A 144179-nucleotide genomic window follows, 5' to 3' on the forward strand; every position below is an offset into this window, starting at 1 on the left:
CAAGGCAGATGGTCGCCCATCTAGAGCCCAGCTCTGCTCGAGGTTTCTTCCCGTTGGATGTTGGGTCTCTGTAAATTCAAGAGTACATTCTAGACCTGCTCTATGTGAAAAGTGCCCTGAGATAACATCTGTTGTGATTTGGTGCTATATAAATAAAAAAAGACTTGACTTCAGACTTTGCTGTTGTGATCTGGACAATGATATTTTTCAAATGTATCTATTTCCAAGATGGGAGATGGACATATTTGCACATTTTCATTTACATAAAGTCAGAAAAAACAACATATGAGTCAAAATGAACAAGTGTGTATACTAAAGTTATACAAAAGTGACCACAGAATACTTAGAAGTGAGTAGTTTTTCCACATTTACGATATACTGTTTATTACTTTCATGAATTAGCCCCCAAATATAGTCTCCTGTCATCATATCTGGTGATTCATGTGATGTTTTTATTGACTTTATGTAAATGAAAATGTGCAAATTTGCCCATTTCCCATCAGAAATAGGTGCATTTTAAAATATCACCATCCTGGTCACAAAATCAAAGCTTGAAGGGAATAATAGGCAAGGCAAATTTATTTGTATAGTACATTTCAACAACAAGGAAATTCAAAGTGCTTTACATAGAGCATAAAAGGCATCAAGGCAGAATATAAAAGCAACCATTTTCTACACTTTTTAGGCATAAGCAATTAAAATAACACTTATTATCCAGGAGCCAAAAACAAGTAAAAATTTGTTACATGGTGTATTATGTGTCTAATATGTTTTTTCCTCAAAAAAGGTACAATTACCTGATTACAAACCTTTAAAAAAATGTAAAAACCTTAAAATAACCTTAAAATAATCTAGTGTGAGTGTAGGTTGATGAGATGTGTGTGTGTATGTGTGTGTGTGTGTGTGTGTGTTTCCATCTGTCTATGAATGCGTATCTGTTTACTCAGTGTTTGTATGCCAGTATAGAGAAGAGTGCAGGATATTGTTCATTTGAATGTTACCACTGTTGGAAGAGTAGTCAAATAAATTCTCTATCCACAGAGTGAAATACAGCAGCCTGAGGACACTGAATAAAGTGAACAAAGTCAGCAAGTGTGCTTAATTGGTTGTGTTTTCATGCTTTTTGATTGATCAAGCTCAGCTAAGACATGGGACACTTGAAAACACAAAGAGATACCAGTAAGCCAGAAGGCCTGTGGCCACAGTCACAGAAACAAATATTCAGATTTGAAAAGCGCTTTGGCCTCAAAGAGGTCAGGACACACCATCAGATGACTCAGATTGGTTTTCATCAGTTGGAGATGTTGACCGCACATGTAGATGCATGCATGTTGAAGGAGAAGCTTGAGGAAGTTAGGGTCAGGGTTAGGGTTAGGGTTAGGGTAAGGGTTTGAATTTCTGAACCGTTGCCCATTTTATTGGTGTATGAGATTCATGTTTAGACGGTGAAGACTCCAAATATATCAGGATACCAGAGTTTTAAAAAGGATGATAGGTCAGAATTGTTCCTCTTAGTATTGGATAATCACACAAACTCCCTAGAGCCTACAGTAGATATTAAAACTTCAGAGTCAGGATTCAGTCCTGGTCGTGGAAATTGCAATAATGGATCAGCTCGTTGCCATGGATACTAGAGAGAGAGAATCTTTCCAGTATATCCACTTGAGACAGGAAACACTCAAGTCAAGTTTGTCTGAGATGAGTGGGGAGAGAGTCTGGACAACAGGTGGTTGTTGGAAAAACAAACTTGGCGATCTGGATTGCTCTACCTTTGATCAACTCTTAAAATGATTTGGAATAAAACTGGACTAAATTAACTCATTTTTAGATGGTCAAAAAGTCAGAAACATTTCATCTGATGATGTCATAAATGTTTACTTCTTCTCACAATTTTAAGTAAGTCAAGGGTGCCACTCTATTACATGTCAAAGAAGTTTCAAATGCATGAAGTATCATAATACGACTATTTTACAGTAATAACATAAAAAAAATTAATGACTGAATTTTCTCACATCATTTTAGCGCCATCAGGGATGTTTTGTGCAATTTGTCAGGGTGTCATGGTAACCAGCTATAGTGCTGTATTCAGCTGGGGTGAAATGTGGTGAAGTTTCCCCCCAGCTCTCTTGGTATGAAATACACAAAATTCCTCACATTTTTCTGGGAAGGCTTCAGTTTGACTGTGTGACTTTGTCTAGAGCAAAAGAATGAAAAAAACTAAACACAACCATCATTGGTGGAAGAAGATCCTTTACTTGAGATTGAATTGAAATTACCAGTATAAACAGTATTAACAGCAAAATGTACTTAAAGTATTGCAGTAAAGGTAGTGGTTTGGTCCCTCTGACTGATATATTATTGTATATGTCATCATTAGATTATTAATACTGAAGCATCAGTGTGTAAGCAGCATGTTACTGTTGTAGCTGCTGGAGGTGGAGCTAGTTTGAATTACTTTATATACAGTTAGCTTGTTTACTCCAGTGGTTCCTAACCTAAGGGAGAGGCCCCTCCAAAGGGTCATCAGATAAATCTGAAGGGTCATGAGATGATTAATGGGAAAGAGAAGAAGAAAAAACAAAGTTCTGATACACAAATCTATCTTCAGTTTTTGGACTTTTTCTCTAATCTTTGATTTTTGGTGAAATATTGGATCATTTGAACATTTATTGAAATGAAACCATGTGAGAAGTTTAGAGGGAAAAATCACTATTTGGTGGAGCTGTTAAAAACTCATAGACATCTGAAATGTGACCCCGACTACACACTGCTTTTTGTAAGACATCAAAAGCCAAAAATATTAGAAATCACTGGTTTCATATTTAACATTGTGTTGTATTTTAAAAGCTTGTTATATTATCTATTGTGTCAAACCTTCATCTGAAAAGTAACTAAAGCTGTCAAATAAATGTAGTGGAGTAGAAAGTACAATATTTCCCTCTGATATATAGTGGAGTGGAAGTATAAAGTAGCATCAAATGGAATTGCTCAAGTAAAATACAAGTACCTTACATGAGTAAATGTAGTTACTTTCCAACACTGGCAACCACATCCAGTGGTCAACCACATGAGGAAAATGGGGCTCTCTAAAATCTCAAATTAATTAAGACATCTATTTTGAGAGAAAATCACACAATCTTTCTTCTTGGTGTACATGTGTTTTCAAGATTATGCTTATGTTTATTTTTAGCATATTTGGCCAAACTGCAGAGGTACTGAAGCTCAGTTTCATATGAGACGTCCATGAAAAGAGGGGCTGCTGTCCTCTAGTGGTCTCTCAGTATTGTGCATCTTAGGCTGCACATAGTGAAGCATCACAACCACTACTCTTCTTTAAACACTGCACTGGGCTTTCAGAAAACTAAGTCATAACATATATGAGAAAATGGAAAGATATGGTGAAAAATCATCAAACATTTACAGTTAAAAATCAACATTATACAATTAAACATACCATTTCAAATATATAGTACAGTAGCATGAACAGGTGTTACAGTACACAGATATTCACAATCACATACCATTAACCAGTTTTATGAATATTGAACATTCATTAAGAGGATTCAAGACTACAGTCTACAAATCTCAGACAGCCCATTTAGAGATTCTTTGCATGTCACAAAGAATAACTATTCATAAAGCGGAGATACTTTTCAGCTTAAATTTGCATTTAGTGAGGCTTATCAGTCATTCAATGCAAACCTGTGCCTTATGGTGCATTCATGTACCAGGTATTCATCCATCCCAGTGAAGTTCACAAGGATTCAGTTGGTGGATAGAGAAATCCCTCTAACCTTCTACTGATTCTAGTTTGTTTTTGCTGTCTTTGCTGCTGCAGCAATTTATTGATTTGTAATGTCATGTTTGGTACCTCTAGGAATTAAATAAAAATGTTTACAGATTTCTGGTGCATGTTAAAATTGCATGATAGTGATGAATAAAATAACAATAACAACTTGACAGATGTCTACAAATGCAAACAAAACGCCCTTGCAATTTCCTTTTTCTTGTAGAAAACAAAACAACTAAGGTGACTGAGTGAAATAATCATTGGCACTTTACCAGAATAGGAATACTGTGGTGTGGCTTCATAGCCAATACTCAAATATAACACAATGACTCTCAGTCAGTGAAATTGGATTTGCTTTTAAATGGAGTGACAACCTAATATGTGTACACTAAAATTCATTTCTTACTTCTAAATTTTAAATACTTCTTTTGTATTACGCTACTTTCTCCCCAAAGTCCCAGGAAATGCAATTTCATGCCATCATATGTAGCGTTAAACTGAAAAGCATGAATGTAACTGCGGTCAGATGACAATAAAGGTCCTTGTATCCTTGAATTTAGTCATGATTACAGGACACTTAAACTGTGATCAAACCTAATAGGAAAGCATTTATATCTTTGTCTGAGTAGAGTGAGTGTAACAGACAAGCATACAGTGACAACACTGAGTCTCAGTTCACAGGATATTTGTGGGTGTGAGTGGTCAACACACATACGCATTCATACAAAACGCACCTTTTTTTTTATATTTCCCTGATTAACCTTTCTTGATTCAAGACACACCAACACACACACATACACACACACACACACACACACATACACAATGAGAGGAATTAATTAAATGGATACTCTCATACCACAAGTGTGACGACTGAAAAACAACTTGCAGAGTAAACTAATGTCTCCTTTAAACCAGTGATAAGGTAATGGTGCCACCCATGGTTGCACCCTGCTAAAAGCTTACTCTCTCTATTTTGTTTCCTTCTCTTCTGGTACCTCTCAGCATACTGTATTTCTCAATCTATCTTCTACTTTTCAGCCTGTCTTTGTCTGTATATCAGGTTGTTTTTCTTTTGTAAGTTCTTTGTCTTTCTCTCTCTCTTCCCCCTCTTCCTTATCTGACACCTGATCCTGGAGTTTAGAGTTACCACACACACAAAGAAGTGTAAGAGGAAGAGAGAGAGAGAGAGAGAGCAAGAGAGAGCTAGTGGTTGACATTACACAAAACAAACAGGTGTGAATTGAGAGAGAAATATTTGTTCAGTGTCTTGGTATTTGCTCGACACACGTGAAGATAGAGAGAGAGCAAGAGAAACAGACAGTCCAACAAGGAAATACTCAGTCCAGTCAAGCCGCTTGCTCCAGCTGATTATCAACTGGTTCACTGGTTGTCAGGTAAAATTCACTTTGATGTGTGTGTGTGCCTAATTAGTATGTATTCTGTTATGTTATTGCACTTTTTAGCATAGGGGTTAGGCGCTGGTGCATGTCTGCAGGCTGGTTGTGTACATTGGTTCAAGTGTATCTATGCGTACTGTAAGCAACAGTGCAATATTGTATTTGTCACGGTTTATTTCTAAAAATATGTTCAGATTGTGGCACAAATTCTTGCTTGACAAGATTTTGAGGTTTACTGGCATAAAAAAACAAGTGATACCCTCCATTGCTGACCACAAATGGTGGTTTGCATTATGAGCTCTGAGGTATGTGGTGAGAGTTTCAGTGTATTTCTGCTGAACACCAGATCAACCAGATATTTGTTTCCTCCAGCATACATAGTGTTATCTCTGCACTAACAGACTACACACTAGCCGAATTCACTGGTAGGGTATTGTATGTATTGCCTCTGCATATTATGTTTAATTACACCAAACTAAAATTGATAGGCTATTACAATTTACAACTCCTTTTAAATATATTGCCTTCATTTGATCATGTTTGTGAATTACTTACCAGAATGTTCTAAAATAGAGATCGGCAGTGCGTAATTAAAAATAGGTACACAGGGTTTTGGAAGACACAGCTGTTTGCTGAGTGTGCAAAGGTAGGAGACACACTTGCCACACCTTCACAATGTTAACACTTGAATCTTTAAAACTGAAGGATCTTTTGAGGACTTTAACTAATTTGTTAAAAGCAGTTTTCACGCTATTGTAGTGGCTAATGGATAAGCATGATGGGGTAGGCCACTGTAGCGTTTATGTACATTAGAGTGGACTAATTGCACTTTGATGAAGTCAGTCGACATTTAATGGAGCACTTGAAGTGTTCTGAGTGCATGTCTACTCTGATAATGCACTTTGTACTCTCACAATGCAGACTACCCTGTAATAGTTCAATAGTTCACTGTATTTAAAATCAGGGTATAGAGTTTATTTTATTGTTTTGTTCTGTCAACAACTATGTGTTACTGTGAAATTTTGTAACGGTACTCATGATCCCCCAGAGGATGAATTTGGTGAACCTCTGACCTTTCCTCTAGTACCACCAGTAGCTCAAACATTTGTACAATAGGCCTATATTGGTTTATGACTACATACTTGCAAAACTAATGACATCAGTCTTAGCTGTACTTTGTGCTAATTAGTGCATTTTAGCTTGCCAGAGATAATCTGCTGAGATGGTAAACATTGTAAACATTATACCTGCTAAATGTCAGCATGTTAGTGTTGCCATCATATCAGCAATTAGCTCAAAGCACACAGAGTTCACAGAGCTGCTGGTGTCGCTGTACACTCTTAGTCTTGTTTGTTTGATGTTTTAGACCAGAGTATGTTTTTTTGGAGGGGGGGCTGTCTTTTAAACCAGGCTACAGGCCTACCTGGGTCACAATTTACTGTTTTTTAAAACCAGAGTATAGGGTTGAATGATTGTTGTCAGGTCAGGGTTGACGGATGACTGGGTGATATCTGACTTTTCCTCAGATCAGGACACAGAGTTTGCTGGGCAATAGTTGGGCTAGTGGGCAATATTTTGCTGTCCAGATGGCTGCGTCAGGGTAATTCCCCTCAGAAGGGCTCGCTACTAATCCTCCAGAGAATCTGTACTGCCTTGATCTCATGCCTGCATGGGAAACTGGAAAGCTAGCCTACTACAGTTCCCTGACTGTAGGACACTGTGTTTCTCATCGCCTAGCCTGTTAGATTATCAACACTACCACAACCTGTTGGTTTACAGTGAGGACACTGCTAGCCTGGTGGATCAGCTCCACACTGCAAGCCTCACCAGTCCGCATAATGGAAAAAGACAACTGTACCACAGGCCTTTTGCCACATAGTGCACTGAGAGGTTTCTGTCGGGCAACATAGGAGGCGAGAAGGTGGAGAGACAGAGAGAGGAGAGAGAGCGAGGACAGATAGAGATAGAGAGACTTTAGATCAGGTCAGGCTGATTAGTTGTAGAGTCAAGACTTGTGATTGTCTTAATCTCTGTGCCGGAACTATTTTTGCAATATGGGACCTTTGGCAATCAGGTACAATCTTCTGACTTTTTCATGTGTTGTTAGTGATCTAGAAAAGCATGGCATAGTAGCTGATCACATAGTTTGTTTTAATGCCGTCTTTATTATGATCTTATTGGTGTTCTGAATGTAAAATCTGGAGATCATATGATAAAATACAGTCAGCGTACCAAGACAAACTTTCATTGTACAGTTGCTGCCTCAGAGATGACAATAATGCTGAAAATGAAATGGCACCTCGCTTAAACAACTTTTATTAGCTTCATTATAATCTAAATTCAGACTAAGAAAGATCAAGATGTTCTGTGCACATCCTTCTCAGCAGGTAGCAATGAGGTTTCAATTCAATTTAAAGCCTGGAAAAAAAAGGGTCGAGCACTTCAGGGACAGTGGGAGGTGACTTTAATTTAATAGCTCTGTATCATTTGTGTGATTAATGTTCCTGTGTGGGTGTGTTTCCTCTCACTAACCTGTGGATATTATGTCAATAAAATGAGATTGATATGGGACTGTTTGCTGTCACACCAGGGAGGAGATCTGCTGTGTGTTGACTTTTTTTTTTTCTCTCATGACTGTTCTGGATGCTCAGCGTGAACAGGAATCAGCTGTGTCATTTCTACTGATGACTAGCCTGTTCATATAGTGTCTCAGATTTAAAGGCACTGTTAGTGGGTGTTTTTTTTAATATTTTGTTTCATAATGTAAGCATCATGAACTGTAAACGTGACCAAGGGCTTTACAAAAAACTTGACCAAATGATTAGTCATGAAAATCTATTGAATTTGTGCAACATAATTGGATGACATGATATTATACTCCCTCATAACTTGACCTTGATTCTGAATACTGAAATATGCAGCTGTCACAGATGCAGCTCATGAAATAAACATATTGATGTGATGTGAAATAAGTCGCAATGTTCAAAGCAATGTCTGATCATCTGCCCCTCTGCTCTCCACCCCTATGTGTGTGTGTGTGTGTGTGTTTGTGTGCGCACGCATTACTGGCTTCCTGGGCTTCCCTGCTGGATCCATGCTGCTCTGCTAATGGTGAGTCCACTGATAACACCCTGAACACACCTCTTAGTTACTTAAATTACAGCTTTGGACCCACATCAAGCTGGAAAACAAGATGACTGACTGTCATTCTCTTCTGCTTACAAACAAACAGTTTATGTCTCGTTCTACTCTCTACTTTTTTGCTACTACATTAGTGTTCTTATGTGGTTGTTTACTCCTCCTCTTACGTAGATGTCAAATCTCCACGCTGCCTTACTCTATAAGCCAATTACTTGAGCTTCTGTAATCTGGGTGTGGGTGTGTACATATGTAAGGAGTGTGTGCGTGTGTGTGTTTGTGTGTGTGTGTGTGAGGGGACAGAAGAGATAGATAGTATGCAGTAGCAGTAGCCGTGCCTTATATTATGCAATGACCAGTGTGTCCTTTGTGCTTTGTGTGTGTGTGTGTCTGTCTGTGTGTGTGTGTGTGTGTGAGAGAGAGAGAGCGAGAGTAAGAATGAATTGAGAAGATGAATAATAGCCAAGCGCAGAGCAATTAATCAACATTGAATGATTTGTCTTGTTATAGAAATCTGACATTAAAACTCTTTCCCCACTTTTACTGAAGAGGCCATCAGGAGTCTCTTTCATCTGCTAAATATCTTACAAGCATAAAGATGACGTTTGGTGAGTTATGGCAGACATTAGGACATGTTATCAGTAGAAAAAGCACAGGTGTAATTAAATAAGATTAACGATGGCTGCATTCCATTTAGGCGGTCCATTTCCAGGGCCCTGCTATGTAAACATAGTTAATGATATTACTTACATCTGTACTTATCCTGTTAACTCAAAATGTCTGCCCTGTAAATGAGCTATTGGTGAAGAAAAAAAGGATTACTTAAAATACTGAAAGCACAGTAGATACATTGGAAAAGACAAAAAAATGCACATTTACAGTCCATGACATGTACGGTCATTATCTGTGACAGTATCTTGTTTCTTTAAGTATTCAAATATGTTTTCTTATGGTCAAATTATGGAAGATATTATAACTTAAACCCCTTGATTTAATCATGGCTCAGAAATGAATGTCTTGTGACGCACAATACACTTCACAGTTACCAAAGGTAGCTTCATCAAGGTGTTGATGCATACAACCTCAGACGGTTGCACTGCAGTGTTTCTCAAAGGTTGGGTTCAGATTCAGCAATTGGTTTGTATGCTGTTGATACCACAATGTCAATGTCAATGGAAGATAATACAGCAAATTAGTCAGCAATGTACATAATATGAATTCTATTGGAGGACTTTGAAAGTCCTGATCTTGCTGGGAAAATAGAAAGCCAATATGTACAGCAAAGCAGTGCAAGCAACAACAACAAAAAAACACAGGAGAGATGCGTCAAATAAAATATAATAAAAAAAACATTGAACTGAAAAATGTGCATAAATATATTTATTATCAAAATATTGCAGTGACTCCTTATATCCTCTAGAGGGAGCTGCTTTGCTACACTAGCATTGCCACATCTGCATCGAACGTCCCTCTAACGCGAATGGACAGCGCGGGCGACCAATCACGTCGCAGATTCTAATACAGTAACCCCTCTCAGCCAATGGCAGACAGCTAAAGGATGTTTTTCACTGTATGGGGGCGGGTCTTGGGGATGATGGACACGTCTCCTTTGAGCCTTAGCCAGATTTCTCGGTGTGGACTGTAGTGGAGATTTTTGGAGGCTGAGATAGTGGGACGTACGTTATTTTTTGGAGGAGAACGGACGGAGAGGCCACGTTTGGAAGTTCCCCTTACGCATCGTCGGATTTTACTACAGGTAACTCTTCATTTTAGCCCCTTTTTTAAATCACGTGATTTATACATCATCGACTGCCGCTGATACAATGCTGTTTGCATATATTTCGTTCTACATAGCACATTTTGTAGGGGTATATGTATAGATAGTAAAACTGCACTAAAATCCTCAGTAACTCAAATTTTTCAAATGGTCAAGCAAACAGCAGCTTCCCTCGAAATCCGTTATATTGAGACTTGCTCGTCAAGGCGCTTCATGGCGCCTATCTTCTTCCATATTATCCCTAAATCATCACATAAACTACTTTCATGTCCCGCGGTATCTCGCTCGGATGTGTTGTTTATGGTTAGCGTCGAAGGTTTCGAGGATACACTCAGATGAGGCAAAGCCAGCGTAACTCCCATGTTTAAAAGTCATTTTTTTATAAACGAATAAACCCAGTTACGGTAAGCCTGGTAGCGATGGTTGCATTTCCTGGTGTAGGTGAAGTCTACCGCTACGTTAACGGTGTGTTACTAAGTTACCGTTGGCGGTTGGTTCTTCTCATCAAGGTAACGTAAATGTAATTCAAACGTCAGTATCAGCATCCAACCGCCAAGTTAGTAAGTAGATAGTTGTTTGAGAGCATCAGGTTGTTTAAAACAACTACAACAGTCGTTTGAAGTCGTTTTATCTGTTGTTGTGTAACGGTGTTGTCCGTTAGTCCCTTTCTCTTGATGTCTGTCTGCATGACCAGCGCTTCTTCCAGCAGTGAAGTTAGCAACACTAGCACACGTTGTTTAACTGTTTTTTAAAAGGAGTGGTGTTTGTTTCCTTTGGTTTCATGCTGGGAAGTGGTTTACAAAGGTGTCTGGGAAATGAAGTCCCGTTAAGTTGTCATTTGTTTAGCTATCTGCTGGATTAAAAGATTTTATCTGGTAATAAAAGAAAAGGTAATGAAATAAAAGATGGAGCTGTGGCGACTGCTGTATTTAAAGGACACACCCGAATAAAGGCATCCCATTTGTCGAATAGTAGTTCCCATTAGCAGATAGTTTATTATGTGTCATTAATAATTTACAGAAAAGGAAAAGGAAAAGGAAAACAAGTTATTAGAGCCCAAAGTGAGCTGGTCAAATTGCCTGCTTAGTTTGACCAACACCCAGAGTTTCAAATTATAATGATATGATATAGAGAAAAGGATCTGTAATCAGTAATTCTTTGACATCTTTACTTTTTAAATGGATCAGATGATCATTTGAGCTCTGATTTGATCACATTAATGTATGTAACTAGAAGATGATGTTTGGCAGGTGGTGGATACATTCCTGCTGTATCTTATTGGCTTAAAAAAAGGGTCACAAACTCAGGTTTTGTTTCAGTTTAGATGGTTCCCCTCTTAACTGCACCCCATTTCTCCAAATCTGCCTTACTTTTTCCATAATACTCATACTTGTGCTACTTTTCGTCTGCTTGCAGAGCTGCGTGTACATACTGTACTCTACATGTTTCCCAGATATACCCTTAGAAGTCATATTTGTTTGACAGATGGTAAGGGCTCAGCTAGTTCACAGACAGATAGGCGGGCCGGCCTATCAAACTGAGGGACAGAGTGGACTGAGCTGAGATTGTGCTGACATGTATAAAGTAACTAGCAAACATATCTATTTCATTAACGTAATCAAATTCCAATGCACTGAATCGGTGTCTGTAGGAATACACATTCACAGTTAATGAAGTTTGCTGTTTTTCAAGTAACGTCTCTTATATGTGTCCTTTTTTGTACAGTTATCTGGCTTTATCAGTGACCTTCTGTCAGGTGTCTTTTGCAATTCAGTGTTTGATGTGTGCTGTAACATTGCCATGACTGAGAACTACAAAGACAGACTAATATGAGGGCAGCTGATAACACACATGTGCTATTAACAGCATGTGTCATCCTTAACTCCAACTATAACTGTCTGTGTGTGTGGCCGGTGATTCATCACTTTAATTAGCACAACTCAGCTTTGATCCTCACTCCTTGGGGTTCATGTTTGACTTTTCATTTTGATGTATTTTAATGGGATGGACATCAAAATCGACAGCTGGTGATCTCAATGCTTAAGCAGTACATTCTGCTATGGAACCAGATCATTTTTACTTTTTTTTCTTAAAAAAATGACTCAAAACTATTAATTGATTAACAAAATAGTTGGCAATTCATTCTCTGTGGATCGACTAACTGATTGATCGGCTAATCGTTGCAGCTCTACACTATTTTATATAATTTTATAGCCCCAGTGACTAATCAAGAAAATAACTGGCTGATGAGTTGATGCTGAAGATAATAAGTTGCAGCTGTAGTTACAGGTGTGCAGGTTATTTAGTGCAGTGCGTGTAGTTGCACTGTGGAAAAACGGTCTCGCTCTCACAAGAAAACCCAGAGAACTTTATGATAGGTTACAGCTTTCGTGATATATAGCTACAATACAATAAGGAATGTGCCCTCTTTGACCAAATTTGTCCTTAAAACACATGTAAACAGACAGGAAGGCTTCCTGTAAGCAACGAGGGGACGCAAGCGATGAGCGCGTCTGTCCTCCGTTGTGGTGTGTTTCTCCTGTGCGGCCCCCTTCTCTCTGCTGCGTGTATAGTTTATCTATAATCATCAGTGCCATGTTCGTTCTCAGACTCTCAGGATGTGTAGAACAGTGGCAGCTCTGTCAAACCCACTAATGAGAAGAGGCCTTAATTGGTTGTTCTGGTGGGAGAATCTGCTCATTAAAGGTAGCTGGAACTAACTGGAGGACTAGCTAGAATGAGTGCATGATGTCCTTTTTTTTTTTTTTTTTTCTTCTCAATATCGCAGTTGTCGTGGAAAAACCTTACATTTCCAGTCATTTGAGGTCTGTGTCTCGTATGAAATGATATTTCTGTGGATTCCCAATGCTATAAGATTTGTGTATGAATTAAAATTAAAAGAAACATTTTCAATAACACCAACAACAGTAATACATCCAATTGAGAACAGATGCAATGGTGATCATAACCGGCTTGCTCTTTAACAGTAGTCTTAGGGGGGGCATTAAAACTCGAATGGCGTTATTATTTACATCTTTTGCATTTTATAGCTTCCTGATGTGACTGGATGAGAAAAACAGTTCGCGTGAACTTCATTTGCACATTGTTCTCGCCCTCACCTTGTGTCAGACAGGACGGCGAGTTGAGAGACACAGTGAGACAAAAATAGGAAGTAGAGATGGAGCGGCGAAAGGAGAGAGGGAGGGAGGAGAGAAAAAAAAAAACCCAGCAGAGAGGAAGTGAGTAAGAGTCAGACAGAAAGAGGAGAAAGAGAGACTGAGCGAGAGCGACAGAGAGAGTGAGAGATATTGCTTAACCATTCGGAAAGGCTATGGGAACATCTCTGTGTGTGTGCGTGTTTGCGGGGAGTATGTGTGTTTTCATCCTGACCCTGTCGGTTCAACAGGAGCAAAGCACGTCACATCCACTCAGACACACACAGATTGCCCCACTGTCACACATTGCTTTGAATGAATAGTGCTGGCTGTATTTTTAGGTCCATGCGGGAAAAAAAAAAAAAAAAAAGAATCCTCCTCTTCTTTCTGAATATTGAGCAACCAAAAATCTAAATGTCAAGGTTTCGATTTGGCTACAGTGTTCTCGCCCTGCTCCAGTCCGTGAAAGTGGTCATTATTATAACCGCTAAGCACGAATTCAAGGCTTTCATCTCCTCCGACAAATGCAGCGACACTGGGACAATCAAAAGAAAGTAGTAAGGTGGACATATTCTACAGTTTAGCAGCCAGCCGTGACCGGCGAGTATTAGCCTCTAGCTTTCAGAGCTGCTCGGCCAGCGGGCGCCGCAGGACACAGATTCACACAGAGAAGATCAGAGAGCCATGAATGAATGGAAACTGTAATGCAATGTTCAGCTTATTAGCGCTACAGAGACAGTGATGAGGGGGGAGGGGAGGAGAGGAGGGAGGGCGGGTGAGGGAGGGAGTGAGATGGAGAGAGGGAAAGAGTGATAGAGATGTAGAGGGTGTGTGTGTGTGTGTGTGATGGAGGGCAAGGAAAGGGAGAGGGAGGTAGGGTGGGTAGTTGGGTAAGAGGGTCAGCTAAATGCCAAAAAATGTAAATGAGAGTATGTAATAAAAAAAAAAAAGCTGGAGCAATAGCCTATTAGGAGGAGAATAGAAAACCCTTGTGTTGAAGAGTAATGTTTTATATCAGAGAGAGAGAGAGAGAGAAAGATGGCAAACTGCCCTCCCCAGTAAGTGTCCAGCTCTGAAAGAAACGATAGAATAAAAACTGGAGAGAGAGAGTGTGGGCCTGTGGCTTTGGCAGGGGGCCAAACATAGTTAAAAACAGATTAATCAGCATAGGGTCACATTCTCACAGAGAGAGGCTGAGCAGGACGGGGCCTTCATCTTTTAAAGGCCACTTCTTGGGGAGCAACACGAGGAAATCTTGGCGCTGAGGTTTATATATCGGCAGAAAATTTGAGAATGTTGTGATTGTAATACTGATATCTGATACAAACATCTTTTATAGTGCGGCGACATGTCTTGGACACAAGTAGGGCCGCAACTAATGATTGTTTTCACTATCTGTTAATCTGGTCCATAACATGTCAGAAAAGAGTGAAAATGCCCGTTATAATCTCCTACACTTAGAGCTGCCACGGTATTCATTTTTTCCTGCTCGCACAAATTAGCGAAGCGATTCAAACTGTCATGGTAACTGCCATAAAAAAAAATAATTTAAACCTCAGATTTCATAAAATAATTGGTTCCTAAATACTGGTAAACTTTTCGTAGTCTATTCTTTATAGCCTCTATAATCTAAATGTCTATGTTTATTCCAGCGTTGTCATTAAGAGGCCGACTTTGCTGCAGGAATATTGGTCGGCATTTGACAGGCGCATCATTTGGCACATCATTCTTTATGTCAACCCTGAGAGAATAACTCATGTCCCGTCACTTGAGCCGCTCACTCAGCGTGATCAGCTTGACTCTGTGGTGGGCGTGATGTGATTTTGTTACCATGGTAATGCTGTAACCGCAGCAGCTCTACCTACAGCCCAACATGACATCTTCAAATGTATTATTTTGTCTGAAGACATTCAGTTTACCATCACATTTCATCACAAAATCTTCACATTTGAGAAGCTGGAACCCGCACAATTTTTGCTTAAGAAATGACTAAAATGATGAATCGTTTATCAAAACAGTTGCAGATTAATTTTCTGTTGATCGATTCATCGATTGATCAACTAATTGTTGCAGCTCTAGACATAAGTTCGGACATATCAAGCAAATTGGGAAAGATGAGATTGTTCCGTGTGAATTGCGATTGCAACAGGCGTCTTTTTCGTTAATCATCAAAATCTGTTTGACCAACAGCTTCGGAGGACAGTGAAAGCCAAAATGTAATTAGAAATGTAAAAAAAAGAAGAGAAGAAAGAAGCCAATTCCACATTCAGCCAGACATCTTCAGTAAAAACAAATACTGTGGTGATAATCAGTCATTCTTTTACCATGTAATTTACGTGTATATTTATGTATAATTCCAGTATGATTTTTAAATTAAACAAATATTTGCTATGTTTTTTTAGCCAACCATAATCAAGAATGTAAGCATAAGTAAGTCAAACAAAAAAAAGAAAACAATCAGAACAAAACAATCAGAACAAAACAAACAAAACGATACACGTCAAAAACAACTTGCATATCCTGCACCGTGTCCTTCTACGCCAGTCTTTCTTTCTGATCATCCATTTCATATTTGTTCGATGTTATTTTTAAACGTTTGTTGAAACTTACTAAATGTTTTACATATTTTCAGTTCCTCACCACAGTTATGCCATAAATTAACCCCTTTGAGTGTAATACAACGATATTTTACATTAGTCCTCACTGATTGTTTTTTGAACATACAAATTCCTCTCAAGTCATGTTGACTTTCTCTCATTGGAAACAACTTTTGGATACTTTCAGATACTAATGAATGTTTAACTTTGTACATGATTTGAACCGTTTCAAAGTCGACCAAATCTTTCAATTTTAGAGCCTTTATTTTAATAGTGTGGGTTTATGGTTTAAGTGGTTATATGGCTACAAGTGGTTTTGTTTACAATTTTTATGACTCTTCCGAAGAATGAAGATTGGATCAGTGTTTGTTTTATATGTATTTCCTCATACTTCCACACAGTAAGTGATTTATGGGACTATAAAGATACAGTATAAGGTCTATAACAAAGCTTGATTTAGAAGATCTTTAACTTTACATAGTATCGCAATTGACTTTGATATTTTAACTTTGATATAATTTACATGTGGCTTCCAGCCTAATTTATTACCTGTTATCACTCCAAGAAATTTAATTTCAGACACTTTTTTCTATTTTGACACCATTTCTCATGAGTTTCCTGTTTAAGTTAAACGCTTCCCCAAAGATTATAAATGTAGTTTTACTTAAATCCAGTGTTAGTTTCTTAGAATCAAACCAACTCTTTAGCATTTCCAGTTCTTTTTCCACTATATGCAAAAGTTTTTCCATATTCTTACCACAACAAACAACAGAGAACAAAAAGAAATGAGCATTACAAGATATGTAAGTATTTTGTTTTGTTTAAAATGTGGATTTTTTGAGACCCCTTGTTCTAATTAGATAATCAAAAACCTTTTTTTTGTTTTTGTCATTAGCCATTCACTCTTTCAATCAAAGAATAATGAATTCATCAGCTCACTTATTTAACCATTATTCACTTACTTCATTCATCATATCACGTTTAGATTGTTCATTCATTCGGGCTGTCAAAAAAAGCCAGGAAGGGGTTTGCGCCCGGCAGAGGAGAGGGGGGCGGGGCGGGGGAGGAGAGGAGGGGAGGGGAGGGGAGAGGGAGCACTGGGGAGGTGGGATACCAGGACAGAGCGATTAAAGAGGAAGGGATGAGGGGGAGGAAAAGGAAGCCAGAGGAGAGGAGTATCTGGGGCAAGAAGGTCGAGAGGGAGTGCAGACCAGCAAAGTTGTTCTCATTAGTTGCCTTTGAGAAGCTCTGAAGTTTGGAAACCATTTTAGAAAGGGCGTAAAGAACCCAGTGAACTGTCTGTTTGTGTGAGGGGGAGATTCAGGCAGACAGAAAGCAGCGTCAATAAACACAGTCTTTCCCACAGGTCAAAAATACACATGGGCAGAAGCTGGGGGCGCGGGGGGGCGATTTAGACATCTGTTTAGATATTTTTCCTGGTATTAGAGATGGAACTAATAGATATGTTGTTTGGGTATCAGTCAGAAAATGTAAGTATTCAGAGAAAGAAGGAATAATGTGATTACACGGATGTTTTGCAATCAGTTATTTCCTGTTTTTATGTTGACAGGCTGCTAATTAGGGACACACAGATACTGAGACGTAGTGTTTGTGGCTGGAATGAAAATTGAAGACAAAGATAGAGGGATGGGAGATCGACCGAGAGGAACAGGAGGAGGATCCGAAGTAGGCCCGTTGCCACACTTCCTGTTTCCTGGTTAGGGGTCGGAGGTCACTGGTCTGGGATTAACTGATACTAGGTCGCTAAACAGTCTGTCTGGTCATGTCGTCGACCTCAAACCGCCGTCTGAGAAGAGCCAGTCGCCGCAACATACTTTAATGATGTGCGAGCGTGTGTCTTTAAAGGCAACATGTCCTCGCAGTAATTGAGAAAACAGGATGATGTTCTGAAAACGAGGACATCTTATGGTGTTCACAAGGGGAATGTCTAATTTTAGAGTTAGGGGTTAAGGTTAGTAGTTATAACATTAAAGGCAGGCAGCTATGAGTTGATGTGTGTGTGTGTGTGTGTGTGTGTCAGAGTACTTTACATTCTCACTATTGCATCGTTGGAGATCCAGTGTTACTAACCAATCCTGATTACAGCTGCAACTGCTTTGTTATTGAGTTGTTATTGTTATATTGCCAGATTGGCAGTTATTTTGTCAGTAAATTGACTAATTGTTTGGTAAAAAGTCAGGAAACAGTAACTGATGCCAGTCACACTGTCCTAAAGCTCAAGGTCATAAAAGTTTTTTTCTCCAAAAGTCCAAAACTCAAAGACATTCAGTATCAGTCAAAGAAGAGCTGCAAACCTGCACAACGGAGAAGCTGGAACTAGGAAATATTTGGCTTTTTTCAAAGTATTTTAGGAGAGAGACACTGGGAAAGACTTGCAACAACAGTCAAACAGGGGACGTTGTAGTTCATGGTCAGCACCTTAAACGCCAAGACCATTGGGTGCCCCAAAACCTGCCATTTTTGCTTGAAAATTAAGTTAAACAATTAATCAGATATCAAGAGTTGCCAATTAATATTCTCTATATCAATGGATTGATCAAAGGACTCATTTTTTCTGCTTTAAACTTGGAATATTGTGTTTATTATGGAATATTTTATATGGGATATTATGCTATAGCTGCAACAATAGATGCATAGTCACACCCAACACTTCTATGAAGTCTTTAAAATAAATATTCAAGCCTTTAAGGATTTCTAATAGCTCACATAAAGGATGACACACCTCTGCTTTTTTCCTGATATTATGTCAAGACAAGAATTTGTTATCCAATATTTGTTGACTTTTATCTGTATGTTGTGTTTCTCTGTTGTTAATAGATGGCCAGAAAATGGCGAGGTGTAGAGGTGTTGAGTATCAGTGTGTACTGAATCACCATTGTCACTGAGCAAATCAGTAACTTTTAGTAGTGAAGCTCCACTTACTGGTGACTAAGAGTGCTGTTGTCAGCTCAGCTCAGTGATACAGTATGTACTACCTTGTTGAAACATATTAAACGTCCGTGAAAGCCGCAGAAACAATCATAATCTGGCTGCTGAGCTATTAACCATATGTGCCGTGTTTGTATAGGCTAGTTTTTTGCACTGAGGGGAATGTGACAGCCTGGACTAGCAACAAACTGTTAGCCAAATATTTTCATTGGCTCTTTAAGTGCAAAAACTTCCATACAATTGACAAGACAACAAACCACATCCAAAAGATATAGAGAAAATAAAAGCAACTATGGTAAAAAATAAAAAATACCATTTATTACAGTTACAGTACAGTCAGTTAAGTCATAGTCGTGTGTTTCAGTGTCTCTAGCAGGGAATTCCAAGTTAAAGGAGTCCAAAAAAGGCTGCCAGAACTCTTAAAAATCCTCGGGTCGATGTCCTTGTTGAGTATTTCAACTTCTCAAGCTTCAAGTGCGCCATCACATCCCCAACCCAGCGCCTGTGTGTAGGAGGGGTAGCTGATATCCAGTTAACTAGAACAAGGCATCGGACCAGTATAAATAAAAAGGCTATGGCGTTTAACGGACCAGCAACAGACAAAACATACTACTGAACTGTTGACAGTCAGAATCAGGGTGAACTTCAGGCCGTATGAATGGTGACGTGGTGTCACTTACTGTTGTACATCCTGAAGTGAACTGAATATGATGAGCTCACTTATCGGCGTACAACTAAAATGCATTTGAACGGTGATGCAATCTTTAAACTGATCTGAAAGTGATTCGAAACAGCAAACTGATTAGTGTTTTCCATCTCTAGATCACTGTGTTAATAACAGGCTGAGAGCGGACACTTTGGATGAAAAGTTATCATATGAATTTGTTCTTAAAGTAGATAAATGCCGTGTTTTGTCAGTGCGGTAACACATTTTCAAAGCTTTTGATCCGATCGTATAAACACTTGATTGTCCACACATCTCTGCTTTCAGCTACTTCCATCTGCATCACTCTGCCACACTAACCAGCTGTAATAATGAGTCTAGTTGATACCCATGAAATCGTTTGTTTTGCCGAGGCACCTGTTGTTACCACCCTCTATGGGATGTACGTTACCATAGCAACACCACACCCACTGCTTCTCAGGAGAGACTCACGTTCGCCTGTGTGGTTTCACTGTGGGTTTCGCTGTCTTGTCTTTTTTTCTTTCACACTCACTCACTCAATCCCTCCTCCTCCTCCTCCTCCTCCTCCTCCTCCTCCTTCTTCTCTCTTCTTTTCCTTCTTTTTCACTCTCACACGCACAATAAACTGTATCTCCTCTCCTGTGCACCCGTGTGACCCACCCATACTCTCTCTCTCTCTCTCTCTTTGTCTCACAAACACACACACACACTCACACAAATTCACACAGGCAGGTCACTTGCGCCTGACTGCTCTAATCGCTGAATAGGGGAGTTTAGCGGTTAACAATAGTAGTTATGAGCTGACCCATTATCAGTACCTCCAGGATTTCGCGGCGTTTTTTTTTTGTGATTATTGCAGCCAAAAAAAGTTTGATTTTGCAGCAGTTTTTCTCAAAAATTGCGATACAATTTGCTCTTTTTGCGGTAAAATTGCGGGAATTGGGAAAAATTGCAAGCAAAGGAAAATAATGCCTTTATTTTATTTTTTTTTAAACTACTACCAATATGAATTGTATGTAATCATCTTCAGTAAAAAACATACTGCATTTGGCACCAAATAAAATCAGTCAATAATTCCATTAAAATAAAACCATTAACATAAAAATAATGTTTCGTTTCCAAAGTATCAACTTGTGTTCTTCTGACTTAACTGAATGTAAACCTCATTTGGGAACATTTGGGAATTCTTTTGCTTGGTCTATGGCAGTAATTCTTATTGGCAGGTGAGATTTGTACATATTTGTCCATTTAGATTTGGCCATTTCATATGAAAAAGTTGTGGTAATTCAGCAAAATTGCAAGTTCTTGCAAATATTGCGGAGGTTTCTTGAATTTGCATTAATTATTACAATTGCAAAATCCCAATGTCCTGGATAGACTTGCTTTATTCTCACACACATGCACACACACAGTAAAAGACAGGGTACAAAAAGTAAATTTGATGTAATTTGCATCAACTCACATTAACAGATTGTATTGTAATCACCATTATTTTTCTTTATTCTCTTTTCTGTCATCACAATTTCTCTGGCAGCAGAAGTGTATTTCACACGATGTGCCAAAAACCAAAATGAAATGGAAACTAAAGAAACTGAGTGAGAAAGTGAGAGAAGGATAAATGGAATATTGTCAACACTGTGTGCTAAATGCATTAGCTAAACGCCAGAAATGCTAAATAAAGATGGTAGAGCTGGAACTAACAATTATAACTATTATCTAGGGGTGTAACAGTACACAAAATTCACAGTTCGGTATGTACTCGGTTTTGGGGTCAGGGTTCGGTAAATTTTTCGGTACATCGTGTCTTGATTTGTCCAGACCAAATACATTCAGTTTACTGTCATAGAGGATTAATAAAACCAGAAAATATTCACATTTGAGAAGCTAGAACCAGAGACTTTTGGCATTTCTTCAATCAAAATGTCATTTGATTTATCGACTAATGGTTGCAGCTCTAAAAGATGGTAATACATAGCTTCTACACAGTCGTGATAGTCGTGAAGAACAAGCTAATACAGTAGCAGCATTATTAGTTTTGTAAAGTGCTGAATATTATTTATAGTAGAGCTGAGTAGAGGGTCTCGGTGTTGTTGAAAAAGTAAAACTGTAGAGTAGAGTTTTGCAGCAGACAATAGCTGTTATGAGCCAGCGCTAATAACACACCGAGAGAAGTAATGACACCGCATCAGTCATTTAAGCATCACTTTATGAGCTGACCTCTCATTGGGTAAGACACCAGCAGCTCAGACCGCAAGCTGCAAAGAGACACTAGGGAGCATTTGTTTGTGTGTCTGCTCCGTCAGGGCGATGAAAAGTTGAAATCAGGTGTATCTGGGAACGGAGGAGGAGAGAGAGGAGCAGTGACGTAGAGTAAAATGAAGGGATGAATGGTTAGATGGGCAGGCAGACCGACAGACACACAAACATACACAGGGATTATCCTTTGTGTAATCCTCAGTTTGAGGGTCAGAGTGCAGCGTAAAGGGACAGGCATGTTCAGAATTTTCACACCACTACAGTGTTTATGTGTGTGTGAATGTGTGTGTTTGTGTGTGTGTGTGTGGGGGGGGGGGGGGGGGGGGCGTGGGTATGTTTGTGTGATTAAGAATACAAATCCATAGCTGATGTGTTTATCAGTGACTCTGTGAGTATGTATTTACATATGTTTTAGGATCAGTTTATACGTGTGTTTACGTGTTGGTCTGTCTTTCTGTCTGTCCGTTTCTGTGTGTGTGTGTGTGTGTGTGTGTGTGTGTGTGTGTATGTGTGTGTCCGTGTGTCGTTGCGTGACAGATGGACAGATCATACAAGAGAACAGCACAGATTAGGATTGTGTGTATGTGTGTGTGCGGTTATTTCAAAACCAAAACCGGCGCTCAGTGACTTGTCAGCTGCTGGACTGCGGTGGAATAGTTAGAGAAGCTGGTAGCTTGTTGCATCAGCGTTTCGGATGTCCCCGTGCGATCTGCTGCAGGATCGGAGTTTTAATTCATTAGTCTCAGCTGCATCAAAACAAATCGATTTCTGATACTTTGTTTATCGGGACCAGTTGCATTCGGTGTATGCCAGCTGTCAGAAACAACCTCTGTAGTACAATCCAAAACACTGTAACCGTTTCACTAGCAAGTGAAATGAGGAGCGACACAAACAAACAGCGCTGGCAGCAAGCAAAGCAGTTTTGGGGTCAAAATCGTTGTTTTTGTGTCTGTTTCAGGAATATCTTACAGGTCAAACACACCTGTGAAGTTCTGCTGTTGTTGGTTAAAAACTGTGATTGAAGTTTCGTACAGTTTGCAGGAAATGGGGTCCGCTTGTGGTGAGCACACCTCAAAATATGAGTAGGAGACACACTATGATGCAGAACTATTAAGCTGCCTTTAATTAGATCTTAATTTTCTTGCGCATAAATTGTCAGTGTGCGATATTCTGAAATTGCAATGTATAGCAGGTTTTGGGACAGCGGGCATATAAACCCTAATGATTATTTTCACAATTCATAATAGCAAAATATGAATGGCAAAAAATGTCCATCACAAGTGCCATCACGAGACCAAGGTGATGTCTTCAAATGTCTTTTTGGAATTTTTATTCCACCAACAGTCAAAAGAGATATTTCAGTTTATTGAATAAACACCAGATATCCACATATGAGATGCTGGAACCAGCCCATAACATTTGGGCTCTTTGCAGACTCATAACTCATTAATCTTTGTAGATTAATGACTCATTAATCTTTGCAGATTAATGAGTTATCAACTTTATCAGTTTGATCAATTAATTTATTGAACAAGTTTTGAGACGATGAACTAATTAGATTAAAGGAATAATATCATTACAGTACCTCCTCAATGTAGGCAGTATTGTGTTTGTGTGTGTGTGTGTGGGTGCAGCATGAGGTAGAAACCAGCTGGCTCTGACAGCTAACACACACACACACACACACACACACACACATACACACACACACACACATCCCTGTATAAGATTTATAATGTTATGACATAATAACACCTGTTAGTACTTTCCACAGCCTGCTCAGACCTCTGATTCTCTGCCAACATCTAATATTTTATCGAGCGACTCAGGCATTCGGAGTTACTCTCATTGTTGCGTCTCCTCGTTTAGAAAAGCAGCCAAACCAATCAAAGCTTTTGTAGGTTGGACTTGTTAAGAAATGACATTTAACTGACTGGACTAGAGCCTAAAAAAAAACAAAAAACAGAAAGAGGTTTTTCTTCCAAAGAAAAAAGATAGATGTTCTTCTTTCTCATGTGCTTCGGGAAAAGCTTAGTTAATCAACTAGTCTGGTATTTTAGGAGGCTTGTGAGGGGGATGCATGTTACAATTCGCTTTACCGAGATAACCGCTCCTTATCGCAGTTTTCACTTAATGATAGAAAACAACATTAAGTGGAAAGATAGTAGCAGAAATTGTTATCTGCTGTGAGTTGGAGTAGCCCTTTTTTTTTTTTTTTTTTTCCTTGTGGGTGTGGCGCACAAGTTGAATGTTAGGAGAGGATGAGAGAAGGGAGGGAAGAATAGCATTTCCTGTAGGTCCGGCACGTAATATCAGCTGTAAATCTGACGTAGTTTGAAATGGATTTAGGCACGGTCATAATCTCTATTGTCACTTCTATGCTCGCTCACTAATCTGTATTTTTGCTGTGGTAATCTCTTGTCTCCATGGGGATTTATTGTTGTAGTCCGTGAATGTCGTTGCCATGGAAACCTGTTCCTCCCCTCTCTGCCTCATAGAATTGGGCGGGAGGGAATGTATGTTTTGTTTTATTAAACTTTTATCAGATATTTAAAAACACAAATGTCAAAAACCATTTAAGACACAAGTTACATCTATCCATTCTTTCTTCCTTTCTCTCTTTCTTTCTTTCTTTCTTTCCTTTTTTTTTTTTACTTTTGCACTCACCCCCGTGTCTGTCTCTCATAAAACTTTATCTCTCGGCCACAGGCCAGATCAGGAAATTGTTGTTGCTATGACGACGACCCCTAAAACCCAGACGGGCAGCAATAAAGTTGTAAGCGGGGGGAGCGGTAGTATTTGCATTTCTGTGACTTGTGCCAATGCAATACGGTGTTTGTGAAGATGTGAGAGATAAAAAAAAAAAACAGCAACACTCTAAATGTACTCTTAAAAACAGCGTGTATAAAAGTCAGAACTATTCTATTCCACTGGGATTTTTAGTCAGAATTGAAAGAAAAAGAAAAAAATCTGATGGGCGGAACATCATATTGTATTTAATTGCTTATTTATTTCATTTTCTTTCCTGTACAATGTGAAACGCTGTTGTTAAAGTTCTGCAGGCCAAAGACATGAAGTAATGGCTCAGTGTTCTCTGAGGGATAGTGAATGGGAAAACAAGAGTAATGTGTTTCAAAGAGGGGCCGGAGAAAAGGAGATGCTTTTCTTTTGTGACTGTTTCTGAAATATATTTTGAAACACGAACTGAACACGTACAAGAATGATGTAGAAAGATTGTCTACTGATTTGAGAACGAGAGGATAAAAGAGGAACGATTCCCATGCTAGCTTTCCTTGGATGAAAATGAAGAAGGACTGGGCATTAAGAGGAAGCATAATTTGCTGTGTCCATTAGTAATCTGGCACAGTCGGCTTGCGCAGTAGGTGGGGTCTCACTCCTTCTCTTTCATCCATCCATCTTTCACCTCTCTCTCCAGCTCTCTTGTCTTCCTCCCTCACTCCCCTCAGTTCTGCTCAGCTCCTCTCTCTCACACACACACACACACACACACACACACACACACACACACACACACACACACACACACACACACACACACTCCCTCTCCACTCCCCCCCCCCCCCCCCTCTGTCTCTCTCTCACTCATTTTCTGCCCTCGTTTCTCCGAGCAATAGTCCCGGGGGTAAAGCAGGCGCAGCGCTCTGAAGGAGAGAAGGAGAGGATGGAGGAGAGAAAATGGCAATGACAGTTTGTAGGGCAGGCATTCGCTGAGAGGTGGGAAGCGAAAGTGAAGGAAAGAAAGAAGAATAGAGAGCAGAGAAAAACAGTCAAAGATCAAAATAAAGCGAGAACAAAGAGAAAGAAAACAGGAGGTGAGAAGAAGTAAAGGGGTTTACAAGGGAAAAGAAAGCAACAGAAACAACAATAGGTAAGGACATAAGTTCTATCCATCCGTTCATCAGTTCATTTTTCCCGTTCATTTAATCATTCATTTGAAAAATAAAAACTTAACAGGTGCAACACGTGATTGTTTGTTTGAAAAGGGAAGTAAGGGCGGATTCACCCTCTCGTGGCGCACAGCAGTAAAGCCAGAGGGAGTTGTTTATGGAGGTTAAAGTGTCGAGTTAGTGTCGTTAAGTTAATTTTTTCACGTCGCTGCCGTGACAGTCATGTGCAGCGACCATTCGTCGAGCATGCCGTACGAAACGGGTGGGGTTGAGTCAAGCAAATAAGATGAGAAAGCAAAAAAAATTTTTTTTTTCTCTCTCTCTCTTCTATAATTAATCCTCAGAATGTACTTTGAAGACCGTACTTTCATGCTCAGCGCAAACAAGTGAAGAGTAGATCGTATCAACGTTTGTTCACAGATAAACGGAGAAAAAAAAAGAAGCTAAAATTAAGATAAAGCCGTCGTCAACAACAAGCAGTAAACATTTATGTAAGCTTACGGATGATGATAAGATAAGGAAATGAGCTGCTTCTTCGAGTGTGCATCGGAGAGAGATGTGGAGAGAAAGTTTAGTCAAGTCGAATCAGAAAATCATGTGCGTGCGTACAAACAGAAATGTCTCACCTACTTTTAATTTGCGGGACTAGCTGCGTGTTTGTGTTTATCATGAATCTGCAGCCCTTTTTTCTTGCCTATTTCGGACAACCGGCTTAGTTGATCCCTACTAATTGAGCGTGAAATAGTCCGACAAAATGCACCACAACACACAAGTAGTGCAGTAGTCGCCTCTGGACAAATTCTCTACGGAGAGATGCTTTTCTCAATGGAACAAGAAAACACATAACATCCATAGATACTCTTGGATTTTGGATGTGTGAGGTGATGACGCAGGTCTACTTAACGCACGCTCAACCCACGTTTGACCCCATTCATAGGAAAAGTGCTGTTACAGTTACTCGGTCATGTTTAAGAAGACTGCCAACTTCCTAAAACCGGCATATACAGTTACTATACAGGCTGGTATTACGGTTTTACTGTCATAAACAATTCAGTGAGTGTATATGAAGAGAGACCATAATATTGTCACGCTATTGTTTATACGGACTGTGGGAAGAAGAGAGAAAGAGGAGGGGTTTCTAGGGAAGATAATGCGAACGGGCGATTGGAGGGGATTGAAAGGGGGGCCCGGAAGAAAGGGATTGAGAGAAGAGAGATGAATGCAGAGATTTAATGAAAACGAGAAAGAGGCGCCCGGGGGCCGGAGAGTAGAAGAGAAAGAGATGGAGATAGAGGAAGAAAAAGAAGAGTTGAAAGTGGAGTTAGAAAGTTATGAGAGAGGTAGAACAAGGGTCCCCGGGTGTCGGGCGGTTGTAGGGAGAGAGGGCCGGCGTAAAAGCAGGACTAAGTGGCCGTGACGAAGCTGCGGGCTGATGCCAACTCGCATGCATGCTGTGAGCTAGTCCATTAAGAAACAAAGTGTATCAGAGGAGAAGGAACTGCAGCGGACCTGTTCTGATAACTCTACGTTAGGGTTGCGGGGGGGGGGGGGGACGGAGCAAATCTAGTACCTTTTTACACATAAAAAATTTAAATTCATGTGGACCCAAAGCACAGACGTCAGCCTTAACACAACAAATTATTCACAAACTCTCCGTTTTTTGCACATTTGAAGCCTGTGTACCGACAGAATATCATCATTTATCGTCTGATTTGTTGCGTTTAATGACAGATTGGACAGAATATCTGGATTACTTGGTCATGTACATACAAGTTGCTAAACAAGACATCCTGAATGACATCTCATTAGATGTTTTGATAAACTGTTATTGCTACATCTGGAGATGCCATGGCTACCACGAATTGAGGCTGAAGCCAATGTGGAAGTACCTTAAAGTGCAGCCAGCTCCAAAAAGTCCCTGGCTGCAATTGACTCCCATTCAAAAAGCATTAACTCATCTTTAGAAATACTGATTTTTTTTTTTTTTTTTTCCAACCATAAGCGGCAACTGAACTGGCTCCAATGCAAACCAGTAGGAGACGTCACACCTTGCTATGTCCATCTTTATTTACAGTCTATAGTTTGTACTCAGCGTTTTAAGTTTGTTAAGTAACATCACCGGGATTCCCTCTTTATACGTAATACCTCAGTAAGTTTTATTTGTCTTTTGTCCTCCTTATCTACACAAGAGCAAACAGTTTATTCCCTCCCTGATATTTGCACACACACCTACATACGCACCTCTCTCTACCCATCTCCCCCCTCCTCCTCCTCCTCCTCCTCCCCTCCCTACCTCATTAGTCGATCATGCGTAAGGAGTCCTGTTCTATTTTTATTCCCGGCCCCTCCCTACACACCACTGCTGCACTGTGGCTATGTATGCGCGTGTCCTCTCTTATTGAAGGTGGCAGGGCAGAAAAGAGAAAGTCAGAGAGTCAGAGATGGTCAGAAAGTAATATTCAGACGACATAATGAATAATAGAATCGGGTAGAGAAGGCTACGGAGACATAGTGTGTGGGTGATGGAGAGAAACAGTCAGGGGGGAAAAGATTCAGAACAAGTGAAAGGAGAGAGGATGACGATGACTTAATAGTGAATAAATCAAGCAGAACCCTCAGCCTGAAGCTGCTTGTGCACAAACAGTCACACACACACACACACACACACACACACACGCCACACCACACCAAAGCAGGCTGTGTATGCAGGTAGACACCCGTAGCGCGCAACTTCTGACCTCAACTTCCCCTCAAGACCAATGTCATGGTCATCCAGTGTTATCAACAAATTAGTGTCATGCTGAATGAATGTATCTGTTTCCGTGAAAGGGTTTGTGTGGACAGTGCTGCCAAAGATATTTGGGTTGAAGCGTGTGTGTGTGTGTGTGTGTGTGTGTGTTGACCACAGCTGCGGGGTAAAAGCAATGACTCAAATTATAAGTAATTCTCCTTCTTTCAGTGTGCGTGTGTACATGAGTGTGTGTGTGTGTTACGGTTGGTGATGAGCTCTTAAGCTGTTGACCCAGATGAAACTCGTTTTGCGACATAATGACATCCTAAACTTGTGTTTTTTTATGTATTTGTGTAAAAGAGACATGCTTCCAAGTCAAGAGCTAATGTTTCAAACAGCTATGAGCTCATGTGCTAACAGCTGTGAGCCAAACTTTATATATTTAATTTTTTCTACTAAACTAACTTTGCAGCCTGTAGGGCTTTAACTCCCTAAATGACACCACTTAAGTACCTCATAAATTAGTATATATGAGGTACTTTATCTTAGTTTGCTATTGTCTTTTACTCATTGGAAAGGAAGCATCGATCCCTCTCAAAGGTGGAAATCATGAGACCATGTGGCTCATTTATAAAAGATACTCCAGTTGTGTGCCATGAAAAATTTATAGTGGTGCCAAAAATCTGTGGGGCAGTCTGATTTTTCTCCACCTCCCTGTGAGAAATCAACAGCCAAAACAAACTGCTATTATTATTTAAAGTATGAATATCACAGTTTACCATTAAAATTAGTGTTTTGGGAAATCCTTTAAAATTATGATATAATGGAATGAACAATAAAATCAGTAACCCTAAATTAAATCTAATCATAATATACTTAAAAAATCATTTTGTAAATATGTCATACTTAAAAACTGGATCTAACACTCCGCTGTTCCTCTCCTCTCTCGCTCTGCAGGTTGACGGGTCACCATGACAACAGAAGCAGGCTCTGAGACAGAGGTGAAGGAGAAAGCAGAGGAGTCAGCTGCTCAGCCGGACCAATCGGAGAAGACGACAGAAGAGACCCAGGAAGTCGCCAACGCTGAGGGAGAGGAGAAGGAAAAAGAGAAGGAGAAGGAGAAAGAGGGCAAAGGAATCTCTCGATACCTGCCGACATGGCTTAAGAAGCAGAAGTCTCAAAGCCAGGTACGCTACATCAGCGTGTGCACACCTGTACGTGTGTGCACAGAAATAATGTTTCACAGTTATTATATTCACTAGCAGTAAAAGTTTCAGATCTTTGCTTTAAAGTGTTCCAATCATATCAAAACGCTTCATAATCATCTGACGATTATTTTATTTTTTTTGTCCCTGACCCATGAAGACCTCTCCGACTAAGGAGGTCCCATCCACAGAGGAGGAATTAAGCCAGGTGACAAAGGAAGAGGAGGCGCCTGCCCCAGAAGTGAACGGCCACGCAGAGGAAGTGGAAGAGAAGGAGGAGGTCAAGTCGGAGCAAGTGAAGGAAAAAGAAGCAGAATCTCATTCCAACGCCAGTGCTGACACCGAGGTACCGTCCATACTATTCCCTTGCATGGCTGTCAGTCAGTCAGTCTGCTCTTCATCAGTTCAGTCAACACATGGGGGAAAACATGGCAGCCTCAACAAATTAGTGGGCAGGTCATCTAGAGGCTCCCAGTGCTCTCTGTTATTGTTTATGATGTACAAGGAATGATGGAACTATTCAGGCTCTATGGTTAATGGTATTACTTTGTAACATTATATACATATATAATGTTATATATGAGTAATGTTTTTCTTGTGTTTAAAGGAGGAGTTTGCTTTCTTGCCAAGAGTTAGATGAAAATAGCTTCATGTGTAAAAAAAAAACATTAGAGTGGTATCAACATGTTTTTACATATGAAGCCAGAGCTGGGAGTTGGTTAGCTTAGCTTAGTTTAGCATTAAGACTGGAAGACTGGCTCTGTTCAAAGATAAAAAAAAATCACATCTAAAACATTTTATCTTTGTTTAATAATACCAAAATCCAAGTGTAAAAATGACAAGTCATGGTTCTACAGGGGGCTGTGTCGACATGTGCTGGAACTATTTCTTGGCTGGAGGCATCAACCCCCCCCCGGAGTCTTTGAAATATACAGAAACATCCAGGAACATCTACCCCCGTTGATATTGCAGAGTTTGAAATTGTTATCCCGAGGTTTTCGTCTCATATGAATGTTATGCACCGCAGCAAGTCAGTGACAGCAGTAGACACAGTGGTTAATTAAAGCTCTGCCAAAGCCAACAAGTAAACTTCTGAAAAGTCATTTGCCAAAACAGTTTTGTCCCTTCGTTAGTCACGCACGTAGAGTTATTGTTCTGTACACACTCTTGATTAAGTTACATTTTTTTTCACAAGAACAAGGAACTGAGATGATGAGATGTTGTTATATAATGTAAGACTTTTTCACAACAGTCAAACAATGTAAAAACACACACACACACACACACACACACACACACACACACACACACACACACACACACACACAGGCACGCATGTTGCTCAGCCAAGAAAGAGAGACATACACACACACACACATATACACACATCAACTGTTCCTCCCAGTGATCACATTAAGCCACCCAGGCCCACCCAGTGACATCAACATTTCAGTAATCAGGCCAAAAGAAACGCCTGCACTGTATAAGAACAAATTCACCCTAGAAGGGGAATACTAAGAGTGATACAGAGAAAACTGTTTTCCACAGACGAACTTTTCATGACTTTGATCAAGCTCTGAAGTTTTTTTTTTACTTGACAGCCACAGTAGGGAAATCTGGTTTGACTTTCTTATTTCACGTGTTTTTCCTCAAGTTTTTTTTTTTTCTTCACTCTTTCAGCCTGCCAAGGAAGAGAAGGTGAAAGAGAGCGCCGAGAAAAGTCTCGAAGGGACAAAATCGACAGCCGAGGGCGAAGGAGCGGAGGAGCAGCAGAAGGAGAAAGAGCAGGGAGGAGGAGAGGCAGGGGAGGAAGCGGAGGGAGGAGAAGGCCAAACCTCCATTTTCCAGTCTCCCCTCCGTTTAGTGAGGAAGACCAAGATGAAGCTGGTGGTGTGTCACGTGACCCTCCTGGACGGGACAGACTTCACCTGTGAGGTGGAGGTGAGACTTAAGCCACACACGATGCATCACAACAACATGTGTGAGGAGGGAAAAACATGGATTCTGATGGTTTTTAATGTCTAACATAAAAGTTTTAAGCACATTTTTTAAAGTGGATTTTGATGACACCCCGACATCAATGAAGGACAGGTGTGTCCTGTCACTTTAAAAGCAACCCTCCCATATTTTCTTCACATCTTTTTTAGATAAGAATATCACCGCAAGTGAACAGAGGTTAGTTCTGTTCTGATAACATGGGGTCAAACCAATGTGTTACGGCTGATGTGTACAAAATTGCAGAATGCGATAGAACATGGAGAAAGCCTTCACGGTGCAAGATAAAACAGTCTCTACAACTTGTCTATGTTTATCTATCTGACATGACGACTTGCATTTCCTGAAAAAGAGTTTGGTAAATGTACAAAACCCATGCGTGTCAATGGAAAAAATCAATAAGTTCATGTCTGTAGAAGTTTTCAGCTGACACAGACTGACACTTTGTCCGTCTCATGTTCCTCCGCTAGTCAAGTAGGCCACACGTGAGTGCCAGTGTGTCAATGATGTAATCGCTAATAGGATCAGATCTGGTGTGTGTGTGTGTGTGTGCGTGTGTGTGTGTGCGTGTGTGTGTGCGTGCGCATGAGCATGGGGGTGTTTAACTTTCTGACTCAAAGTGCAGTTACGGCAGAAGCGCCCGCTCACATTGTTTTGGGCGTGGCTTAGGGGATAAAATGCGGAGCAAAGCAGAGCACGCTGCAGGGGCTTGTCTGGTGACCACAACACACACACACACACACACACACACACACACACACACAGAAACACACACAGAAACTAGGCAGATTATGGGGGTCCCACCAGATTAGTTTTCTGCATCTGCTACTCCCTAACAAGCACGTGCCCCATACACCCACTAAAACACAATAGATACTCTCAACATCACATCCTCCACACTCGTGTCACAGGCTTTATTGTTACAATTAATTATGAATGTCATTTCAAAATCAGTGGTAATGGAAATAATTGAATTAAAATGTTCTCTATACTGCTATTTTCTTTAAATCTGATGGTCCATTTCCTTGTGTGTTTTTCTCATTATCAACATAGCTCAAGGTTAAAAATGTGTTTCCCCGAGTAGCATGCGCATTTTTAGCAATACCCCTCCTCAAATTCCCACACTGAGTCACATTCAATGGATAGCTGCCCAGAATAACCACTGTGTGCCTGGATCAAGAGCTCCTCAACAGAATAGCGAGCATTTTTTTTTTTTTTTTTTTTTTTTTTCCAGGCCTAGTTTTTCTAGAGATTTGAACTGGCAACTTCACCGCCACAAACCCATTTCCCTAATCTAAAGTGTGCCAACGCCCCACAGCGTGCCTGTGCGTGTCTACCGTCGTTTGAACAGTAGCAGCTTTGTCTCGCAACAGATAACGCTGATCCTGCAGCTAACTGCTATTGTCCTGAAGTGCGCACACACACACACACACACACACACACGCATCCATCCATCCATCCATCCCTCCCTCCACACACTGGCATAGTTAGGTCGGGAGAGGGAGAGATGCACAATGCATTCCAGAGATTAAATTTTTTGTTTTCCCCAACAGGCCTCCAACACACACAATACCACACACACACACACACACACACACACACACACACATACTAGTTTCTACTCGGTCTATTCTTCAATCATCCATCTTTCCTGTTTATTAAGTGATGGCACCAAATTTCTTCCAGTGTAATCACTCAATAAATATTTTATTAGTATTTGGTGCCTTGGATGCGATCCTCAGCCAGACGTTTTTCTGGCTCTTTTTAAAGGGGGTTTTCAAAGGAGAGTCTTAGTGTCACATGGTCTTAATGCCTTTCCTAAGAATTTCATTAGTATCGGTTTCACCAGGATTTGAGTGTCACACGGTTTAAGCGCAGTTTCATAGAATTTCATTTGGTCTTAGTCAGACATGAGTCAAGTAGTATTTGCAAATATTGGGTAAAAGATTTGACACACAGAGCTGCGTTTACTGCCTCTTTGTACACAGAAAAACAAGATGCTGATACATGTTTTATCTATAGAGCTCTTGTATGAACAATATACGGTTTTATTTCTCTTCAGTGTCGAAGTTCGGTACTTTTGTGACGTACGGATCTGAGGCTCATTCAGCTTTAAAATCATTTATGTCCAAAAGTTTGTGGATGAAAGTTTTTCCCCTCTATCGTTTAATCATCCAAAAAGTCTGGAACCGCCTGCAGACATTAGACAATTGTCCGTAGGTAATGCCTTGCTTGGAGGCACACTGGCACAGACACAAACACACACACTGAAAGGTCACATTCTTTGGGCGTTCAGAAATGCAACTACACTCTGGAGTGAGTGTATGCGGCGCATGCGTTTTGACCAAGTATAGGAAAATACCGCAAATGTTTTCAGCTGTCTCAGGACAAGAAGAAAAATGCAGTCTTTCATCCTCTCTGCTTCCACTTTGACCACGCTCCCTGCCCCGTCTGCATGTCTGTCTGGGTAACGCCACGCTTGTTTGGTTGTGTGTTTGTGTGTCTGCAAGCCACTGTCAGACCGAGACGGCGCTGACTAACTGAAAAGAAATGAATATTATTTCATTATTTCATTCTTTCATCTTTCCCCCCCTTATTTTCCAGCCCTCTCACGTCTGACCTTCTGCCTGTCTAAAGGCCACCGTTGTATGTGTGTGTGTCTGTGCACACTCTCGCGCACGCGTCCATGGATGTGTGCTAAATGTCATTGTCATAGTTCAGTGTGGAGGATTTTATGGCCAAGGCTCCCATTGGGCTTATGGAGGAATGCGTCGCCCAGAGACAGATGGAAACAGAAAGAAAGCAAGAGAATTATCGTGAAACAGAGATGCATTGATAAAGAGGATCAGACAGGAAGTGATGCACACCTATAAGTGTCTCACTATACCTTGCAAAACTAGGCATATCCATATTCATCATATTTTGAAATCTTTAAAATGATGTTTTTGTATTTTGGAAACATTGCATTGTCACTTTTGATATTGTTCTTCCAGTAAAATGTAAATGTTAAAGTTTGTGAGTGAATCTTGTCTTTTTCTTATTGTCTCTCTCAACAGAAACGTGCAAAGGGCCAGTACTTATTCTTTAAGGTGTGTGAGCATCTTAATCTGATGGAAAAAGACTACTTCGGTCTTACATACGTGGACAACCACGAACAGAAGGTATGTACAATATCCACATATACACAGGATGTACCGCATACCAAACAAGTCACTAATGTACACATACAGAAACTGCGCACGTCTGCATTGTGTCTCGCACTGTTTGGTGACAGAGGTTAATTGTCTTCTTGCTCTGTGACTCTCTACCTCTCGCTCCAGTGTTGGTTGGATCCCACTAAGGAAATCAAAAGACAGATACGCAGTAAGTTTTACTCTTTTTTTTTTCAGATCATACTCTTGCTTTTTCTGGAATCTGACTTGAAAGATTTGCACAAGTCCATCCATCTTTCTCCTTTACTCTGCCTCCACAGCTGAATACAAGGTGTTTCACATAACACAGGGGCAAAAGGCAATGAATAAAATATAGACATTGAGATTAAATGAAAACAGACCGCATCACAATTAAGTCAAACAAAGCCAGAGACATCTGAAACCAAGCAACAGCAGTGTTTCCAGAGCTGACAGAGAGGAGGAGGTGTGATCAATCTCCTTCATTATTTATCAATCTCTTTATTAACTATTGTTAATCTATAAAGGGCATGCAGATTACTTAAATTACTGTTTCTCCATCTGTTTGTCATTTAATTTGTTCAGGATTCAATTAGAATACTGAAGAAAAGCCTCTCTTCTCTTCTCTCGCTGTTCATTTCCCGCCTCTTTTTTTTTTTTTTTCTTTATGAAGTTTGAACTGACTTTAAAAGGCAGCCTAAAAGTTGCAATTTTAAGAGCAAGGCTTAGTAAAAACATATCATTTTGGCTCGTGAAGTGTTATTTTAGAATTAGTGTGTGTAAGGTCGTTAACGTCTGGGCGTGTGAAGAATGCGTGCGGTTCCGTGTAGATGCGCGGCGAGTACGCCATGCCTGTGTTTTTGTGGCTGTGTCGCCGTGTGCGTCCGTGGTTCACGGGTGAGTAGCGTGCATCTGGCTGTAGGTGTTCATTTGTGTGCATTCTTGTGTGTGTGTGTGTGAATGTTTATAGTGAGAGAGATGGACTTTATTACCATGTGGGCCTCTGTGTGTGTTTTATGCATACAGACATAGTACCACACAAATGACAGGTTTTACACCATCTAAACTACCATCAGTCTACACACGGCCGTCACGACTCTACGTCACTACATGCCGGGCTGGGAGCTAAACATGAAAGGTTTTTATGGGACCATGAATTATTTTTGGAAAGAGCCGCTACTTTCGCTGTGTTGCTAGAGAGGCCTGTAACATAAAGTAGACATCTAAAATAGAGTTGTTGTAAAGGTGCACTGTAAAAAAATGACTTTATCGACTCAATCAACATCTGAAAAGGTTACTACGACGAAAGCTGCGTGGGTGTGTCTGCTCCGTCTGTGGCGTCTCGGTTTGAGTATCGACACCAGAAGAAAAATCAGAAGAATAAGATTGAAAAGCTTGGAAAGAAAATTAACTTCAGGTAGCCGCGTTATCTGATATCAGAATTTGACTGAGAGCCAACGACAATGAAACTTCATCCCAAAATAACAGAATCATCTGGAGTCAAATCCATAGTAAGACATATCATGAATAAAAATTCAACCCCCGCAATGAAACTGTCAGTCCAAAGAAGACCAAAGTAAACACCGCTAAAAGTAAAACTTTAATCCAAGCGAGCGAGCATCTTCTTAGATTTCACTTTAACGGATAACAAGAACACGATTTCGTCTCCCTCTCTAAAGCCAGAATAAACGTCACCGGAGGCCAAACAGATAAGCCCAGTCTGGATTCAGTCCAGTCAGTAGAGCCTCTGCTGCGCCGGCGGCCTTTTGATGTTACACAGCGGTGCTCGTGTGTTTTCCCCGTAATCAAACTAACCTGTATAGTGTTTACTGTCGTGACAGCGCTGATACTGTTGATGCACTGTCATTGTACATTTGCAGCCAATTGAATCTCTGTGATGAAAACTAGCAGCAGCTGCCTGGGTTAAAGTAATAGGATCATAAGGGCCAGCATGTTTTATAATTTATGGCCAAACCCCAAGATTTTCATGTAAATCACTGCTTCACGTAACCATATGTTTTCCAATATTATATAAGTCACCTATTCAGTTCAATTCAGCTTTATTTATCCCTTTTAAGTGCAATTGCATGCAGCAGGTTGCCACTCAGATCCACAGATACATACACTGTTGATAGGAAAGAAAGGAAAAAATGTGAATCACAAAGCTAAAAACAATCAAAGGCTATATACTAAAAATGATATACATGTGGAAAGGAAAGACTACGAGCTTTAAAAGCTATATGTGGTAAAAAAAAACATTAATAAATTACTATAAATACCTAAAAAGCAATTTAAAGACGGGCCGGGGAAAGAGCTGTGGATGACATAAGAAAATTGGGGGAAGGTGAAGAGAAAGTGATAATATGGAGGGAAGGAAAGAGAAATGAGGAATTCAGGAAGAGTGTAGTGAAACTGGGGAAGTGAGGGATGAGATGTGTGTGTGTGTGTGTGTGTGTGTGTGTACATTCTATGCATTGAGGGGAGGATTGATGGGCGGCACATGGTTGTGTAGAAATATGGAACGGTCACAAGAGACTCCTAAAGCACTTAGTGTTTCCAGGACATACAAAGACACATGTATACCCACTCATACACTTCTCACTCACACACACACACACACACACACACTGAAGAAGTGACAAAAATGGAATCAGTGTGAAAAAATAATAACAAATAACATGTAACATTTTTTTATTTGAGTTAGTTGCAGAGTGAGAGAGTGTTGTTGTTGTTGAGTTACTGTATGGGATTTCACTGCATCCGCCGTTCTCCCTGCGGCTCCGGGATGAAGCTGAGAGGGGTCTTTGTCGGCATGCGCATGTATGTGAGGATTTATCGCTTTGTGTGTGTGTGTGTGTGTGTGTGTGTACGTGCATACGTGGATGTCTGTATGACCTTGGAGTAGGAAATGGTCTCCATGTGATGTCAGCTTTTCCCGGATGGAATTTTCCAGATGATGTGATCTCCATCTTATATTGAGTGTGTGTGTGAATGTATTTATGTGTGTGTGTGTGTGTGTGTGTGTGTGTTATTGGGTGGAGCCACAGCAAATACAGAAAGATAAAAAGGATGGCAGGCATGGCAAAATGGTCTCCTGTGGGAATGAGAAAAGGAAATTGAAGCCAAATTATGACTGATGTGACATTAGTGGCCAGCAATGATACACAGATGAGGTCAGTTGATATTGCTGGTGGTGACAGCGTCTTTTGTCTCCGACCATGATAAAGATTACAGTTCGGTATTCGGTGAAGCTAGAATGAGGTTATGCAATACCACATACGCTGTGTATTTGAGTGTGTGTATGCATGCGTGTGTGATGTATCAGGCTTAGTGCTGTCTAAAAGCTGTTCTGCATTAGTTGCTCTCGCTCACACCCACTTTTCTTGCTCTCTGTCTCTCAAAAACACACACCCAGATGGAGGAAACGGGCAGAGGGATGGATGGAATTGGACAAACGTATAGATAAATGCACAGAAATACAGGAAACCCTCATTAAACTGCTGATACGTGTTTGATTTTGTCGTATTGTAAATCTCTTTTTCCATAGGTAACAACTGGCAGTTTGCATTCAACGTCAAGTTCTACCCTCCTGACCCCTCACTGCTCACTGAAGACATAACTAGGTACACACAAACACACACACATCAGGTTAGAAATGTATCAATGTTTATTTAGAAGAACAATTTGCGTGTTGATTTGCATGTTTTCTGTCTAAATCACATGCTAGTAGCGCCCAGTAAATCCTAGAACACACAGCAAAAGTTACAAACGTTAATGCATTTGTATTTATACATATGCACATACACACACACATAATGGGCATGCTCTAAGCAAAGGCATTTAAGGTGAAGTGTATGTCTAATGGAGCGGACAACTTCTCTGTTGATTCTAGCTAAAGGCTAATCTAGGACACAGTCACTAACGAGCGTACACTCACTCAGACATGTATCAACAAACTGAGCTGCATCGACAGACTTCACTACTGCTGTTTCTACTCCAGAACTGTACGTGTACTTTCGCTTATTCGTCTTTTTGTTAAGTTTCAATAGACAGATTAAATACAGCTTGTTTTTCCAAAAGGTTGTACCTTCATATAAATCTGTAACCAACCATACTGAAATGATACATTACAATATTATTCTGGAGCCCATTGATGAGATGCCCCTGGAACTGGATGACTGGGGCTTAAGCCTCCGTGTCTAAGTGACTTTGAAAGACAATTTCTAGTAGCCAGGATGATACAGTGCATGTACCAGCACCCTGAGGCTACACTCTGAGGTGAATTCTCCATTCACACAGGAGGCCCCATTCAGATAATGAATTCATCCACAAAGGTTTACCAAAGAGGAAAGCTTACGCTGTGGATAATTCACTAACTGCTGGTGTTGTTATGTAACTCGGTATGTCATGTTGAGGATTAGATATAAGGTTATCCCAGCAAACAAACAGTGCACAGGCATACTAAGGAAATTCTACGACAAACAGCAGCGCCAACAAAGACATTTAATCCCCGCCAGCTGACCCCTGTGCTCGGGCCTCCCAGGAAGGCAAAAACGGCTTCATGGATCGCTTTATTATTATCATGAACAATGGAGCCGGTTCCAGTTTTAAAAAAAAAGGCTTAGAGTGAGTTTTTCTTTCTTGTTGTATGTAGACTTCAAATAAAACACAGCCCTCCTTTTTTTCCTGTTTCTCTCTCTCTTCTGCAGGTACCTGTTGTGTCTGCAGCTCCGCGAAGATGTGGCGTCCGGTCGACTGCCTTGCTCGTTTGTCACTCACGCTCTGCTGGGGTCATACACGTTGCAGGTACAGCGTGTGTAGATATGTACTGTTATGTCCGTGTGACACCTGCTCACGTGTCATGTGTACAATGTATATTAATCGGCTGTCTCCTGCCGCTCTACAGGCAGAATTCGGTGACTATGAACCTGATCAGCCCCGGCCTCTGGACTACATCAGTCAGGTGACTTTTGCGCCCAATCAGAACAAAGAGATGGAGGAGAAGATTCTCGAGCTCCACAAGTCCCACAGGTCAGAGCGCGCGGGGTCACGTAGTCAAAAAGTAGTCTTAGTGCAACATTTATACTGTTGTTTATATTTATTGAGGGTTTTTGCATTCATTCCGGCTTCCTTTTGTTTTTAGGGGGTTGACACCAGCGCAGGCCGACACCCAGTTTCTAGAAAACGCCAAGAAATTGTCCATGTACGGCGTTGACTTGCACCATGCTAAGGTATGAATGAATCCTCTCCTCTCCATTGTTGACATCTGGGGAATTAGCACGGTTCCTTTGATGTGGGAAGAGTGTGGCTGCATGTTGTGTCACTGTATCTGTGTGTGTGTGTGTGTGTGTGTGTGTCAGCTGTGCAAACACTCGGGGAGGGCGTTGCCATGGGAACAGCCAGTCTCTCTCACTGGGATAGCAGGTCATCAGCAGAACGCGTGCGTGTTTCCATGTGCGTCTGTTTGTGTCTTTGTGCAAAAACAGGCAGAAGAAATGCGGGGAAATATGCATGAGAGAGAGAGAGAGAGAGTCTTTAAATAGAAAGAGGACATAGTGAAGACAAAGAAATGAGAGACAGACTTTAGGTTAGAGTGAGATGAGGACAGATTCTTGAGAAAAAGAGGCGAGTCCCCTTTAAGGGCACGCTCCACTTGCTCGCAACAGAGTGAACCAGGAGGAAAAGATGAGAGCAATAGAGAGAGCATTTTCAAACACTGCAAATCTTTTTATGGCATACCAAAGTTGTGGGAATTCAAAGAGCAGATCTATTTCTGTGCTGCACCATTAATTTCTTGTGCAAGTTTCATAACCCCTAAGACCAACAAAGAAACCCTGTCAAATACTTTATGTCACGTTTTAAGATCCCAGATTATCAGTTACCTTGCGAGGCAGCCGGATACGCGAGATCACACGAAAATCAATCCTCTCACGCTTCAAGTTAGACGCTTATCGGTGTCCTGTGAGGAACTACTGGCGGCTACGGGCGTGGTTTAGGTGCGACAACAGTGAGAAGCGACCGTTTGTTGGAAAACAACAACGGTGGGTCCTAAATGTTGGCGTAAATGCTGCTATAGCATCAGAACTGGAGAGTATTAATTTCAAAACTTAACACACACTTTTCCAGACCGAGTGACTCTGTGTTAGTGATATTTCAAGTAACCTCAGCGTCAAACACCACATGCTTCTCTGCTGCAGTCACTGAAGAGTCCTCCTTCACTCACTGTAAACCACAGAAGGGAAATGGAAATGTGTTTTCCCGCTACATCCATTTCTGTCGGCGCGATCACAGCCAAAGTGCTAAAATGTATCTGTAGCAGCAGCACAGAGATCGATGACCAGTTAACAGCACGGCGAGGCCACGTGACGTGTGTCCCATTATCAACGTATTGCATCCTCCATTAGTCCAACAGATTTTTCCTGTGTTGATTCACTACTGTAATCAATACCCCCCCCCCCCCCCCATTACCATTACCAGATGGCCTCGGACTTAAAAGCTTTGTTAGTGAGTTAGTCTGTCAGCTAACCACGTTACAGTTGTATTGAATGAGAGTGTTTGTTTGTGTGTGTGTGTGATAATTGAGTTTCTGTTGACTTTAAGCAGACTACTTTAGAGATCAACGGTGTACATTATTATCTGATTTAGACAAACAGGCGGCGTATACAAATGTTTTCTAAGAGGTTAATGAACTATTTCGTAATTAAATAGATTTTATCTGACTGTCACAGGATTCTGAAGGTGTGGACATCATGCTAGGTGTGTGTGCCAACGGCCTCTTGGTCTACAAAGACAGACTCCGGATAAACCGTTTCGCTTGGCCCAAAATACTCAAGATTTCATACAAGAGGAACAACTTCTACATTAAGATCAGACCAGGAGAGGTATGTACCCAGGCATACACATAAGCACATGCTAAATCTACACTTCTTTCTAACCTTTTTTTTTTTGGTGGTTAAAACGCGCTCATGTGTTTCTCGCTCACAGACGGAGCAGTTCGAGAGCTCCGTGGGATTCAAACTCCAGAATCATCGATCTGCCAAAAGGCTGTGGAAAGTCTGTGTGGAGAATCACAGTTTCTTCAGGTAGAAAACACACGCTTTGAAGCACACAACTGTATACGGACACAGATTTGAGATTCAGGAGTCGAGAGTATCAAAGCAGATTTCGTTCAGCGCGGTTTATCAGGCTCAACAGAGGGCAACGTCTCTTGCCAGAAAACAAGATGAGAGAATATATCTTGTGGTTGTTTAACTAGACTGATGCCTGAGGCAACACGCACAATAATACACACACACACACACACACACACACACACACACACACACACAAGGATGAAGCATGTCCCCAGCATCGCTGTGTTTGAAGTTGCCGCAAGTCTGTACTGTGCCTGTCTTTGTGCAAGAGAGAGAGAGAGAGAGAGGAATAAGCTTTAATATCCTGTTGAAGGAGGAGATGCCTGGAAATATTTTTTTGCCTGTGTTGCACATACTGTATACTGTAAATGTGACTGTTTCGTTTTATTGCAAAGTGAACTATTGTGAATAATTTTCTCTCCATCTCTCCCTCCCTCCCTCATTCTCTCCGCAGGTTAAACGCACCAGAACCTCCAACCAAGGCCCGCTTCTTGACTCTGGGCTCCAAGTTCCGTTACAGCGGACGAACCCAGGCCCAGACCCGCCTGGCCAGCACCCTCATCGACCGACCCGCACCCAGCTTTGAACGCACCTCATCCAAACGCATCAGCCGCAGTCTAGATGGAGGTAACACACACACACACACACACAGGAGAAGGGATTGCACGGGGTTGTGTGTGTGTGTGTGTGTGTGTGTTTGGATGTAAAATGCTCAGTGTCTGACCAGATACAGGAAATAGCTGCAGCATATGTTTCCTGTCACACGGAGAAGGAGAAAGAAAGAGATGAAAAACAAGAATGTTATGTGTATCTAATAGAGAGAAATGGAGTGCAGCTACAGTATATATAATTTATTCTTCTTACGTCACTCACACATGACATTTGTCACACATGATAAAATGGAAAACTGAAGCATTGATTACCATGCTTGGACAGCACAAAACACAGATATAATCTCCTAATCCTAATCTCCTTTAATAACATAACTTGGACTAATATCTTCTTAATGTCTACATAACCTGGATGCTTTCTGATCTTTTCAGATGAGCCATTTTCAAAAGATACATCAAATACATATTTTATTGTCTCTGGAAAACAGCACACATCGTTTTTTTGGGGTTTTTTTTGTGGTTTTCCAGTTTTGCAGTTCACAGCTGTGTCAGGTATTCCCACTATGTTACATCGCCCCCTGCTGGACACATTATCAACTGTAATCCAACATCCCTGTGAAGTTATTGCTGTTATCGCATCAAATTCTGCCTTTTTTACTATACTTCTACTTCACTGTGTGTGTGTGTGTGTGTGTGTGTGTGTGTGTGTGTGTGTGTGTGTGTCTGTATTTTGATAATCATATAATCATTTTTCAAGTAAAAACGCTCAACATTATCTGGTTCCAGCTTTGCATATGGAACGATTTGCTGTTTTTCTTCGTCATATCTCGACTCTTTGTCAGATAAAATAAGCTAATTGAAGACATCACTGTGGCCTCTAAGAAATTGTGACTTTTTTTCACCATATTTTAACATTTCAAATCGATAAATCAAGATTGATAATGAGTATAACTATTAGTCGCAGTCCTTGATTGATTTGACAGTGTCTCCATGTGTAGAAAAACCAAATTACTGATCAATATAACTTAAATGGGTTGAAGTACTTACTGTGTATGTCAGTGGATGACTTAAGAAGTCTTAACTGTGTGTTCATTCGTTGACAGTTTAGGTTTTATTCATTTATTCTGTGTGTGTGTGTGTGTGTTTCTCTTCTTTAGCGCCAATGATCAGCATAACAGAGGCCGGCAGGGACACAGCTGAGAACGGACGTGAGCCCCACCTGGAGCTCCACTCTGACTCTAAGGTGTGTGTGTGTGTGTGCGCATCATTTGCGGATAGATGTTTAAGTATGTGTGTACACAGGAAAAGAAGAAGGAGAGAGTATTAAGATTAGTATTAGAGAGCAAGTCTTTTTCTCTGTTTGTCATCATAATGTTATTGTTGGAAGTCCATATTGTTCCACAGGAACTGTTAATGTCTTTAATGTCAAAGAGAGACAGACAGCATAAAAATGTCTCTAGCTGAGACATTGACTTTGGGGTTGTCAACATGTCTGTTATATTCCAGGCTGTCACCATTTAGATGTAGATAAAATCCCTATCTTTTCATTTCTGTTTTCACAGGACTCTTTAGATACTAAACTTTTCCTCCAAAAGGTGGACCACAACAAGAAACCTTTGTCTCATTAATCTGTGTATACGTGCGTGGGTGAGAGAGGGATACAGACCAACAAGAAAGTCTTGACCTAGTGCTTCCCCGATAGATGTGATCGTGCTAATTCCAGCGGTTTTCTTTGGATTTTTAGCATTAGCAGCCACAGCTAGTCTTTACTGTAGCCTGGCAGGTGTACGCAGTTTGACATTGACTCTTCCGGCGTGACTCTTCTGTCCTGTATAAAGGATCCGCGTCCGCTCTCCTGGGAGCGTTCCCACTTCTAAATCAAAACAAGTCTGTGCCTAGTACTGAAGTATTTATGCATGCCTCCTGTTTCACCTCCCTGTCCTCACTCTCTCCTCCTTACCCTCGCTTACACCCCAGCACTGTGGAAGTGACACCCCGTTGACACCGTTTCTGCACACGACTGTACTCTCGCACTAAGCTCTACCCTGCTATGTTCACTTTTAACCTATTGTGCTGTGTTGTTGTGTTTTGCTGACTAATGTTGTGTCTCTTTCCCTCCCTCTTTTTTTCCCTTCACACGCTCCCTTTTTTTTTTTTTTTTTTGCTTTTCTCACTCCCCTCTTGCATGCTGTTATTTTGTCATCATTTCATAAAAAAAATGAAATGATTTTTTTAACGCACATCGCGTCGATTCTTGTTTTTGTAAACGTTTTTTACATGCTTGCTCCTACGCTGTGTGGTTCTCTCCTTTCTTTGTTTCTTCCCACTGCTGTTTTTTCCTTCTTTCCCTCCTTTTCCCTTCTTCCTCCTCTCCACCTGTTTTTTTTTTTTCTCTTCTTCAATCCTCCTCCATCAGTCAATCTTCATGTTTCCTCTCTCCTTTTCCTCATCATCCTCGCTCTCCTCCACCCCCCCTTCCCTCGACTCCATCTCCGAGTTCGACCACGGCCTGTCAGACATCTCTGAGGATGACGACCTCACCGACGAAACGGCCGCCTCACACACACCGTGGGCCCTTTCCTCAAACAGCTCCTCCCCTCTTTCAGATCAGCTCTTGGCTGATCTTGAACACCTCACCTCACAAAACCCTCCATCCTCTTCCCCAATCACAAGCTGCTCCCACACATATAGCTCAGAGCTTTCGGTAGCGGCGGAGGCTGAAACCAGAGCAAAGGCTGGACTACCAAACTGGTTTGGCTGGTTCTCTTTGAGATTTGTGGTCAAATATGTTTCTCTCATTCTGTGTTTTCTCTCCATGTTTGGAAAGAATGGACACAGGTGTCAGCCCACAAAGCTATTTTGGGGATTTACAGAGAAACTGAACATTTTTAACCCCACTGTGTTCAAGCTCATTTCCAAATCAACAGGAAAATCAAAACCTTTTACTGTCAAAGCCCCCAGATTTATTCTTTCCAACATGGCAAGATTACGTCAAATTGTTAACAGTTTGGCGTTAAAATTGACTAATTTCTTTGCATTTTTTACCTGCTATCTGCCCACTAAATTCATTAGCTTGGCTCCAACACGACATCATTCGTCCTCAGTATCTTCTCCTACCTATCTTCCGGTTGTCTCCTCCTTTTCCTCCCTCTCCTCTTTCTCCTCTCCACCCTTTTCTGTCCCAACTCTCTCCTCCTGCTCTCGAGCTAACCTAACCGCATCTGTACACCGCTACCTCCTCAATCCTTCTCCTCTGTTCCTCCCGTGCCTGTTAGTCATCTTCCTATTCGTTGTGATGCTGACAGCAAGCCAGTCTTTGGTCTTAGCTCTGATTTTAGCCACACCCCTCGGCCTGACCCTGTATTACCTAGAGAACACGGTCTCCATTCAGCGAAAGGCAGTTTTGCCGATGTTTGTCACCGAAAGCCTGAGCGAGGATCAGTCCGGCTCTGCTATTAACAAGCAAGCTTCCCCTCTCACGCCGACATACACACCTCCACGCATCAGGTACCACTCGAACGCTACCTGGACGCAAGAGATGTGCGATCCCGCTGCGTAAACACAAACACATTCATGGAACCGGGATCCCCACCCTGCCCAACCCTCTTCCACTCCTTTCTTCTTTTGAACTATGTGTATCCTGTATGTCTGTAAGTGTCACCTCCCTCTGCTCACCCCCTCCCCGACAACACCACCACCTCCTTTACCCGGTATTTTCTTTCCTCTTACCATCCCTTCACCCTGCCAAACCCCACTGTATTGTTTATAATAAATAAAAGAGAGTAGAATAAGTAAGATTAAACAAAGTTGAGGAGAAAAGGATGAACAATGTTGAAATAAAGATGATATTATTTTATTGGTTAAAGTATAATTTTAAAATATACAGAAAGGAAAGATATAGTAACAGATTTAAATGCTCTATTAGAGACTATATGGAAAGATGAACAGGATTTAACATACAAAGGCAAGACATGGCATGTTTTGAGAGTCGGTTCAACCAATTAGTATGTTTAAATTGTAAAAGTTGACAGTTTTCATGCTTATAAAGGCATCCCTTCGTGCGTTTGCTCTGCGTAAAACACTCGACATGAAGATTCATGTCAAATAATCATTGTCAAATGAAGTTACATAATTAATCGGTACGATTTAAAATAAATAAGCTGTGGATGTCAATACCAAGCAATAAGTTATTTTTGTAAATGCAGTTTTGCCTTCGTAGTGCAGACAAAGCAGCACGGCGCTGAAAGATTAGTTGTAGAGTAGATGTTACGACTGTACATACAGGATAGACGAACCCCTCCACCTGATAGCACTTGAAGCTTAATGGATGTGTATTTATTATCGCTAATGAATGTTAAGAGTAAACAGTGTTACACTTCCCCTCCCCCCGATCCCTGATGTTCCTTGATAGACTCTGCTCTGCAGCCCCCCCTCCCCCAACTGTTGTTCGCTTTCAGCCAGGTTTTTTAGATAAAAATACGATGCGGTTTTTGTGGTGGCTATTTGGTGTTCTCTTGGGCGAATGAAGCTGATTTTGTAGGCAAAAGTTGAGCCTGAGCTAGTTTTCTAAACCCAGCGTATCGAACTAGAGGCCTACTTAAGAAAAAAGCTGTAGACAAACCAAAAACATCCTAGTGCCCAGAACTTCCTGTTTGACTAAAAAGTAGCATTCATAGTTCTCAGAATGTAAACACAGGCACAGAAACTACAGTAGTTGTAGCATTTTACTTTTCTTATCCATGTTGTAGATAAAGTGAACCGGATGTGGACTTTTCAGCAGTAGTGTAGTTCATCTGTTGGCCTCTTTTCCAGAAAAAGGATCATGTACATATAAAGTTGCATTCATATAAAAGAAACACGCTTTGACACAGATGGTGTAATACCTTATTTAAAAGTTGTACCGCAGCAGTCAGTAGCGCCTGCTGTCTCCCTTCTTCGACCCTCTCAGACTCCCGTCACATCTCACTCGTCCTGCGGGTTTGATGCAGAGGTCACATGACCAGCAGTGCTCCTTGACATCAAGGTTGCTGGGGAAGAAAATAGCTTTTCCCATCATCCATTTCATATTTTTTCTTTCTTCGTCGCCCCTCCCCTCACCCCCCCCTCTCATTTTGTCATGACTACCATCGCCATGACTACAACACTGAAGGTTAAGGAGGTGGACTTAAGCCCTGGCGATGCGGAAACCACGCCCTCCCAGGTCTGTAGGGCCCAGCATGCTTTGCAAATTCTTGCGAGAGTAATACAGGAATAGAAAAAATATTGATTAGATTGTAGTGAGGTGGAGCAGACATGAAGTAAACCTAACCTGTCCTTACTTTCTCCCTGACTTTACCCCAACAACAGTCACTTGGAGCCAGTGATGTTGCCCTCTCTCAGGTTCACACATTGTTATTAATTATTTGATTGTTTATTGGTCTGTCAATCATTTGCTTTGCCAGCGTTGGTTGGTTGGTTGGTTGGTTGGTTGGTTTGGTTCACTCTTTTGTGGTGAAGTTGCCCTGATATGATGAAACGGAGTCAGTTTTAGCTAATAAAGACCCAATCTGGAATCTGGAAAACTAAATGTTTCAATAATCATTTATTTAGTTACAAATACAGCTCAAATTCTACCCTTTGTTTTACATTTGATTTGCAGATTGGGCCTGAATAGAAAAACTGATCCTAAATGGGCTCTTTCACCCAAAACCTTCACTTTCGGTTGCTCTGCTGTGGCTGATGGTTTCACAGTTTGGTTTCTGGTTCACATCTGTGACATCTGGGTTTTGCTGAAAGCACTTTGGGGTTTGTTGGTTTGTGTTACTGCCTGTTGGTGTTGTGATGTTTTGAATGCTTTGAATTTTGTATGTTAACAAGGGTTCGAGTGGGAGCACCATTATATTAAAAAAAAACTGTTTTTAATGTGTGCTTGTACCCATCCTCCAGCCTTCACCACAGTTTGAGACATTTTGGCCGTGTCACCACATACCTGCCACTGAGTTTTTTTTTTTTGTTTTTTTTTTTAATGATTTCCAGTTTTTATTTATATTCCATTTTTTTATTTTATTTAGATTTCTCATTTATTTCCATTGGATTGTTATTATTTTACAGATTTATTTTATTTATTTGAACACATTACATTCATTTTATGATAATTGTTCACTTTCTTTTAAGTAATTTTCACCATTTCATTTTGTGCCGTATGTCTGCCTTCCAGAGTCCATTGAGAGTGCATGGGGACAATATTTATGTGAGGCACAGTAATTTAATGTTGGAGGTTGGTACTGGCGTCGTCTGATGGCCGAAAATAAGAACTACATGTTTCTGTGTACTCTGACGCCATCAGAACTACAACTTCCTCTGTACTTTTACTGTACAAGACTGCTGCCCTCTCGCACTCTCAGGCTCTGTGTGCATGCTTACGTGTGTCTATGTGCGTAAAACCAAGACTACACTCGATGCCAGCTCTTTCCAATTTTCATCTCTGTGATTCAAGTGTTATTGAAAAATGTTTTGTTATGACAAAAGTTGTAACGCTAATTATCCTAATTCACATAGCAGCTATTTTGAACTACCGCGCTGGGAAACTTGACTATCTATGTATTATATTATAAAACAAATGTTTCTTAAAGCTGCACTTTTTACACTTTAGCCATTAATGTCATATCTGATTTTTATCCTGCCCTCTAGTGGCCAAAAACTGATCTATGCAGCTCTGAACACATTAACGATGAGGTTGGCTGCACTAAACAGGAACAACGCCTGCAGCAGCTGCTTTAATTTTCATATCAGGACAGTTAATCCGCATTTTTCAATGCAGTCTGGACAATGTTAAATATTTATATGATGTGTATCTTCGTACACAACAGTACAGTACAGTAGGGACTCGCTCTTCCAGGCAGTTTCCCAGGCAAGAGTGTTCACAATGGCTACTCTGTGAATAGGATCAGCGGTGTGTGTGAACGTCCCCCGTCGACAAGACTTTTATGCATGCTCTGTGCATGTTGAATGCTGTTTGTTATATCTTATGTCTTCAATATTTGATTGGTTAAAGAGTTTGATTATTGCCAGGCAGCTGCGTCTAACCTGACTAATCCTGCCTCCCTAACCTACACGAGGAGCTTCCTCCCCGTTTTTCCGGTGATCGGCTGCCAGCGTCGAGTGATGTGTGGTTTGATAACGTACTAAAACAACAACAATATATCTTTTTATGCAACATGGGACTGATAGTGATGATTTACCAGCTAGAATCTGAACCAGTGCAGAAGTCTACAGAGTGTGTAGTATTTTCAGCTGAGGGCTTAGAAGACTTATGGAAGAAGAAAGGAGAATGTGATATTTAAAACAGTCTCATTGATCTTCCTCCACAATACATAGCAAATGAGCAGAAGATAAGACTGAGGTGAAATGAAAAGACACTTTAGCTTAGAAAGTAGCATAAAGAAAATAAAAATGACATTCAGGTCAAATGAAGAAGTTACAAAAGCTGATACAGACTAAAAAAAATGAGCAAACAGTTACATGGAAATGTAGTGAAGGACAGAGAAATAGAGCAACTCACAATGATCACCATTATCAGCTCCATGTTCTGCAGTCTGCCCTGCTGTTCCTGGTCCAATGAAAGAAAAAAAACTCCTCAACAAGATGGAGAGGCCCTGCTTCACTGCAGCCTGTTTATATACTGTACATACACACACACACACACACACACACACATGAACAAAATACAGGTGAGAGTACTTTCACCTCCAGCCAAATTTAAAAACAAGGCTCCAGTGAGGCATGGCGTCCATCTTTACATCCTCCTGATTGACAGACTAATGTTCCTGTGACCTGTTGAACCGAATTTTTCCCCTTCCCTCCCCCCCATCCCTCTCCGCTGTTATCCCTCTCTCTCCATCCCTTCCTCTTTTCCTCTTCCCATTACGCTTCCTTTCCATCTCTCCTCCCCCACACTCTCCCCCCTCATCTGTCCCTCATTCCTACACTTCTTGCCCTTGCTACCTATCTATCCTATCCCCAACCATTATCCTCCCTCATTCATCCATAATCATCTTATTTACCCTCTGCCCGTCCCCTCATCTCCCTCACCTTCCCCCTTCCCTTTCTTCCTCTTCCCTCCACCCTCCCCCTCCCTCCCCCCATTAGGACCATGATAAGACCCAAGAAGAGGTTCTGAAACACCAAGCTAGCATTAGCGAGCTAAAACGCTCCTTTATGGAGGCGCCACCTCCCTCTCCTCCTCAGCCCAACCAGTGGGAGAAACGTCTCACCTCCTCTCCCGCTACAACGATACGTGTTCAACAGCAACAGCAAGTGGTACGTCTGTCTGGATGTTTCTGTCTCGGCAACTGACTTGCAGGGCATTTTGCCTACAAAACATGGTGCAGGTGAAATGCCCTTATGCAAAGGATTGTGGTGCTTCAAAACTATGTTTTCATGATTTACTGCAAAGAAACGTCAATCTTTAAAACTTCTCTCCATTGTCTCCTTATGATCCTAACATAAGGAGACTGTTATCATTTGATGCTTTACCTTGATTTGATTTTCATTACTTGTCATTTAACGCCTGCACGTTATTTGATGGATTTAATACGATTTTCTTTATCTGTAGGAAATGTTCCGAAAAACAAAACTGAACTGTCACTGGTGCTCTGCTCCATCTGTTCCTCCTTTTTCAGCTGGACTCACATTGTAGTACCTACGGCATATTGGTTTTATTCTCTTCTGTCTCTGCTGTTCTGTGTTTCTCTGGGGTTTTTTTTTTGCTCCGGGGTCTTAAACAAATTTGTTTGGTTCTGTTCTGGCTCATTATATAATCATTGCAAGAGGTGCAGGTGCAAAGCATGGCTGTGCTTTATATCATTTGTGCTTTATTTCCTCTGAGTGTGTGAGATAGTGAGGTTTCATGTCTGATGTGTTAATCTATTCAGAGTGATTTCTTGTCTTTCTTTCTGCTCTTAAATGTTTCTTTCTCTACTTCTTTGCTGCGTCTGTGTGTGTGTGTGTGTGTGTGTTGCTGTAGAGCCTTGAAGAGGAGATAGCTTCCGTTCTTTACAGTAGACACTCAGCTGCTGCGGCTGCCTGCAGTATTCCTGAACCAACACTAGATGCTGTTATAACCACATGTTCATCCACTACTCCTGCTGTCTGCAGTACCGCTGCACCTCAAGGGCTTCTTATTTCCCCAACTACTACTGAGGTGCTGTTGTTACTACTGAACATTTAGGAGTCAGTTTCCTTTCATTCCAATCCATACATTAAACTCAAAAATTTGCATCCCTAAGTTGGTCACCTTGAAAGTAAACTGACATCCTGTAATGCTTCAGTTAATTAAGGATGCTTGCCAAATGTGTTAACACAGTATAAGAGATGCGAGCTGTCAGTAATGCCTGCTGTGGATGCTGGATGAATGGTGATGATCCTTATTTTGTATGGGAAACTATTCTTAATGAGTCGTGGATGCACAAATGGCATGATGAATCTAATCTAAAAACAACTAACAGCTGCAAACGGCATGGATGTCATCTCTTTGTTTTGTGATGGTAAATATGTATGTTGATTGAATGCAAATATAACAATCTGCTCCATTTTTTTTTTTAGTATGGTCTTCACCAGCACCTTTAGGGAAAAAAAAGCAGCATGTATTGAAGCAGCAGTTTGTGTCATTGTCTTAAATAATGAGGAAATTGCCATAATGTGTTGATTTTTTTTTTTTTTTACATAGGTTAAAAAAGACTCAATTCATTATGGTATGGACATTTTTTTGTGATCATCAACATCTGAAAGACGCTGCTGACTTCAATATCATGTTTCTTTTGTCTTTTTTCTGCAAGTTCTGTATTTATGAGATATTCTCTTCATCTCTTCATGTTCTATTCTCCTTTCTACTCCTTTATTCCATCTCTTTTAATCCTGCTGTATTTAATACTGTATGGAGATCAACTTGATTATACATGAAAAGCAGTCCACCAGGAACAGAAAGAGATATAGATGGAGAAAAAGAGAGAAAGGGAGAGAAAAGTCAAGTAACAAATCCCACCTCCCTTCTCTGTGCTGTGATAACGATGCATCACAAAAAAAAAACAAAAAAACGTTGAGATGACATTTGATGCTAACAATGACGATGTTACTTCTGGTGTGTGATTGATGATTGTCATGGTAACTTCTCTGTCACGCAGGTGAGTGTGACCCAAACGGAAGCAGCTCCTGCTGCTGCTGCTGCTGCTGCTGCTAACACGAACACTGACACCAAAGAACCTGAAAAGGTGGTTCTAACTTCACTCTCGTTACTCCCTCCAGCCTTCCACTCATGACGCTTCTTATCCATCGTTTCCTTCATTCATTCCTCCATTTACCACTTGCAGTTTGAAATGTCATGTTCTTACTTCAGCTGACTATTCATTTGTTTGTCTTTCTACTTGTTCTTCTCACTTTTTCTCATCTTTTTTGTCATTCGGTCCACAGTTTGAACATCTTCATCTTCTTTTTATTCCTGATTTTGTTTGGTTATTAATTTCTTTTCAGTTGAGATTTATGTTCAATGATCATATTTTGCTTTTGTTTTTGTCCCCCATGCGTTTGTTGTGTATGTGTGTGCACCTCATTGTATGTATGTGTGCGTGTGTGTGTGTGTGTGTGTGTGTGTGTGTGTGTGTGTGTGTCTGTGCACTACGTGTACATGCGTGCATGGGTATGTGCGTGTGTATAGACAACCGAAGTTGAAATCGAAGAAACCGTTGTCGTCCAAGAAGTTTCCAAAGCAACCAAAGCCAGACTTGTCACAGTCACTCCCAGCTCCCCTGCTGAGCCGTCTGCAGAGCAGGAAACGAGAGAGCAGACAGTGAAAGTCGAAGAGGAAGCAGTTGCGGAGGAGGAAGCGAAAGCGAGGAAACAGGAGAGCGTTTCCTCCGAGAGCGAGAGCGAGGACGAAGCGGAGTATCACCCGAATGTCTCCGTGTCCATCTCTCATACGCAAATACCGGAGGAGAAGGAAGAGGAAGAAGAGCAGGAGAAGAGAGAGGAGGATAAGACGGCGGAGCACGACATGCCTGACTGTCCTGACTCTTCCTCTGGTCCCGCCGAAGTCAGCCAGCCCGCAGAAGCAGCCAGTCGAGAGGGAGAGGAGTCCAGGACGGAGGAAGCAGAACCGGAGAAGACGAAGAAGAACGCAGAGGAGGAGAAGGAAGGTGAGACCGAGGAGAGCACAGACGATCCCATGCTGACACCCGAAGAATCTCCCAACGGACTCACCCTGCCCGAGGAGGGCGTGAGCGGGCTGGTCGCTCCTGCAGAGGAAGAGGAGGAGCCTAAAGTGAACGGAGAAGCCTCACTGGTTGAAGCAGAACCGCGGCCACAGGTTATTTGTTGCTCTGAGGTAAAGTCTTCACTGGGCCGACTGCGGAGCTTCCCTGGGGTCTGATCCCTCCTACCAACCGTAGAAACCCACTTTTTTTTCCTTCCTGCTTACCACAGTGCCGGTTTTTCCTTCCTGCTTGCGTGAATTTTTAAAGCCCCATGTACATCCTCACACTCCTGTCCTTGTCAGAAGTACAGTTAAAACTCCAGAAGAGTCCTTTAAAAAAAAAAAAAATACAATTCACCATCATTGTTTTGATGTGTTGATGTCAAGTTATCATCTGCTATATAATTAATTTCAGTCTTTATTCAGATTTTCATCATATTCATATAATTTCTCTGTTAAACATACTTCATACCATCATCAACATGCCTAATCGACTCCTGACCCACATAGTGTAGTGTTGTGTGGTGCTGTTACTGCTTCCTACTCGTTCACCGCATTGTATTTTAGTGTTGTGAAGTAAATGGGGCCTAAGTGGGGAAAATGCATGACGCTTTTATTTTTAGGCGAATATTTGCTCTTTGCTCTGCATGCCGTATTTCACCTACTGTAGGTGTGTGCATGTGTGTGTGTGTGTGTGTGTCTTTGTGTGTCCTCCATGTGTTTGGCAGTGATGCTTCTCTCTCTCTCTCTCTTTCTCTCTCTGTTAGTGTTTAATTGGCTTGTCACGGTCACCATGGTAACGGCATTGTGGAAATCATCATTGCCAACCACTTTGTAAATGCCATCCGCTCAATCTGAATGTCATCTTTGCATGTTGTTTACATTTCAATTGCCATTTTTCTTTTCGCCAGTCACGTCAGTATCGCTTTTGTGTTACCGGCTCATGTTTTATGCATGTCTGTGCCGCGCCGTACTCTGAGTCGCATGATGACACCAAAGATATTTCTGCAGTAGTGCTGCTGTCGTAGCTGTTGCTCTTTTTTTATTGCATTAAGTAGACATTGTCATCTTGTGTCGCTGCGCTGCATGAGTTTGGTAGCTCTTGTTTTCACGCATGAATTTTTGCTGCATTTACTTGCATATACTGTGTTTATACATCTACTTACTGCTGTGTGTATCGGTGTGTATGGAGCAGCTGAATCACTTCCCCTTCAATACAATACTTTCTAATACATTTTTTTTTGTAGTTTTCTTAATTAAACAAAAAACAATACTTTTATTGAACTGGAAGTGACATTTTTTTACCCAAAGCGAGTGCATAGATACCAACATATTTCTTTATGATTCCCTAACTGTCTCACATTCAATATATTAACCATCTTTCCTCCCCCCCCTCACTTCTCTCTCTCCTCCCCTCCCAGCCACCTGTGGTAAAGACAGAAATGGTGACTATATCAGACACGTTTGCAGCCCAGAAAACTGAGATAGCCACAAAAGAAGTGCCCATCGTACATACGGAAACCAAGACCATCACATACGAAGCTGCACAGGTGCACATTTAAGGGCAGCTTTGCTGCAAAACACAGAGAGCTTGATTTATTTTTTATTTTTTTCTGATGTGGATCAGTGTATTTCAGCTTTTCATTTTATATTTATCTTAAGGGGCTTATTAATGTTAAAGTTTTGTTTGAAAGCATGTTTCAAAAAAAGCTTCCTTCCTTGCAACAGTGCATGGCGCCAACATTCCTTCTCCCACAAAGAAAGTGTTTTTTTTGTTTGTTTGTTTTTAAGAATTAGATGAATTGAAGTTCAGGACGAAAGACCTTGTCTTAAACGTCTAACAGGGATCTTTCTAACTCTTTCTCTCTCTACTTCCTCTGTTATCAGTTGGATGGGAATGGCGATGGTGAACCTGGAGTGTTGATGACTGCTCAGACAATCACCTCTGAATCTCTGTGTACTACTACAACCACACACATTACCAAGGTACAGACAGACGCTCATACACAAACACACATTTCTCGTGGACCGAAGTCATTATGACATCACATGATTTGGCTCAGACAGTCACCCCCCTCTTATCTTTTGTGGGATATTCCACCATACAGCTGCACAAACACAAAAGACATTTTCTCACATTGATGTCACGTTTATACTTCTATCACACATTTTACTCTGGTCTTTACTGTATATAACAGGTGGCAACCATACAGGAGGTTATTACAGGAATCAAGTAATTGCTGTTGTATATTTCTTCCAGACATTAAAGGGTGGCCTATCAGAGACGAGGATTGAGAAACGCATCGTCATTACAGGCGACTGTGACATCGACCACGACCAGGTCAGTTTTCAGACTCACAGCTGATCTCTCTGCTTTATCTGGAGTTCCAGCTGTGTGAGTCGCTCAATTCTGAACAGATGTAGGTGGTATGAAAGGCTTTCCCAGCATCATTTTGTTGATATATAATCATAAAACCTTAAAAATTAAAGATATAGAGACTACTTGCGCTTACATTTTTACATCGATATGGAAATGATGAAGCTTACCTCATTCAGGTAAATTTAGGGGTTGTTTAAACTTAGGGGAATAAACTGACTTCTGGTGACATGCTGATCATGTTGCTCGCAGTCTGAATGCACAGTTAATTTACTAATCACTTCTTAGAGATGCCCAGTCATCAGTCACACCCAGATCCCACCCACCCATTGGCTGTGATCTGCTACGTCTGTGTCTACACTTAACTCCTCCATACATCTAGAAAATAATAACTTTTTTTTGTTTCATTTCTTTACCACTCTGTGTCAGAATTCATTGTTTGTCTCAGTTACTTTGATTTACTGTCCTTGTCAGATTTGTCAAATGTTTGCTGCGTACACCAGCGTATTTGATTGAAAATGAGATAAAAGGGGTGACTTTCAGCTTTAATCTGAGGGTTTACATCTACATAATAATAATGATATATTTGTATCCCTTCTATACATAGTTCGGGACTATAAGTATATGGGGCTACATATTCCTCCCCTTAAATTGGGGAATGGACCATTAAACATAGACTTTTCATTATTTGGTTGCAAATCCTTCACAGTCTTTGACCCACAGTCATCAGCAGACACTTGGTATTCCATGGTGATACTCTGCTGAGCCTGTTGTGCAGCCATCATGACTTCTGCACTGTTATAAAATTGGCAGACTTAAAATAAAATGAGCTAAGATTCTTACACTGTTCATCCAGTATGGATATGAACACCCTTAAAACGACAGAAAATGTCTCACTGTCCATTTACTTACAGGTTGTAATTGTAAATTTTATAAACATCATAAAGACATTTCGAGTGTATTTCTTATGTGAGACTCTGACTCTCCTTCTGTGATGTCAGAATGCATGTAGCACCCTCGAAATATCTCAAACGTGATTAAATGTATAAGTAAAAGTCTATTTTGCTCAGGTCTGGATCTGCATGGATCCCTCTTCCACTGGTTTGTTTACGTTGCCTGTCTGTGCTAATTTGCTGGATTTACACAAGAACAAATGTAAGAAATGTGATGTGACTTACATTTGATGGCTTCCCTCGGTTCGACCAGAAGTAAAGAGAACAGATCTGGCTCCCGCCATCTGAAGCCATTTTAACTCGTCCAGTTTACATCCTCACTATTAAACATTCACTTAACCCCCGAGATGTAAAATGGTACACTGATCGTAAATCCAGCATTCTTGTCATTTTTTCTGTTATGCTTCTTGTTTTATTTTTCATTTAACTCCACCATTCTCCCCTCCTCTCCTTCCTCCACCTCCTCCACCTCCTCCACTGCCCGCTGTGCTCGGTGCTGCCACTGTGTGGTTGCCCCTCGGTACTGCAGGCACTGGCCCAGGCCATAAAGGAGGCCAAAGAGCAACATCCTGACATGTCTGTTACCAGAGTGGTGGTTCATAAAGAAACTGAACTGGCTGAGGAGGAGGATTGACAGAACTCAGGTAATAATAATAATAGTAACTCATTATTATTATTATTATCATCATTATTATTATTATTATTATTCATGGTGAAAGTAATATCTTTATTAACAGCTAGTGGTTTGTTGAGGATAAAAACTCAGAAAATCAGAAAAATTAAATGAAAGTTCCCACACCTGAAGTGGAACATCATCACAGAGGCATTTAGGGGAGCGTTTTGATGAAAGGGGATGTTAAGTTTAGGAAGGTAGGCAGTGATGGATGCAGGAATGTTTATATCACATCACCCAGGCTGATTGCCTTCACCTTTATCCCCCCCCCATATATCAGAGTTGAAGGGCCCATCGTGACTGTTTTCTCCATTGACGTTGAACGACCTTCATCACCCTACGACAACCAACCTTGACTGACTGAAGAAGAAGAAGAAGAGCTAGAGAGCAGGAGGATAAGAGGAGGGTTTAGACAAACGGAGAGAAGTTGCCAATCTCTTCCTAGTCGGTCTTTCTTACATGTCTGTGGTGCATCTAAATCCCTCACTCCGAAACCAAGAAAAAGAAAAATAATAACCTCACTCTTACTGAGGGAACAAATGAACCACTTTGTTAGCTTAACATTTGTAGCGTGTTTTTATTTTTTAATAGTGCTTTTATTTTTTTTTTTCTTTAACTGTTTTGTTTTACAAAAAAGAGAGAGAAGATAGTGTGTCTGTCATGTTCTGCAAAGATAAAACCTGTAGGGATGCACCGATAACCGATCCTGATGAGATTCAAGGCTGAAATAAGGGGTCGGGGGAAAATGATTATTTTAATCATCGTACTGATTATTTCCTTCAAAGTCAAATCAGGTTTTTGCTTTTTTTTTCATACATTAAAGAAGCTTTCATCTTCTTCAATTTTGTCAAAAACAAACAAATTTGACAATGAAGTTTTGTACTTGGAATCTGTATCAGCAGTGGAAAAGTGGTATTGGTGCATTCCTAAATTAAAAAAAAAAGTTATTTGTTAAATTACAGCTCCCTCCTGAATTCATTAACTAAATATAACAGTTAATTTCAAAATTTCTACCGTTACAAGTAGGACTATAGTTCACACTGTTTTTTTTTTGTCTTTGAAAATGGTCTTTTTTTTTTAGTATTTTTTCAAAGTGTAACAAAATCCAACAGTCTCACTCATTGAAACACATTCAGACTAACAGTGAAACCAGTCGTGTTATCACATTTTTCTTATTAATTACCAGAAGACTGTAATTACAGAAAATAGGGAGCTGTAACTTAAAATATTGCAGTAAAAACCAATCAACCAGGTTTTTGAATTTTTATGATTCTGTCTTTTTTTTTTTTTCTGTAAGTATAGTTATTATTCATCCACATTCCTTGTGTGTTGACGCGTGTTTGAGTCAGTTTGTTTTCAGTTGAATTCACTTTTAGCTCAACTCTTGAGTAGAGAAGATGTTTTATCGTTTAGGTGGGAATAGAAGGAATCTTAATTGGGTTGGTGGGTTTCACATAGTTATGCGTGAGAAGCCGAATTCATTGTGACATGATGAAATTTTACTTTTATTTTTTGTGAATGGAAATGAATTTAAACTGAAAATGAACTGACTTTAAAGCTGGCGTATACAACTTTCTGTACAGTAAACAAAACAAAACAAAAATGAAGGTTATTAGATGGGAGCAGCTTTTCGTTAGCTACGCGCTGTCCCTCGGCCCGCCCACTGTACGACACTAACCATTCCTATTGGGCCGCAGGGAAGCAATTTCTGATTGGGAGAGAGGACCAGTAAACTGAAGGATTATTGGGAGATAGAGGTGGCGCTTCGCAACGCCAACTAACAACAATTAGCTGGGAGCGGAAAAAGAATTTTGAACATTGATGCAGGTTGGGCTTTTTTTATGGCAAGGGCAAGCTTCCGTCATGTTATTTGGCATCCTGCAATTAACTGAAGCAGTTTTAATAGTCTTTTGACAATATTTAAGCACAATGTGAGAGTTTTGTGCTACAAGCTACACAGGTACCAAAACGACTAGTAAATAACAGAACAGTCTCACATTCTGACTGATTTCTGGTTTGCTGTCACTGTCCGTCAGAGCCCGTTCGTCGCCATAGTTCAGCACTTAATTTCACTCTCAACTTCATTTCATGTGAGACCAGATAATAACAACCAAACTCTCTTAAGTACGAGGAGGTCTTGCATTAAATTCAGCACGTCCTCATACGCATTTTTATCGTACAAGAGTATCTCGAGCAAGTCTGAATAGAAGGCTACTGTGTTAATTGGTTTTGAGGGTGTGTAGATAACAGATTATCTCGTACAGCGTGTCTAGATAAGATTATCTTCGACATGAGGCTGGCTGTGTTTTAACTGTTTCACCACAACCAAATATTCTGCAGCATCAATGTGATTTCATCAGTGCACCACAAAAAAAAAGAAAAGAAACCCACTCTAAATCAGTCAGTACACTATTATTAGTACACATGGAAACAGTTACAACATAACCGTAAACATGCAGCCCAAAGGGAAGTGCTCTTGAAACCCCTAAAATGGAAATCACATGATGTTTCATTCATTTTGTGTAAATAATTGTGGCAAGAAATGCGTTTCGAACAAGATCTGCTTTGGTCTTAACACATTTAGTTGACAGGTTTTCAGTGTGAGCAGCGAAAAACAAACAAAAAAAGAACACACTTTCCAGAATCGGACTGATTATCAAAAAGCAAGTGCCACAGATAAATGTGAAAAACATTCCACTTTGACGCGCCTAGATTTGTCCACATCCTCCTCTCTTGACTGGACATGATTTGAATTGGAGTCAACAGAATAATAACTAATCTGTTTTTAACACGCTTTTTTTCACATTTGAAATTCTAAAAAGCTGAATACAATGAACAATTTTAACAGGATGTGTGATTTTTCTGTAACACCCAGGGAGCATCAATATGTATCTCTTAATTTGACCCTATTTGAAAGTTTTTGTCCGGCTGATGGAGCGGTAATGACTGTCTAGGCCGTCTGTTGGGAAACACTGGTCTGACCTCTACTATGCAGTTAAATGACATTCCAGATGAGGGTGAAGCTTTAAACTCTTAACCCTCTTGCAAAGAGACAAAGCAGCAGAAAAACAATGGAAAAAAAAAACAAAACAAAAAGAAACACTAGGCAGCTTTGGAAGCTTTCGCTGTTCCAAAAAAAAAAAAAAAAGAAAGAAGTCTTTTAAAAAAGCATCGGCTCTATCACAACTGTATTTGTAGCTTGCATTTCTCATCATTTGTCGTATTTTCTCTGTGAAACTGATCTAGTTGTTGAAAGACAGGATTTATTGTGCTCCTTCTTGGATATTTTCTAATATTGTCACAGTGTTTTTCGATGTTTAAATGAACACCACTACAAATCAAATTTTCTGCCACCATTTCCTCTTTTGTACTTTTGTGCCCCGGGCTTAACCTGTGTTAGGTTGGTCTGGGTCTCTGTTTTAACCAATCACAGGAGCTGTGGGGCTGCAAGGTCAGGTTTTCTAAAAAAATGTTTGTAGCATTTTCTTGTAGATTTTATGTCAGGTTACCCCAAAATTGTATCACAAATGAATGTGTAGCCAACAGCAACTTTTATTAAGATGGAAAAAAAAACAGCACAGACAGAGTTGAAAGTTTTCAGTGTTTTTTTTTTTTTTTTTTTTTTTTAAAGGCAGCTCCATAAAGTCACTGCACGGATAAGCAACTGATGATAAATCTACGCCAGCTGATTTTTAAACCATCAGGGATCTCGACATTGTAACATGTTACACGGAAAAACCAACAACATGCTGCCCTCAGATATTCATCTAATTCACCGTCTACTATGGTCTTTACAGTTATATCTCAGGCTTTGTACTGCAGTTTGGCCAAATGAGACAGTTAAAGGTGAATTAAAACCAGCACCATTTTGTATTCTAACTAAGTAAAAACTCTCTGGCAAAAAAAAAAAAGAAACAACAACAAAAAAAAAACAACTTTATAAAGAAACTAATTTTGGAAAACCAACCAGCTGCCTCATTGCTCCTTCTTAGCCAACCAATGATCACAGGTAGGTTTTTTTTTTTTCTATCTACAGTAGCAGCTTAATTGTCTTGTGTCTCCCCATACACAGCCACTCCTCCCCTGTGTAACACTGTTTAAATAAAGGATTGTTATACTCTGAAATCTGTTCATCTCCTCTTTCATTCATTGGTTACTTTTCGATGAAATGTACATGAGTCTTAATTGTTTGACACTTACGCCTTTAGTGCTTTCTGTCCTGGTTGTCTAATAATAAAATTTAAGTAAAAAATAAATATAAATACAGCTCTAGAAGATGCTTTTTAGCTTGTGTTGATGAATTCCCGGTTTCCCTGGGAATTTGAAGAACTAAAACTTGCTTGATGAATGATCACATATTGCTGTGTTGAGATGGTTTGAACTCGTGCTGATTGACTTAAACTGTTTGATGTGTCCTCTTTAGGCCTGTAAAAGTGTCCATAGATGTTTTTTTGCGTGTCCTGCCAGGTGTGTGAATGCTATCCGATGCTCCTCCTCCTCCTCAGGTGTGCATTTCTGTACATGGGTCTGTAGATGGCGCTTCTGTCCTGCGGAAACCCCGACAGACAAGCCTCGACTGTGGATGAAAGGAATATCAAGAGCAAGCAATTAAAACATTGTCTAGAATATAATGGGTCTCAAAATATTACACGCCTAATAACTTCACAATACACTTGATTACAAAGGGTTTTACATTGTTGCTTATTCAGCTAGTCTAGATTTGGGAACACAACCGACAGATGCATTAACATGTTTCAGCTTTTTTCTTTGGTTTAGGCCAAGGTGAACTTTTCAAAGTCAATACATCAATAATAATTGGTTTTAATTACTCAGGGAAGCCAATATGATGTTTCGCGCATGCGCAAAAGAAAACCATCACTCAATTCTCCCTACTCCCGCTTCAGTGATGTTTGTTGCAGGTGAGACAACAGGTAAACAAATACCCATTGTTAATTCATGTACACTACTTTTATATGGCGCTATGTAAAGTGAATTAAACAGGAATGTTTCCTTTTTGAAAGCCACCACGGAAGCTCGAGCTAGCTAACTTACTTTAATGAGATTTTTATATTGCATTGTTGGCATAAATTCACTTTGCTAACATTTTAAAGTTAGCTTACGCTAGCTCCACAAGCTAACGTCATTGAATGTAGCTTTTTTTTTTTTAACTGTCACAGTGCAGTGTCATTTATAATATGATGCTGTTCCTGTATGTATTGTGGGCATGTTCATTGTTTTAAAGACTGTTAAATGAGTGATTTCATGTGTTTTTCAAGCCCTCGAGTCTCTGCTGTGGTTTGGTGATGATGAAGGTTAGATGTCTCCAACTCTCCCAGGAAACAGCAGAGAGGGCCACCGTTTTACTGAGTGAGTCTTGATTAAATTTGCCTTCATAAGGTGAAACTTTACCGCTCAGTTACCAGCTAAAGTATAACTTAAGCTTATGTATTCTGGTGATGTAATCAGTTTTGAGTCTTGATTATTGAGTACACAGTTAGTAACACTATATAGTGTAGACACTGATATACAATAAAAAAACTAAGATGGCCCTTAATTGATTATAGCTAGTCTCAGAATAAACAGCAGATAATGTACACCACTCATGACAAGTCAGTTCCTCAGATGTCGTTGTTACACTAACAGTAATGCGGATCGTGTGTCCTGAAATGTATTGTTGTGACCTCCTGAAAACTTGTTATACTGACCTCTATTGTAGCCTTTGGACATAGTCTTACTGACAGTTTTAGTAACTTTATTTAGTAAATTTATAACTGAGTCACCATGCGCATCCAGCATGATCAAAGTCTGGATCTAAATTGCCAGCTTGTTTTGATGATGACCTCATCTCAAAAATCCCAAGGTTGTAGCCATCATTAACATACGCTTTGGGGTTTTAAGATGTCAGCACTCAACCAACATCACAAACTGGGAAGCGAAGGTTACCAGGCTGGATTGGAACTCATCTAATAAAAGTCTACACAAGTAATATCCTCACTTTTATATATCCAGACGGTAGAACAGATGATGAAAGTGGACCCATGAACTTAACAGTGTGTGTGTGTGTGTGTGTCTGTATTTCATGTCAAAGCAAAAGCACAAAGAGGTCACGTTCACCTTATCAAAACAACTCTTGTTACTGGAACATACACACAAACACAAACACAAACACAGATGGTAGAAAAGCCACATTTTCAGGTTTTTGGACACTTTGAGAGCACTAAAACCTCCAGTAGTCCTCTCTACTACACATTGTCCCTCTTGCACACATTCACATGTAACCACATGTACACAAACAAGAGCAGCATAACTACACTTATCATCTCAGTGATCAGTATCTTCACAGTCAAATTTAGTTTCATCCTAAAAGTGTCACTTTTTTTCACCAGTTCTTTTTTTTTTTTTTTTTTTTTTTTGTGGCGGCCTATTTTGGGAAATTTTCCATTATTTAGAGTGGAACCTGGTTTCAGGGTCCGGAGACATTGTTTCAACCTGGGAGCGACATTAGCTGTCAAGTATTGTTAAAAAAATAATGTGAATATGAGACTTCTACAAGACACCGTCGGCGGTATGTATGTGTTTGTAGATATGATGGTACACGTTATGTTTTATTTTGCTATGGAAGTTTGTATAAAATATTTCCTTTACATTTTACAGGTAAAATGATGTGTAACTAGGAGCTACAGTATAGTGATTGCAGTAAAATCTCCCATTTGGAGTTCATTTTCATGCTGAAATCCTTACAATATAGAGACTCCACATATTTATAGTACGTGTGGCCCTGCCCATCTCCCCACAGTATCCACTTAGCTACACAGTAGCACAGTAAATATAACATAGCAAGAGGTCTGGACATGGGATAGACATGAAAAGTTAATAACGTGCCTACCCTGTCTGAGTTTCCAGCTGAGATAAGTAATCAGTTGCAGCAGCAGCAGACAGACGGATATGAACAGCAGCAGGCCGAACAGCCAGAGAAGAAGAAAGCTATCTGACTCTCCGTCTGTCTGTGCGACTGTCTGTCGGAGGAGCAGAGCCAGATCTGCCCAGGGGCCACTCAGCACCTCCATACTGCTCCTGCATGAGAGAACAGAAGTGGAGAAGAGAGGGAAACAGGATGGATGTGATGAGATGATGCCTACAAAATGATCAGATAACACTTCCCAGTAAGCATCGATTTAGAGATTTGCAGGTTAAAAGGTGTTCAAGCGTTTTGGTAAAAACTGGATTAAATTCGGTTAAAAAGTGAACGTTTTTCAGACATATAGGTTTCTGTACATGTTTGGTTTATAACAGGGCTTAACTACATGTTTATATATAGTCATTTTAATGCTTTTATAGTCTATAGGGTGGAATAAATCCTTAAAGTAACTCCAGTGGCTTAGAAGTAATATTTCTGTCTACTATGTACACACATCATTTACTGCGTGTGGAAGACTGATCTCTCCTCTGTTGCTCTTCCTGAAGTTTCTTCCTCTGTTTCCCATTTAAAGTTTTTTGGGGGACTTTTTCCTTATCCGAACTGAAGGTCTAAGGAGAATGTCATACGTGTACTGGTTGTAAAGCTCTTTGAGGTGATTTCGGGATATATAAATAGACATTATTTGACTCGAGTAAAATCAAAAGCAAAGATTTTTTGAGTGAGAGTTTAATTGAATGGGATCATTTGAGCAAAGTAAGAATGAGTGAATGTGAAAAAGAGTCAGAGGGTGGCACAAAATGTCATTTATTCCTTTGGAAAAACCACCATGCGATAATGATTTCTATGCTGATAAAAGCAGTTAATTCAAGGTGAGACTGGGGGGAAATAATTAGTTGTATTTCATGTTTTTCTTCAAGTGATTGCAGTCTTGTTGAGGTTGTTCTGAAATATAATGAATAACTTTGATTTCCAAGTGGGAGTGAACAGTAATTTGACTGTTTATCGTCTTTGAGTGCAATCATATTTTAATGATGTTATTGTTGCACACATTATATTAAAAAAAACAGTAAAAATGTTGTATTAGACATCAACACATTGCATCAGCATGCAGGTCAGTATAATGAATATTAGTCTGATGTTACTATGTGGTTTTATTGTCATGAAACATATATTGATTTTGAATAGAAATATTTGTCTTGATATTGATTTTAACCGGATCGCTGACCCTAATACGAGCTGCGAGTAAAGTGTTCAGAGGACACAGTGCTGTAATAATAGTTGTTTCATTGATACTGTGTGTTTTAAGTCGTAGCACACGTTGCCTTCAAAGAAAATCACACATGAAAACTTCGCCAGCTACAGTAACTTGTAAGACTGCTTTGTCAACAGGCATCGAGGCAAAATCACCCACACTAGAATATATTTAACCAGCTAGAAAAAGCAGCTATTTTTCACACATCCACAGTCTGTTGACTTTCAAAATCTCTTTACACAAGCCACCAAAGCTAAAGACGGAGCAATGTAGAGGAATTAATCAAAAAGAAACGCAGTAGCGCATATGTGTAAAAGTTAAAAAAGTTTCAGACTGATGCAAAATTGTCTAAAAACAAAGCCAAAGACACATCAGTTATCAGATATAGATATTCCAAAACATCTACTTACAGTTTTCTGTTTCCCCAAAATGCAGATTTTACTGAACGTTGGTGGAGAAAACTTCCAGATAGCAGCCAAACACTCAGTCAGTGAGTTAGTCGTGCTGACAGTCGTCTTCACTCATATTAAATTGTCTCCAGTAGCCAGAATTTGAGTGAAGGTCCAATGTTCTCCTCGTTTCTTCTTTTGTTTGTCTTTGTTTATCTGTTTGTCTGTGATTTGTTTTCTCTCTCTCCGTCTCTCTCTCATTGGTAGAAACGCCTCTTCTGTTGTGGCTCATGATGTGAACTTTGCTCTTTTCCAACAGTCAAACCTTGTGATTGCTAAGAAGATTAGCTATAGCGGCCTGGCCTGCGTACGTGTGTCTGAATGTGTTTATGTGAGCTAGAGGGATAGGATTCGTAAGTTCATTGTCCTCAAAACGGGACAAATCAACTCTTGTGCATTATTTTGTGTTGTTCGTCCCTTGTGTACTCATGTGTTGCCTCAAGTAATGTTTTTAACGTTGAACCTTGGCCCTTAACCTTAGTGTGTGCTCGCTGTGTCATAAAACAAACTCACTCACTTACACGTAGAGAAGCAGCTGTTTTTTTCCAGCTCCTCCCTTTCCAATTTGAAATACGTGTTTTTATTTCTCTTATCTCCCTTCCCTCTTTTATGCTCTTTGTCTACTCTTGTCTCTCGCTCCCTGCATCTGCCCTTTATCTGTTTTTCTTCACCAGCAGACACAGAACCTGTCTGATCTGTGGCGATATTGATTAAGTCATTGTCCCGTCGCAATTGGATAACCGTAATCTTTAAAAGAAAAGGAACTGATAGCATCAACCTTGTTACAACAAAAGCTAGAGGCAAAAGTTTAATTAGTTTAGTTCAATACTAATCCAAAAGTGTGGTTGACGCCTCCCATTGGATCACTCACTCCCACCTTACATTGAAGCTTGATAAATTGTTTCCCATCATACATTTCTACTCCCTGAGTAAATTATGTCTTTGTACTGACTTCAGTAAATGAGGCATGTTTTATTTTGATCTCAAAAGGTGTTGCAGAGCTAATAAAACGTTTGTTGCGCTTCTCATGGGAGCTATATTATATTAAACACATAACCCTCTTTCAAAAATGTTCATAGAAAAGCTTTAGGCTGTAATATAAAATAGAAATTTGTCAAAAATATTGCCATTCCTGCTTTGTTTGCTTATTTACGTTGACAATTTTAGTCTCAAAACTGTGACGACCTGCAGGATTTGCTCTTGCATCATAGATATTTGCCATCACCTGTAGCTGGTACTATGATAGAGATCCATTAGTGAATAAGGATGTGCTATGAATATACTGTTTTATCACATTTTTCAAACTTTACTGAAATACTACTATTAGTGCTAAAATATAATAAAATCACATCATGATCATCTTGGATTTAGTCAAATCTAACAAACTGAACTGTATGTTGCACCTTTGTTGGACGCAAATGAACATCAAATACACTAAAAACACCATAAAGTTACAAATAGAGTCGACTGGAAATTACATCAGTCGGACTCACAATATTTATGGCGTTCCAGTCCACAGACACTTCCTATGGGAATATTCATGAATGGAACTTTCTTTCTTTCACAGCCAGATGTTATGATTTTATGAAAATATAAAGTTGCTAATAAAGACAATTGAGCATCTGCTGTGTTCAGAATACCATCACAGTATTGACGATATTAGAAACTGTTGGCGTTATCGTTACCATCAGAATCTTTTACAGTACTACAGTAGAACTGGATGTGTACTACCGTTGACTCAAAACTACTGAGAGGGATCTGAATACAATCATTTCACTGTGGGTGTAGATAGTTCTAAATAAAAATGGATGGTCTCAGATGAGATTTGTTTCCAAATTTAGTTTTACTTTTTCCCATCTCTAACCAGCTTACAGGCTAATAGATAAACTAATGTAATACCAAAATGCTGCGACTAGTCCGTGCTCGGAGCTGACACACTAACCATTAGAAAAACCAGATAGTTACAGACAAACAGCAGCCGTTAAATCAAAAGTAGGTTGTTTTTATTGTGGAGTCACTGTTTGGCATCTCACCAACAGAAACATGAGGACACCTCTGTAACATATTTACAGCCCAAACGTCCTTGTTCTCACTTGGCAAAGCGGGAAGAGTCACTGCCCTCGGTGCAGTTTGACACCGGTTTACTCAGATCTCAGCGTCAGTATTCCTGTCATGTGGAGACTCATTTTAAACACACACCAGTACTCTTCTCCCACGGGAGAGAAAGCAGGCTTTCGGTGATAAAATCACAAGCGTAATGCGGCCCCGGCCGGTGAGAAGTGCGGGCTAATTGAGTCATGCTGTCATCAAGATCAATAGAATTGATTCCCTCTGTTGTTTCTCTGATTGATCAGGAGATAATGGGGTTATTTCTGGAGAGGTGTATGTGTTTCAGCCTTTTTGTGTGTTTTATGTTCCTGAGTGCCTTGTTTTCTGATTGACTGGAGCACAATGAGGCTATTTCTGGAGAATTCACACATATTGCTTGACGTGTGCGTGCGTGCAAGGTTGTACATGTGTGTTAATGCTTGTAAATCTAGTTTTAGTTTTTCTATGTTTAAAGAAATGATGATCTAGGATTCAGTATTCGTGTGTGTGTGTGTGTGTGTGTGTGTGTGTGTGTGTGTGTGTGTGTGTGTGTGTGTGTGTGTGTCCAGTCCCTGATTGATCTGTAGATAGATTTTCTTGTTTGTGGAGGCTTGTGAGAGAAAGACAGACGATTCTTTGAAGTTAAAATAACACATCCAAGTTTTTTGGAGACTTGTACGCATTGATATTTTATTTATATAGTTTACTTTACATAGCTCATTCCAAAACGGTATTTTTAATTCAACCAATAGGGTGAGAAATGAAAATAGATAAACATTATCAGAAACACACAAATAGACAAAGTGCGCAACTGTTCATCATTTATTTACCGTACACGACTGATGAAACATTTAAATGGCTCTTGTGGAAACAGGAAGTAAAACTATTTAGGTGGAAATCTCTTCCGAGCAGCCATAACTCTGGCTAAATGTTTCCCCCAGATCAGATTAGACTGCTCCCCTGGTGCCTGTGAGGAATTTTGGATCATTTTGCAAGCTTCCTCTAGTCTGGGACAAGTGAAAAAATCTGAAAAACAAGGAATTTTGAGGTTTCTTTAGGACGCCAGTGTTTCCATCAAAACAACAAGCCCTGCAGTCAGTTTATTCTGTCTCTCGTTATCGCTCGTTTTCTCTTTTTCACTGCTGGTGTCAAAGCACTCATGGATATTTATAAGAATTACAGAAAACACATTTGTACTTGTATTAGTTCTTTACTGACTAACTTTTTCAGAACAAAATTAATCTGTGGAAGCTTCTGCGACAGTGGTGAAGGATCAGTGTTTTTGGATATGGATGGAGGAGTGGGTTGAGGCGGAGCACAACTTGTCCTCAGTATCGATCTAAGCAACCTGGGTCTTTTTTCACAGTTCTTTTTTTTTTTTTTTTATCCCATCCCACTTTGATGTCAGACTCCAGTATTTTTCTTCAGTAGTTCATTTTTTTTTGTTGCCAGCACCCAGAATCAGAAACTCTCCTTCCTCCCTCTGTCTGTCTGTCTGTCTGTCTGTCTGTCTGTCTGCTGGCGTAGATATGAGACAGCATCTATTCTGATAAGTAGTTGTCTCTGTGTGTGTGTGTGTGTGTGTGCGTGTGTGTGTGCGCGCTTTAGGTCTAACATGTGGGTGGGTGGTTGTGTGTCGTCAGGACTGTGGGAACGGATCTTGTGTTTCATTGATTGTACAGTGAGATGAAACCAGCTCATCTCTCTCTTTGGGAGGAAAGAAACAAAAACTACTCTTGTCAAACAAATAAAGAGAAATCTTTGTGTTTTCTCATGGATTGTTGCAAATAGATATCTGTCATAAGATATCACAATAAATCATTTTGATTGACCTGAGTGGGATCTTCTGTACCTGACGAAGAGTCAATTTAAGCTTGAAACATTGTTTTCTTTGTAATGCAATAAAGACATATTAAAAGAGGGAAGATTACAGTGTTGCACCAGTTTAGATTCAATTCACAGTTGCAATTTTTTGGACCAGAAATGTACATTTGCTTTTCCCGCTGGTGCTTTCAGTTAGTTATGTTTTCTTTTTGCCGACTACCCGCCAGTAATTACTATTTACTGGCAGAGGGTTGTTTGCACTGTAGGGAAATGGATTTCAGCTTTAGTAATGGTTGTTTTAACAAATACTGTAATCATTTAGTTTTCCTAAATGTATGTGTACATTCAGATAGATCCGTGCGGTTATAAAAAAACCTCTCTGATGAGTCATTTATCTATTATTTCTATCTGAGACTGAATTGATTAATTTACATCTACCCTTCCATTTTCTAAATCCACTTATCTGAATGGATTTACTACTAACTAACTTAATATCTGTTAAGATATTTCATAAAAAGAGCCTCTCTGGGGTTTTAGCTTGAGGTTTATGTGTTTCTCTTCAGCAACTTTTAATTACTTTTCTCTTTAGTTGTTTGTGTGCATCACACCTATTTGAATTCATACTCGAGCAACTAAAGTAACCACGGGTAAGTGTTTTTTGGGTGAGAGTTGCAATCAATGATCTGTCTGGTTCTAACATGTAATACCTTGCTCTATCGCAGCCCATTATTAAAAGATGAGGGGAGGCACTTCTCTTACTACTTTATCTTCTAATTAGCACAAACAGTTGGCAGGAGGCTGTCAGATGTTCAGGCACAGACGGGCCTCAGGGAATACACAGGCTCCAGGATGGTCTATGATACGTCCGTACCGAAACAGATTGGTGAAGCGCATTCTTTACAGAGCGCACAGGTCAAGTCACGTGTTGCAGTGCAAAAATACAGCTATAAAGATGTCGTTTACAGACGGAGTGATATACGGAGAAGTGAAAGAAAGCGAAGGAGCGAGAGGTTTCCGAGAAATGAAAACTCCACCTTCTGAGACGGCAGGATGGAACAGGTTGTGCTGTGGCAGAATAAAATGTTCAGATATTATTCCTAATCAGCATTCATGTGAATTTGCTCTAACAAGCTGTCACTACACTCTCAGTGTGTGTGTGTGTTTGTGTTTGTATGTGTGTATGCCGGGGGGTGGACCTGGAGCAAAGAACGATGCTGATAGAAAGAGACTGGAGGTAAAAATCGAATATGGGTTTTTTTCCATATTAATGTCTGTCTCTTGTTTTGGTTGTGTGCCTTGAGGTGTTTTAGGCTTTAAGAAAACAGCTCCAACTTTTTCCTCTCTTGTTTTCCTTCCAGTTGTCATAGCAACCTCTTGGCCTTTTTAGCATAAGTTACATAGGGGGTCGCCAATGATGCTCATTGCCATAGTTACCGGGGCCTTTTGTTAATGAGATTTCAGTGTTTTCCAGCATTATGTAAGATGTGTGACATTAACTTACAATCACAGATCACTCTGCTTGAGTGTGCATTCAGGAAGATATTGACAGTTACTGATGCACACGCAAAGAAGAGCTTGGGAAACAAACACCTACCTCAGTGACTCCAAATACCTACAGTATAGCTGCTATCAGTAAATGCCTCAGGGACTTGAGGTCGATTTATGCCTCTGCGTCAGGTTGTTATGGCGGTCACTCTGTTGAAGCCTCCAGTGTAGAAATCAATATACAATGTTCAGCATAGGATTTAACTTGTTGATTGTCATATAACTGCAAAATGTGACATTATATACATAAAGTTATTGAGCTTATTTCATTCATTTTCTCATAGAAAGTAGAGCTGATTATTGAGCCTTTCTTTAGCCTTTCCGCCAAAGATTGTTTCTATCAGGGTGTCAGGAAGGAGAAGAGGTGAAATGATTAGAAGATGAATGATTAGACAATCAAAAGAAAACAAATTCAGCAATGTTTTTTATTATTGATTAATTGTTTGAGTGATTTCTCAACCATCAATACCAAACATCCTCTTATTCCATCTTCTGTAAGGAATCACTGCTTTTCTTTGTCTTATATGATAGTAAATGGAATATATTTGTGTTTTGGACTGTTGGTCAGACATAACAAGCAATTTGGAGTTGTGCACTTGTGTTTTGGCTATCTTTTCCATACATTTTTAACCGTTTCCTTACATTTTATTGACAAAACAATGAATATTTTAATTGAGAAAGTAACATTCAGATTAATTGCTGATGGAAACAATCATTAAATGCAGTTCTATTACATAGATAGTGAGGACAATGAATAAGATATCAAACAAAATAAAAAGAAGTGTATTTATCCCAGTTCTTAGAGATTGTGACTTTATTGTTCTACCGTTCTGCTAGTGTTGTTGCAATTCCTCCTGGTTGCTGGTAAAGGCCATAAAAATTATTTAATACCACTTTAAGAGATTGATGCAGACATGCCTCCTTCAGTTGTCAAAAATGTCCAAAATTGAGGCTTTTTACATCATTATGTAATCTGGTGACAGTCATTCTGTCTTTGATTTCTTTGCTACAGACGACTGCAGCTTTGTTCCGTTTTTTTTATTCTGACTTTAATCAAAAGTCCCCAACTTCTAAAACATCCAGCAGAAAGAGTTTTAACTGCTTCAAACAGATGAAATCACATCACTCTAAACCTCATAGCATCTCTGTTGGTGTAATGTGTCGTGATCAGAATTACTTTTTACATCTCTGGTGACACTTTTTTACCCTTTGTGTCCAGCATCCGTAGGAGAGTATTTACTGTACATCGGCTCTCTTTTTACAAATTCTCACACTTCGCACCAAACACACACTTTGCTCTTGCATCCGGCTATTTCTGATGCTTGGTTTGTGTTGAGTGTTTGGAAGGAAAGAGCAGAGGTGAGAAAAGCAAATTTCAGCTTTGAAAAGAGCAAAATGGAAAAGAACATTGAGGAGAGAGAGTGGTCACATAAAGACATAAGACGTGCGGTGTAAAGGAAGGTGACAGAAAGTAGGAAATCAGCTGGCTTCTTCTCAGACAGTTGTTTTTTTTTTTCCAACATGCACACAAGCATACAGTACATGCTCGAGCAGCGATGGCCTAAAGGTTAGAGAAGAGAGGTTGTGACCGGAAGATTGTTGGTTCAACCCCCAGACTGGCAGGATAAATCTGGGTAGGGAAAGTGAAAAAGCCGTGCTTCCTAATTACCACCACTAAGGTGCCCTTGAGCACTGCCCTTAACCCCCGACTGCTCCAGTGGAGCTGCTCAGTGGCCGGCGGATCACACTGTGGTTGTACTGGGGCAGCTTCCAGATGTGAATGTGTGTAACTGTGCGAATGCAAATGCGTTCCTGCAAACGAGAGGCTTCCTCTCAGTCACACTTCCCTGAATAAATAAAGGGAAAGCCATCACGATGTGGACAGACATCCGCATCGTGATGGCTGAGGGTAAAGCTGGCATTGTGAAAAATGAGAGGCAGTAAGATAATGAGAAATTAGATTTAATGGTATTTGGCCTTCAGTTAGTGAGATATGAGATGGACAAGTCTGAGAGTGAGGGAGAGAGGAATGCAAAACGAGACAAGGAGATACATTTGTGTATATTAATCTGTCACTGATTTAAGTGTCGGTAATGGGAAAGAAGAAACAATGTGTTTTCAGAGAGATTAGAGCTGTTTGGAGACTAATAGTGAAACAAAAAGGGAGAGAGAGTGGTGGGTGGAACTGTGAGACAGCGGGAGAGGGAAAAGTGATAGAAGTGATGAACGAGAGAATGGAAAACAGGCATGGAAATATTTGTTGTTTTATCTCCTATTAATTTAATTTGTCACTTTGTCAGTTACGGAGATTGAGTGAGGGACAGACAGTGACAGGGCAGGAGAGAGACAGAGAGGGAGAGGCAGAAATAATCAGTTAATTAAGCTGTTGCTCAAAGAGAGACGGATTGACAGGGACGAGACAGATGAGGAACAGGGAGAGAGAAGACCAGACAGAGAGAGAGAGAGAGAGAGAGAGAGAGAGAGAGAAAGAGGGGAAGGGAAACATGAGTGGTAGAGAGACCCAGTGGGCGGATGTGAGAGAGAAAGAGACGTGATGAAAGAGACCTGAGGGAATGAGACGTGGGGGAGGTGTGCGGGGGGGATGGGAGAGAGAGAGAGAAAGCAGTTGGAAGTCAGGAAAGTAGACGAGAGAAGACTGGAAGGGGGCGGCGGGGGGGAGAAAAGATGGAAAGAGTGTACTTGCATATTTCATTGCAGCGAAGCCCATTTGGTTTGAATTAAAAACTAGGGACAAAGGTGAGGACACAGATAGAGAGAGAGAAATGCAGAGGGAGGCCGACACAGAGTGAGGGGAGAGAGACAGAGAAAAGCTTTCCATCAGCTAATTCTGTTGCTATGGCAACGATTTAGCATCAGGGCTGACAGGGTTGTTACATAAGACTCGCCAGTAGCATCCTTTTATTACGTTTACACATACACACACACACACACATACACACAAACATGTACACAGCATGAGTCCTCATCGGCCAGTCACCACTTTGTGTGTGTGTGTGTGTGTGTGTGTTGTAACTGTGGAGGAATTTAAACACACTACACTCACATGCTTCCTCACATCAGAGACGAAGTTCAAATTTGATTACGCAGGTTTCATCCTTTAATCTCCAGATTTTAGACACGGATCTGCTACTGTAATCCCTGTGATTAATTACAGCTGTGGTGCAGATAAACAGTAATAATATTCTGCTTCCTGCTGGGAATATGAAACATTTGAAATACACAGAATCGCCCTCAGCAGAGATGTAGATGAACCAGTGGCTTAAATGGATCAATATGAGTTGATATGAAACACAACAATTTGATGAAAAATGACTTTTTGTGTTAAAGCGTGTAAATAACATGACACAAGAATGAAGACATTTATCTCAAGAAATCTCCAGAGTATTTACTCAATGGTGCGTTACTCATTTTGTCCCAGAAAAGTCAAGTCTACACACTGTGATTATCGGTTAAATTGCCCATTTTCTATGGGTTTTAATATCTCCATAAGCTGACGTTTAGTTTACCATGTTCACCCTCTTAGTTTAGAGTGTTACTATTATTAGCTAATTAGCACTAAACCCAAAGTACAGCTGAGGCTAATGGGAATATGATTTGCTCATATATTCCTCTAGAGGGAAATTCAGTGGATCACCAAAGTCAGTAGGATTCATCATTTGGGTTACATAAATGTCTTTACAATCCATCCAGTAGTTGCTGAGATATTTCAGTCTGGACCAAAGTGGTTCTTTGACCAACAGACCAACATTACCATGTTTATTAATTAAAACACAGAACATTTGTTGTGTCTTACCTTTTTTGTAATAATGTGCATATGACTCTAGATTGGGCCTAAATTTGAGGAAACTATTATAATATTTTCTGAAGTGCTGAAATGTAGTCGATCACTCAATTAGTCGACTGACAGAAATTGAATGGACAATTTTGATGCTTGATAAGTCATAAATAATTTTTCAATTAACAGTTAATTAAGTATTTGATGGATTGCCATGATGTAATACTGCCATTAGCATTAACTCAAGTCTAAAAAAGTTGAGATTGATGAAAGTTGAGCCAAGTCAATGACTATTGATTAATTAATTCATTAATCTATTTTTATGTGCATTTTGAAGTATTGCATTAAAAAAAAGCTCAATGGAAACGCCAAAATTCGAATAAATGTCCTCAATTTAAAAAAAAAAACTTTTTACATTCGCTTGAGGTGGATTTTGGAAATGTCCAAAAAAAAAAAAAAGAGTTTATGTACAAAATGGGTAATGGAAATGCATTTGTCAAATAAATAATGACTCACTTGACTGATCAGCTGTTTCTGCTCTCGGCGTCTTCCGGCGTCTCCAGATACATTGACGCATGGCCTTTACTAGCTGACATGAAAGAACAATTACAACTTGCCCGATTGAAACAAATTCCTTAAGACCTCTCTCCTTTTTTCTCTCATCAAGGCAATAAAACTATTTGTTTCCGGTTTGCAACCTCTACTTCTTCTACTGTGTGTACTGGTGGATTATTTAAACCTATACTAGAGAATAAACCCTTTTCATTTATGTGACATCCTGGCCTTCATCTAGCACCACCTTCAGACCAAATTTACATGTTTTTTCCCCATCAGTGTAAAGATGAGTCTCATCCAGTAATTTTAGGTTCTGGTGTGTAAAGAACATGGCAGCTACTAGTGTGGCTATAGTCTGTTAGTCTTGTTAATTTTCATGCAGCCAGGCAGGTGACGTTATAATGCAATGTTATATAAAGTGGCACCATGTGGGGAATAGTTGCAGCAGAACAAAGTGGTGCATGAATGAGTGTGTGTGTGTGTGTGTGTGTGTGTCTGTCGGGAGAGGGGGCGTACACACGACATGTACTCACGCCAGGGAACTGAACCAACTAGTCCAGCAGTACAGCCGCAGTCTTGTACTGCTGCCCAGAGACGAGCAGATGATGAGTTTCAACAAGGATTGCAATATCTGCAATAATTTTTTGGAACACAAGCGCTTTGATGAACCACGTGAAGCTGACCAGAAGCTATCTTTGTGGAGGGGAGGGAAAACACAGGGAGGGGTGGAGGGAGGGAAAAAAAGCTTTATTTACAAGCTTAATGTAATATTCACGAACATTAATTTGTCTCAGAGAGGGAGAGCAGACTTTAAATAGATGGATTGTAATTGAAGTCTATTCTATTAGTTACTTAGAAATCTGAGTGTGCTGTACATGTGCGCACATTAATAAACAGACAGGCGGTGACTGATGGAGAGCGAGACAGAAATACGTAGACAAAGAGAGGCTGTGTGTGTGTGAGAGAGATTAAAAGGATGGACTAAAAGGGTTATCTCATCTCCCTGATGAGGCTCTTGTACTGAGTGGGGTCATTTAACCTCAGTCAAAGTAGGGGGAAGGGGGGAGAGGAGAGGAACGGGCGGGTGAGGAAGGGTTTTGACAGCTCAGCTGTGGAGGTTACAATGAAAACAGAGATAAAGAGGGTGAGGAAGAGGAAGGTGAAAATGGGATTACTTCTTGCCTGTCTCCATTTCACTCTTTCATTTATTTCCTGTTTTCTCCTCTTAACGCTTTTTGAGTCGCTCTCCGCTTAGATTCTTTCATCTCCCGAGCCTGCATGACACTTTGCTTAATTTGGAAATCAGACAGTTTTACAAGCGCTACACTTAGTGTGTGAATTGTGACGGGAAGCTGTAATATCATGTTCCAGTAACAGATGCCAGGACTTGTATATAAAAATACACCAATAAGGCTAAATCAAAAAGTCATGTTGCAGTATAGAGAAGCATCACATCACCTCTAATAAAAAAACCCTGCAGATTTACTGTTTTTACCTGTTTAAAATTCAGCTGTTAGTTTTCAGTGTAGTACAAACTAAATTGCATTATCTCCATACGTTATTAATCATTTGGAGTCATTTGTGTCCATTTTCAAGTTCCTTATTTATCTTTTAGCTTTGGTCTTGTCTCCATTATCTCCTGAGCAAAACATCCAGCTTTTTAGCTGTTAAATTCTCCTTTTTTTACCAGCTAGTCGTAGAGCCTTTTCTCTTTTTCTGAAAAAGTTTCTAAAAAAGAACTCTAAAAAAAAAAAAAACTGAAAAAAATTGCTTGCTGCAGCAGAAAACGAAGCTATGAGAGCAGTGAACCAAAAACAGAAAAGTTGTGGGTGAAAAAATAAAACAATGAGCTGAAAGTCAGGTGATAATTCTCAGTGGGTTTGTCGCTATGACTATCCCGTTTACATACAAGTAGTCATGCGATCTTTTGATTGTATAAAAATATTGATCATAGCTGCTTTAAGCATCCTGAAACTATACACACATGCACAAGCCATACATAGATGTTAGCAAATGCCTGATTAACCTTATTTGAATGTAAATTAGTACTGCTGACGTCTTCTATCAGCAATGATACAGTCTTTACTCTCACTAGAATTAAAGGACCAGTATGTAGGATTTAGTGGCATCTAGTGGTGAAGTCCTGTAGCTCTTTAACTCTCCAGCTGTCTGTTCCTGCAGTTATCAGCTGGTAAAATCTTGTTTTAAAACATTAAATCACGGTGAAACTGGAGCCGTTACTGAACCTGTCCAACTGCAGCTCTGCAGCTCTCCTCCGCTGCTGCTCCAGCAGTCGACCTGTCAGCCCAACATGTCCGCTGCTGCAGTGGACAGGTTCAGTTTCGGCAGAGTTGCTCAGTGGGCAGGTTCAGCTGACTGACAGGACAGACAGTTTTGGGGGAGCTCTGGTTACACCATGATTTAACGTCTTAAAACAAGATTTTACCAGCTGATAACCAGCACCAGCGGTGCTGTTAGCTGCTGTTAGCTGCTGCAGCTAAAACTGTCTCAATCACTCTACCATTTATATAAATTTCATGACACAGAGAACTCCCAAACAGTCGACTCTACATCAGCATTGGCTCTGCCTTTTCAGGGCTGATTTTTAACAGCAGATGAAAGGCTAAGCCGTTTTCAACCGATGAAATGCGGATTTTTATAAATTTGGTGTCATTGTCAATATTAACACCAGCATTGATGTGTTTCATCACAGTACAGTTATATAATTTAGTTTACACCTTAAATAAACACATTTTAGTGTGCAGTACCTCTTTAAAGTGTTGTGGTCCAACACAAAAAGGTGAATGATCGTTCAGTTCCTGTTCTCTCATTGATACTCCCCTTGGAGAAATAGTGTTCTCTAAGAATACAGATCTTGCATCAGGCTCATTGTATTTAAATTTGAGTCTGTTTGACAAAGACCTGAGCACACCCACACACAGCACAGCATAGCAGAAACAGCAGCAGGTGGTAGCTAACAATGGGCTATGACATTAAGACTGTGGAGATACTGGTCCATTACAGAGTTAATAAACTCTGTGTAAATTGTGCTCCTAAATTTCTTTGTGTGCTCCTAAATGTTTCTGATGTACTCCTTGGGAGAAACGTTAGCATAGAGCCCTGCCCTCACCCTCCCCTTCCAAACATGTAGGAGAACCTACAGTGGCTGCGAAAAACACAAAAGGCCCTCTCTAGAGTCAGTGTTTGGTTTTTCCATTCTGGGCTATTGTAGAAACATGGCAGTGCAACATGACAGGCTCCGTGGAAGTTGACCATGGATGTATTATAAGAGCTGGTTACAGTGCTGCCACTCAACCTTGCAGCCAATTTTTCCCAGTTGGCCACTCATGGTTTTGTAGTGAAAAATCCCCCTGCAGCTCAAAAAAACCTTTTCCCCATCGGACACCATCTGTAAAACTGACAGGACACCTCGAACTGCATACAAGGTCATACAAATTATGACTCTTTCTATTAGGAATTTTTGATCCATGGAGGTTTTTCTATTTGTAAAACTTTCCTTGAGCCAAGAAAGGCGATTTTAAAAACATGTGACATCACCACAATGTAAAGTCTATTGGCCAAGCGAGAACTCGCAGACAGGGCCAGCACGGGAAACACAGCATACCCCCAGGAGTAAACCCGTAAGCTAGAAACCTTTTGTTTTATGCGCCAGGCGAGCAATTCCTATTGGACTGAAAAGGCCATTTACAGTCTGGTCTCCAGCTCTTATAATAGCCTACATCCATGAAGAGGACCCGCTCCATATGTAGATATAAAGGGCTCATTCTAAGGTAACACAAACACAATGATTCTTATTTTCAGGTGATTATACACTAATTAAAACATACAAGAATATTATATTCAATTTCTGCCAAGTCTGTTCTGCCACTAAATTCTACACACTGCACCTTTTAAATCATGATTGTAGAAAAAAAAAAAAAAACGTCAAAGTAAACATTTCCCAGTGACACTCAGCTGAGATCTGTGATGTGCTGAAAGCAACAAGGGTCCAAATAAAATGTCAGCCAAATTCACACACACACATTGAGATGTTAAAAGTCACTCGGTGGAAAGTGCACTTACGTTCTCTATGTGTGTGTATAAGTCATCTTGCCTCCAGACTGCTACAATACATCTTTTGCCTCTCTCATCCCTTTGGTATCTTTAAAGCATCACACAGGCACGGGCAGTTTTCCAAGCAGTTGTCTGTGTATGAAAAGTAGCTTTGTGTAGTTTAACAGCAAGCAGTTGCTTGTGTCTGGACAATGATGAAGGCATCCAGTGAAAGGAAAACTTTGAATTTAAGCCATATCACACAGACACACACAAACTGACAGATGTCCTTCAGTTTCCTAAAAACGTCTTTCTTGTATTTTGTTTTTAATTGGAAACCATTGGACTAGAGGAAAATGTATCCTCTTAATGAAGGTATCTCTTTAAGAATAAATTGAGGATTAAACAGAGGATCACAGTGTCTCTAATCCTCTGTTTCATGTATTACTAATTTGGGAGAGGATTTATAGATGAGCGAGAGAGGATTTTTTAGGAAGGAAAGTTCTGAGCGAGGGACAGAGAGGGAGAGAAGGAAGGAAGGATGGATAAATGCAAAGAGGAGAGGAGTGGACCTAGTGGAGAGGAGATAAAATGGGTGAAAAGGAGAGAAAGGCTTTTGAAGGTGAATCTTCTGAAGGGGGTAAAAGGACAGGAAAATGTTTGAAAGAGGAGAACAAGAGAGCAGAGAGAGGTGTGAATGAGAAAAGGTGTGGAAATCACAGGGGAGAAAAAATGATTTAGACAATAGAAGAAAAGGTGGTTCATTTTTAAGAGTTCTTAACACTACGTGCACTTTAAAATTGCATGATTTGCTGAAGTAATATATAATTTGCAAGTTATAAGTTATATTTCCTACAGAGGGCTACTGAAAGAAAGTAAAAGATTTTCAGCCTAACATTTGAAAATGCTCTTAAAAGCAGCTTGTCAGGTCAACATAGTAAAGCTAATAAAGTGGCCATAAACATGCTGTCCCATAAAATAAATGAATGAAATCACTATTACTGTAAATACTATGAATACTATTAATACTACAATTGTATCAATATCGTTTTGTTTTTCTTCACAGATTATTAAGAACCCAGGAACAGAAAATCAGGCGGGTGCCCTTTATCCCGTGACATATTTTCCCCCAGCATCGGATAGGTCTATACACTGGGCACATGCCAGTTCCATCGATTGTAAAAGCGTTTTTGTCACGTCTTTTATTTAGCCCCTCCAACTGAAGGTAAAAGTGAGACATGTGAGGAAAACAACGCCAGTTTCTGATGATGGATCATCCATTAGTCACTTGGCTCAGGCTGGTCTGTGGTGTCTTTTGTGGACTTGTAGTTTGTAGTTGCACATATAAAATGTTGTACAGTCCAACACAGTTGACCACTGCGGGCACTTGTATCAGTTAACCTTCAGATAATGCATGACTGCGAGTATTAAATAAGGAAAGCTTAAAAGAAGCACATCTATAAGTTCTTTGCACTGAAAGATTAAAAAAACAACAACAAAAAAAAAAGCGCTCTCCTTCCCAGTAATTCTTTGTTCGACAGTATTCCAACTACACAAAATCTTTCAGCATTATAAAGGGGTTATGTTTAAGTAAATTGAAACAGAATAGGATTTCCCCAGCGTCAAAACCATAAACATATCCTCCTGTTAGTTGCTTACTACTGCTGAGGTACTGTACTGATGTACTGCTTTATTGTTACTACTTGTTTGTTTTGCCCCACTTGCACTCTCACATCCCTGAGGAAATATCACCATCTTTTTTATTGCCTGTCTTTATTGCCTAAACTCGCTATTGCGCCCCTATTTCATCATGATGATTAATCATATCAGTGTCCTACAGAAGCTTTATTCTGTATGTACAAAGAGCTTTCAATAGTCGCACATTAAATTCTATTGAGGAACGTTTGTGTGAGGCTGCCTTATGCACAGTTCAGGGTTGGTTTTTTTTTTACAGTTGCGCATCATTATCATGGAGCTTATTCACTCAATATCTGGCTGTTGCTTCTCACTGACGAGGCAGCAGAAGGAATGGAAGAAGGAAGCAGATTATGGGAGGATTACTGGCCTGTTTTTGTTTTGGGTTTTTTTTTTCAAATGAGGAAAGCTTATTTGGGCTTATATACAATCATTTTTTTTTAAATTTTACAATAAAAACTTTTTTAAATCTCATTATTAAGTGCTATCTTAAGTTATAGTATTTTATGTGGTCACATTTGAGCATCACTGATTATACGTTTTTGTTTTTTATAAGTGAAAAGTCTAAACCTCAGTGGAACAATACCCACACAACTAGCGTGTTAATCTCTGCTCTTTTTGTCTATAAACTTTATTCATACTATCTTTGTACTGTACTATGATATAAAGAGGTTTTATTTGAGCATGTCTCCCATTACTGGATAGTTCACCGTAAAGGTAGACTGTGAATTTGGAGTTAGAGCAGAGGAAGATGTGCTGGGATTTGAACCTGGACATTGTAATTATACTGAATGTAATTCAACTCAACAGGACGCTTAAACTCTGTCCTTCAATTGTCAGAATCAAAGACGTCAGCCTGCTGTTATGTATCTCGCTGTGTTTTCTCTCCATCACACACACGCACACGCACACACACACACACACACACAGTGCAGCTTTTAAGTTCTGTGTAGGCTCCAATGTGTATAATTCATAACTCTGTGACTTCAGATCAAATATGCATTATTTTACCCGTGGAAGTTGGAAGTTGTGTGTGTACATGTGTGTGTGTGTGTGTTTCAAAGAAAGAGATGTAGACAGAGAGAGCATACACGTGAAAAAAAAAAGAAAAGAGCTACAGTTTGTGTGCCTGAATGTTAACATGCCATAATATTTTCCTTGAACGTGCTCTCTTGTTTCCTTCCATTTTACACTGACGTTTTAGAAATTCACGCTACCGTAAATGTGACAGGGCTCAGCTCTTTTTTGATTCTCATCCATTATAAACATGCTGTGAGATGCATAGTTTCTAGTGCAGTAACTTTTCCTTTGAACAGACTTCATCAGTCATGTCAACCAACACAAATGCAGTCCCACAAGCTATGACACACCGATCAGCATTTCTCAGTAGCTCAGTACGGGCAGAGAATCCAGGTGAGGTAAATCTGCTCCACCACACAGATGTATTATTGATTTACTAACTGAAAACCATTGCAGATAGATTTTAAATGAGGAATATTTAGGATCAGGTTACGGTCAGAGTTAGCTGTCCTAAATGGCCACACTTAAAGGTGAGGTGAAAAGCTTGCTGTCATAGAGATGGGTAAAATGTGATAATCTCTCAAATTGGAGTAACAGTTCACACTTTTGGACAGTTTCTCCACAAAGGTTTTCAGAGTGTTGCTCTCGTATAAACGTGAGGGTGTAGTTGTGTGAAGCATGATAAGAAAGTGAGAAGTTCAAACCCTGTCTTATTTCTCACCTCCACATACCTGACTAATCACCGTGTAAAGAGCAGGGCTGTGCAGAGACCTTTAGAGGAGCAGGTGCTCAAAGTTAAAAAGGGGCACATGGAACAAGACTTTTAAAAAGCATACACCGACATCACTTACAGCATAACCTGTTGAATTATAGCAAGTCTTATTCAAACAGACTATAACATGGAATCTTACAACAAATCGCATTATATTATATCGTTGTCCCCCACCTGATGTAAGAGTGGGGGATAATGACAATGATTATGACTAATGATTCTCTCTCTATTGTGTCTGTGTGTGTTCTGTTGGCAGTAACATGTTCTTTAAGTAAACAAACCAGACTTTTCGAATCAATTTAAAGTCACAGCAGTCTTATCAACTATCAAATAGCATCTCAAATGTTCCTGACTGTGCAACCCCAACAAATGAAAATGATATTTGAAATTATAACAGCAATAATAGATGCCAAGATGACCACACACAGAGCAATCCAAACATTCACTTATTTGTGCACATCTCTCACAAAAGTTTTTATAATTTCAAAACAAAAACAAGGGCAGAAACATTCGTAAACTGAATGTGATGACACATCAAACTGTCCAGCAAACAGAGCTCTCTGTCAGTGTTTTTATTTCGCTCTTCTTTTTAATTACCTCTACCATTTCCTACAGCTATATGAACTGTAGCTATTATGCAGATCAGCCATGGCACTAAAAACAACAATGATACATTTGTACCTCATAATCATCACTTCATAGTATGTTGAGCATCATCAGTGTGACCTAAGGCACACATGTTTTACCTGATGGGGAACATAGTACAGTTGCTGTTGAGGGGGTTGCTGGGGAGGGTTAGGGTGTTTTTCATTACGCTAAAATGTCGCTTCCCTCAATCCCGTCTCTTTGCGCGGACAAAGGAATTTAATTCACCAAACAGGACGTCCTCACCCTACAGTCTATGGTCCTCGCTCACTCCAGCGTCATCTTGAGGAGACAACAAGTAGTCATGACGCACTTCACCCTAAATGTCCAATATGTAGAAGTCAGCTCTAAATGTGTAGAACTTATTAAGTAACAGTTTAAACTCTAAAGTTTAAACTTAAAATTCATTCATACAATTAATTTATACTTTACACCGTTACTTAATTTATACATAGTGATAGCTGGAGGGAAAACACCTGATAACTGCTCCAATTTGAATTTTGAAAGAACAGAACCAACATAAAGGAACAATAGAAACAGCTGGAGCCTGTAGAAGAGAAAAAGAAAGGAGAAACCTTTTGGCTCATGACGTAGAAAAAATGAAGTCACAAGAGTGTTTTTGGTGATTGATTCATGATTCAGTAATTTTCATTTTATGGATAAATATGATCAGCTGCTGTTTGTGCTTTCAACCCTGTCCCACAGGTAGTTTTGCTGATTTGCTGTATGACAACAACAGCCGACTGTTTACTGTCCCGTCAGATCAGCTGACCAATCAATGAACACATAGTAATGAAAAGCGGCTATACTTTTCCCCCCTCAAGCAGCACACTGTGGTTAACTGGCGGCTAACTGAACAGGCTGTACAACAAACGTGCACGTTCACTTCACTTCGTCTTGTAAAATACATCAAACAACATACACATAACACCGCTGCAAACCCCTCTGCAAACCCCACTCTGAGTGTCTGTCTGCAGCGTCCCTGGTTGCCGCAGCAACTCAGTTACTACTGTTAGGGCATGTCACGGAAGACCTCAGGTGAAAGGTCATCATGTGACTGACAGCAGCGGTCATGACGGTCATTTTATTTACAGCTAAATTATTGTTAATTGTTAAATGTTCTTCTTGAAGGGCCACGCAGGCCTTCACAAAAATGAAATAAATAAAAATAAAAATAAATATGCCTTTACAAAAGGGCACTTTGGACATCAAGGGGCAAAGGGGCAGGTGCTCAAGCACCCTCCACCCCTCCCTCTGCACGTGTCTGGTAAAGAGTGTATGCTTGTTGGAAATTATTGTATGCAAACCATTCCCCAATCCCAATGTTGGAACAGTGTAGGGATGTAGGCAAATACGCAATTTGATGATCCAACAAGCACTTTGTTTGAAACATATTGGAGACTTTACCCTGTAGCGATGGAGCAAACAGGCAGATTAAATTGTTCAAGTCCAACTGAAATTAAATTTCATATTTGCATTTTGTCTGTTACAGCATATATATATCTGTGCTGTACATTTTTCAGTCCTGTTTGCTCCTCCTTTGAGAAAACTAAAAGGTAGAAATTTATATTCACGATGTTCCCAGCCTAGTTTTGCCTAAATATAGTTGTCGTTTGTGTGGTTATCATCATTACATCTCTCACTGTAAACACTTAAAATGCATGTTTGTGTATCTTTTTGTCATTTTTTTTTCTGTGGGTAATGTTGTTGCTGTGGTAACTAATGCAGCCGAATGACTATTGAGCAAACACTGGTATGGATATACAGTACGCTGTGTGAGTGAGGCCTGTCTCTGAAAGGTAATTGTTTCAACCCAAGGACGTCTCTGTTAACATTTACAGGCACTTAAGGTTATTGTAATGTCTGTGTGTGTGTGTGTGTGTGTGTGTGTAGCACTTTGTGAGCAATCTTTGTCCCAAGTGAACCAATTATGGCAGACAACTTGAGACATTACTGATCTCTCTCTCTGTCTCTCTCTGTGTTTGACTAATTGAGACAAATTCAATCCAATCTCACCCTCTAACTCTCACTTCTTTTTTCTGTCAGCGTAGAGACAAACTTGGCTTCGGCTCCACAGCCATGCTAAATCATATCACACATCCATTATTTATATTTCCACACAGAAAAGGGTCATTATTGTCACACTTTAATCAAGTTATATTGAATATTCCTCTGATCTTTGTTAAAAAAAAAAAAGAAAGAGCTATTTCATATATTTTGGGACCGAGCTCACTCGCCTCTCAGATTCTAATATGATTCTCGTCAAGAAGAGGGTGTCAAACTCTTTTCCCCTTATGTTCTTTGAACTTTAACATCTTAGCAATAAGATATTGCTCTCCCATTTTTGCATATGTTAATAGAGCATTTATTTAAGATTAAGAGAGAAAAAAAAGCAGAAAAAAGACAGATCCAGTGGAGATAAATGGTGAATGGACTGCATTTACATTGCATGTTTCTAGTCTTCCGAACACTCAAAACGATTTACACTACATGTCAACATTCACCCATTCACACACACACACACTCACACACCAATGGCACAGCCTTAGGGAGCAATTTGGGGTTCAGTATCTTGCCCAAGGACACTTTGACATGTGGACTGGAGGAGCAGGGGATTGAACTGCCAATCTTCTGATTAGCAGACGATTTGCTCTACCTCCTGAGCCACAACCACCTGATAAGATAAGACAAATAGACCTGACATGTGGTGTCCTGCAGGGCTCCATCTTAGGCCCAAGTCTTTTTAGTCTATATATGTTGCCACTCGGTGATATAATTAGAAATCACAACATCAATTACCATAATTATGCAGATGATACCCAGCTATATATCTGTAAGTTCAAATGACTACAGTTCTATGAACAACCTGAGTGCATGCATCGCTGACATAAGTCAGTGGATAACTCAGAACTTCTTAGAGCTGAATCAAGACAAAACTGAGATCCTAGTTATTTTAGCAAAAGCTGAGAGACTGTCTGACCACCTAAAATTATTCACACTAAACACCAAGGTCAGAAACCTCGGTGTTATCATTGACTTTGATCTAAATTTCAAATGTCACATTAGAAACTTGACCAAAGTGTCCTTCTATCATTTGATGAATATTGCCAGAGTCAGACTGTTCCTCTCCCAGGCAGACACAGAAAGGTTAATACATGCTTTTATCTCCAGCAGGTTGGACTATTGTAACGCTCCCCTGTCTGGTGTGTCTAAGAAAGCTATTGGTCGGGTACAGCTTGTACAGAACGCAGCAGCACCTGTTCTGATAAAAACCAGACATCACTCCAATTTTAAAATCCTTACATTGGTTACCTTTCAGTTACAGAATTAATTTTAAAATTATTTTATTGGTTTTTAAATCACTGAATGGCTTTGCCCTATCTTACCTATCTAACATGGTTAAGACTTATGTGCCTGCTAGGTCCATTAGATCCTCTTGCTTTAACCTCTTGACTGTTCCTGAGGTCAGAACTAAAAGGCACAAAGAGGCAGCCTTTGTTAATTATGCAACAGTCTACCTGAGGGTCTGAGGGACTCTAAATCTGTTGACACTTTCAAACGAAACCTCAAGACATATCTTTTCACCATTGCTTTCTACTGAAGCGCTCCTAAAGGGGGGCGGTGTTACTATCTATTTTATTGCTATCTGCTTTTATTTTAAGCACTTAATTCATGAATTGTGCTATATAAATAAAGTCAATTATTATTATCGTTATTAATATGCCAACACTATGTGAGCCCTTGTGTAGTGTGATAGTGACTCGCCTGCTATCTTGGTTCAAAACACCAGTCCATTTGGGTGTAAGGAGTAGGTCGGTCTCTAGGGCTCCCCCTTTAAGCTTTTAGACTAGTTCTGTTTAAATATATATAATGCCCCCTCTCGGATCTGGAGCATAGTATTTGATCTGGATACCTACTGACAAAATCTGATGCTGTGCAGTTTCTTTCCACTTAAATCCAGGCCACAAGAAACACAACAGATGTTTTCCACCATGTAGAAAGGAAAGCAATTTACTTGCAAATTGCTCGGCAATTTCATGAACATGGTCTGCCATCTCTACTGGCTTGTACTGTTTGCACAAGTCAGAATGGAGTCATGGATTCTTGTTATTTATGCCAATTTCTCAACCCACCGTCAGCATGTTAGAACAGAAACCAGGATTCGTTAGTCAGTGTGGACCTTCAATCATCCGACTGTGGTGATCACATGTTTGTTGCTGTCACATTATCTTATTCTTAGCTGTCAGGTGTTGAGTCAGGCTTGGTCTTCTATTGCTCTCCATCTGCTTCAACATGTGAGGAGTTGTTTGTTCTGAGATGCTCCACGTCACTGTTTCTTCTGACATGTTGTTTGCAGACTTGGGTCCCACCTGTTGGGTGGAATAATTCTAGCCATCCTCTCATGACCCTCCTCACTATGAAGGTATTTCTGCCCTCATGATGGCAGTTAACAGGATGTTTTTTGGCTCTTTTGCACAGTTGTTGTTGAACACCGGGAATTGTAGTCAGTGATAATTCCAGATCAGATCTCAGATTCTTGAGCCAATGTGTCTGACACCAGCAATATCCGATTTATGATATAATGTACAGACAGGTGACATATTGAAGGAAAAGCCAGAATATATCTTCATACAGTACAATCAACCACATTCAAAGTTGCTTAATTCTTGAAAGTCAAATAATCAACAACAGGGTGTACTATATAATTGTAAAAAGAAAAAGATACATATATAATATCTTGTGTAGATATGCCAGACAAACCAGAGACAATTTAATAAAAACTTGGCGAGAAAGAGGGAACTAAATCAGTAAAACAGTCAAAACAATGAGCTGAAAGACACTAAAGGTAAACAGTAGCATTAAGTGACAATTCTCTGTAACTCCTTTCACATTACACATAGTAATTTGATCCACTAATATAATATAAAAATATTGATTAGAGCAGCTTTAAAGCTATAATTACCAATATCCAACCAACTGGTCCTTTTACTTTAATGAGCACTTTGTAAAATCTGTGTGTCTGTGTGTGTTTTTGTATCACCTACTGTACATAACAGCTCTGTAATGAGATAGATGACTGACAAGCACAATTAATCCGGTCAAAGTAAGACTAGATAAGAGACACAAGGGCAGAAAAGACAAGAGACGGGTCCACAGAGGAACGTGACGAGACAAAAAGTTGAAAGCCAGAGAGACACAAGAAGAAAGAGGAAGAAGAAGAGACAGACAGCAAGGGAGCTACTTTACAGGCGGGAAGATGAGAGAGAGAGGGAATAGCAATTACACAGAGAAAAAGCTAGAGAAGAAGGAGCAGCAGAGGAGGAGGGGGGTTAGTGCCCTGAGGTCGTTCCTTTCAGCAGCACTAATTTAATTGGCTCGTTAAGAGAAATGTGGGATGCTTCCTCTTGATTGGTTGAGTAGGCAGATGATGCCTGCAGAGACAGGAAATACAGGAGGGGGCGTTTAAACTTTTAACACACACAGATGGACAGGCATGCACACACACAATTTTACATGTCCATATTATGTATGGTGTGTGTGTGAGAGAGCTATTATTCTTAGTCCACATCTATTATGACACAATGACACACACACACACACACAAAGACAAAATTATACAAACTCACGTGGACACATTATTTTTAACTCTCTCTCACACACACACACACACACACTCTCACACATAAACAGATTAGCTCAGTCATGTATGCCCTGTAGTTTATTAATGAGGACAGAGACCAAACATCTTCCTGCAGCGACTAGCATCAGCTGTGAGTGTGTGTTTGTGTACGTCGTGTGTGATTAAAGGAACGCAGACACAAAAAGCTTTTAGTTTGCTGACTCTTAAGAGTCACATAACTCCCAGTTGGAGACCACAGACACGCATACAAAGCAGAAAACACACACACACACACACACACACATAAGCCAGTTGTGTGATCTCTCTGTCAATCTACCCACGCTCACTCGCTCTCTACCCATGGATGCATCCATACGCAAACCTCCAGAATGTCTTAATTTCCCATGAGTCTATCTGTCTCTCCGCTCCTTCTGTCCTCCTATTTTACCACCTACAAGCACTGGAACATCTTATCCAATCAAATATACTGACATGTCCGTGCTAACGCATTTAATTTTTCTACTCATGTACGTTGGATTAGAAACAAAATGTATGTATACAAAGCACTTAGGAAGAAATCTGGAAGACTAAATGAAGGAAATGCTATTTATAGAGCAGACTGCATTCTACCTTAATTTTTCTGCCTCTGATTGAACTAAAACTTTAGATTAAAATAATGATACTATAATTTGATGACACACATCTGTCATTTAAAATTGATACTACTGACCTAATTCTATTTACAATAGAAGCTGACGAAATGACCACACACCACATCGTGCCATTCATTCTGACACTCTTTATATTGACATGAAAACGACAGGCATACTGAGTGTTAGATTGTGTATTAAACGGATGATCAGCAGGAAAATGTGATTGGTGTGTGGCTCTACAGTGAGAGAGAGAGAGACTTGGAGAAGTGCCGGTGAGCGCTTGTTTATCTGTATTCATCTTTTTGACCCTGCTTACGTATCAAACAATCTGTGTCTGGATAATGACATCTGACAAGAGGCTTTTGCATTTACATCTACTGTAATATTAATAAGTTATCTCGCTTTGCTCGCTTTGTGATCATATCTCAACATTCAAATTAGGTAGATGTCAACAAACACGGCACATCTTAGGTCAAGGGCATGGGATGCAGCTCTACTTTTCTCCGCCATGGAATCAGTCATGAGTAGTGAAAATTGATGTCCCCGGTTTGAATCCGTCCAAGACCTTGCATATCATACACCTCTCCCACCCACTGTTTCCTGTTTGTGTCACTATCAAATGAAGACCAAAAGTGTTACTCACCAAAATATATCCTTGAGGTCTAAAATATTTCCAAAGTGTATTTTTTGAACATTTTTAAACCTGAATTGTTTACATGCATGTTTACTTACTAGCAGTCTTCTTCACTGCCTTTCGCCTGCACATCGCTCTGTCTCTTGGTGCCTTACCTCCACCTGTTGATCAGTGAAATCGTGTGAAACCATTGGTAGAAACCCATATTTCGGGTCACCCGTGTGCTCATGCATAATTTTTTGGTGTGCAAGAGACAAACAAATTGGGGACCCACTCTTAAAAACATCGCCTCATAGTGTTTCATAGTAAATACATGCAGTCTTTAATTTGATGAGATAATATTAGATACAACAGATGCAAATAAACAAAAAACAGTATAACATATCTGGGACAACGCTGCTCCAGCAGTTTTATTTATTTCTCTCATTTGTACCATTATAAACTCATAAAGGTCCTCTCATTAGTAGGCCTGTGTGTCTGAGTATCACTCACTGTAGAGAATGTAAAATATTAACAACTCGGCTTCCTATCTCATAGTTCATGTTGGAGCTCCCCGCTACTGTCATGTTCTTACAAAGGAGAGAGTTCAGAGCGGAATGAAGATACTTCTGGGAGAGGACGCGGGGATCAGAGACGTAAGGTGGAGGGAGAAACTGGAAAAAAAAAATATGGGAGAATACATGAAGAAGAGAGGGACAAGGGGGCAGGCAGCACGGGGAGAGAGGAAATAATTTAAAGGAAGAGAAGAGACGGGGTGATGAAGGTGGCGGCTGAGCGTGGGGAAAATGAGACGGAAAGAGAGGAAACCACAAGAGAGAAAAGAAACAGATGGGTGGAGAAAGTGAAAGACAGGAACTGTATTAAGATGGAAATATGAAGCAGGTGCAAAACCCACCGGTGACTCACCTGGTGCTGGCGCTGTGTGTGTGTGTATGTGTCTAATGAGCAATGCTGCAGAGGCCTTGGCTTTTCTATTAAGCACCATTACAGCATTTTTGGAAACCCCCATACCACTGTCAAATGAATTTGACACTCCAGTGGTATATACCAGTGATATTGTTTCACATATTTAAGTCCGGATGCAAAGGGAATCTTTAATTTAACAGTCAAGGTTTTTTACTGAAAAGGACAAATGTTCTAGTTGTTATTATTATTTTTACTTGGCATTTCACTTAATCTAACATCTGAAATGTCTGAAAGTCTCAGCTTGTTTGCACAGAAAGAATTGTGTTCCTGTTTTGTACCATAAAGCAATCTTAGAAAAAATACACCGAAGGGATTTACAGTCTTCTTGGTGCTTGCATGGCTCACAGTCATCATCCAGGTCTTATATGAGCTTTGCTGAAGTTTCAGTCGTTATTGGGATGATATGATTTAAAACCTAATGAACGGTGAAAAAGTTTTTACTCGCATAATGTTGAACAAAACTCATGAGATTTGAAAGAATGTCAATTTGAATTTAAGCTGCAGCTCGAGAGCAGGGCTGCAACTATGATTATTTTCATTATCAATTAATCTGTAGATTGTCTAACAGTCCACAACCCAAATATATTCAGTTTACTGTCATAGAGGACTAAAGAAACCAGAAAATATTCACATTTAAAAGCTGGAACCAGAGAATTTTAGCACTATTACTTTAAAAAAACGACTCAAAATGATTTATCAATTTAATTTTCTGCAATTAATTTTCTGTTGATCCACAAATACGTTAATAACTAATTGTTGCAGTTCTACTTGAGAGTCGAGGAACTCATGTTGAAGAAAGTATTGTAGTGATTAATATTCATATATATGATGATACAATATTTATACCTGTAACACTGAACTACTTCACAGTGTTGCTTGCAGATAGTGACAGTGAAAGTTTTCTCCTCTTTTGTTAGATAGCAGTACAGAACACGACAGGAGTCAAGGATAAGCTTTTATCGGTGTAACAGTCTTCTGAATTTACACACAGCAACTTTCTGTCTGAAACATCTTCGACACTTTTCCAATTCGATCAGTTTTTCAATTACGGCTTTGCTCGTCGTCATGGGCTCTTATTTACATCCCTCACCCATACAAATCAACCACACAGGTCTTTTCATTTCTGCACTGATCAGGGACCACATGACACTGCAACAGCACGTTACACTTTCTGATTAACCGTATGTGCTGAAATGTGCTGGAACCGGGGTTTTTTTTTTCTGTTGCTTTACATGTGACAGGAAGAACGACTGATAACTGGCTTTGACATATGAAATCGGTAAAGCATCCCTGTAAGACAAGGGCACTCTGCTCACTCACTCATGATTCAAAGTGTCAGGAATCCTGCACCATATAACCAATAAAGCTGTAGGATTGTTGCTATGATATGCACATAAACAAGGTCTTTCTAAATTTAGACACTGAAAGCCTTGAGGATGAAGCTGAAAAAGGTCAAAGACAGTTTAAGAACTTGAAAGCTGGGACTCATACAGTGTAACAAGCTTATTTGAATAATGCTGATATCACTGAGCACATGTTGATCTCTGCTGCACCAGTTCCAGTGGAATAAGTCTTCAAGCCTCCGGTACATCTGACATCTTGCATTATTACTACGCCTGCACCGTATCCTCCTTTACTACTGCAGCTTTTTTAGAACAATTCCTCCTGAGACTGATGGCATAGCGTTAAAGAAAGTACGTATGGGAAGAAGGGGGCTTCGTCTTTGTCTATATTTAGAACAGAATGCATTTCTTTAATATATTTATACAGCATGCTTCATCGTTTTTACTCGCCAGCAGCAGAGAGGAAAAAAATCCAGGTCAAGTGTATCAGATAAATTGTTCTGACCTTACCTGATCAGTCTATTATCACTGTGGGACAGCGCAAACAGCTAATTGGATTAACACCAGGATTACAGTACTCTATTACTCTTTTGATTTTTTTTTTCACTTTCATTTAGTGGCCGGCAGTTAGCTGATATATTGGGGGTTTTTTTTAAAGCTCTGTTTGTGTGTGTATGTGTGTGCAAGTGCGTTTACTCCTCAGGCAGGGGTCCAGAGCACATCACGGGCTGCTATGGCAACTAGGCTGGCACCCCCACTGCTGCCTCATGGCGGTGCACAAATACACGCATGAACACACTCATCGGAACGATCGCCACAAGGATCTTTCAGCGACACACACACACCGCAGGGAGACTCAGTTTTCTGCTTAATTACACAAGATTCTGTGAAAAAAAGAGAAGAGTAATGACAGTAGAGAGGTCAACATGACACCGAGGTGATGTTAAAATCCATGACAGACGGCTTTGGCCCATGTAAAACACATAAAAGCACTTAGAAAAACTTCCTTATCAACATTTAATATCTGTAAGCTACGTAGTACAAATGATTTACACTAATCTACGTTTCAATCAGAGACTCAGAGTACTGGATGCTGTCTGAACATCTGGACTAGTAACAAGAAATCCGATTTGATAAAATAAACATGTGCTTTTCCTTATCAGAAAATATAAATAATAGAGTGTTCACTGCTCTAGAAACCACAGTGTTACAGACTGGATGACTCATTTCCATTACTAATTCAGCACTGCTCGTCCCAAACCGCGATGCGTTGTTATTATCAGTGGCAGCTGTGCTAATGCAGTTTGCCCTCTCGGCAGTCATTCTCCTCGGCTAATCTGCAAGCCATTCAATTTACCCTCCAGATGTGTTGTAGTAATTAGTCTGTTTGTTAGCTGATTATGTCAGTAAACTGCCCACATCTCTGCTATTGTTACAGGCAAAAAAAAAAAAACACAAGGGCGCACATGTACTGTTGTCATCTTAAACACGCACACACAAAATACAGAAAATACACAAAACAGGACAAAATGAAAACCTGTTATTACCAGGAGAGAAGAAAAAAAAATGAATAAATGTTTTAAAAATCGATCTTTTCTATGTTTCCCCTCCCCAGAGAGAGCTCACCTGTGCCTCAGGTCTTCAAAGTCATTCTTTTCTATTGATGTGGATATAAATATGTGATCAATTGGGATTTACCGATGGCCATTGTCAGCTGTATGGCTAAATGTGTGTGTGTGTGTGCGCCTACAGTGTATGTTTCAATGGGTTAGGTTTAGGAATGTTCCAATGCAGTCTTGTACCTTCCTTCATTTAGTTAAAAAAAAAAAACATTGATTTTGAAATATTTTCTTCTCTTTTACATTTTGTTTTGGAGTAATGCTTTCTGTTTATCCAGAGTCCAGACTTGACAGGGTTTTCCCCCCACCCCTAGATCGTTTCTGTAGCTGACACACTTTTCTTTGGAGCCTTGTTGACTTTCGCAGCTGCCAGTTAGACATTCCAAGCTGCTTTTGCTGCTTTTGGGAATGTGAAAAGCATCACTCTCTGTACATGTTTTCTTAAAATCTGGTGCCTGGAACAGCAAATGTAAGAGCTTTCATGGCCCAAGTATAGGTTAAAAATAAAAATTAATTTGTCTTTTGAAAGTTAAAGGATGAGGCTGTCATTATTCTTTGTTTTTCTTATCAACGATCAAGTCTCCAAAACAAATCTTTGAAAAGAAATTAATAGTTTAGTATAATCCATCATTGTCAAGGCTAGATCTTTCTAGGATGGACTGTTGAAGAGACACAGGGTCAGTGTTGTATCCTAATGTTTCCTGGCAACAAGATGCTCCTACATTATATGATTAAAACAACAACAGCTGGAGGCAAAACCATTGTTTCAGAAAGACTGCCTTTAATTTCATATTCAGGCTAAAAACCTGCAACTAGAAGAAGAACAAAGAGCGCTATAGAAAGTCTCAACAGGACGAGGTAATTTATTTACTTGCATAATGTTAGCTGGATGGAGCATCATCCATCTCTGCTGCCTAAATATGTTTCCTGCCTTCAGAAAAGGTTAGGATTATGATCTGTTCCCTCGGTAACACAGACAGAGATGAGACAGCATCATCAGCCTTCTGCTCTTTGAATTGGCATTGTAAGTGTGCTTTTATGTGTCTATATATGAATTTGAGGAGGAATATGTATGAATGCTTTCATGTAAGAAAATTCTTTGGTCTTTACATGTGTGTGTGTGTGTGCGTGTTATTATCCCATAGAGCTGCAGAGCATATGATAATTGATGATGACTCATCCGGACCTTTGCTTATTATTTTGTGTGCAGAAGACGGAGAGAGATGTAGAGGAAGAAAGAAAGAGGAATTAGTGACGTACTTGGGAAGTTGTGTTTAAGTGGCGAGGGGGTGGGTCAGTCGGTGTGTGTGTGTGTGTGTGTGTGTGTGTGTGTGTGTGTGTGTGTGTGTGTGTGTGTACCCAGGAGGTGGTTCTGCCTCCCACTGACCCTCGAGAAAGGCACTAGAAGAGATCTTACAGTATGTGCGAATCCCTGTGTAGGAATCAGTATTGTTCTAAATACATTCATTAGGAGAGAACATGTTTCAGTGAAAATACAGTTTATTTTGAGAGAGGATAAAATTGGACATTAACTCATAAACTGCTGGGAACCAGTTAACGAAGCTCTGTGGAAAGATTCCTGTACTCTTCATCATCAATCGGGGAAAACGTACATCATGTTAGATTTTAAAAACAAGATTCTTTAATGTTCGCATGTGTCGCATTAAAAGTAATACGGAAGATTTTCCTAATTACATTTACAGATAAAAAATGACAGCAAACAGAACCTAAAAAAGAGACGCTGAGTAAAACAGATCATCATATGAGCTGATACAGATAGACAGCTGAGCAGGTAATGCTGTATCCAGTTTAGGACAACACACCTTTTAAAGATATGATGAGATATGCTTGTAAAAAAAATGTGCTGAGACATTATTATGAGATTGCTCAGTAGCTGAATTCCTGAACTCAATCTTGCAAATGTCATCATTCGGTGACTACTGTCCCCGAAAAATTTAAAATTGAAAAGCAACACATTATGCATCATCAAATGAGGCTCGTGTGTGCTAACAGTGCACATTACACAGTCTTTATTACAGCTCCCTGGATTTATAAAGATAGCACAAGATAAATGTGTACATAGTGATTTATTGTTGGCTCAACTGCAATGTTAGTACATCTGTTACATTGATATTTGTTCCAAATGTTGTATTTTCAACAGTGTAGAGCCAAAAAAATGTTGTTGATTGATATAAAGTGTGTCAGTAACTCTTACAATTGATCAATTATTGAAGTAATTTATTGAGTAGAACTGCCCAGGAGTTCCTGGTTAGAGGTTCTCAAATGTGATTATTTGCTTTGTAGATTTTAGACATCACTTTAGGTTCCACATTAAAATCATAGTTAATTAATCCATTTAAAAAAAAATATGTATTAATCAGTAATCAAGGTAATTGTTACCAATCAAATATCAGGGATTTCTCACATACTGTCTAGGTTTGTGAGTAGGTCTATGAATGATAGACTGCTTATCCTGAGTGAAATCTAATCAAGAACAACATATATATATTATATTGTTGATCCATAGTTGCAACCAAAACTTATTACAATAGTTCTTGGGAAAGGGCAGCGATATTGTAACTGCAGGGAAACCTGCACTTTGATTCAGCTCTTGCTGTAGCGTATTGACAGTGTAGTAACTGAGTCTATCTACCTGCTCTTTGTGTGGACCAATCTCTACATCTACTTCTATCTGAGGATCAGACAGACACAAACACACATAAACCACCTTTAAAAGAAGTACTTTACCACTAACATCAATACCTGTTGGTCTTTAAACCTTGTCGCTGCAGTAGATTGTAAAGATAAAGTCAAGATCCTTGATATTATTATTGTTGTTTTAGAGCTTTTTCATCTGATATTAAACTGCTCATTTCTCAGGTTCTGCCTTGACCTTATTAAAAATTATCTGCCTTTATGTCGCTGCTACACGCTGAGGAAGAACCTTGCTTAAAGCGCCTTCAGTGTGACCTTGATTTCACCGGCAGCTGCTGCAATAACACCTTGTAACACTGAGAATAGCAATTTTCAAAATCTGTTATGATGAAACAGTGATGTTGATAGGTTTTCAACATAGTGAGTCCCCGGGGCCCACAGGTGGTCATTTGAGTGGGTCCCAGGGAAACTGTGGGTCCCGGGCTCTTAACTAACTTTTTTCACCATCCTCCTGGAACCATCTCGAATTTAAAATTTTATTTTTCTACATTATCATTAGTTAAAATCATCAAAGTGACCTTTAACTGAAATGAAACATCATACAAATGATTAGATGATAAATCATCAACCTTTTTTATTTAAATCCATCTGAAAAGATTAGATTAGAGACTAAATCTGTCACACCACAAACGACTCTTACAAAGTGAGGGAAACGGATGAAATAAAAATTGCTTTCAAGAAGCAGAATATAAAATAGATTGTGATAAAACATTTTAATGGTCCTCTTTCTCTAAAGAGTACAAACGTCCCTTAGCTTAGTCACTTAAATAAACCCAAATCTCATGAACTGTTTCATCATACTAATGTAGCCTTAACTTTAGCTTTCATAGCTAACTTAACAATACTACCACACATTAATATGCAGTTTATGAGGCATTTTTCCCCACTGAGTGATGAGTTGAAGAAGCTACCTCAACCTCTAAAAGCTGGAGGAACTGCAAGGAGGGAGCAACAATTCATATTTCCCTGCAATCACGATGAATGGAAGATTGAATAATTGTTTTGATTGTTCAATGGTCTTAAAAAGTCAGATGGTCAGTTTAACCCCCAGACGGCTCAACTTACCCACTCACTCAGATCAATTTATGCCTAACCTGAGGCAACTTCAGCCACAGGAACACTTTGTTGAGAAGTTATATTTTCAGGCTTTTTTTTATCGTAGATGCATCTTTACAATTTCATTTGATAGGAGACATCCTATAATAAAGGTAGATGTTTTCATTCTACTTCTGTCTCAGTTTTTTCTTACCTAGAGAAAAATATACGTAAAAATCGGCTCATCTTACCCCACTCTTCACTGATGCTATCCATTGACTGTATGAGAGCTATGCTATGCACTAACATGCTGATACGCTAAATGCGATTAGCATCACAACTTTTCCAAACTGCATAGAATTGTGTGTGTGTGTGTGTGTGTGTGTGTGTGTTGTCAAGGAGGTTTAATAAGAACTGTGTGTGCTAACGGTGCACAGAACGTGCAGTCAGCGAGGTTTCTTTTGTTTATTTCTATGATTTTAACATGTATTTGTTCACAATTTTAGCATTATCAGGGAGAAAATAGTTTGTGTCCCCTGGACATGTTGATAGTCCTTTCGGATTTTAACGCTTCAGAGACGCGGGAGGCATACCTATCAACATCACTGATGAAACAGTATTGGTCCTAAAGCCTTGAGTCCAGGTTGAGATCCTGTTAAAACTTTATTAGAAGTCTTTTTGTATAAAGTAGACTGTTGATGTGTTTTCTATTGATCCCTGTAGGGAACTTCTCTTTTCACTTGCCAGACAACAGGTCAGGGTCAGCTACAGAACAGCACCTCTGCACCTGGTACAGTTGGCATTCACTGTCTTGCTAACATGAGGCCTGAACCTTTTACTGTGCAAGATGGTCCGTTATTCACTACTCTCCAGCCTGCTACTTGAAAAGTGTCTTTGAAATCACGTTTGTGTTTCATCTCTTGAGGGTGCAGCTGTTAAACTCGACAGTGTCCCATGACACAAACGTGCTGTACACTCAAACTTTCTGGAGAGCAATTTACAGAACAGGACAGAAGTGTCTTCAACCTTCAGTTCAGCGTCCTCAGAATCGAGTCTCTGAGCTGCCCCTTTTCAGCGCGCTGCTGTTAAACTCGTCATGCTCAAAGCTCAGATTATTATGTGACCTTGATATCATTAGCAGCTTCTCTCGTTTACTGTAGTCACGCCTCACTGTCATCGACGGTGACACATCCAACAACCTCTCCCCTTGTTCCTCCCTGTCCTCCAGCCTCATGTAGCCTTTACTGCTGCCCCGATTGCCACTGTTACTCCGGCTGCTGTTGCTACGGTCGAGGCGGGGCCAGCTGGGGTGCTTCCGCTGCTCTGGATGCACGCTGAGCATGCTCGGCCTACGCTCCAGGTCCAGAGATTTGGAGTGGCTGCTGAGCATGTGCAGAGAGGAGTTGGAGCCAAAGTCACTCCTCGCTGCTCCTGGGGAAAGCCAGCAGCCTGAGGTAGACGAGGGAGCTGGGGAGAGGGAGGTAGAGGAGATAGAGGAGCAGTGGGATGAAGAAGAGGCGGAGTTACTCCGGTGTAAGCCTGGCGGTTTGGAGGCCTTGGCAACAGATGCTACAGGAACCGCCAAGGACTCCATGGAGCTCAGAGGTTGCGACCTCTCACCGTCTCTTCTCTCTCCTCCTCTTTCCTCCTCGGTAATTGCCTCCATCTCCGGTTCGTCAATAACGCAGTTGTTGAGTTTTATAACAGGGAGAGTGAACGCAGAGATAGAGGAGGAGACAATGGAGCGAGCATGGTGTCCTCCCTTCTCCCCATCTCCATCCACAGACCACTGGTGACGTACAGAATCCGAACGAGCCAACCCGAGCCCTGGGCCGCAGAAGGGCCGATCCTTGTAGAGCGGCGCCAACAGTCCCACAAAGCTACAATCCAACTTAGCCTGCTCCCTGTGTCTATGAAACTCCTCGTCCCCTAACAGCACCTCCTCCTCCTCCGTAGACCCTCCTCCCCCTCCAGCCCGAGAGAAGGAGAGGAGGGAGTTGCTGGCCATCCGAACCGCGGCGGCATTCTCGGCGCCGAAGGCTCGATGATCCCCAACTTCTCTCGCATAAGTGCTGTTGCGGTGAAGGTGTTGCTTTTGTTCTCTCTGCCTGAGGTGATGGATGTCGATGACTGTGGAGTACATGTCTCTCATATGGATTATCTAATACAGAAGAGAAATCATTTATCACTAGAAGCATTTGTGGATCACCTGAGAATGTTTTTAGCACTCCATCATAACATTATTCTATAGTTATACATCTGTGTATAACTATATTAGATGTTTATGACCTTGGAGAACATGTTTCTTATATGAATTACCTGGAAGGGGAAGAGAGAGGAGGAAGGGATTAATTGAATCAAGACAGGGAAGGAGAGGGCATAAGAGCAGAGGAAATGTGATCTGGGGAAGATTAGAGAGATATGGGAGGAGGGCGGTTGGAAGAAATATCATCTGCATGTTAGTTATGTAGAGATGATGAATACAGATGACGGCAGTGTGCTTGCCCCTCATTGTGTATAGAATAGAAATGAGAAACAGGAGAGAGGGATAATAACTGCATATTCTGTTTGCTTAGGCTTTTACAATTTAAATATCTGTTTTAAACATCCTTTCATGACCTTTTCTAGAACCACTTTCTGCATAAATCAGCGTTGTTGTATGCTCCAATATGTGGATTAATCTGCTGTTTTCTGCCTTACCTTAGTTTCTCTGTCTCTGTTCTCATGAAGAATGGCATTAGCACAGATGAAGATAAAAATCCCAATGCCCATGGTGAAGGGCCCGAGCATCTTCATCCTCTCGGAGTGACGATGCTGTTCCAAGAACCGCGTCAGAGCGCCCCCAGTCTGCTTGGAGGGTGTACCTGCAAACATGGAAGGGACCATCTTTAATATAGGGAGCAAAGAATGGTTTGAGTTTATAAAACATGGAGCACGAAAAGAGGCGTTCAGAAAGTATTTCTGAGACACATATAACCGTTTCTTTAGTATTTAGGTTATAGGTGGAGTCAGTCATTCTGGAGAAAGATTGTTGATATAAACAAATACACCCCTCCCTTCATGCTACTTCAGAAGCCCCACCCGTGCATTGCCAAGGCAACGACCAAAAGAGAAATATGGCGGAATTCAGGGTGACTCATCAGCTATAGAGTCACTTCTGTTCCTCTCACACATTGTCACGAGAGATAAAAAACAGGAAGAAATCAACACTGTTTGTATTTATTGATTCATTGATATGGTTAATAAGTTGAAAAAACATATACAGTGGGATATTTGTGTGACTTAAACAGCTGCCTGCTCAGATTACGCTTCACTAGACACGACAGAAATAGACTCAGAGCGTTAAAAAAACGCGGGGGGTCTCCGTGAGACTGTATCAGATTCAGCATTGGTTTGATACATTTAATATTAATTAATAAGGGAAGCGTGAGAAAACACTTTCTATGTGAATTGGCCACATCCACTCTCTCTCCAGTTCACCAGCTCCTCCCCGTGAGGAGATATTCACTGGATTTGACATAAAGTGTATTGGATTAGAATCGCTGACTTTACCTTTAATCTTTCTTTTCTTTGTTCACTTACCTTGAACATTATGACTTGTGCTAGAGTTACCCACGTCCCCCTCTGTGACGGTAGATGTTTTGGCTCCTCCTGGAGTCGCTGTCTTAGATCCTCCTCCGGTCGGTGTTTTGGCTGAGGACATGGTTTCACTGTGTGGCCAGTAGCCCAGTGTTGCCATCCCAATCCCTATGGCCAGGATGACCAGTCCCAGGAGGAGGAAAAACCCAGAGGCAGAGTAGAGGCGGAGCCTGCCGCGCACCACGACGACATCAGCACGTCGCTTCCGCTTTCTAAATGAAAAGTGACGAAAGGACACACAAACGCTAGTTTTTGTACAGAGATTTCAAAAGCATTTGTTTGTTTTATGGAACATTAAAACCAGTGTAGCTCATGAATCACATGTGAACTGTTGCCTGTTTCCTGCTGCCCAAATTATTTGATTAAAAAGCTCATAGTGACCTTTGTATAAGTATTGAATTTTCAAAAAGGATGCAATCGATGATCACCTGGGAGCAGCCTCTGGGGTGGGGTTTCCCAGGCCTGGCGATGTAGGTGGTATGGACCGGTGCTGAGAGCGGGCAGAGTCTTGGCGTTTTAGCTTAGCCAAGCCTGTTAGTACACCTGCTGCTGCAGTCATACTTAACCTACAGATACACAGAAGTAACGAGTTAAACATCCCCTCCAAAACATGTTTTAGGAGATTGTGTCTGACATGTTTTTTTCCACAAAAAACGCTCAGTTACCTTGTTAAAAATCCTTAAAACAACATCTTTCTCCATCATTGAAAATTTTAGAATCTGCAAATATTATTCATTTGAAAAATTGACCTGCTGGTCTTCAGTACACACACATGAAAAAAACATGACTAAAAATGCACATATGTATTCATGCACAGCCAAAGTCTCCCAGATGCTCTGAATATAAGAGACGTGAGACACTTAATATGCAGAGTCCAGCATTTCTCTCAGTCATGCAGATTAAACCAGTTCCAGGGAGCACAGCTCTGCTTGTCTTATTTTACACAAGTGTGTCGCCTCACGTACAGCAGTGATTTTTCAGAAGCTGCAGGTGACAGGTTGTTATGCACTCTTACAGGGAAAGTGTGTCAGACTTTTAGCGTCTTTCCAGGTTTGATAAATGTTGTTTACAGTCATGCAGCTGATACAGATTTAAGCAGACAAATATGTACACACCAGGGACAACAGTCTCTTCTGTTCACTGGTGATCCTTTGTTGTTCACTGTCAGCCTTCAGGACAACATGGGCCTACGTTTGTGTGTGAGTGTGTGTGTGTGTGTGTGTGTGTGTGTGTGTGTGTAGTCATGCATTTATCCCTGCAGGATGTTTGTTCAGGGAGATCGAGACAGAGAGAAACACAGATGGCTCGTGATTTTCGTGGGTAATTTATTTGAATTAATATTCTGCATTTGTTGCGTTTACATTTATATGTTCACCGATATTGTCTATTTTATATAGTTTTTGCAGTTATAAAATTGGAAATACAGTGCTGCCGTTCTGACATAATATTCAAATGAATCATCGTCTGCTCACCAGCTGCTCAGATGTCTATTAATAGTTATTGAAAGGAAGATGGCTCAAAACAAATACAGGCTTATTTCGGGAGCCTTCATTTGGGTTTAAATTCCTGTTAATCTGGGCTCACGTGATCATTAGCATTGTCCTTTTAGCACTAAGAGGTTTAAACAGGCTTTATATGATGTTCAATAAGCAAGGCACACAATTTGAATGGTCATTCCAAGAATTCCTTCTCAGATCGAATTCTGGCAAAATAATCTCATTGCTACAGATTAACTGACTGTTGGGTGTCATGTTGCTGCCTTTGCTCTAAAACCTTTTTGGTTTGAAAACAGCTGACATTACATCACAGAGATTGATCCCCAGCAGTTGAGGGTCAGCTGCCATAGAAGTGAACAGCCGTGGAGCGGCGATGAACAGCTGTGCACCACGTTCACAAGCAATTTGACTGGTGAAGAAATTTCAAACTTTTTTTACAATATTTCCTTCTCTCCAGTCAGTGCTTGTCCCTTAGAATATGATTTTGATTTGATTGTGATGCTGTAGATTCAGTTACATTATGATGATACATATGTGATACAATTGTGACGTTATTTTCAGTTACAGTGGAACTGTGATGAGATTATGACGCATTATTTTGAGTTAGAATGTAATTGTGATGCAAAAGTGAACGCATTATTTTCAAATAGAATGTGATTGATGCAATTGTGACACATTATGTTCAGTTAGAATGTGATTGTGACACATTATGTTCAGTTAGAATGTAATTGTGATGCATTATTTTCAAATAGAATGTGATTGTGATGTGATTGTGACACATTATGTTCAGTGAGAATGTGATTGTGATGTGATTATGACACATTATGTTCAGTTAGAATGTGATTGTGATGTGATTATGACACATTATGTTCAGTTAGAATGTGATTGTGATGTGATTATGACACATTATGTTCAGTAAGAATGTAATTGTGATGCAATTATGACGCATTGTGTTCAGTTAGAATGTGATTGTGATGCGATTGTGACATGTTCGTTTGTAATGCAGATATGATGTGATCTTGACACATTATTTTGAGTTAGAATGTAATTGTGATGTGATTGTGACACATTATTTTCACTTAGAATGTAATTGTGATGCGATTGTGACATGTTCAGTTAGAATGTAACTGTGATGAGATTGTGATGCATTATTTTCACTTAGAATGTGATTGTGATGCAATTGTGATGCATTATGTTCAGTTAGAATGTGATTGTGATGTGATTATGACACATTATTTTGTTAGAATGTAACTGATGCGATTGTGACGCATTATTTTCACTTAGAATGTGATTGTGATACGATTGTGATGCATTATGTTCACTTTGAATGTGAGTGTGATGCTTTATTACGGTTACTGTGTGATTGTGATGAGATTGTGATGCCATATGATGCAATTATGATGTATTATTTTTCAGTCAGAATATGATTGTGATGAAATTGCGACGTGATTGGGAGTGTGTGATTTTCAGGTAGAATGTGATTGTAATGCATTATTTTTTAGTTAGAACGCAACAGTGATGTGAATGTGATACAATATTTTCAGTCTGAATGTGACTGTGATGCAATTTTAATGCATTATTCTGAATCTGAATTCAACTACGATGTTATTCTTTATTTATTCAAGGATGTTACCATCACATTATTCTTCTTCTTTTACTTCCTTTCCCAAACAGTGAGAGTTTGTGTTTATATGCGTGTGACTATCTGTGTATTTAAGAGGATAAAATAGATTTTAGCATGGGAACAAGAACACACCCATGACCTTCGCCTGTCTATTTTTTTTAAATTTCTCACACTCCTTGCATCCACCTCTCCCTCTATCTCTTTCTTCCTCATGAACACGCTATCTGTAAATCTCATCCTCTCTCTTCTATTCTTACCCTCTGTCTGTCTGCTAATGCATTCTGGTTGTGACCCTGAATATTTTTTTTCCTTCCCTTACTTCCTTTTACTCCAAATCTCTCTCTGTTTGTCTCTTTCCTCCCCCCACCCCCCGTCCTCTTAGATCTATTTTTAATCTGTCTCTAATACTGATTTTCTTTTATTCGGTCACTTTCCCCTTTCTCCCTCCTTCGCTTTCTTTTCCGTCATATATCTCGAAGCAATAAAGATTTAGAATCAGACAAAGCTTTTAGTATTCAAAGTAACTGTCAGCCACACGCAGTAGACCAGACGTTCTCTCCTCCTACCTTCTTTTCTCCTCATATTTTAATGTATTTTTCACGTCAGTCATCTTATGGCTAAAACTGCTGAAAGAAAAGTGCTTGACCACAGATGGTGAGTCACACAAGGACAAACACAACCAGCCTCTTTTTCTCGTGTTTTCTGCCTTCCTTCTCACTCCGTCTCTTTCTTTCTTTACTTAGTTCTCTTCTCTCGCTCCTTAGTGTGCGTTAAACAGGATCCCACACAACTGAAAGAGAAGGAAGGCATGGATGGGAGTAGGATAGAGGGAAGGAGACGGGGATGACAAAACTGAGAGGAAAGATGAATACAGGAGAACACAAGAACATGAGGACAAGGGTGGATCGATCAAGATGGAGTGAGGAAAGGGAGAAGCACTTATTTATATAAATGCACATATAGTAGCAACACTGAGTCATGACCGGAAGCTGAACAACAAAGAAAATAAGGTAAAAACTATTTTGAAGCTTGTTTTGAGGAGACAAAGTGGGGGGTGATGAGAAAGAGGAGAGGAGAGAAAGGTCTGGCAATAAAGGAGAGTGAAGTGCTTTTCCCGCCAGTGATGACAGGACAGAGGCAGAAAACAAGCCAAGTGCATCTGTAGTTTTAAACAAGGCTGAAGTGAGAAATAAGTGGAGCAGAGATAAAGAAACGCTGTTGTAACAAACACACCAGCCGCCTAATGAGAAACCACTCAGGTTCCGATACAACAAGGCTTTCTGCTGTGGACCTGTGCACTATTCAGTAACAACGCTCAGTAACAACGCTTGTGTCAGTTGGTAAGCGGTATATAAATCTCTTTTGTGTGCAGAAAATCCTTTAGCGTGATATGTTTCATGATGACATACACAGCCTGTATGAATATTAATGTTTATTTCCACCTCCGATCAGATAAAACTTATAAATAATGTGATATCCACTGCTCCATTTTCCATTTCACTGCCTTTATAAGCAGTTTTTCTAAATTGGTGCTTAATGAATAATTAATTTGCCTCTGCGTGATCACCGTAATAATGTCTAAATTGCTTCCGCTGTTTATCTGTGCATAGCAGCAAGACAAAACTATTAAAACAATTTAATATACTTCAACCTTCAGGGAGCAGATTCCGTCTTGGAGACGTTTAAACACTTAAGAGAGAGATAGAGAGATTCTTTCAGTACATGTTTTAAAACTACTCCCACTCCATCACGTCTGTTAGAGCAGAGATTTCCCCCCCTCTACAGTGTAACACTTCCTCTTTGAGATTCCTCGCTGCATGCGTTATGTCTTTGAGTGAGGAGATGCCTTTTGTAGCATGATAACAACAAGTTACCTAATCTATAGGAGATGTCATGTGATGTATTGTCCCTATAGCAACCACATGTGCCGCTGCTGGGTGGCACGTTCCTATAGCAACGACCAGCTGTGTGCATAGGAATGACAGGTATATCATTATCACCGCATCCTATCAACAAAGGGGGATATTCCCCATGAATCTTTTTGATTTCTGTATTTATTTCTATGTTCAGATATTGGGTACAAACAAAAATGTCACAGCATATGTTCTGGGAGGATTTTACTCCTTTTCCATCAGTTTCTGAGAGGTGTGATTGGGAGGAGGCGAGAGGAAAGGAGCTACAGTAGAGCAGAAATGAGGGAGATGGATAGAAGGGAATTTGAAAGTAGGATAGTAAAGAGATACGGGGGATGAAGAGAAAAGGTGAGAGCAACTGAGTTTGGCATGAAAGGTGGTTGCAAAAAAAGAAAAAAAAAACCTTTTTACACTCTCAACGTTCACACGTTGGCTTTGCATTCAAGTGTTAATTGCATCTATTTTATGCAATTATGCTAAAGAGCTACAATTCTGCAGTCTTCAATTCCTCACAGGAGAGAGAAAAACCCCAAAGAGAGCATGAAAGAGGAAAGACAACTGGGCAGGTGTGATGGATAGAGAAAAAGAGAAGGAAGGAGTAAGGCAGGGAAGGAGAGTGAAGATCTGAGAAATTAGGACCAGAAGAAGACAGCCAGAGTGGGAAGAGAGAGAGAGAGAAAAAAAGAATGAGGTGCTTTGAACTGTGTAACAAACTCCAGAGACCTTTTTTGACTCTAGAAGCACACTGAGAAAAGTTTGTCTGTAAATGATTCACTTCAGTGAACTGTGTGCTAACATGGCATGGAGAGAGGCATTTAATATGGACACAGATGGAGTAAGAAGGCAAGTGGCGAGGAGAGGTGTAATGAGAGAGGAATGAGCAGGCAGATGAAAACGGAGAGTAGAAGAGAGACAGAAATTGGCATCCTGTATGTCTCCCATTATAGTCACAGTGGCTCATGTATTCTTTCTGTTCTTTAAGCTATTCTGGCAAGAGTGTGTGTGTGTGTGTGTGTGTGTGTGTGTGTGTGTGTGTGTGTGTGTGTGTGTGTGTGTGTGTGTGTGTGTGTGTGTTCAGGGTACTTTTTTTCAACCTGAGCTGGATTTAATGGAGAGACAAACAAAGCCCCCTGCTGTTGGCGTTAAGGTCATCTGCAATAATATCAGTGGTGGAAGAAGTATTCAGATCCTTTACTTAAGTGAAAGTAGCAATACTACACTGTAAAAATACTCCACTACAAGTAAAAGTCCTGCATTCAAAACCTTACTTAAGTAAATGTAATTAAGTATTATCAGCAAATTGTATTTAAAGTATCAAAAGTAAAAGTACTCATTCTGCAGAAAAATGGTCCCCGTCAGTGTTTTACTATTATACATGATGTTTTTGGATTAATATTATTGCTGTATTAATGTGTATGTTGCATGTTACTGCTATAGTCGTGGCAGGTTGAGCTAATTTAACGACTTTGATCTACAGTAATGCATCATATTCTATAAGATCATTATATGTTTCTAACGTTGCTGTCCTGAGAACCATGTATCTCTAAAAAAAAGTCAACTCTTCATGAGCTCAGGAAAACAGCCCTGTTTTCACACTTGTGTCAATGCATTTTCCATCTAATCCAAAAGGGTTTTTAGATTGTTTATTTAGTTTAAGACGTAGGAGAATTTTCTCAACCCATAAAGGAACACTTAATCCATCAGTTTATCACAAACATTGTTCACAATCACCAAATTTGGAAATACATGGTTTTCACTAGACAGGAAGGGTATGACGAATTGTAATCTGAAAAGTAACAAGTAACTACAGCTGTCAGACAAATGTAGTGGAGTAAAAAGTACAGTATCTGCCTCTGAGATGTAGTGGAGTGGAAGTATGAAGTTGCATAAAATGGAAATACTCAAGTAAAGTACAAGTACCTTGAATTTGTACTTCAGTACAGTACTTGAGTAAATGTAATTGGTTACATTCCACCACTGAATAATATGATACAACGAGCTGGGGGTCAAACATGCAGGAATACCTTCAAAACAAGACCAGTCCAACACTACTTTCCAAAAAAAAAAAAGCGGAATATCAGAGGCCAGTTTACTTTCTCTGTCTCCCCTCCTGTAAAGAGTGATGGAGAATTACCACAAGAGTCAAAGGCAAAACTGTAGTGAACAAAATGTGATCTTTGCACAAAATGTTCTTTATTTTAACTAAAAATACTGAAATAAAGAGGCTGTCAAGGTTTTTTTAATGGCCCTGTCAAACTTAAGTGCTTCGTTTCAAAGTACACCTACGCCGCTGTTGAGCATCATACAAAAGGAGATGGCGCAATATCACAAATGGCTCTCAGGTTAGTGGAAAAGAGTGTTTACACACTTTCATTCGATAAGAATGCTATTTTTCTTGCTATTCAAGTAAAATCTCAACACATTCAACTTATTCAGTGAGACAGCTGTCATAACTCTGCCATTTAAAGTCAGGTCATGTACTGTAATGTAGTGTTGTATGGTAAAGTGGATTAACTAGGGAAAGCTTTTTTAATGTCTGTGTTTGAGGATCACACTGGTGGTTTTGCATGTTTTAGAATTTAACTAATAAGTGATCAGTCCATCACATTATCATTGGCTTGAAACGCAATTACAATCAGGTACGGTTGTTGTCTCTTGTTGGTTCCTTCCAAAAAGCTGTTATTGAGCAGCAAACTATAATGCCAGAAACACATTATGTCCATGTTTGCTATGTAATTATAGAGTAACTTTGGCCAAATACATGTTTCCTGTTCGGGTTTAATCTCAGGATTTGTTATTTTTGTACAAGTTGATTTTCATCACATGCTTCTATGCAAATATGAACTCAAACCAACAGCAACCTCGAAGGAAGGAAGGAAGTCAAATTAAAATTTGTGTTGTTTGCTTTGGAAAATGGTCAACAGCAACATAAAGTTAAAAAGGAATTGTAATTAATGGGCTCACACATGCAAGACCACCATTAATATGATCCCTTTTAAGATTATTGATCTGCTTCTCCATGTAGTATGTGACAGAAAGGTGGACGAGAGAAAATTACATGATTAGGGTTAGAACACACAAAGCCACACGTCTCGCTAATTTACATTGTTGATCCTTGAAGAGGAAATCTCTCTTTGCTTTTCCAGAAAGGTCAGGAGCAGAGGAGCATCCCGCAGCTGCTTGATCAAACGAGGCGATCTCAATCACCCTCGCTGTGAAAACGTGGTGTGGGTTAAAGTTACTACCTCCTTAAAGTTAAGCAACCTTCATCATCATAGCAACAGTGAACACCATGACAATCGTAGTTACGTTTTTTTCTTCCAACTGTTCTGACTCACAGTTGGAAACGAACATTGGTCTCCTGGAGCAAAGCCTACTAAGTCCACTTTTTGCAAGTTAGTTACAAATCTTGCGAGAGTTACGTAAATCTAGGGTTACCATCTAGACACAACCATCCCAAAGATCCCTCTACAGTCAAATCTCTCCATACATGTGCAGCAAGGATGTGAACAAACCATGAACAAACTGGCTGTTTGAGGAGGAATCACCATTTGAACCTTGTTGTCTGCAGTGGTGGGCAAGTATTTGCCTCTTAAGTAGTGAATTCATATTTTTGATCAGCTTTTCACAACTGATTTATGTTATTTCAGAACCATCCAAATGTTTGGTAATAAGCTATTTTCTTTGATTTTTTTTTTTTGTTTGTTTGGAAAAATTAAGAAATTTAAATGAAGGAATGATGAGACTAGTCCTTACTTCTTGTTATTGCCAAATGAAAGATGATGCTACAGTAGATTCCCACCATACAATCTAGCTACAGTATGGCATCTGCTTTTCTCTATGCATGTGTAAGAGAAACATTATATTTTGGAAACTACAGTCTTAAAGTTGTCAGTAACCCTAACTGAAAACTTTGTACAAGCATACAGTATCTACTGTGTTGTTTGAGCCAAAAGTCATTAAAGTTTGACTAAGATGTTCCCTTTTCTGCACAGACACACAGGTGTTTTCAGTTACTCTGGCTGATTAGACCTCTGGTCATGGTTGGAGGTGGTAAATCTGTGGTGGGAGTTTCCATGTATTATTAAGACTGGTTGTGTTCCAAAAACCCTCAGGGATTTAAGACGCCGGCCATGTAATCACAACATCCCCGTTTGAGTCTGACCAGGGACCTTTCTCTTTCTTACCCTCATTTCCTGTCAACTCTATACGGTATGCTATTGATTAAAGGCAAAAATGCTTTAGATACTTTGAATATACACACAGTACCAGTCAATTTTGGACACACTTTCTCATTCAAGGGAATGGGAAGGTGTGTCCAAATTTTGACTGGTACTGTGTGTGTGTGTATATGTGTGTAATCAGAGATTTAATGTCGTACCATCTGCCTACAATGCCGCATGCACTCTATCTAAGTGGGTTGTTTTTTTTCTTTGCCACTCGAGGTACATACATAGATAAAAGCTGCACAAAATCTCATCAGTGAAAACACCTGTGGGTCTTTGGGTCTGCATGGGAAACAAGCAAAAAATCTGTAATGTAGCAGTTATCTGATTTTTCAGAGTTCAGTTGGTTCACAACATTCAACATCTTGTTTTCTGTAATAACACTTATCAGAATTGAGTCATAGAATCAACCAAAATGAAATATGATCGCTCCAAGTTTGGAGCTGGCTGACTCCAGCTCTTGAGTAATCAGACCTCTACATGAGGCTAATACATGACTGGAGTCTCTGCTTTGACTGCATGTCCTTCTCTGGCTTGTCATTCCTCATAGAAGCAGACTTCCATTTGGTTTTTGAGGTTTAAAAAAGCATTTTCATATTATTTTTATTGAACGAGTTCCTAAATTCCAATGGAAATTGTGTATCATTTGTCATAACCCGGCTCAAAGGCCATGACAGAAACTGGAAGGGACACGCAAAATGCCAGCAAATTTTTTGTTGGGACTTAAATATCACTTCCTATCAGTGACAATAGAGCAGGCAGGAGGGATGAAACGAACGCTGAGAACACTGAGCAGATAGAGGAGGAGGGGGGGGGATGAGCAAAGGGTAAACAGATAGTCAGCGTGTGTTTTTGCACTGCTTTACGCCTACAGACTTACGGTCAAGGGTGAGTCATCTGTCTGGAGAGTATGTCACTTTGTGTTTTCCCGCTGACCTTTCAGCAGCACATTTTCAGATGCAAGCTCTCAAGTGTCAAATAAAGCACCCTCTTCACCATCTTGTTTGTGTTTTTTCCTCTCATTATTTTGATGATACATACTGCATTTCTTTTAAAAATGTCTTGCATCCTTCACGCTGAATCAATGTCATTGCCTCATGTGATAAATTCAGCTCTACTCAATTGAATTAAGTTTTGAATTGAATCACCAGATGCTAATGCCAGGCGTGTGTGTGTGTGTGTGTGTTTTTGTTCGCTCATCGGGATCTTTTCTGGTTTAAACAGCGACCTTGTCGGGACGAGTAGTCCTCATGGGGACCAAAGCCCAGTCCTAATGAGGCAAAACGTCATTTCTGAGGTCCTGGTTGAGCAGTGCGGAACTATTTCACCTAAATGAACGTCTGTTACATTCAAGGCCTTGCCAAACGAGCTCACACAATGCTGATTAAGCCTTTCACCGCTGGATAAATCTCTCTGTATTTCACAGTATACCAGAGTTTTTAATCTGTTGTCATGTTTGACATTCCTGCATTGGCCGGATGAATGTATGAATGCTAGTCTAGTGATACCAGACAATCGAAGATCTCCACCTCCCAAAGTCTCGGGATTTCTAAATGCACGGTAGTTGCTTGAACGGTGACGAGAACGGCCGCTAACAAACCTACACCCCTTAAATTTTGTCAAGGACACACTTACTGGAAATAATGCTCTCTCTCCCATTCACTGCATGTCGCCACCCTCAAGACCTTGGATTGGTTCTGCAATGCAGGGTTTGTTTTGTTTTTTTTAACTTCTAATTGTTTCCACCCAGTATTAACAACAAAACCTGTAAGATTGTCCTCAGTCTCTATAAGAGAGCGTTTAGACATACATGCAGACTTTACATTTTTTACATTTGCATGCAGATAAATGCAGACTTCTGCCGACCGAGCAGGCTAACTTCCAGTTAGCTCTCTGTTACCTTGAAGGGGGATAAGATAATTTGATCGTGTGGCTCTTCTAGACTTTCTTAATGCTACCAAATGGATCAAATTCTGATAGTGAAACGAGTCATTTTGTGGGGGTTGTGTGATTTACCCACCATTTTACAGCCATAACAGTAGCAACAGAGCATGCTACGGAGGACGGACGTAAGCACATGTTGACGGTGTTTTTGTAATTACTGTCAAAACCGGGAGATAAAAGTCCCACACTCCAGCTTTAAGGTTAGTGTTAGACTTTAATTGGTTATGGTTAAGGTTAGGGTTGGGGTTTTGGTTAAGCTGTCCACAATGAATGGAAGTCAATGCAAGGTCCTAACAAGGATAGCTGCACAAACCTGTGTGTGTGTGTGCGTGTGTGTGTGTACCGGTGTGTGTCCCCTGTTGATTTGAGCAAAAATGACTCATTCTGTCTTCCTCACAGTCTGTGATTGTCAGTCAGTCACCCACACTCATCCTGAGGCACAAGCCCTGCCCTGCAGCAGTGGTTCCCAGACTGGATTCCTGGGTCCTTATGGGGTCTATGCTGTAACTTTAGAGGCCATACTCTTTTTATTGATTACAGCAATATTTTGATTCCCATAACAGCTCTAATTTGATTCTGCCTTTAAAAAAAAACTTTGTGGTAATAGGAATTAAATCCTAAATCAGATAAACCACATTATTTTCCTCAGATGGGGGTCTTTAGGATGAAACGTTATTATCAGGTGGTTTTCTGTGGGCTTGCACTTACATTATCTCTCTATGGAGGTCTTTGGGGTGAATATATGAAGGAACTATTGACCTACCAGAGGGATATTTAAACAGGATTATCCAGTTAGTGATATCTGTGAAGGAGGATTAGCCGAGATGTCGCCTGACTTCTTAATGGTTCTCAAATTAAACTCTCTCTGCAATGTGTTTGGCAGCAGAAGATGTCTTACCTTTAACCATTTGGCTCAATGAGTAACTCTTCTTTTTGAAACAGCTCTTAAGATGAGAGTTGCTCTTAAGTCATCTTTTGAATCACACTAAACATAATAAAAGCAGTGACAGAGCTTGTGTTGTTGAAGTGCCCCCCACCCCCATGTTATTTTGACGTTTGAGCTTCACTGTGCTGCATGAGCAGAGTTTGACGCTAGAGGGATGGTTTCACAAGGGGGAAAGTTTCTCTGTGCTCGCCTTAAATCTCAGTTTTAGATGTGTACCTACTATATGTGCATGATTTGTGACATCACAACTAGCCAATTGTGGTCCAGTATGAAACCGACACAAGTGTGACGTGGAGACTTGAAGCCTTCAGTGCACATACACTGAGAATGGTCTTTTCAGTGAAGTAGGAGACATCTTGTGTTCAGCAGTTAAATTTTTGAAATGAAAAACATTTGCATGTGTATAGATTCTGGATATTTTAATGAGGGAGAAGGTGTAGATGTAATTTTAAGAATTGTTAACAAGGCGTTTGAGCTTTTTTTTTTTTTATAGAAAAACCCCATCAAACACATTTTTTCAATGCAGAGTATTTTATATGACTTAAAAAATATCTTGTTTAGATCTTTAAATATAGCTTGAAAGGTTATGACTGAAAGCACACTGCAAGTGACTCTTTAATGGTGACCTTTGACCCCACTTTGAAGCCATAAATATACACATCATGTCATCTTATGGTACTATAAAGTTGATTAAAAGACAGAAGGCTGGCATGAACAGAGAAACAAAAGGCACAATGATCAATGAACTGATGGTGGACTCCCTCCCCAATAAACCATTCAATAAATAAAACACACATCATTATATATGCTGGACTGTCTCAGGTATACTGAAGCTCATCCTATCCAATAACACATCATGGATTACTGTGCGGGAAGCTGATAGATAGATGTAGCCACTAATAGGTTTCAGACTATCAGTCTGTGAGGAGCTGATGGTTCTTGTTAAAAAACTTCCCTTTTCATCCAATATTTAACCAAACGTCATTAAACATGGATGATAATAAAAAGATAGACTGTAGAGCTGTCAACTCGAATTAGTTTCATGGGGAGTGTTTAGAGTTGGAGAGGTCAAACACAGCTCAGTTCTTACCTTTACAAAAGCCGAGTTTTCACTGTCAGTGTGCCATTAGGCGTGAAGGTGGATCAGGCTACAACCTGGGGGAAAGTAAAAAGCCATCTTCCACTTTAAAGGCTACTTCCAATTAAATGCCATGTCGGAGAAAATGAAGATGACAGGAGACAGTTAAGCTCCCATGCAGGGACACAGTCTTTACTACATCCAAGGTCAATACAATTTGTCCGGATCAAATCGGGGCGAAGTGTCTAATTTGGTTACTTTATTCAGCACGGAACACGTTTCGTGCCATATGGAGAGTACGTGCGCTCAGGACAACGAGGGCGGTGAAACACGCTCCTAATTACGACTGAAAACAGGAAAATCCTTAAAACAGATTCCGGCTATTTAAAGTCCTAAACTCGCTGCTTGTAATTCCCAAGTGGGGAAAAAAATATTCCTTGTTTCCTTGGAGAGAATAAAAATACCACAAAAGCCGCTGATGTGATGTCCTTCCTGGCAGACTCGATGCGTAAAACTCTCGCTATCCTGGTTTTCGCATCGACAAAAAAACTTGATTTCACGTCAAAAAAAAGAGCCAAAAAAAATAACTAAAGCACAGCGGAGAATCTTACGAGTTTCAAGAAAAACAGTTAATGTTTTAAACCAGCGAGTAAAGCGTGTTTTTAATTCCTCTGAGCCGGAGAGAGAAACAGCAGCTGCGTCCAATTCTTCCAAAGCGCTTCTACGCTTGTGGGAATGCGAGAGGCTTTCTCAGAGGTGTGTGAGTGTGTGTGTGTGTGTGAGTGAGAGAGATGGAGAGAGAGACAGAGAGAGAGAGATGAGGGTGAATGGTTTGTACGTGCACTGGGAGGATAGTTGTGTGTGTGTGTGTGTGTGTGTGTGTGTGTTTATAGAGGGGAACAAGGCACTGTGCCATGCTTTGCCTGCCTGTGTAGAGCGCAGATGACAAGGGGATGATTGGCTCTGAAGAAAGACAGAGGAAGAAGCCTCGTTGATGCGCAACCCAGCTTGTGATGTTAAAACGCTTCTATTTAAATAATGTATCCCTTTCTGAGCGATAAGCAGCGGGAGTCTGAATACAGGATCAGCACACAAAGCCTAGAAAATACAACATTCCTGCTGCCATAAAAGCAAGCAGAGAAAGTGCATTTGTGTGTCAGCCAGCTGTAATATAGATAGTCATTAGATGCTCAGAGGTGAAGGTTACACACTTAACTCTGGATTGTTGGAAGTTTTCAGCTTTTCTGTTTCCAAACTGTAAGAGAGGGCAGCAAAAACGTTGCAGATGTTGGCATGTGTGTCATTTCCTGTATTTACATGCTGGAAGTGGTTCAATGAAAATACAGCAGCTGGGGTGAGTTGAAGAGAATGTAAGACAGACATTTGGACAGATATTTTGAACACTAAACTATGTATATATGTGTGTGTGTGTGTGTGTGTGAGAGAGAGAGAAAGACTTATTTGTTCAGATGGCTGAGATTATGTTGGAGAGAAATCAAACACCCTGAAGGCAGAAAAACACAGCTGAAATTGTGCACAAACACACATTGCATGCATACTTATAAACAATCATTAAGACATTCTTTAGATGCCGTTCTTGACCTCAAACCTGACCATGACACGTCTGACCTTAATATAACACCCTCCCCCTGCATATAACCCTTTGGACCCCTCCGACATCACCATTTTCGTAGACCCCAGGAAGAATAATTGCTAACCTGGTAGCAACTCATGGGGATCCAATTTAACAATTAAATAAATAAACTTTCCAGCTTTTTCTGCTCTTGTGGAGCCATCTGGAGCCTGTAAGACCATAAAAACCCCTCATCTTGTCGACACACAAACCCACGCTTGCTCTAAAACTAAAGTAGGCTATCGACAGCTAGCTGAGAGTCATGCTGTAGTCATACTGTAGTGCGGTGGTCGGTCCGTTGCTGTATTTACATTCCCTAAGCTATCGAAATGAAAACATAGAGGGACGTGGAGGATAACTGAACAGGAGGACGAGAGTGAGAACTGAGAGTCTGTAAGAAAAGGAGAGAGAAAAAAACAAAGCCTTACATTGTTGACTGTTGCATTTCTTGTTTACAGGTCCCCTTGGGATCATGGGTTCTCCGAATTGTGTTGACTTTTTCTTTTATTTTAAGCAGCTGTGGAAAGTTTGGTAATTGAAGGGAAACTGTAATTGAGAGGCAATTTGGAGAGCGAGGAGAAGGAGAGGAAATGAGGGAGATAGTGGACAGAGGGAGACAAGATGAAGAAGTAGAGTGGGGGAGGTAAAAACAAATAAGGGGTATAGGGAGGAGACAGGAGAGCAGATAATTTGTCATTTAGAGCATTTTTTAATAAATGATTTAAATTAGAATATCTTAATGGATCAAAAGATGACTGACAAGCAGGGGGACTGGTGAAAGCCAATTGGAGACACGTAATGGTTATCTCAGGCTCAGTGAATGGGGAATCAATCGGCTGGAACAGAGCTGCAACGTTTAGTCGATGAATCAATTAGTCAATATTAATCACCAACTATTTTTGATCGTTTTGAGTAATTTTTCAAGAAAAAAACTAAAATTCCCTAATTCAAGCTTCTTAAATGTGAGAAAATTCTAGTTTCTTTAGTACTTAATGATAGTAAACTGAACATCTTTGGGTTGTGAACTGTTGGTTCGGGCACATTGGGCTTCGGAAAACAGTGATCAACATTTTTCACCATTTTCTGACATTTCATAGACCTACTGACGAAACGACTGATTAATAAAGAAAATAATCGACAGATTAATTGAAAATTAAAATAATAATTAGTTGCAGCCCTAATATGGAGAAACGGTTCAGGGCTACAGCTAACGAATATTTTCATGATTAATTTATCTACAGAACATTTTCGAGAGTAATCATTTGTTGTATAAAATATCCGATAATAGTGACAAATAACCTTCATAGTAACGCTGAAACTCAAGGTGATGTCATCAAATGTCTTGTTTTGTGTGAGCAACCATTCAAAACTCCAAGATATTCAATTTACAATTGTATAAAATAGAGAAAAGCAGCAAATCTTCACATTTGAGAAGCTGGAACCGGATAATATTTGGCATTTTTGCTTGAAAACTTACTCAGTTGATTATCAAGATAGTTGGAGCTTAATCATTTTCATCTTTCTTCTTCCTTCTTTTCCCTCTCGTTGTTGCCTTGTGTATATCTTGAATTAATTATAAAGTATCATACTGTGAGTGTGTGTTTATGTGACGTCAAATACACACACAATAAATGCTCATTACAGCCTCTCTGCCTTGTTGACATGTAGGTCAATGAGTCTCAGTGTTCTCATCAGTGTCTCTGCCTCCCTGCATGTTGATTTGATTTTCAAAGAATTCAAAACAGATCAGGACAACAGGGGAGATACAGTGTGTTCATTTCTCCGCTGCTGTGGATACAACACAGTTTGTTTAATCTCACTCCTGGTGGTGTAAACACTCCCTTCAGATACAAGAGTGCTCTGTTTTATTATCTCTATCAGTCCTATTTTTCATACTCGCCATATCAGGCCTAAAACGGGTAACTGATATCTAAATGTCCTGCAACTGTTTCATTTTAACTTGATGAATTAGGTTACCAGTATTATAGTATAAAAATGCCTGTTGTTCGCATCCAGACATGTTTTAAGACATATAAAAAGACTTCAAGATCATTTGTGTCTGATATGGTTTTAACACAAAAACCTTCAAGTACCTCGATAGAAACTCTTAAAACGACGTCTGCTCCTTCCACCATATTGAATATGCAAATGTTTTTCATTTTAAAATCTTAACTGCTGGACATAAGATGTCTCTGACTTCACTGTAAAGTCTATGTCCACAAGAGGCTTCAAGTTTCCACATTACACTTGTGTAAGATGTATATTGGACCACCATTGGCTCCAAACTATTTATGATGTCATAGGCACACGCCTTAAACTCAGATTTTCCTCACACACAGAGAAACCCCCCCCCCCCCCTTTCAGCAGCTAATGTGAAAACAGCTTTCTAGTTTCAAACTGTGCAAAGTGAAGGTCAAACATCCAACTGAAGGAACAATATTTAACAATATGACACATTTTTGAGAGGAGGGGGACTTTAATAAATTATGAGTGTGATGAAATCCACCTGAAATTATTTTAAACTGTGGTTTCTAAATTGTCAAATGTATTTCGTTCACTATCCTGATTTTTTTGAGGAATTATAGGTCAAGACACACGTATTGAACATGGTTTTACCATAATTTGCTCTAATTTTAACTGCCAGTAACAATTCAGATGTCTTTACACATACACACTCATGCAGTACCTGCATTAAGTGCACATGCCAACTGGTAATCTGAGTTATTGAATGTATGCAAGATCATTTTGTGTGTGTGTGTGTCTTCATTACTGCAGTAACACTGAGCAAGTAACGAAAGTGTGACGGAAAAACTGTTGGATCATCACAAGTTTGAACAACAAAAATATGCATACATGCAATTTCTATTTTTCTTGTTTTTGAGTCATTTGCAGAAACATCCATAGATATAAAAAAATAGTGATTACTGTGAGTGTGATTAGTTTTCTGTGAGCTTTAGAGTAATAAAATGTACCAGAATACACACACACACACACACACACACACACACACACACACACAGGGGAATGAATAGTTATGACGCCTACCTTGCTCTCTCCCCCTTACTCCCCTGCTCTCCATCACTATGGTTACACTGATGCAGGTTACCGTGGCAGCCAAGTCAACCCCACTGACACACAAAGGCGCACGTGCCTGTGCTTCACCGCACACACAAAGACATACGCAGGCTGTGACGCTGACCAGTGTGAATGAAGAGTTTCTTTAGCTATTTCAGGAGGGAGACGGGGACTTTGAGCCTTCGTCATTCCTCCATGACTACCTGGTTTTTCTATTTTGCCCCTTTTCTTGCTCATGTTTCTTTGTCCTCTTCCGATTCTCCCTCTTTGTTCTGTTTTTACTCACAATCTCTGAGTCAAACAGAGCATAGAGAAAAATGATTTATGACAGACAGCATTATTAGGAATCTATACATATGAATGGAGCAACAGGGAGTATCTTATCTGCTGCTGCCAGTCCTGTGCAAGCTGCTGTAATCATCTCTTGATCTTGTGCTGGATCTTCATTGGTGGAGCTGTTCTGTCTGTGCTTGTGAGACTATGCTGCCACCTAATGTTCATATTAGGAACTGACAGACAGACTGTAATTGTGTCTTTCTTGTTGTTTTGTTGCAGATTTCTCCAAAGCCGGACTTTCAGGATGAATCATAAAGGTGTTGTATAACTGCGGTATAATTATGCTAAGCTCAGTCAGTTAATTCCACTGTTGCTGTATATTCTTCTTCTGCTCTGTACTCTTCTTCTGTGCTCTATTTTTTCTCAAATACAACGAGAACAGGAAGAAGGAAAAAGAAGCATGGCAGAAAGAAAGGAAGAGACAATGTAAGAAAAGGAAAAAAAAAGGAATAAAGAGTAGAGAGAAGTAACGGATTTACGATTAAGCCAAACTAACTTCCTTCTCTTGGTTTATATGTAAAAGTGCACACTAGTATTTTCACCTTTATCCCTTTTGGGATTTACTCAGACTTCTTAGTAGTAATCCCATTTCTTCTAATCCATCCCTCCTTCTCCCCCTTCTCCTCCTCCTCCTCCTCCTCCTCCATCACACCACCCAACATGCTCTCTCACACACTAATACACACATGTAGCCTACATTCGCTCATTTAGACCAGCAGCCATTCATGTTGTTGGACTACTGCTGTCGTTGTTGTGGATTCACACTCATAAAACGCCATGGACCCTTATCCCTCAAGACTACACCCAGTGATACCTGGGTAAGGAAGCCCTGTAGGATGTAGAAAACTGTACTATGGTAGAGAGTTAAGGTCTGTTTGTAAGATAACAGGCTCCGTTCACAGCAAGGTGTTTATCGATACCTCTGAGAGAGCTAATTGTACTTTCACTTTTTATAGATTACATTTTTATTTGAAGCTTTATTGATAATACAGAAGGCAGCGTTAGGTAGCTAGTTGAGCACTTTATATAATGTATTTCTTACACAATATTAGCATAATATAATATATTGGATTAAATGAACACAATACAGTATAAACTTGTTACTTTTTTTCCCCAAGTATTACTTTGCTTAATTATGCACATATTTATGGTACAAGAGACAGTTTATTGCAGTTTATGGATGTGCACCCTTATTACAGTCATAATCAACAGTTAAGTGATGTTTGTGTTCTCATCATGTCACAATTAGACTGTTGTTTTGAGTCTTTTCAAGCAAGCTTTTGAGTGAACAGCCAAAACTCACCCTCACTGTTGAGGGTTGAATTTAAAGTCTTAACGCTTATTTCTAGAGAGTTTTTAAAGCACCGGCTAGTCTGGAGAAGACAAACAAATTGGTGTGTTAGCAGAGTTGTTTAGCTGTCTCTTAGGGTATTAGTGTGAGCTTGAGCTGAACGTTTTAGCTTTCAGACACACATCCTCATGGCTGTCTGAATAGGGCTAAAATAAATCCCACAGTGTTCCCACGTAGTTTGACCACAATGAAATTAGTCTATTCAAAGCCTCATATAGGTGTGAATTCCTATACTTTTTTGATGTTTTGCTTTTTTTCTTTCCATTTCTCACTGCTATTCATGTCTGATATGGAAGTAACCTGGAAATGATGATATAGAAGGAATGAAGAAGCACAGGAAGAGGAAACTGAGACAATTATACCTCTGTATCATAAATAAAATGTCCTCTAATGGTGATTTAATGCCGAGAGATCCTTTTAATTAGCCCTGAAATATTCAGTCGATTAGTCCGGGAAGAGGAAATTAACTGACAACGATTTTTCTTTTGTTTCGTTTGTAAGTAATTTATCAAGCAAAAATACCAAACACTGTCTGTTCCTACCTCTCAGATGTGAGAGTTTGCTTCTTTTTTTCAATCTTACAGCTTGTAAATTAAATATATTTGGCTTTGGGCTGTTGGTCAGACAAAAAGGGAAAACTGAAGACATCACCCCAATTCTGATGAGCATTTCTCACTATTTTATGACATTTTATTGTGTAAAAAATGGTTAAAAAGGGAATCATAAAAATCTATTAAAATTTCAATGAAGAAAATAATCATTAATTGCAGCCCTAACAATCTATGTATCATTATAAACATGTAACAGGATCAACTCCAGTGCAACAGTTTTTGGAAAATGTATATTTAGACAGTGTAGTGAAAGCGGTATCACGGCAGACGTTTGACTTGTCACAGCAGGAAAATCACAATAAGATTAACGATGACTCCGTTCCTCTGATGTGTGCCAGTGAGTCAGCGTGCACGGCCTCGACACCGGCACACCTCACTGGAATGTGTCCCATTATTAGTTACACCTGTGTTTGACAAGCCAAAATATCAGCAGTGAGAAAGGTCTTTTATCTCTCTTCCCGGTGTGTCTTGTAATTCATTTCCTGTGAAGGCTGCAGTTACTCATATATGAAAGGAGACTTTAGTAAGCGATGCAGGCTGACTGCTGATGTCTGCTGTCGTAAGAGTCTTTTCTTTCAGCCTCAAAAAGGAAAAAAGAAAATATCTCCAAATATAGAGTCCTCTAGTCAACGCAGATTCAAATCAGTGACATAAAGGCTTATGTTTAGCTCGGTATTTATGGTTTTGTTTTCTCTGTTACTCTGTTATTGCCTTGTTTATTTGGTTCGAACATCTGCAGATGATTTATGGAAGATGTTTCAAATGCCAAAAGGTGTAGAATTTCAACCACCCATTGATTAGTGGCTCTTGATTTTGGATTTTGGTGTTTTAACACAAGTAGGTTGTAATTTTAGCTTTTCTTTCAGCAGTCAAATGATGGAAAAATAAAATGTGTACATTCTGGCAGTAAGATGCAGTATATAGTAAAATTGAGATCAATTATTGTCACAATTTGAGTATGGATATTCACTCTTGTCCTTTTTGGGTGTACCAAAATAAACTAAGCTCAAATGTCCACTTACTGGCTTTTAAGGGCTTTGATGTGCGTCTAAGGTCAGACGGGATCTATTCCTCATTATCCCTCAGGAAGAAAATCTTTTAACTACAGGAAACATGCAGCTTTTAAAAACACAGCAGGTTTCAGTTAAAGCGCTCACACTCACGGGGAATTATCAGTAAGCATGTATAATATAACAGTTTCATTTTCTCTGTCTCCGTATCCTCAGGTCGTCCTCCAGAATCTGTTGATGTGCATGATCTGCTTCTACTCTCTCTACTACATTGTGGTCAGCGTTTGCATCGGACTGCTCAGGTACACTCACACTCAAACATAACATGAGACTTTCTGGAAAGACACTGAGTGTGTTGAAATTGAAATTATTGTTTGAGTACATCTGTAGCATCTTTTGGTGTTTCTTTAGGGTTCATGAGATCAACAGTTTGTTGACGCCATTTGACTACACAACACAACCATCATGGCAGAACCCCAAATACCTTGGTGAGTAGCAGTGGTTGCATGTAACCAAGTACATGTACATATAATTACTCCACTACATTAATTTGACAGTTAAAGTGACTAGTTACTTTGCAGATTCAAGTTTTCTTAAGTACAAAACATGTGTATTAATAATTAAATTATATAATATGGATGATTTTATAATAGAGAAGAGTCATTAAATATGTGATTTTTAGGTTCGTTCCCACCTTGATACAGACTGTCCTTCATATCACCCCACTTAAAAACCCTCATGTCCACCTGTTAGATGCCTTTTGAAGGACAACATTTCAACATGTCATAGCAAGGAAAATACAGATGTAACTAATAACTTAAATGATGACTGCAGTCCTTTTACAGCCGGTGTTTCAGTTCCAGAGCTGTGATATAATGCATGCTCTCTCACTGGCATGACTTACTGGAACCATCATAAATTTTATTACTTTCACCTGTGCTTTTAAAACTCTGTTCCTCTACTGTGGAAAAATGTCTCCAACTACTACTACCCCAGTAAATAACCAACAATCAGCTGCTATAGCACAATGATATATAGTTTTTTAGTTTTGTGACCTATAGACCTGTGGAAAACTGAGAGATAAAAATGGTGTTTTTTTTCCACACTTACCTGTAACAACATCTGATGTCCTCACATGGACCAAAATATGAAGAAAAACCTTCATCTTTGTTGATATGATAATTACATGCACAATACAAGTAAACGTAATTTTCACGTGTTGTTTTCTCTGTCTCTCTTTAGTTGGTGTGATTTCCACAGAAGTGACCTATATTTTGGGAGGGCTGATATTCGCCTGGATTGTAGAGGAGTGGGTTTGGGATTACGCCATTACAGTCACACTGCTGCATGTCGCCATGACTGTAGCAGGTAAACACATACACACACAAAGTGGATCAATGGAGCGGAACAGCTGATAGGATTGGACGCCTGGTTATGTAATTGGATATAGTGACTGTAGTTCAAAGATGTATAGACACACTCTTTATCCATTTGTATCTCTATTTTTTTAAATTCAGGGGACCAATATAAATTTCTCACAGCCTACTGACCAAATTGAAACCAACACAATAAAGACACAAGACCAAGAGTCTACAGCCAAGCTAACAGCTGTGAGATTGTCCTAAGGCTAATTCCTAGTGTTGGCATGCTAACACGCTCACAATGACAATACTAACATGCAACTGTTAATATTTACCACATTCACCTGACCTTGGCCTGATGATGGCGCTAGCACAGCTAAACAAGGACCCAAACAACTTCCAGACATTCATCTTTCCCTCTTGATTTTATATGGATTAATCTAGTCTATGAATTCCGTGAAAAGTGCTGGTGTTTTGTTTTTTTAAAATATTTTAACCACAGTTTCCTGTTATTTCTACAGTGATGTCAGATTTCCCGTCAGCTGAGCACTGGTGGATGGCTCTGGGTAAGATTTGTTATTTCTTCTTGTTCATCTTTCTTCATCATCTGTGTCCAATTCCGTTTGCTGAAGATGAACACTCCACTCTCAACTTCTCCCCATTTCTCACTATATCTGGCCAAGATCTCACTTCTTCCTGTTCCCAGACTCACTACAACTCATTCCTACATCCCGTCAGATTCAGGTTTCATGAGGACAACCGCTGCTGTCCTCCAAACCTTCCTTTGATTGATTCCTTTTTCTCATTTATGTAATCTCTCTCTCTCTCTCTCTCTCTCTCTCTCTCTCTGTAGGTTCAGGCCTTGTGATGATGATATTTGGAGGACAACTCTTGGCCTATAAACTCTTCAGAAGCAACTTTGTCTACCCGGCTGAACTGCAGAACTTTTAATGAACACAACAAAGAAAGCTTTTAACTGGCTTAAACCTCAAATCCAGATACATCCCAGTGGATTAACGTTGCAAAATATTACTGCTAGGTCATGTTAACACGGGTATGACACAGCATATCTATCAAGATTTATTTTTCCTCTGAAGCAACCACATGACACACTTTGTCTACTAGATAACTTTGTAAAATAACTAATAGTCTGATCCCTCCTTGTACAAATGGCCCAACTTTGTTTATTGAACAACCGTGTTTTTTTTAACATATTCTGTACAGTTAAATATTGTTTTGTATTGTTTCTTGGCACATTACATACTATAAGCTAAATGTAGGAAGAGATGACACCTGTAGCATTCTGTAAAATACTACTAACATAAAACAAATCTAATGACTGATATTTCTTCATCGGTGAGTTAAATCATCTATTTTTCATTTGTAATGTCAGGGTAATATTTTGAATGTGTCACATACTTTTGTAGAGTTTATAGTGTAGTGGTCTGACAGAGAAAATCATAACCTTTTCAGACAGCAAGTAGAAGTCTGAAATCTGTGCTACATTAGGTCAGAAAATCATTTCCTCCGAAGAGTCTAAACCTTCAAAGCTGATCTCCTCATCCTCATACTGGATTCAATCTGTAGGTGCTATATGAGATGATCAGATCTACAACACAAATGCATAATGATTTTAACTCTGGTTGTATATATTATATAAAAACTTGATTCACATTAAATACTGCAAAATGATTGTTTTGTGTGTTTGCCTCTCTTCATGCATGCATGTATGTGCCACTGTGTTGATTCCCTGATTGAAACTATAAGGAAACTGGACAAAGTGGAACCTAAAACAGATAAGCTGAAATATCAGCGGCGAGATTTTTTTTGATATCAGATCCAAACAACCATTTAGCTCTTTTCCACAAAAGTCATATAGCCTAAGCTCAAAGTCTTGACAAGGAGATATGAAAACAGTGGGAAAGTATGTGTGAGTGTTTGATGCAGTATATATGTGAAATGGCTGTTTTGTTTACTGAGTTATGAAGAATAATTAGGGGAATTCCTGATTGCGTTGCTATATGGCAGTTGTAAAACAAATTTGTGGACTTCTGAGCTGCGACAGTTGCGTCTAATTTACGTCCAATTAAGCAGCCCTATCTTGAGCGCCAAAACAAACTGAGTAACTAGTTACTTTTCGTCTGTTTTTCCCCCCACGCTAAAATAACAATTCCTGAAAGTTGCAGTAAAGGTATCCACCAGCTAAATGTCAGGAAACGGATTAATATCCAGTATCCGGAGGCTGATACACACTGAAGAGCGGATGAGGAGGAACACTCCGGTCAGTTCACATGAGGCTAACTTTAGCTCAGCTAGCTACATCTGGAGAAAGGTTACTGATGTTTGTGTTGGTTAATTGCATTTTAACTCAGTCATGAGTCCAGAAAACATACCGCCCTTTATATTCCGCCTCAGATGTGTTTCTCATTTAAATAAAAGCTTTTGTTCTTACACGTATTACACAGAGGCGAGTTTGCCAGTTAAAGGGAAATGCTAAGTTAGCAGTTTATAGATATTCAGTAAAGTTATTCCAGTAAAAAACTTTATTTAATAAATCAGCATCAGTACTTTTTAAAGCTAGACACTGAGCCTTGCTGACATTGTATGGCTAAAACTGACGATAATTTTCTCGATTAATAGGTTCTGGTTAGTCGTTTGATTTATGAAATGTCAGAAAATGGTTAATTGGCGATCTACATGTCCAAAATGCCAAGATGAAACCTGAAATATCTTGTTTTGTGCAAAGATAGTAATTTTACTAACATTGAAGAAGCTGGAACAAGAGAAATTTAGTATTTTTTCTTTAAAAAAGTAGCTCAAAACGATTAATTATCAAAATAGTTGTCAATTCATTTTCTGTTGATCGACTAATGTCGACTGACTCAATGTCAATGGGTAATAGCTCTCTTCATGTTTACTTAAGTGAGGCTTAAGTTGAATCATACCTGTTAACATTGTAAATTACAAATCTAGATGAAGTTAAATTTGGTGTAAGTCAGTATTAATTGGTAACTGATATTGATTTTACAACTCAGTACAACAACATTATCTCTTTAAACTTGAGTGTCAAAGTCATCAGGAGTTGAGATTAATAACATACTGTCTCATGAGGCTACTCAGGTTACAGCATGTGTGACAAATAAATATTGGAAAATTAGACTCTATTGTACAAGCAATAATTCATGTATCACAGTAACATCAATCTTGTGACGCAAAAGCATTTTTGAGACTACATTATAGCACTTTTCTCATCACCTCTTTTGCAACTACTGTAGCTTTGTCTTAGTTTCAGTTCAAATCTTTCAGCAGAATAAGTTGTTATGCGAATGTGAAACTACATTTCTCTTGTACATACAGTTTAATCTACATGTCTTGAGAATGGCTATGGAAACACAAGACAAACACTAATACCTAATGGACTGGAAAATGCTTATAAGTCACCTAGTTTTGGGTAATGCTAAGGTTTTTCCTGCCGTTGTAGAGTCCGTTTGAACAGCTACGCCAACAGATGAATGATGTCTTGGGAGATGGTGGGATCCTGAAAGAGGTGGTCCAGCCTGGAGAAGGCCCACCTGTACCCCAGAACGCTTCAGTATTGAGTAGTTATAAGTGTTTCTTTGTAAAGCTCCCTGATGCAGTTATTATTTCCCTAATTACTTTGTTCAGGCGTAACCCTTCCTTGTTCTTTTTTCTTACACAGTCCATTACTCAGGTTTCCTCGAATATTCAGACCGCCCTTTTGAAACCACCACTAACTTCAAGTACCCCCGGATGATGAAGTTAGGGAGAGGTCAGAAATAGCATTTGCACATTCACTGAGCAGGAATTTGTATGTTAGCTTTATGAAAATTGTGGCATTCTGGGTGGATAACAGGAGGTTATCTGATTGATGATTGATTGTCTCGTTCTTGATATGATCATTTAAACAGACGTGACTCTGGCTGGACTGGAGCTGGGTCTGTTGACCATGCAGAAAGGAGAGTTCTCTCGTTTTCTCCTCCAGCCCCAGTATGCGTACGGGGAAATGGGTTGTCCTCCATTCATTCCCTCATCTGCTGTGGTTCTGTATGAGGTTCAGATCATCGACTTCCTCGACTCGGGCCAAGTGGACGACTTTATCACGATGAGTCCGGTAAGTAGGCGGTAAAGTACGTGTCCTGTTATTGTCACAGAGCGCTGAGGGGGTCACAGATCACATAAATAATTGTTCTCCCACTTGACAGCAAGTGTTTACTAATGTACTGCTTTTTGTTCAGGAGGAGCAGAACACTGTTTCTCTGTCCACTCTTCTTGAAGTTGTCAACACACTACGCAGCTTTGGCAACCGTTGCTTCAACCAGAGCCGTTATGACAACGCCAAAGATCGCTATAAACAGGTTAGCTGGTATTCTCTGTTATTACCTTTATTTTTCATTATATTTGAGTCAGTTTTACCAGCCACACAGATGCCATTTCTTTGTCTGAATCTACTTGGAGCAAAACTAGATTTTAAACTGGAAAACTTGAAACCGTATTTCATAATTAAATGTTTGCTTGGCCAACAGGCGTTGATGTTGCTGGGGAACAGAGAAACACCAAGTGATGCAGAAAAGGAGAAGATCAAGATAGCTCTTCTTCCTCTTTATCTGAATCTTTCACTCACCGAGCTCCGTCTGGACAGCCCACACAAAGCCCTTAAATACGGCAACAAAGCCTTGGAGATAGACGCTGCCAACACAAAGGCTCTTTTCCGCTGTGGACAGGTCAGACGGGGCCTTGGTTTGTTTGTTTTTCATAAAGGAAGATAAGAATTCTTACAGGCTCTGAAGTATCTGGGATTAAGTGGTTTGTTTTTTTTCTTTCTAAACAAAAGTTGCCAAGGAGTTTAAAAATAGAGGATGATGAACACAGGTAGGAGTAGACGCAGATGTTCAAACCCTGGAGCATTTTCAAGTTTATGTTAAGAGCTTAAACCATAATTTCACCTTTGCAAATCATCAATCCACAACAGGAGCTGAGACACTCTCCCGATAGTTCAAAATGCTACATGTCAGCCAGATATCAGCTTTAATGAACTGAACGTTTGTGCACTTACAGATTTATTTAAACAATGTATTTTTAGGATGAATGCTGTTTAACATTTAACTTAACTGTTCTGAACTTTAAACCTCCATATGAGCCTAAATGCGTCTCGAAATCCATGGGCAGCATTGCCTTCTTCAGAATCAATATGTTGCCATGTTCTCAAAACTATAAATAAAGATTAGTCCATTATTCAAGACCGATGTCGTCCCTGTCAGGCGTATCTGGAGCTGCATGAGTACGAGAGTGCCCAGGGCTGCCTCATAACTGCTCAAGCAAAGAAGCCCTTTGACAGTGACATTAACAACCTTCTGAGGAAAGTGGCAATGTAAGATGAACCTTTATTGACACATAAATACTCAAATAAATAGTCAGGATGTTTGGTTCTGAGGATTCATCTGTGACCATTACAAAAATCATCACATCCTTGCCAAGAGAATAATTCCAACATTTGTTTAGGATTTTTTTGGTCACTTTTCTTTTTACATGCACATACATACACACAAGCCTACAAATTGATATATTAGGCATGTCTTGTCATTTATATTTTTGGTTTTAGAATAATGGCCTTGATTTTTATTATTTTTGTGTGGCAGATTTGTTGTGAGACAGTGCTACCTTTAGCCACAAGCTAATCTAAAGATATATTTAATGTGTGTGTGAATCATTTACATGTTCCAGATGCTATAAAGACAGCTTGGACAAACAGAAAGACATGTACTCAAAGATGTTCAAAGGTTTGAAGGGACCTGTGAAGATGTAAAGATGACATGAAAAAAAAAGGTAAGAAGTCCTGTTGACTGATTCCTCCTGGGTTTTATTTCTACTTGTCTTGTCCCACATGTGGGTTAGCTCAATACTAGAAGCACCTCATTATTTTAAATATAAGACAATGATTATTTTGTCAGCATTCCACAGATACAGCTCCCATGATTCTTAGCCGTAGACACAATTGAAACTTGACGTTTCAATGATTATTTTAAGTTGGATAAACTGTCCAGTACAAAAGTAGATATTTATTTTACTTTAAATGTGAACAGAAAAACCCGGATTAACTGACCACATGAGTAAAAACAATCTTGTGTTGCAGATGACGAGGGGGATTTCAAGGTTCAGCAGTACAATTTCTCTCCAGCTCTGCAAATTCTGATAGTTAAGCCTTTTGTGTTTTTTTGCTGGTGTTATAAAGGGAATAATGTTGCACTGGTGTACAGTTAATTTCCTTTTTCTATAAAATTCTTGCCACGTTGAAATGTTAATGTCAAATATTTGTTAATAATGTCGCTCAATAGTTTTCTGTTTGAAGATGTGCTCACCTCACATTGATCATTATTACAGATGGAAGAACATTTTTACAAAGATTTGCCACCCCTCCTTTAATGCCCTTAAATAAATACTGTTTCCACTGGAGTGTTTAGATATTATCATGGGGTTTGATCACTCTTGAGGTGATAAAAATAAAATAAAAAACATTCACTTCTAAGACACCTCGTCTTTGTTGTAGATAGATTTGAAGATTTTGAACACATGCTGTGCTCGGCTCACTATTCTCCTTAATATTGACACAAGCTACTGTTTCATTAACATTAGAAGATTACTGCTCCTGCATAATTTGGGATGAACTAGTTGTTTTTTGTGTCGAGTTTATGTCAGATAAATAATTTCATATCTATTTTTAAAGAGTGACTGTGAGTTTTGGAACATTTTGGAAGATGTGTGATCACCAAAGTACATCAGATTTGGCAGTGTTCTTTACAGATTATGCATCAAATGCTTTATATTTTCAGAGACTATATTCATGCACCCTCTGTATTCAGGTAAAGGGGTGAGGATACAAAGACTGAGACCTTGTTTTTCTGCTGATTGAGTTTGTCTGAACAGTACAGACAACACAAATTTTAATCTGATTAACAGCATATGGGGAGGGGGACTGGGGGGACGGTGTGTGTCGAAGTACTCAGTGATCATTCGCATTTTATTCCAAACAGCCACTAGTCATCATACTTACTAACAACGCCAGAGGGAACACACGAGCAAGCCTCAAGAACAGAAAGCTGCTTAGTTACAGGATGCAATTTAAGAAAGTATGACATTTGAGTTGTTGAATTATAAAGCCGGGCTGCAGTAGAAAAACTCCAAATACAGCTAGAATGTGAGATATTGATCCATCAATATAAGTATTAGAATATGCAGATATCCATAAATTAAGTATTTGCTTGATAATATTCTCTGTTTAAATTGGGTCGGGTCATGATTTTACCATCTCATCAATTGCAACAGTTCTGCTGTTCTCTTAATATCTACACTCATAACATGCACCACAACAGGCTGCCATGTTGTGCGACTACCGCTGCGAAGCACACAGATGTCTGCAGTGTTAAAGTGGTCAAAAGGAGGCAGGGTGTGACAGCAGGAGGAAGGTAAGAGCGACTGCGTAATTGGAAAGAAGAGAGGGGAGGGAAGGTGGGGTGACCAGGGATCAGAAGTGGGGAGGGGCAGATGGAGAAGCAGGACAATCTGATTGACCTCTCTGGCTAATCTACTTGGCGCAGTGTGTGAGTGTTTTTATGTCGTCTGCAAGCACATGGCCAGTAGGTCATGGCTCTGTGTTAAGACAGTTTGACTGGACACAGACGGACACAATGGTCTCCAGACTCGCCTGCTATCTTCATCTCAGGTGAGGAATAAGAGAGTTAGGACGCATATTTGTGCTTGAAAACTGCAGATGTGTGTGTGCAACCATATTACTTGTTCAAATGCGTGTCACTCCCCTTGACCTTTGTATGTTGTTTGAGTGTGTGTGTGCTCAGATTTCTCGGATTATTTTAAAAATACATCAAGACCACATTCAGGTGCCACTACATGTGTCTTTCAGGGGTTGACATGATCCAGAGATTTGGTTTTGTTTTCTATGACATAATATCTATATTATGGAAGTTCTAAAGAGTAGTTTTTAGTTGCTGCTTTTCCAAGGTTTGAGGTACTTGTACTCTGCTCTTTAGGTTGATTACTGTGCTCTTTTTCTCTGTAACATTTATCTGACAGTTTTTACCATTTCCTGTGCAGGACCTGCAGAATATATGATAAACTGATGATAATAATATGATGCATGGTAACAGTTTAAACAGGCCAATAGTATGTGAAGTAGTTACACTGCACATCCTCCTTATCAGTCTTTTTAAAGATGCTTCCGTTTTTTTACATCACTCATTTAACCCTTTCACACTGTTCAGGTCAAATTTAACCCATTTTTACACTTGAGAGCAGTAAAAACACCCTGAACACTGTTCTCGTTTAGTCTGATCATATTATGACTTTTCCTATAGTGACTCAGACTACACAGAAATGGAAATATTTCAACTTTTATTTATTTTTGTGCAGCTGATACACATTTTTATTTATATGTAGAGGGTGTTCTGGGTTAAATTTGACCCACACTTATTCAAAATTCAACATTCATTCAACAACCTTTTGCTTGCTTCACATTCAATAAAATCATGGCTGTTTCAAGTACATCATACCATAATATAGTGTGATTGTGAGTGGTTTTTTTCTACATAAACTAATAGCATACAACCTAAAGAATACACTCTCTCTGCTCTCTGAAAGCTTAATCAAGGGATAATCACCCATTTATTAAAGACTGATGAAGTATTTATGAATGAAAAATAGGTTTGTGGTTCAGAAATTTGGTATAGAGACTAATTATCGAAGATACTGTGAAGGGCCCAATATAAACAGTATGTAGCTAAGGGTTAAGACACTGAAAGAAACCATTCTTCAGAAGGAGGAGCATTTTATTGCAAATAACCTACATACAGTCGTACATGTCAAATATAGACATGTAGGACTTTAGTCCATTTCAGTTTAGTCTTAAGCAAGTGAAACACATTGTTTTGGACATTAAGTTCTTTGGCTGCATCTTGAAGAGAAAATGTGGGGGACTTTGTTTACACCAAATATGGACGCAAACTCCCAAACAACTTTAAAATAGCATGTCCACACTTTAACCTCATATATCTCCATCATTCAACCCAAATGTGCAGGAATAAAGAGCCAAAACAACAAAAAATGTGTGTTGTAGCTGCTTGACTGCTCTGTACAGTATTTAGCAGCTCATGAAGTGGATGTGAACTCAATAAAGAAATGCATCAAGTTCATTCATGAAAACACTCTCCCAAAAATGGAAAAACAACAGATACTATGAAAGATAACACAATGCAGCAGTGGTAGATACACTTTAAGCAGTAGGGGGCGCTACCACCTATCAAACTTTGCCCCTGCGGTGTCAGCCAATCCCAGTGCAGTCCTCCATCTGTAGTCCAGCCCCCCGTCCTGCCCTGCCTGTTGCCCTCAGCTCAGACCGTCAGTCACACAAGTTGTGAAGAGAAAGGCGAGAAGAAAGAGGAGAGTTTGATGTCAGAATGAGTCTCCAACATAACAACCCAACGATGGAAAGCACAGATAGATAGATAGACAGACCGGTGAAGAGATCTATAGGTAGGCAGATCGATCACTTATCAGTCATCGATTGGATGTCAGCTGTGTGTAAAATAGAAGGAAGGAGAAAAGGAGGAGAAACATGAGTCGGCAACAGCAGCAAACACAGGGAGTGGTTTTAACGGGTTACCACAGCAACGCCGAAATGTTGCCGAAAACTGGACCGTGTGCTCCCTGTCCCGCAGCCCAGGACCACGAGCCCAGGTGAGGGGTGTGTGTGTGTGAGTGAGAGAGAGAGAGAGAGAGAGAGAAAGGGAGGGAGAGAGGGCAAAGGTCACAGTTAAAGTGTTAATTACCTCATTTCTTGAACTTGAAAGCTGTAGGGAAACATGTTACCTGGTTAGCTGCACCTATAGTAAGCAGTTGTTGTAAACTCCACCCTTGGCCTCTTATGTTTCTCCTTTACTACCTTCCTAATCAGCTGCTCAGCATTTTAACCTTGACTGTGTTATATTGGCTCAGGCTGAATTCAGGACTATTCTGTAGTCTGCAAGTCTAAGGATAATATTTTCCTAAAAAAAATATGCAGCCTATTCTGTCTGACTCAGTGTTCAGTTCAGTGTTTGCAGTATAAAATAGTCCTTGTTTTGTTGGACTGTGGTTATAATGTATGTAGAGCTTAAATTATTAGTCAATCGACAGAAAATTAATCTGCAACTATTTGATAATGAATCATTTAAGTCATTTTTCAATCAAGAATGTCAAACATTTGATGGTCCAAGCTTATCAAATGTGAGGATTTGCTACTTTTCTCTCTTTTGTGTAATAGTAAATTGCATATATTTTGTTTTGGACTGTTAGTCAGACAAAACAAGAGACTTAGAGATGCCATCTTGGGTTTTGTTAGATAGTTTTATACATTTTAAAGACCAAAATAACAACCAGAATGTCTCAAGCGAGGAAATAATCAGCTGATAAATCAATAATGAAAATAATCCTTAGTTGCAGAACTTAGTTTATGGTGAAAAAAAACAACTGTCAGGATGCAGGAAACCAATAAGAAAATATAGGAAGCTCAACTTTTTACATAAAGGAACATTTAAAACCAGCAGTGGGTCACATTCTGTTATTGTGTAGCGTATAGCAGCAGGTTAGAGCGCCACAGGGAGTTAAAAGGGAATAAAACTAAAAGAAAAAACAACAACACAAGTGTCTTATAAGTTACTGGGCCACCACGAGACACCAGAACAGCTTTAGTGCCCCCTTTGCATTGATAATACAAGTCTCTACTGGCAGGATGAAACAACAAAACACCTCATGTGGGGTTTTGATGAGAGTGCCGTCTGACATGCCTCTCCAAAATCTCCCACAGGTGTTCAGCGAGCCTTTGTGACATGTATGGAAGCATCTGTATTTGTTATGTTCCTCCATCCATTCATTCATTCAGGTTCTTTTATTTGTTACTTCTCTGCATGTAACAATACGCATCTATAGTACTGACAGAGTCATGTCTGGATTTTGTTGTCGGAGTGAAACTTAGTGTGTTATTGCTGCTTTTGTTTATGGCTCGTTGTTTGCATGACATGATTGCCAGCTTCTTATAACGAGGGAAATACCCATTGATTCTGGAGCCATAGTTTACAAGGTGCAGTCGCAGAGGAGCCACTGAGGGGGAACTAAGCTCATATGGAAACAACAGTACAGTTACACTCTTTTATTTATAAATTCGTCCAGGCTGAGGTGGCCGTGTGTGTGTGTGTCCATCTCCTCTGCATGTTTAGATCGGTCAACAACTGCCATCAACAACCGCGGTTTGGGAAAAGTAAACAACTTGCGGTCCAGCAACAGTCCAGCTGACGTGCAGTACAGACACACCTGTCTCTGAGTGTATATGTGTGTGTATGTACAGTTTATATGTGTGTGTGTGTGTGTGTGTGTGTTCCAGATGGCCTGTCCGGCAAGCTAGAAAAAAAAAAAAAAAACAGCATCACATTACAGCCTGCCTTTGTCTCACCTCCCACAGCAGTGTGTGTGTATGTGTGTGTGTGTGTGTGTGTGTGTGTACTGTCTAGGTTGTATTGTGAAGGCTTAGTGTTGTGGTCATTGTTTCCCCTAGTCAGGAAATGAGAGACAGACAGACAGACAGACAGAAAGCTGCTGACCTTGCTTCAGCAGTGGACGTCTGACCTAAAGGAGCCTCAGGTTATGTCTGCTGGGAGTCTTGGACAAGGAGGCCTTTTTTTTTTTTGTTATTTCAGGGAGCTGGGAGGAATTCTGAGAAGAGGTCTCAGAGGTTCAGCTTTTAGCTAAAGGGCAGTGTGTTTCTGTTTTTTCTACAGTCATGTTGGAACCAGCACTTCCCCAAACATCCGTATGTAATGTGAGATCTAAAAAAAAAAAAACGGACACACATGCTTCAGATATATTTACTTAATAAAGCCACAAACCCCTGCAGCAGTAATACAATACTGCACAGGAAATGACATCTGCAGAGAGGAAGAGGAGCTGTGAAAAGCATCACTACATACATGACATCAGACATAAACTCATAAAGTGGAATTTAGTTTGCACACTGCTCCGCTCTGTACTGTAGGATTGAATGGGGGCACCTGTCCGGATGAACAGGACTCAAAACCACTGTGAGCAGAAGAATAATCAGACACAGATGGCTTGAGAGGCATCCAGCTGATTCAGACTTTCGGGATGGAGGATCAAGCAGAGTACGCAGTGTAGATTCAGATTATTTATTCAACCATTAGGTCATTGCTGAGATCAGTAAGTGTGTGTGTGTGTGTATGACTTAACAGAGCCAGCCTCTGTCTCTCACAGAGGGCAGCTGGCACCTGTTGATCTGAACGGGAATAACACACACTTCTCATCCTCTTTCCCTCTCTTAGTTGCCCGCTAAAACTCCTCAGCTGTCCATTGTTCACTTTATGGCTAACCACATCTATCTCCAGTACTCACATCCTTTAAAAGGAACAGTTCATCAATTTGGGTAGTATGTTTATTTGCTTTCCTGCTGAGAGTTAGATGAGAATATCAATACCACTCTCATGGCTGTGCAATAATTAGTGAGCTTTACCGGTGCTGGTACTGTTGGCAGGTTTCGTAACCTTTGGACAGAGCTATTTCCAATCTTTATGCAAAGCTAGGCTAACCAGCTGCTGATTATAGCTTTATATTTAGCTTACAGACGTGAGAGTGGTATGGATCTTCGCCTATAACTCTAAGCAATAAAGTCATAAGGGTCTATGCAAAAACACTGAACTATTGCTTTAAGTGAAAGTAGTGAAACCACAGTGTACAAATATTGTTACAGTTACATGTGCTGCATTCAAAAATCCACTTAAATACTGTAAAATTAGGGAAGTATTATCAGCAAAATGTATCAAAAAGAAAAGTACAGGACAAAATGTGAAATTATTGCATATTAACTTATATATTAGTTGAGTATTTTAGCAGTTTAAGCAGTATATTAATGTTGCAGTTGGTTGAACTCATGTTAAAACATTATGTTTTATTAATGATGTGTTTTGCATACAAAATCTACATCTGTAAAGTAAGTTTTGGATTAAAAAGAGAAATAGGCTATTTCTCATTGAAAATGTAAAAAAAAAAGAGAATTTCAGAAGTATAAAGTGGCATAAATGGAAATATTCAAAGGAAAAGTTCAGATTTGTGCAGTACTGGAATAAATGTTTATTTTCCACCACTGTCGCTCTCTTAATATTAAAACCTGTTTTTACGTTTTTATGTGAATCCCAAGTCTCATCTCATGTGTCCTGGTGTGAAAATGTCTCACTGTATTTGGGAGATGTGTCACTAGAGTGCTTCCATGGAAACATGTACAGGTCATGTGGGTTTAAATAATCTTCACTTCCTCAGGTCTTGACTCATATTCTACTCATCTGTGCTGAACTCGCTCTTTGCTGGGTGATAAAGTTTCCTTCTGTGCACCTTAAAGGGCACATCTTTCCCCCCCCACACACACACACACACACACACACACATACACACACATACACTTCATCTGTACTGGCAGCTCTAAGCAGCTGATAAAAAAAGGTGTGTGGATAAAGGTACAAAGAGTACAATAATCACACACAGCTGTGGCTCTGTAAGGTCATTTGTGTATCCACGTGTGAAAGTGTGCCAGAGAAAAAATGTGTTTGTTTTACTCACAAGGGCACAAGGGTGTTGTGAAAGAGAGCAAAGTCATCTGTACCATTGTGTGAAAAGATTGAATATTTTGCATTTTTGTACTTGTGTTTTAGCACACAGATGCTGACTTTCACAGCTTACGAACTAGGAGAGCTGCTCTCCAAAAACTATCTCAGTATGATGATCTCCTCACACAGAGGAAACACACCCATCTTGTTTTTGACTGATTTCACAGGTTGGCAAATGAGTGGCAGTTGTCCACAACGATTACTGGAAACTGCAAAGCTTAATTTTTAACATAGTTAAATGGAAAATGAGGCATGGTTGTGTTAGCCAATCAGATAATTTAAAACAGGTCACAACTACTTCTCTCTTTAGTCAGCTCTGGGTTTTTGTTGTGTATCAGACAGATTTGGGCTCATACACTAAAAAAAATACCTGCAAACTGCCACAACAGTACAGTATTTAATCCATCGGTCTACATGAACCACACTTAAAGTCTATAAACATGCTGGCTGCTCTGTGAGGCAATGTTCACTATCTAAGTTTAGTTCACCCTAAAAAACAAAACAAATAAAACCTTTTACAGGGAAAAAATGGAAGAAACCTCATTAAGAGCAACTGAAGTGATCCCTCTTCTAGGATGGACAGACATGAAGTAGATGTTGTGTGTACAGAATAGACCAAGAAAGGCAAATTACAGAAATACTACATGGAAAACAGGACGACGAAATTGTAGTGGATTTATAACACATATGAAGAATGTGATCAGGAGGTTGTTTTTGTTGTCTTTACCAACAACCAACAGTCCACAACCCAAAGAAGACTAAAGAAACCAGAAAGTATTGAAATTAAGAAGTTGGAAATCAGAGAATTTTAGCATTTTCTTCTTAAAAAAATTACTCAAAACAGTTAATTATTATTCTTGACTAATCTTTGTAGCTTTAGAGTCGTCCTCTGGTGAACATGAATATCTTTACAAAATTTCAAGGCAGTCCATGCATGTGTTTGAGATGTTTCTCTCTGGAGCAAACTGGTCGACCAACTGACAGACTTGGCATTATCATCCGTAGATCTGCGCCACCAGCATGGCTGAAAATGGTACAAATATCGGTCAGTGTGAACAAATTGGTAACCAAGTATCACACTGCAGGCTTAAGCAAGTATACATAGAAACATACAGCAGCTGAGTGAAAACTTCACAGCTAAATGTCCTCAGTAATTTGCACTGACAAACTAACATGTGTGCTAATATGTTTGTATGCATGTGATTGCTGATCTCTGATTTATGCTTCAGTCAGCCGTTCTTTACACTGTAGCTCTGGGTGAAGGTAAATCATTAACTTCCTCTGTTAGGTCTTCTTTGCTTCTGCCGGGTTTAACTCTGCTTCCAAGGTAAACGCATCTTCTCAAGTTTATCTGAATACAAGAACATTTTTGCCATTCCTTGCAAATGAAAACATTACTGAAAGAGAGGATGACCTTGAGCTTTACTATTATCAAAACATAAACGGACAGATAGGAGTCAGAGAGCATGTTTCTGCATGTTTTATGTTACAGAGCTTTGACTAAGTCTTAATGGAAGGGGATAGGAGAAGAGATGAGAGCAATAAAGGGAGGAAATGGAAGAAAGGGTGAAAATAAAGAGAACCAAATAGAAAAGTAGACAAGTAGTCGACACAGAATATAGAACACAGAAGTTTACGAGAGAAGGAGGAAATAAAAGAATGGTAGAGGGAAGGAAGGAGAGCAAGAGGTCATTGCTGTGGTTTCAATTGTTGGTTAAATAACTGATGTTCTTTTTGAAATTGAGACCAAGGTGTGTGTGTGTGGTATATTTACCAGTGTTGTTATCGCTTCATAAGTGTGTGCTCAGCATGTGTGTGTGGCAGGAAGTCCGCTGTGGTATGTGGCCTTGGCTCAGCACGAATCCTTAGTGTAATACTGCTGATAATTCCAAATTAATTAATACAACAGCACATTAACTTGATGCTGTGAGTCTGACTTTCCAGTTAATCTTACAGGTTAATTTACTGTGTTTCCTTTATTTCTGCAACGATAAGTCGATGAGTCAATGGAGAGAAAATTAACGGTAGTTTTTCAAATATTCTCTGGTTCCAGCTTCTTAAATATGAGAATTTGCTGTTTTTCTTTGACACACAATATATAGCTTGATAACGTAGATAATTGGATATCTTTAGGTTCCGAACAGTTGGTCTGACAAAACAAGCAAATTGAAGACACCACTGTGGGCTCCAATAAATTGTGAATGACATTTTTTCATTGTTTTTTTAACATTCAATAGGCCAAACTATGAATCAATTAAGAGAAAATAATCTGCAAATTAATTGACAAAATAAGAAATACCATAACTATATGTTTCAGAAACATTCTTGTACTTCTGTTATTATCATCATCATCATTATTATTATTGTTATTATTATTATTGTGTACAACTCCACTAAATCCCATGGGGTCATACATTTTAATGAGATGATATTATATCATCTTTACCAGTTTTTTTGTTGCTTATTTTTCAGAAGTTAAAATGATACTAAAACCAGTAGTAGCAGTACTAATGGTTGTATTAGCAGCAGTAGTGTTGCCCTGGTTGCATGTTTGTGGACACGTTGCAGAGTGAATGAATTAGAAAAGATGTTGAAGGCAATTGTAAAGGCATCCAGGCAGGGCAATTTTTCAGAGGGAAAATACATTTGCATGCTACTTGTTGAGCAAATGATCTTCTATGGAACAATTGTCCTACCTCTGGCAAATATTAAAGCTTTGAAGTTTGTGTCATCCATTAGATACAGCTTCAGACTTAACATTAAATGTTGGTTTTGACATAACAATAAGCATTTTGTGTGCTTCTTAAGGTTAAAGAATGGCTGAGGCTGAGATGTCCTGACTTTTAGTCCCTAAAATTGGTCACAATCCAAAAATGTCTGGATCCTGACTTTTCCCATGATGCAAACTCCATGTGTCCAGTTTCTGATACTAATTTAGTCTCCAAGCCCAAACAAAGATAACCCTGATCATCAGAGGATATTTTGTTTTGACTTGATGAAGCTCCAGAGTCACAGACATAAGTTTTCACTAGATGAATATTCCCCATGACAAGTAAACTGACCTTTAAGTGTAAAATTGGTGGGTGGAGGAGCACTCCACTTTAAAAAAAAAAAAAAAAGGTTTTTTCCTCCTAAAAGCCCCAGAAAACTTGAACTTAGATTTAGTAGCTCTATAGTGTTAATCGGTGCCTTAGAAGATTCAAAGATTCAAAGACCTTTTTGAATATGTCTTTAAAAAAAAACAATAAAACAGTGGAGGCCTCACTGGTTAACAAATAGTCATGAAATGTTGGTGGGAGGTGACTGGAGCTCACTAGGTTTGCATTTGATCATCATTATATGTGTGGGTGTGTGTGTGTGTAATAAACAAAAAATACAGAATGACAAACATTACAGGTTACATTTTATGAAGTAACCATACTGAACCATAAGGAGCCACTCTGTCTTAGCTAGGCTAACATGTGCTCATATGCTGTGTTAGCTGTGTTAAGCTAGCAAAGGGAAGTCCATGCTGCTATTCTTAGTCCCTGCAGATGTTGTCCTCATTAGCTGTGCGGCTGGGAATTCAACATAGTGCTGGCTCAACTTTACTAGGAGTCTTTGGCTGACTTCTGTCTGTCTGACTCACTTTCCATGTCAGCAGCTATCTCTGCCTTCTTGACACAACGTTAAAGGCGTACTAGCATCCGGAAATCAGTCTTTTGAAACAGGCAGCCTACACATCTCTGCATTGGACCTCTTGACTGAAAAAAACAAACACAATCAGATCACAGACAATTAAACATTTGTAAGCCAGAAATATTTTTATGACAGGTGCTGGCATGAGGCAACAATCATAATATCTTTGGTAAACGAGGTGCAAAGTGCACATTTATGTTTGGGTGTGAGTTTCGGTCGAGAGCTTATGAGCATGTTGGCTGAGTTTTGACCTGTGTTAGTCAGGATTATGCCAAATAACCAGATAATCACCAGATTTTGTGTCTTTCTAACTGTCTGACGTACCTGTCTCTCTCGTAGCCGCAGAACAGGCCACTACACTGTTCAACAGAACCAGAACACACATCATGGAGACAGATCCGGGCCCGCCAGTACCACCAGCAGTACAAAACCCACCAGCACCGACCCGTCGTCCCTCCCCAATCCGAGTGCGGCACCGGGCTCCAGGTCTCAGCATTCCTCCAGCCCAAAGCCTGGCTCCAGCCCCCGGCATAGTCCCAATTCCAGGCTCAGGCCCCGACCCACATGTGAGCGCTTCAACTCTCAGGTAGGCAGTGAATTCAACTCGTTAATCTAACAATAGCACGTTCTTCTTCTGTTTCTTCCAAAAATGCTGTTGCTGCGTATCATTTAAAGTGACAGATTCGTACATTTCCTGTAGTCTTGCCTTTATGGGAAATACAAGAAAAAGAGATGCCAACTAAATTAAAATAAATTCATCATCAGGACAATTTTTCCCTTTCATTTGTTAGCTTACAGCCTGCCAAACAGAAATTAAAAGCAACAAAAGGTGACATTTACCATTCAGGAAAGAATGCAATTTCTTCAATTAAAATAGTTCCATTATCAAACTATTTTATGGTTTTACATTTCAGACCTTCCATAATAATAACGCCTTTGTATTAGGTTTATAGTGGTCAGCAAGTTATTGTCGTCACTTGTGATTTTTGCCTCAGTGGGATTCACAGGCTACGACCTTTTCTGCTGTTGTACCGTCTCTGAATAACAATGTCTGCTATAAACGGCTAAATTGTAACTGTTAAAATTTTACAGGTGGTTTGGTTGGCAGGCAAACAATTGTTAGCACTCCGGGAGAATATGTATGCTGAGTGCCCGGAGAATGAGTTTAGGCTCAGCAACAGCATGGAGACTTGGTAGTAAACCAACAAATTAACTCAAGTTAAATGCCCTTTTCTTTTGGAAAGGCAGAGAGGACGGCTCAGGGGTCTGTTTAAATTCTAGGTGGTTTATGTAACATAGGTGTTAAGTGTGCTCAGCCGGCCCCTTTTGAGACTTGTTCAGACTGGCTTTGAGTTTTTGCATCATATCTGACACATAGGAGCGATTGTCTTTTCTTTTTTTTTTTTCAAAATTAATCCACTGCTGTACAGAACAGAAACACGATATGAAACAGGAAAGGGAACTTGAAACTGTAAATGATAAAACCCCCCTCTGAATGTATTAGTCTTTGTGCGTTTGCACGTCTTGCAGGACTCTCTGGACGAGCTGGAGATGGATGACTATTGGAAGGAGGTAGAGAACATCACTCGATCGGGAGGAG

At 39.8% G+C, this 144179-nt stretch overlaps 5 protein-coding genes and 3 long non-coding RNA genes across 20 annotated transcripts in view; 6 read left to right on the forward strand and 2 right to left on the reverse strand.

The window, feature by feature from the left end:
- Positions 1–9933: 9933 nt before the first annotated feature.
- On the forward strand, positions 9934–61852 carry epb41l2 (erythrocyte membrane protein band 4.1 like 2). Of its 10 annotated transcripts, none has more exons than XM_044377004.1 (24): positions 9935–10084; positions 29344–29573; positions 29752–29937; positions 31272–31532; positions 34643–34747; positions 34907–34949; positions 38304–38379; positions 39466–39562; positions 39663–39787; positions 39900–39987; positions 41485–41637; positions 41741–41838; positions 42344–42516; positions 43658–43743; positions 47650–47700; positions 47847–47879; positions 50628–50798; positions 52661–52747; positions 53191–53856; positions 55146–55274; positions 55612–55710; positions 55985–56065; positions 57584–57698; positions 58008–61852. In XM_044377004.1, the coding sequence occupies exons 2-23, from the start codon at positions 29358–29360 to the stop codon at positions 57686–57688; spliced, it is 3129 nt and encodes a 1042-aa protein (XP_044232939.1). In that variant the 5' UTR covers positions 9935–10084; positions 29344–29357; the 3' UTR covers positions 57689–57698; positions 58008–61852. The 10 variants fall into 10 exon arrangements, with proteins under 10 accessions (XP_044232944.1, XP_044232939.1, XP_044232947.1 ...); XM_044377005.1 differs by lacking the exon at positions 9935–10084 and adding an exon at positions 25369–25636; XM_044377009.1 differs by lacking the exon at positions 57584–57698 and having other exon boundaries at positions 9934–10084.
- On the reverse strand, positions 61693–66603 carry LOC122999784. The gene is made up of 3 exons (XR_006407825.1): positions 66309–66603; positions 64614–64801; positions 61693–62303 (listed from the first exon to the last, which is right to left on the reverse strand). It is a non-coding gene; the product is annotated as an uncharacterized LOC122999784 (long non-coding RNA).
- On the forward strand, positions 62331–81308 carry LOC122999783. The gene is made up of 3 exons (XR_006407824.1): positions 62331–62658; positions 63004–63094; positions 81275–81308. It is a non-coding gene; the product is annotated as an uncharacterized LOC122999783 (long non-coding RNA).
- Positions 81309–99055: 17747 nt separating this feature from the next.
- tmem200a (transmembrane protein 200A) lies at positions 99056–118311 on the reverse strand. 2 transcript variants are annotated; one of them, XM_044377015.1, is made up of 5 exons: positions 115804–118311; positions 102993–103130; positions 102508–102776; positions 101626–101789; positions 99056–101086 (listed from the first exon to the last, which is right to left on the reverse strand). In XM_044377015.1, exons 2-5 carry the CDS (start codon positions 103121–103123, stop codon positions 99968–99970), a joined length of 1683 nt encoding a protein of 560 aa, XP_044232950.1. In that variant the 5' UTR covers positions 103124–103130; positions 115804–118311; the 3' UTR covers positions 99056–99967. The 2 variants fall into 2 exon arrangements, with proteins under 2 accessions (XP_044232950.1, XP_044232949.1); XM_044377014.1 differs by lacking the exon at positions 115804–118311 and having other exon boundaries at positions 102993–103855.
- Positions 103805–105657, forward strand: LOC122999785. The gene is made up of 2 exons (XR_006407826.1): positions 103805–103884; positions 104357–105657. It is a non-coding gene; the product is annotated as an uncharacterized LOC122999785 (long non-coding RNA).
- A 2821-nt stretch (positions 118312–121132) lies between the features above and the next one.
- On the forward strand, positions 121133–126860 carry tmem244 (transmembrane protein 244). The gene is made up of 6 exons (XM_044377016.1): positions 121133–121653; positions 124024–124109; positions 124219–124295; positions 125050–125175; positions 125690–125734; positions 126022–126860. The coding sequence occupies exons 1-6, from the start codon at positions 121561–121563 to the stop codon at positions 126117–126119; spliced, it is 525 nt and encodes a 174-aa protein (XP_044232951.1). The 5' UTR covers positions 121133–121560; the 3' UTR covers positions 126120–126860.
- A 370-nt stretch (positions 126861–127230) lies between these two features.
- On the forward strand, positions 127231–131712 carry fkbp6 (FKBP prolyl isomerase 6). Of its 3 annotated transcripts, none has more exons than XM_044330002.1 (9): positions 127232–127449; positions 128650–128767; positions 128869–128958; positions 129098–129300; positions 129425–129544; positions 129713–129910; positions 130448–130557; positions 130911–131012; positions 131320–131712. In XM_044330002.1, exons 1-8 carry the CDS (start codon positions 127375–127377, stop codon positions 130990–130992), a joined length of 996 nt encoding a protein of 331 aa, XP_044185937.1. In that variant the 5' UTR covers positions 127232–127374; the 3' UTR covers positions 130993–131012; positions 131320–131712. The 3 variants fall into 3 exon arrangements, with proteins under 3 accessions (XP_044185938.1, XP_044185937.1, XP_044185936.1); XM_044330001.1 differs by having other exon boundaries at positions 130911–131009; positions 131318–131712; XM_044330003.1 differs by lacking the exons at positions 130448–130557; positions 131320–131712 and having other exon boundaries at positions 127231–127449; positions 130911–130941.
- A 2858-nt stretch (positions 131713–134570) lies between these two features.
- The window catches only part of arhgap18 (Rho GTPase activating protein 18), a 20639-nt gene continuing 11030 nt past the window's right edge, over positions 134571–144179 (forward strand). The window contains exons 1-3 of the mRNA XM_044377462.1: positions 134571–134933; positions 142919–143165; positions 144110–144179. The exon at positions 144110–144179 is cut by the window's right edge and continues 69 nt beyond it. Of these exons, the coding sequence (XP_044233397.1) occupies positions 134812–134933; positions 142919–143165; positions 144110–144179 (439 nt within the window). The 5' untranslated portion in view covers positions 134571–134811. The remainder of the gene's footprint in view (positions 134934–142918; positions 143166–144109) is intronic.

This window comes from Thunnus albacares, chromosome 16 (assembly GCF_914725855.1).
Source record: "Thunnus albacares chromosome 16, fThuAlb1.1, whole genome shotgun sequence".
Taxonomy (NCBI): Eukaryota; Metazoa; Chordata; class Actinopteri; order Scombriformes; family Scombridae; genus Thunnus; species Thunnus albacares.

Bases quoted from the DNA above. Each gene is read 5' to 3' on its own strand.
- epb41l2 (XM_044377004.1), top strand. From the start codon at position 29,358: ATGACAACAGAAGCAGGCTCTGAGACAGAGGTGAAGGAGAAAGCAGAG. The intron at 29,938-31,271 runs GTACCGTCCATA...TCACTCTTTCAG, and splicing joins ACGCCAGTGCTGACACCGAG to CCTGCCAAGGAAGAGAAGGT. The intron at 52,748-53,190 runs GTGGTTCTAACT...GCGTGTGTATAG, and splicing joins ACACCAAAGAACCTGAAAAG to ACAACCGAAGTTGAAATCGA.
- tmem200a (XM_044377014.1), bottom strand. From the start codon at position 103,162: ATGTTTAACTCGTTACTTCTGTGTATCTGTAGGTTAAGTATGACTGCA. The intron at 102,777-102,992 runs GTGATCATCGAT...CTTTTCATTTAG, and splicing joins ACCCCAGAGGCTGCTCCCAG to AAAGCGGAAGCGACGTGCTG. The intron at 101,790-102,507 runs GTAAGTGAACAA...CCATGTTTGCAG, and splicing joins CACAAGTCATAATGTTCAAG to GTACACCCTCCAAGCAGACT.
- tmem244 (XM_044377016.1), top strand. From the start codon at position 121,561: ATGTTGTTGGACTACTGCTGTCGTTGTTGTGGATTCACACTCATAAAA. The intron at 124,110-124,218 runs GTACACTCACAC...GTGTTTCTTTAG, and splicing joins GTTTGCATCGGACTGCTCAG to GGTTCATGAGATCAACAGTT. The intron at 125,176-125,689 runs GTAAACACATAC...TTATTTCTACAG, and splicing joins TGTCGCCATGACTGTAGCAG to TGATGTCAGATTTCCCGTCA.
- fkbp6 (XM_044330002.1), top strand. From the start codon at position 127,375: ATGTCAGGAAACGGATTAATATCCAGTATCCGGAGGCTGATACACACT. The intron at 127,450-128,649 runs GTCAGTTCACAT...CTGCCGTTGTAG, and splicing joins GGATGAGGAGGAACACTCCG to AGTCCGTTTGAACAGCTACG. The intron at 128,959-129,097 runs GTCAGAAATAGC...TCATTTAAACAG, and splicing joins GATGATGAAGTTAGGGAGAG to ACGTGACTCTGGCTGGACTG.